Source organism: Myxine glutinosa, chromosome 6 (assembly GCF_964187855.1).
Source record: "Myxine glutinosa chromosome 6, kmMyxGlut1.1, whole genome shotgun sequence".
Lineage (NCBI taxonomy): Eukaryota > Metazoa > Chordata > Myxini > Myxiniformes > Myxinidae > Myxine > Myxine glutinosa.
This window is the reverse complement of record NC_136266.1, coordinates 61,988,984-62,108,226: the sequence shown is the minus strand read 5'-3', so window position 1 is coordinate 62,108,226 and position 119,243 is coordinate 61,988,984. Positions and strand designations below refer to the sequence as shown.

General features: G+C 46.0%; 4 protein-coding genes across 9 annotated transcripts in view; 3 read left to right on the top strand and 1 right to left on the bottom strand.

The window, feature by feature from the left end:
- Nucleotides 1–24,271, top strand: part of LOC137429396 (general transcription factor II-I repeat domain-containing protein 2-like) — a 56,447-nt gene extending 32,176 nt beyond the window's left edge. The window contains exons 3-5 of the mRNA XM_078779929.1: nt 13,847–13,984; nt 14,105–14,247; nt 21,538–24,271. Coding sequence (XP_078636055.1) covers nt 13,847–13,984; nt 14,105–14,247; nt 21,538–23,361 — 2,105 coding nt within the window. The 3' untranslated portion in view covers nt 23,362–24,271. The remainder of the gene's footprint in view (nt 1–13,846; nt 13,985–14,104; nt 14,248–21,537) is intronic.
- Nucleotides 14,440–16,055, top strand: LOC137429087 (uncharacterized). Its single transcript, XM_068119105.2, has one exon. It carries the CDS (start codon nt 14,440–14,442, stop codon nt 16,039–16,041), a length of 1,602 nt encoding a protein of 533 aa, XP_067975206.1. The 3' UTR covers nt 16,042–16,055.
- Nucleotides 24,272–51,051: 26,780 nt separating the features above from the next.
- On the top strand, nt 51,052–110,067 carry LOC137429875 (uncharacterized). Its single transcript, XM_078779506.1, has 9 exons — nt 51,052–51,152; nt 55,381–55,840; nt 57,885–58,022; nt 58,143–59,087; nt 67,913–68,061; nt 82,677–82,823; nt 104,627–105,086; nt 107,142–107,279; nt 107,400–110,067. Exons 1-9 carry the CDS (start codon nt 51,060–51,062, stop codon nt 109,001–109,003), a joined length of 4,134 nt encoding a protein of 1,377 aa, XP_078635632.1. The 5' UTR covers nt 51,052–51,059; the 3' UTR covers nt 109,004–110,067.
- Nucleotides 64,778–85,053, bottom strand: LOC137429884 (DNA fragmentation factor subunit alpha-like). Of its 6 annotated transcripts, XM_078779944.1 has the most exons (8): nt 84,987–85,053; nt 84,748–84,891; nt 84,319–84,489; nt 82,902–83,029; nt 82,664–82,811; nt 70,772–70,896; nt 67,883–68,088; nt 64,778–65,660 (listed from the first exon to the last, which is right to left on the bottom strand). In XM_078779944.1, the coding sequence occupies exons 2-7, from the start codon at nt 84,833–84,835 to the stop codon at nt 67,915–67,917; spliced, it is 834 nt and encodes a 277-aa protein (XP_078636070.1). In that variant the 5' UTR covers nt 84,836–84,891; nt 84,987–85,053; the 3' UTR covers nt 64,778–65,660; nt 67,883–67,914. The 6 variants fall into 6 exon arrangements, with proteins under 6 accessions (XP_078636070.1, XP_067976332.2, XP_067976333.2 ...); XM_068120231.2 differs by having other exon boundaries at nt 64,778–68,088; XM_068120232.2 differs by having other exon boundaries at nt 84,748–85,036.
- Nucleotides 110,068–119,243: the final 9,176 nt, after the last annotated feature.

Sequence of the window (119,243 nt, the reverse complement as noted above, 5' to 3'; positions counted from 1 at the left end):
CAAGAATTATTGTATACCAAAAGGTTTTGAGAAATTGAAAATTGACAAAACGTCATGTAGGAAATGTACTGTGATATTGCTCTAAAATATACATGTTCTTTTCATCATATATTTGTATTATTCTTATTCAACCCGAGCGAAGCCGGGTACCTCAGCTAGTACCATATAAAGGGCCTTTTCTATGCCCCTGGCATTTTTCCCAAGGGATGTCCCTTCTTTTCTATAGTTTCCCACATGGCACATACCATATAAAGTGGCCTTTTCTATGCCCCTGGCATTTTCCCCAAGAATTACTACTGGGGTCGAAATTTTCAATGTCCAACTTTTTGGAGATCTCTCTTGTGAGTCGAGCAAAAATAAGACCGTGGTTCCTGAAGCTCACCTGGATCAGGAGCAACAGTCACTCAAACCCTCCACAGACCCCTTCAGACCCTGATATTTTTAATGCTGTGAATAACATTGGTACATCATGGGCGATGAAGGTTGTGATCACATTTCATTGAAATGGTGTGTGTAGTTTCGGAGAAGAGAGCAAATACCTATTTTGGGGGGATGGGGGGTCAAATGCCCCCTACCCTGTATAACCCCTTCATGAAAGTAGATTTTGATGCGGTCAATCCACATTTGTTAGGCATCAGATACCCAGCTTGTGGCCAATTTTCATCAAATTTGTGTGTGTAGTTTCGGAGAAGAGAGCAGATACCTATTTTGGGGGTCTACCCCCCTTCCTTCCATAGACCCTTATAATGAGCGCAGATGTTGACTTTGTTTCGAAAGCCATTAATTAGACGTATTGTTCGATGAATAATCCAAGTTTCAGCTAGTTTCAATGTATAGCCTTTGAGATATGAGCGCCAACACATTTTGGGCGGACGGAAGGGCTGACAGACACCAATGTGAATTTGAGGATTTAAAAAATATATAATTCAAGAATGCGGAAACGTATGTTGCTGAAATTTGGAACATATTACCTCGACGTACAAAGCATTTACTTCTGAAATTTGCAGCCGATTTCATCCAGTAGGAGCCGAGAAACGAATTATCAGTCCCTATATTAAGGTTGCGTTTTTAAGGTAAGGTAAGGTTTTAAGGTAAGGTAAGGTTTAAGGTAAGGTGAGATTAAGGTAAGGTTTTAAAAATATTTTTATATTAAGGTTGCGTACAGAGAAACGATCCCATATAAAGGGAGGGCTGCTTTGCACCTTCCTAGATTTCCTTCAGTTTTCCTTTGAGGACATCTTTAATTTGGGAGTGACTGCATATACAAATATTCATTAAGTTTTTCCTTTAAAACCTTCCTTGCACTCAAGGGAGCACTCCCCTCCCCTTTTTAAAAACCAACCTTTGAGTTCTTACAAATGGTGCTCTTCATGGAAATTGATGACAAAGAGGAGGATTATTGTCGTGCGACACCAGATGCTGATAGAACAATACTTCTGCAATAGAGAAACGATTGTACATTGTGAAACGTGCTTTGTGCGGTGGCATAGTGACTTAGACAACATTTTTACTCTTTCATGAGATCCAGAGTATTTTGCTTGTTGTTTCACTTCCATATTTCACTTTCATAATTTCATACTTTTCACCATTCTCGGAGGGTTTCCAAACATTTACTGCACATGTTAACACATTTACAATTAAATTGGCAATGTGAATCAAATAGTTTTCGCAAGAATCTTTTTATTCCTCTTTCATCCAGAAGCACATGTTCTCCATGCAACATATAACAAGTGTGTACAGTGCATTCAGAAAGTATTCAGACCCTTTCACTTTTTTCACATCTTGTTATGTTGCAGCCTTATGCTGAAATCGTTTCAATTCATTTTTCCCTCACCAATCTACACTCAATACCCCCATAATGACAAAGAGAAAACAGGATTGTAGAAAGTTTTGCAAATTTATGAAAAAGAAAAAACTGAAATATCACATTGACATAAGTATTCAGACCCTTAACTCAGTACTTAGTTGAAGCACCTTTGGCAGCGATTACAGCCTCGAGTCTTCTTGGGTATGACGTGACAAGCTTTGCACACCTGGATTTGGGGATTTTCTGCCATTCTTCTCTGCAGATCCTCTCAAGCTCTGTCAGGTTGGATGGGGACCGTTGGTGGGCAGCCATTTTCAGGTCTCTCCAGAGATGTTTGATTGGGTTCAAGTCAGGGCTCTGGCTGGACCACTCAAGGACCTTGACAGAGTTGTCCCTAAGCCACTCCTGCGTTGTCTTGACTGTGTGCTTAGGGTCATTGTCCTGTTGGAAGGTGAACCTTCGGCCCAGTCTGAGGTCCTGAGCGCTCTGTTTCAGGTTTTCATTAAGGATATCTCTGTACTTTGCTCCGTTCATTGTGCCCTCAACCCTGACCAGTCCCCCAGTCCCTGCTGCTGAAAAACACCCCCACAGCATGAGGCTGCCACCACCATGCTTCACCGTTGGGATGGTATTGGGCAGGTGATGAGCGGTGCCTGGTTTCCTCCAGACATGATGCTTAGAATTGAGGCCAAACGGTTCAATCTTGGTTTCATCAGACCACAGAATCTTGTTTCTCACAGTCTGAGAGTCCTTTAGGTGCTTTTTTGCAAACTCCAAGCGGGCTTTCATGTGTCTTTCACTGAGGAGAGGCTTCCGTCTGGCCACTCTGCCATAAAGCCCAGATCGGTGGAGTGTTGCAGTGATGGTTATCCTTCTGGAAGTTTCTCCCATCTCCACACAGGATCTCTGGAGCTCAGCCAGAGTGACCATCGGATTCTTAGTCACCTCTCTTACCAAGGCCCTTCTCCCCCGATTGCTCAGTTTGGCCGGGCGGCCAGCTCTAGGTAGAGTTCTGGTTGTTCCAAACTTCTTCCATTTAAGAATTATGGAGGCCACTGTGCTCTTCGGAACCTTCAATGCAGCAGAAATTTTTATGTAGGCTTCGCCAGATCTGTGCCTCGACACAATCCTGTCTCTGAGCTCTGCAGGCAGTTCCTTCGACCCCATGGCTTGGTTTTTGCTCTGATATGCATTGTCAGCTGTGAGACCTTATATAGACAGGTGTGTGCCTTTCCAAATCATGTCCAATCAATTGAATTTACCACAGGTGGACTCCAATCAAGGTGTAGAAACATCTCAAAGATGATCAAGAGAAATGGGAGGCACCTGAGCTAAATTTCAAGTGTCATAGTAAAGGGTCTGAATACTTATGTCAACGTGATATTTCAGTTTTTTCTTTTTAATAAATTTGCAAAACTTTCTAAAATCCCGTTTTCTCTTTGTCATTATGGGGTATTGAGTGTAGATTAATGAGGGAAAAAATGAATGAAAATGATTTCAGCATAAGGCTGCAACATAGCAAAATGTGAAAAAAGTGAAGGGGTCTGAATACTTTCTGAATGCACTGTATGTAGCAATATAACAAGGATCATTTAAAATTACAAGTTCTTGCTTTCGTATGCTTCTTCCGATTTCCAATCTGATTGGTTGCATAGCATAGCAACTGCTCTGAAAGATTTCATCAATCTTGAGGATTTCCTTAGGGTTGTTTTTGCAACAGCCCTTGAGGAAATCCTTTGCTGATGAATCACAGTGTACACTACCGGTCAAAAGTTTTAGAACACCTCAATTTTTCTAGTTTTTATTGAAATTTAAGCAATGCAAGTCCAGTGAACAACCTGAAATGGTACAAAGGTAAGCAGTAAACTGCTCGAGGTTAAAAAAAAAAGTTTGGTTAGCAAAAACGGGAAAATAATGTAAATTGCACAGTTATATTGTAAAAAAATAAAGGCCTTCTTCAGGGAACAAGTAATGGGTTAACAACTTACAGCTGTTCTGCAGCATTGTAAGTAAATTAAGCCTTGAAAGTTGATGCAAACAATTCCTACAGGTGTCCCAACCTCTGCTGATTACTTGATTACAAACCCCCTGCCTGTATAAAAGCAGTATTGGAACAGACTGTTATTACACCCTCTGTAGCATTATTTGGACAATATTGTACTGCAGGAAGTAGTATATTGGAAACTGGAGGAAACTCTGAGAGGAAGAGGTCTGGCAGAGCCAAAGCCACAGTAGAATCAGAAGACAAGTTTCTGAGAGTCAACAGCTTGCGTGATAGGCGGCTCACATGACAACAGCTTCAAGCACAGCTAAAACACAAGTCTTCAAGCACAGCAAGTAAGCAAGTTTCAGTTTCAACTGTGAAGATAAGGCTTTGAGCTGCAGGTTTGACAGGTCGAGTGGCAGTAAGAAAGCCATTGCTAAGATGGCAAAATAAGAAAAAGAGGCTTGCCTGGGCCATGAAGCACCACCGGTGGACTACTGAAGACTGGAAGAAGGTCTAATTGACCGATGAATCCAAATTTGAAATCTTTGGTTCATCACGCAGGGTTTTTGTACGCCGTCGAGTAGGCGAAAGGATGGTTCCTCAGTGTGTGACACCAACTGTCAAACATGGAGGAGGAAGCATGATGGTCTGGGGCTCTTTTGCTGGATCCAGAGTCAGCGACTTGCACAGAGTGACTGGCACCCTGAACCAAAAGGGCTACCACAGCATTTTGCAGCGCCATGCAATACCCTCTGGTATACGCCTGGTTGGTCAGGAGTGATGTCAGGACTATCCTACAGCAAGATAATGGCCCTAAACACACCTCCAGGCTATGTCAAAACTACCTTTGAGGAAAAGAACAAGACGGTAGGCTTCAAATCATGGAATGGCCATCACAGTCTCCAGACTTAAACCCCATCGAGCTGGTTTGTGATGAACTGGACAGAAGGGTGAAAGCAAAGCAACCTACAAGTGCAACACATTTGTGGGAACTTCTGCAACAGTGTTGGGAAGAACTTCCCGAACAATATTTGATTTTCATTGTTGAAAGAATGCCATGAGTGTGTTCGGTGGTTATATTTGCAAAAGGTGGCTACATTGCTGAGTCAAAAATATTAATTACATTTTGTTAAACAAAATGATTCTATGATTTATTTTTATCTCCAATTGTTTATTTGTTCTCTGCTTAATTTCAGAGTACATTGAGACATTAACTGTGTAAATTTCAATAAAAACTGGAAAAATTGAGGTGTTCTAAAACTTTTGACCAGTAGTGTATCTTTAGGTAAATATTTTCTTAACCCTTTGAGTACGGGATTTTTTTTTTGATAAAAATACCCCTGGTACGGGATTAATTATGGCATTTTGGTACGGCAATGCAACCACGTACTGACGATCTATTTATAGCAGTGGTTCCCAACCTTTTTGTACTCGCGACCCCTTTCTCAAAACCCCAAAACACACGCGACCCCCCTGCCATCAGCCGTTTCAGTTTTACAAATTTTTCTGAGAAGGAAAAGGGAAGAAAGAGAAAACAATCATTAATTCATCAATTTTTACAAATTTTACTCCAATATTCCTTGCACATTATGTCATCCTTCTGAGGTCGGCAAATTGAGTACCAGCTTGCTGGGATGAATGATCCCAGTACGTACCCCGGTTTAGAATAGATACACCGTATCCCTGCGCATCGTAAGAGGCGACCAAGGGTTGGCGTCAGGAAGGGCATCCGGCCATAAAAACATTGCCTCAAACAGGGAACCATGATTGTCATGGGGCCCGCAAGGCTAACCCCCGCTCTAGCGGGGAAAAATGGCCTTAAAACGATCATTCATTCCTTGCACATTATAAAATTCGGGTAATTTTAGTTAGTTAGTCAAACCAAGCTCATCATTTTTTCTCACTGTCATCCATCGTCACACAATCCATGATCGTCATCACTAACATATCATCATCTCTCCAACCTAGCTAGTGGGATGGTTGGGGTTGCATCTGAGCAGCGAGTCTTGGAATTCGTGGCGGGGTGTTTGTAAGAGCCAATCTCATGTCATCCTCGACATCCAATCTGTTCCTGGTTTTCGTTTTGATGTGGACGAGGGTAGAAAATCTGGCCTCGCAGAGGTAGGTGGAGGCAAATGGAAGAACATGTAAGGTCAGCATGCTGACTTTGGAATATGATTGATGCATAGCGCACCAGAATTGAGTCACCGATTTCTCCTGGAACAGGTCACGCGCCAGAGAGTCGTTCCGTAGATCCAATAATTCATCTTGGACTTCGTCGGGGAGGCTGGATACGTCAAGTGTAGCAGAGAAAGGGTTTCTTACCAGTGCCACCTCTTCTCCTGTGATGTCAGGGAAGTATCGCTGGAATTCCTTTTCTCGGGACTCAAGGTGTCCGGTAATCTCATCCTTCAGGAACTGATCGAGTTCGCCCTCAGACTCATCCATCACTCTGCAGAGTTTTTCAAACATGGCGATGTTCCCAAGATTGACTTTCCGACGCCAGTTCTGCAGTTTGGATATGAAGGCCCGTAGATTGTCTTGAAATAGGAGAACGTGTGTTTCTCTTCCCTGAAATTTCAAATTCAGCTTGTTCGGCTGGTCGAAAATGTCCGCCAAGTACGCAACCCGTTTATTCCACGTTTCATCATCGAAGTGAGCCAGAAAATCTCTCTTTTCTTGCCCTTCCAGAAAGAACCTATGCCCTCTTGCCCTCTCGCGAGATCTTGGAGACGGCGGCAGGGATTTTCGAAGCTCCACACGGTCTCCACGTTTTTCGAAGTTAAGTCTGTTCACAATTGTATTTTGTCGAAACTGTATTTATCTTTCCGTGTGTGAAGTTATTGTGTGCAACTTTGGTTGTTTCTCGGTGTTTATCTTTCATAAATTGATCGTCTGTTTGCCGTGTCGCGAGCAAGGCCTTGTACAGTGTGCACTGTACAACCTTGAGGCTTTGTTTTTCTCTCAGTGGTCCGTCGTTTGTGATCCAATAACTTTCGTTCTCTGTATTCCCAGGCTTTTCACCCATAGCCTACTTCCTTGTGTAAATCTCAACTCAAAAAAACAAACCAAAAAAAAAAAACATTTCCTTCTCTGTTCTCATTCGTTTATTCATTCTTATTCGTTCGTTCGTTCTTCGACCACGTGTTTCTCCCCCATTTCCCCAGATAGTTTTCACTCATTAACCTTCAATGTTTACACTTTCCCCTCAAGTTATGTATTCCGTCATATTTTATAACACCTTTTTCTTCTTCTTCTTTAAAAGGCTGCTTTCGACTTGCTCACCAAATCAATTCATCCCAAAAAAAATATCCATCTCCTATAGTGCCTTTTTTCTACATTCCCTAAACTCTCCTGCACTCCATCCTCCATCCAGCGTCCTTAAACGTATTTTTAACTCGAAGGTCACAAGAAACTCATTTTGCAATAAATGTTCGTTTCCCATTAATCGTACACTTTCAAAAATCCAATCTCACCCCTCCCCTCCAAATCTTCCCCATAACTCCTCCCCTCCAAATCTTCCCCATCACCCCTCCCCTCCAAATCTTCCCCATCACCCATCCCTTTCAAATCTCCCCCCTTGCCCCCTCCCTCCTAAACTACCCCCTCACCCCTCCCCGCCAAGAGGCCCCCTCGCCCCTCCCCTCCTAGACTCCTGCCTCACCCCTCCCCTCCAAATCTCCCCCATATCCCATCCCTTTCAAATCCCTCCCCTTGTCCCTTCCCTCCCAAACTCCCCCCTCACCCCTCCCCTTCAAATCTCCCCACCCTCATTGCTTCTCAATTTCCCCCCTCTCACTCCCCCTCCTCAAAGCGTCCTCCCCGCTTCTTCCCCCTTCAAACTCTCACCTCCATCTCCCCCAACCTTCTGCCTCGCTCTTCCCCCTCCTCAAATAACACCTCATTGTGGCTCACCCAATCACCATCAAACCTTTTGTCCGCCCCATCCTTCCCTTTCTCCGAGCTATTCTGAAATCTCTGACACACCTTCAACAGCTCTCCCTACCTCTTCCACCTCTTCCACATCTTACCCTACCCCTCCTCCCCCCTGTTCTGTATCTGATGCTCCCCCTTCCTCTTCATTAACGGTATGGACGTCAAACATCCGGGGCCTTCGTTCAAACTTAACTGATCTCTCCATACAGGTTGCTTCTGTCAAACCAGACGTGATCTGCTTAACAGAAACTTTCCTCCTTTATGATGTCTCTGATTCCATAGTATCTCTCCCGGGCTACTCCCTCCTCCGGTATGATAGACCTGAGCCTCGTCCTGGAGGCGGGGTTGCTATCTTTATCAAAAACTCTCTTCCTCACTCGCCCTGCACTGCACTCTCTCCACCTCACCCCCAGGAATACCTCTGGCTACGGCTTCCCCTTCGCTCCCACCTCTTGTTCATATGTGTGTTGTACCGTCCACCAAACAGTGATGACTCCATCTACATCTCGCTGTCTGATGATATGGACCAACTTCTATCTACTCATCCCAACTCTCTCTTCCTCATATGTGGTGATTTCAACTGTCATCATGCCAGTTGGCTGGGTGTGGGTACCTCTCTCACCAGCCATGGCTCCTCAGCAAAGGACTTCTGCGACTCACTGGGACTGACACAATCTGTCAATTTCCCGACCCGGATCTCAGTCAACGGAACATCTTCTCTTCTGGACTTGGTTATGACTAACTTCCCTGAAAATGTCTGCTGCTCTTCTTCTGCTCCGATCGGATCATCTGATCATGTCCTTGTTAAAGTGGACATCTCTCTGACCATCCTCAGGGAGCCTGCTCAGCGTCGACGAGTCTGGCATTTCACTCAGGCCAACTGGCACGGTCTTCAAGCAGCCATCAATCATCTGGACTGGTCTCCCATCTCTAGCACCTCTGACATCAACTCATCCTGGGAATTCTTCCAAAGTAAATTGCTCTCTCTCATGCACAGATTTATCCCATCTCGTCTTCAGTTGTCATACCCTTCCTCCCGTCCATGGTACACGGAATCTTGTGGTGAGGCTGTTGCCCAGAAACAACTTGCCTTCGTCTCCTGGAAAGCAAATCCAACGGAAGGAAATCTCATTTCCTTTCACAAAGCCCGAAACAAGTGTGTGTCCACCCTCAGGAGAGCCAGGAAACAATATCTCTCCGTTCTCAAGACCGAACTCTCTTATCTGTCTCCCTCTTCCAAATCCTGGTGGCGTCTGGTCAAATCCGTTTCTGGTGTTTGTTCCCCCTCCATCCCCTCCCTTACCTCAAACGGCTACACAGCTGACTCCGCACGTGAAAAAGCTGAATGCCTCAACTCTGTGTTTGCCTCTAAATCTTGTGTCCCAAACCCATCCCTCTCTGTACCCACCATACCCAGTCGTACCCTGCTGCTCCTGGACTCCGTGTCCTTTCCTCCTGACAAGGTGGAAAAGTTTCTGTCAACCCTCGACTCTGATTCTGCAACTGGACCCGACGGCATCAGCCCACGGGTCCTAAAATCCTGCTCTGCTGCTCTATCTCACCCTCTCTCTGTTCTCTTCACCCTCTCTTTTGCTCAAGGTCAACTGCCATCTGCTTGGAAATCAGCCAACATCACCGCTTTGCACAAAAAGGTGCAAAAACAGATCCTAGCAACTACAGACCAATCAGCCTTCTCCCAATTATCAGCAAAGTCATGGAATCCATCATTGCTTCGGATATGAAATCTTTCCTCTTCTCCAATGGCTTGATCTCTGATCATCAATTTGGTTTCAGACCAGGTCACTCTACTCTGGACATGCTGCTTCTGCTGTCTCAACAATGGATGGAGGTCCTCAATGCCAAACAGGAAATTAGAGCTGTCTCCCTCGACATATCACGTGCCTTCGACACGGTCTGGCACCCCGCTCTGCTCACCAAACTCTCCTCCTTTGGTATCCATGGAAATCTCCACGCATGGCTGGCGGACTTCCTCTCTAGTCGTCGTCAACGTGTGGCCCTGAATGGGTTTCTCTCATCTCCTCTTCCTGTTCAGGCTGGAGTTCCCCAAGGCAGTGTTCTGGGCCCCGTGCTTTTTCTGGTCTTCATCAATGATCTCTCTGACTCTCTCGAAAATCCTCTCTATCTCTTTGCTGATGACTCCACTCTCTGCCGCTCCATTCCTCTTCCCTCAGATCGGCAGTCTGCTGCCTCCTCACTCTCTGAAGACCTGGACAAAATCACAGACTGGTCAAACAAGTGGAACATGTCTTTCAATCCTGACAAATCTCACACTCTTACTATGTCTCTCCGAAAAGATCGACTGGACAACCCTCCCATCTACTTTCTCAACAATCCTCTCCAAGAAGTTCTGTCGCTCAAGATTTTGGGTCTCACTATCTGCCATGATCTTTCGTGGGAAAACCACATTTCCAAGCTGGCCTCCAAAGCCAGTCGCCGACTGGGCATCCTCCGTCGTGCGAAGTCCTTCCTCGGCACACCTGAGCTCCTCACCACATACAAGGCTTTCATCCGCAGCTCAATGGAATACTGTTCTCCCCTATGGGCCGGTGCTCCTGCCTCACACCTAGCTCGGCTTCACGCTGTTGAAACCAAAGCTTTCAGAATTATTGGAATCTCCCGCGATGAAGCTATCTCTGAGGGCCTTTCACTCACTCACCGCAGGCAGGTAGGTGGTCTTTCTGTCTTCTACCGACTCCTCTCCGGCCTTGCACCCCCAGCTCTCTCTGTGCTCTGTCCCCCAAACATTCCTACAGGTCGCACAAGATCTGCCAGCAACCCTCTGATGGTTAAACTGCCGAAATCTCGGCTCTCCGCTCACCTTCACTCTTTCATTCCTCTTTTCTCCCGCCTCTGGAACAAACTCCCTCACTCCCTTCAATCCCACTCCTCCCTCCAGGTCTTTAAAACAGCTGTTCACCACCATCTCTTATCTTCCCCCATCCAAAACCTTGATCTTTTCTACCCCCGCTAATTCACCCCAGATCCACCTTGTTTGAAATTCCAACTTCTTTCCTGGAAGTCCTGGCAGTGTCCATATGTTTTATACCCCTCCCACTGCCCCCTTCCCACGCCCCCCCCCCCCCCCAAAGCCCTCGCCCTCTCTCAGATCTCTCGATGTCTCCATGTCTCTCGGTCCCTGCTCTCAAATGTTGTGTTTGTGTCCTTCCCCCTCTCTCCCCATCTTGTCTACCGCTCCCTATGTTATATGTTTTATGTGTCGGTTTGTCTTTCTGTGTAATTAATGTTCGCTCTTTCACGAGCCTCGATCTTGTATACAAAAAAAAAAAAAAAAAAAAAAAAAAAACCTGACTTCGTCTTTCAGCTCGAAGGCATGATTCACAACGTTCCCTCGCGACAACCAGCATACAGCCATGTAGAAGAGAAGGACCTCATGGTCAGCATCCATGTCTTTGCAGAGTTCTTTGAATAGACGAGTGTTGAGTGCCCCAGCCTTCACGTAATTCACAATTTTGATCATAGAATCGAGCACTCCCCGCAGAGTGGCAGGAAGCGTCTTACTGGCGAGAGCATATCGGTGGATCATGCAGTGGGTGCCCTTAGCTTGGGGAGCCAGCTCCTTCACTCTTGTCTGGAATCCTGACTTCGATCCTCGCATAGCTGGTGCTCCGTCCGTACAAACCCCGCACACGTTTCCCCATTGCAGACCTTCGGTATGAAAAAAGGTAGAGACCTTTTCCATGACGTCAACAGCTTTTGTAGTGGTTTCAAGTGCACGACAGAAGAGGAATTCTTCTTTGATGTCGTCTGAATGAATGTACCTCACAAAGACAAGCAAATGAGAACATGAACTCATAACGTAACCAGATTTGATGTCATCTTTGAACATAAAATCATAAAGAACTCAATAAATATTATGTAGTCTAGCATTTCTTCATTCAGTATTGAGCTCATGAGACCTTATAACAAGACATTAGACGTTATAACAATGGATACAGGTTCAGTACAATGAGAAATATATCACAGTGTATAAACAATGCTGAGTTGTACACATTTGACCCAGATATTTGACCTTGACCTATGACTTTGACCATTGACCCACCAATAGGTATGGTCAAGATACACCCATATGCAAAAAATCAAGACCCGAGTTTGAATGCTTGTAAAGATATAAGGGTATTTCTATTTTCCCCACCCCCCTAAAACCAGTGTTTTGCGTCCCGATAGCCACATTTGTATAAAACCTGTAATATGAAAATGCTCAATGATGGGAGAATGCCATCACGCAGTTTCATAGAGTACAAAACCTATATAACATGAAAACGCTGAGAAAAAAACTTTGGACCCACATGTCCAGGTTAGGCCAAAATATGCATTTGACCCCCTGACTACAAGGAAAAGAAAGAAAGAGTGAAGAAAACAGAAAGTAAAGTGATTTCTATGTTACACCATACTTGTCTTTCAAAAAGTAAATGCTAAAGCAAAGTATTTGGGATAAATGATTAATATTTACACAAACCAAAAATTCTGAACAGCTAAGGAGTACTGCAATGATTAAGAAATCCGAACAGTCAGTGAATAAACGCAACAACAATGAGCATATGAGGGCATGGTGAATGTATAATTTACTACTGATTTAATAGCTGTACCAGGTTTGGGACAGTTGATTGTTAATATATTTTAGTGCAGGTTTTCAGAATATGTAAATTATGCGAGTTTCTGAGATCCAGGCCAGTGACTTTTTTTTCTCGCTTAGATGGGAGTATGCTTCGATGACAACTGGACACAATAAGGGACTTACCAGTCTGCTTGTACTCATTTTGCTGACCTTGGAAGGATGAGAGGATGAGTCAACCCACCTGGTGTTAATTCGATGAAATAACAGCGGCTGAAACTCAGGACCTGAAGATCTCAAGCCAGCCACCTTAACTGTTAAGCTAGCACCATGCTTAATACAAATTGATGACCTAAGATCAGGCCATTGGAGAAAAGGAAGGATTTGATGTTGATTACAATGCCGGATTCTATAACATTGCTTATAATTGGAAGCAAGCGATTGGGCCTGTAACTAAGAGGATCACTTTTTGCATAATTTGTGTTGCAGTGATGTTGGCTAATTTCCAGACAGATGGAAACTAAACCAGAGCGAATGATCTGGTGAACAGAGCAGAATGAGGAGGAGGATGAGCAAGACCAGCAGAGCAGATCTTTGGGCACATGCACTGATGACATCTGGGTCTGTTTCAGAATTGGAGTCGAGGTTTGCTAGAGACCTCTCCACCTCAGCTGAGAAAGACAGTATGCAGGAGCAGTTGGGCACGAGAGGGTAGCGTAGGTATAGGGAGTGAGGGATTGGGTATGCAAGTTTTTGAAGCAAATACAGAATTGAGGAATTGGCCTTCTCATGAACAGAATCGGATGTGTTGCCATTTTAAGTGAGGGAAGGGATGCAGGAGGAGCGTACACCACCGATAGTCTTGAAAATGTCACCAGGTCTTTGAAGATGGAGACAGGTTTGAGAGTTCAGCTTTGATGTTGAACAGATGTTTTCTGGCTTTCCAAAGAGTGAACACACTTGTTCCAGGCATTGTGGATTGATCTGTATGACTTCTCACTGTAGGTGGGCTTTCTTGGTTTTCACTTTTCCCCTTGTGAGATCCAAAAAAGGTTTTATGAAACTTTGGGTTCTCAAGGCAGAAGGTCGATTACCAGGGACTGCCACTCACCCACCTGCAGATTTCATTTTTATTTGTACAAGTTTACATTGTACATCGTTTCCTCATGTTCACTCCTATGTCTGCCCTCCTCAAGCTCTGCCTGGTCTCACACATTTCTCAAGAAACCCTTGCCTGCTCACCCTCCCCAAATCCAGGACTGAATTACCCATCTGCATTCATTTGTCGAATTATTCTTCCGATTGTGGAATCGTCTCATTGGGGTTTTAAGTCAATAAGAATGTACAAGTTCTGGGATGAGGTAATTGCACATACTCGATGAGCCAAAAACCTTCACTCGTTTAGAAAGTGTGGTTTAATCAACTCGATGAACTGAATACATATGCGCTTGACTCTATTTCAATTTCGTAGCTTTGTAACCTTCATGTCCCCAGCAGGCTATTGACAATGAGTTGTGTGCAGGTGATATCTCTCTTGTAAAAGTGGAGTATGGAGAAGACAATGATTCATCAGCTGTGCAAGCTTTGGATTGTGTTTCTATGAAGGAAAATCCAGGTTCTGTTCATATGACAAAATGCAAGGCTGACTTTTCTGCAAAGGGTGAGCACACCAGTGCAAACTATATAATCCTCATTCAGGATAAGTTAATATTTTGAAATCGTCTTACATATTCTAATGCTGCCCAAATTGGATGTTGACTTCATGTGATTTGTTTTTCAGAACATTCAGGAAGTAATATTGAACAAATACTGCCGAGGCACTGTTCGGTGGAGAACAAGATTGGTGTTTTAAACAAACGATCACGCGATCAAGACTCATCACCTTTACAACACCAATCCAGCTTTCATCAACACAATACAAAGGTTAAGAGAAAACTTTCAAAACATAATGTTCTCAAAAGGCAAATGTGTAATGTTTGCAGTAAGGGTTTTCCTCCATTGAGCAGCATGCAAAGACGTAGGAGCATCCATACACGAGAGCGCCCACACAAGTGCTCGAAATGTGAGAAGGGATTTCTTTATAAATGTGCCTTAAATGCACATAAACAAACCCATATGGGAACATGCCCTAACAAGTGTTTTGAATGTGGGAAGGGTTTTCTTTACAAATGCATGTTAAACACACATACATTAACCCACATGGGAACACGCCTTAACAAGTGCTCTGCTTGTGGTAGAGTCATCTCTCGAAAACTGCATTTACAATTGCAAACAATGGCCCATACAGGGGAGTGTCCTTTTAAGTGCTCTGTTTGTGGGAAAACATTCTCTCAAAATGGCACTATGAGATCGCATATGAAGATCCATACAGGAGGTCGTCTTTATAAGTGCTCTATTTGTGATAAGAATTTGAGGAATCAATGTGGCTTCAATAACCACATGATTACCCACACGGGAGAGCGTCCACACAAGTGCTCTGTCTGTAATCAATGTTTCTCTGAAAAAGGCAACTTGAATTCACATATGATGACCCATACAGGAGAGCGTCTGCACAAATGCTCTGTTTGTGGTAAAGGTTTCACGATGAAAGCTCGTTTGAATTCGCATATGAGGATCCATACAGGAGAGCGTCCATACAAGTGCTCTGATTGTGGTAAAGATTTTGCATTAAAAGATCGCTTGAAATCGCATAGGTGGATCCACACAGGAGAGCATCTGTACAAATGCTCTGATTGTCGCAAAGATTTCTTAAGGAAGGCCACGTTGAAATCGCATATGAAGACCCATACAGGGGAGCGTCCACACAAATGCTCTATTTGTGGGAAAGGTTTGTCAATGAAAACTACACTGAAATCGCATATGATGACCCATACAGGAAAGCGTCCATTCAACTGTTCTGCTTGTGGTAAAGGTTTCTCGATGAAAGCTCGTCTGAATTCACATATGAGGATCCACACAGGAGAGCGTCCATACAAGTGCTCTGTTTGTGGTAAAGGCTTCTCGATGAAAAATCACTTGAAAACGCATATGATGACCCATACAGGAAAACGTCTATACAAATGCTCTGTTTGTGGTAAAGATTTTACGTTTAAATGCAATTTGAATTCGCATATGAGGGTCCATACAGGAGAACGTCCACACAAGTGCTCTGTTTGTGGTAAAGGTTTCTCAATAAAAACTAGATTGAAAACGCATATGAGAGTCCATACAGGGGAGTGTCCATACAAGTGCTCTGTTTGTGGAAAAGGTTTCGCGATGAAAGCTCAATTGAAATCACATATGTGGGTCCATTCAGAAGAGCGTCCATACAAGTGCTCTGTTTGTGGTAAAGGTTTCTCGATGAAAGCTAATTTGAAAACGCATATGATTATCCATACAGGAGAGCATCCATACAAGTGCTCTGTTTGTGATAAAGGTTTCTCGATGAAAGCTAATTTGAAAACGCATATGATTATACATACAGGAGAGCATCCATACAAGTGCTCTGTTTGTGTTAAAGGTTTCTCCCAGAAAGCTAGTTTGACATCGCATATGAGTGTCCACACAGGCGAGCGTCCATACAAGTGCTGTGTTTGTGGAAAAGGTTTCTCTATGAAAGCTCATTTGAAATCACATATTAGGGTCCACACAAGAGAGCGTCCGCACAAGTGCTCTGTTTGTGGTAAAGATTTTGCATCAAAAGAGCTTTTGAAAGTGCATATGAGTATCCATATATGAGCACGTCTAGGCAATTGCTCTATTTGTGGTAATAATTTTAAGGATAAACATGCATTGAAAGCACACATGGTGACCCATACATGAGTGTCCACCCAAGTGCTCTGCCTGTAATATAGTGGGGCGGATATATGAAATACATGTTCATTTGTGTCAGAAAGCATGAAAATGGGTATATCAGGGTTTTCAAGTACGCTGATGGTCAGTGTATAAGTGTTTATGAGGCAAGTAATTTCTATGAGCTACAACCTGCGCACCTCGTGTGCAAGTTTTTTTTTGTGATTTCCATGCAGAAATTGAGATTTCCTTCAGTAGGCGAATTATCACCGACACTGACCAAATTTGTTTGCTCGAGAAAAGTAAATTCTTAGTAGAGGCAATGGTAGACCACATATTGTCATGGCAAAATCATTTTTATGACTGAGGGTAATATGATTACAAATAGGGTGTTTTTTTGGAAATAATGTAATGTTAGATCGAGTATGTCTTACTGAAGTGCCATAAGCAAATTGAAGCAACAGATATTGTTTTCTTGGTAAATAATTAAATAATACAGCTGGTGCCACCATGTCTGACCAGGTCGTCTGAAGTAATTAGCATTCACTGAACTGCTTTCCAAATCCCATTGTGTTTGGTAAAACTAGTGAATAATCGACTCAGTACGAGGTCGAAGCTAACATTGTTTTGATAAGTAAATGTAAAATAGCAGAGTTGAACAAAGAGTTCCCTGATACAATAGAAGTGGATGAGTTACTCTGCGCTGGCCGATGGGGGATGGGCCCAGTGCACTTTTTCTACTTACAAGTTAATCTAATAGATAGTTTTATGGAATTGTCAACATTCTCAGTAAATCTTTCAAAATAACGATAATTAAACACTGAATCAAATAAAACTTATAGCTTATTAGTGTTTGATAAAAGTTAGTCTAAAGTGTAAAATCCTATAAACTTATTCCAAATCCACGTACCTGCAGTCTGGTAGGCTAGCTATCTCTGGCTCTCTGATCCAATATCTTCTCAGTAAAAAAATCTTTTGTAAGGGTATATACAGTATATAAGTTTATACCTCTTATTTATGATTTTGACTTATGAGGAAAAAGATGAGTTTGCAGGTTGACAAAGGACGTGGTTATCATAGCTACTGAGTGACCTATTGATTAAATAAGGGCTTTCTTATTGCATGCCTTTTTTGAAGTTTTAACATGACTTATTAAAACTCATGTGTTAATTTGCAAATATGGTATGATAATCCTTGCATCAACTGGCAGAATACTCAGGTCCTGTGAAAACAATAATGTTAAAATGAGTTTTGCGGTTGACAAAGATGAATTTGATATGCTTGTTTCTTTCTAAGATAATATTTAAAAGTTTGAATTAGTAAATATATTGTTACGGATCTCAGAGACGGCACTCCCCTTAGCAAGGGGGGGGGGGGGGGGGAGGGGAGGGTTAATCCCCTTGGCCTGTTAAGCTGGCCTTCTCTAGTCCTGGTACTTATAACGCTCCTTTGCGGGGTGAGATTGGTCAGGGTTATTGGTCAAGGTGTTCTCCCGAATACCTTTACCAATCCCTCCGCAAAGCAGGGAGACAAGTACCGCTCGAACCACAGACAAGATGGTATTTGCCGAGCGGTTTAGCAATCCGCAATTCGAGCCGTTAGCGATTGACTAACCCGATTCTGCGCGTTGGCCGAATTGTGCCACAGGTACTCAATGGGAAGAAGGGACTAAAGCGATCGGGGGAGAATGAAACCAAAAGGGTAAGAAATAACAGACATTTATTAATTATGTACAAAGTCAAAACCAAAGAAGAAACGAAAGTAATATACAGAAGAAGAAGAAGAAGAAGAAGAAGAAGATACACAGGGCAGCCTTAAACAGTCTTAATTATCAACGCCCAGGACAGGACACACAGACTTACACGAAAGGGGAATAGCAGGCAGGAATGACTGGAAGAGGGAGAAGGTCCAGGTGGGACAGCAGGGCTGGAAGGTCCGGGCAGAGGCACAGCATTGAGGTCCGCTCCAGGTCCACGCTCCGGGCTGGAAGTAAACAGCCAACGGCAGCTTCTGGTCTCGTATCCCACACAGTCGGACAATGCGAATAAAGCGCGGGATTGTCGCCGTCAAACGGACCCACTCTCCTCCTTACAATGCTCCGTATCCTCGTCGGGTACCTCACTCATCTGCCGGATCACGTCTTCTCCCTCAACTGTTCAAGCAGTCCCTCGCAGCCGCTTTTATTGTCCATGTCCGAATCAAGCCGCCGGCTCCGATGACACGCCTACCGGTTGCCACACCTTGTTCTTGTGGTCCCGCCCCCTTCTTCCTCGGCTTGACCGCATGGCTTATGGCGGCGTGGTGCCAGCAAAACAGCCCAATGCAACGGCAGCGAACGCTGCTGGCAAGCGAGGTACCACAATTTGGAGAGGGAGAGCAAAATGGATGGAATGGGGCCTATCTTATTTGATTAATGCAACGCAGATTCAACTATTGGGAACAGATCCTTAACTGAAACACATAATAATGAAATAACTACGGAGAGGTCCTATGGTTCGCTACGTGTTGTACATGGACTAACTAGGGTGCGATCTTTAACAAAGCCAATTGATGGGGATATTTACAGGGGATCATTTATAAGGGAAACATTTACTAAAATTTACTAGTGAAGGTTCTAAAAACCGTAACAATGTATAAAGTTTTTTACTTTCTTTACATGTGATTTAGAAAACCTTGGCACCGATGAGTCTCAAAGAACATATCTTCCTCATTAAGGAGATTTTAATATGCATTCCTCAAACAGCGGGATATCCCTCTGCTCAATATTTCACTCGACCAATCACATTGTATCCCCCGATCCTTGCTCCCTCCCACCCACACTTTGCCTAACCAATCCTACTGCTCTCCTCCCCTCTCTTCGCTCCTCCCCCTCCACTTGCTCCTCCCATTCTCAACTTGTATAAAGATCAGGGCTGATGTCCAAATATTTAGGATTATCACTGGGTTTGTAAGATGTTGGTTTGTTGTACTTCGGACGTTCACTAGGTTTGTAATGCTGTAAATGGTGTACTTAGGATGTTTCACTTGGCTGGTCAATTCTGTATGTTTACACTGTATGTTGACTGTATACTGTGCATGCTACTGTGTCCTTATGATGTTTCCTTTGATGTACATCTCTATACGTACCAGGATTTTCACTTGGGACTTTCTGTGAATCTTGCAATGTGCTTTTGTGAATTGTAGTATGCTCTTCTTGGTTGATAAAGGTTATTGTTTTCTTGTTGTGTATTTACTTGTAGACAGAAAGTGTTGTCCTCCTCGGGAATTAGAATTTGTGATTCTTCTTCTGACAAAAGTTTATGGACATTGAATTTCTTGATTCATCTATTACATACTATCTAAAAAATATCCCTATCATCAGGTACCAAAAATGGTAAGATAAAATGGATTTGAGGTTCATAAAAAATAAAATGGATTTCAGGTAACAAAAATGGTCATAAATGGATGATCCAACAAAGGAGCTAACCCAAAATTGGCATGTTGGTCAACTGTGAGCAATGCATATTTTTGTTGAATGAATGAATGAATGATCGTTTTAAGGCCATTTTCCCCGCTAGAGCGGGGGTTAGCCTTGCGGGCCCCATGACAATCATGGTTCCCTGTTTGAGGCAATGTTTTTATGGCCGGATGCCCTTCCTGACGCCGACACGTAACAAAATAAAAAATCACTACCACTGTGGTCCAAAAATCAGGTGTACATACATTTTGCATATAATATTACAAGCAGGACTTTGAAAATATCATACTGTACAAATAGCTGCCAGTTGTGTCCCTCAAAAATGCAAGTACATACTGTTCAAATACCGGATCTTGTCAAATGTGCATGCTTAATTTTAGATGTATTTATGTAGATGCAGTTCCTGTGACATATATCAGGGAGTCTGTCAAGTAAAATTGTAGAAGATGGCTATGTAGACAATTTATATATACAATACTTAAAATCATACAGATTTCCTTATTCTCATATATAGACACATTACTGTTTGAGGAACTACATACCAGAACTGGCAGGAGATCACACATGAACTGATCTAAATTTAACATTGTCGCCTATGCTATTCTGAGAAAACAGATCGACAAATTGTTCATGATGCATTGTTTTTTAACTTTGGGAATAGATAGGTTTTGTTATAAATGGAACTCTCATTTAAATGAACATTGTTATTGTTATTCCTGTTGGGAATTGTCCATTGTTATTCCATTACTCACATTGTACAGAACAAAAGCACAATTCAGTACACTTCAAATTTGTTATGAAGAATTTCCATCTGCCCGAACAACTCTTTTTGCAGTTGTATTTGATGAGTTTACAGCATCCCTTAGAGGATCCTAGCAAAGTGTCCAACCACTTTCTTCATCTCTAATCCAGCCCCATTCTCCCGGTGATGGTACTGTGGGATCTGCAGTCAGTGTCTCACCCCAGATATGGCCAGCTTGGAATGCTGCCCTTTTTACATGTTGTCTTGGGGCATCCTTCATTGGTGGAATGTTGTGTATTTGTCAGTGCCCACAAGCAAAGAAATACTTACGTGCCTCGTTCACTGCGTGCAGAGCAGTTGTACGGCTGTATAACAGTAGAACAAACCTCTCTACTTCCCTCAGGTCATCTTCTGAAACTTCATGTGGAGTGTGGGACAGACACTTTAACAACTGCCACATTTGTTGGTTGGATCTCCATACGTCCCAAACAGTCTTTTTGCTAATCCCAAAGAAATCAGAGATGGTATCCCATCCAGATACAGCATGCAGAAATAGAAGCTCCAGGAGCAGATATTTCCCAAAGAATCAGATACGGTGCGAGCTGCAATATATCTGAAATAGGTACGATGTACAAAGGCAAGCCAGAGTTCACAAGCATGACGTATGCTTGCTGTTGCTTTAGGACCTAATGCTTGCTGTTGTCCCAGACACCAGCGACAAACGTTGGTGTCTGGGACAAATAACTTGCAACAAAGAGGTAAGCGACGCAGAGTTCTCTAAACCTATTTCAATTTTCACTTTCTTTCAATTTGCTTTGTTTTGTTTGTTAGAACATGTTATTATCTTTCATTTGCTGCGTTTAAATAATTTTATTCTCCCTTTTTATTTGTAAAAATAAAAATATAACGAACTTTCTATTTGTAAAGAAAAAAAATATATAACGAACTTTCTGTTTGTAAAAGAAAAAAGAAATTGACGAACTTTTGTTTAAAAGGAAAACGAAATTGACGAACTTTTGTTTAAAAGGAAAACGAACTCTTTAAAAAAAAAAGTATGCAGACTGATTCATTTCCTGTATTTCAGTTTTACGGTGAAACTGTGTCATATTCAGCGTTGGCCACGTGCGCGCAAAATAAATACATTCATCTGTACAATTCGTCTTCCGAGATTTTTTGTGCCCCAGATTGCTTGCTGTTACATCATTTATTCATTGCTGATATACCTAATTTTCTTCCTTTTCAGCTCATCATGTCTGCGACCCAGCGTGTTAAGAAGAGGAAAGTGGACCTCGAGCGTCGGATCTTCAACCCTGAGTGGGAGAAGTACTTCTTCATCGAGCGCTTTGGACAGGCCCAGTGCCTCATATGCTTGAAGACTTTGGCTGTCCTAAAAGAGTACAACGTGCGCCGCCACTGGGAGACAGAGCACCGCTCGTCAAACTTCGCGTCGGTGTCTGCCACCGAAAGGAAGGACGCCATGGTTAGACTATCAGGCAACTTGGAGAAACAAACTTCACTCTTCCGCAAGCAGAATACTGAGGCCGAAAAGGTGACGCGCGCCAGTTATGAAGTCTCCCGCATCCTTGCTCGCCGAATGAAGCCATTCGCGGATGGGGACTTCATCAAGGAATGCCTCCTCGCTGTAGTGGACTCCGTCTGTCCAGAGCAGCGTTCCGCCTTTGAGAACGTGAGCCTTTCGTCCCGCACCGTTCATCGCCGCATCGAGGATATGTCGGAAAACGTGCACGACTCACTCAAAACACGCAGCTCAAATTTCGTCGCCTTTTCCCTCGCTCTGGATGAGAGCACCGACACAAAGGACACGGCCCAGCTGTCCGTTTTCATCCGTGGCGTCACCGCTGACTTTCAAGTGTGTGAGGAATTCCTCCAGCTTGTCCCGCTGCGCGACACCACCACTGGGAAAGACATCTGCGACGCCGTGCTTCTGTGTGTTGATCAGCACTCCCTGGACCTCTCCCGTCTTGTGTGTGTGACGACCGACGGTGCCCCGGCGATGGTTGGTGAGAAGAAGGGCGCCGCTTCGCTGCTAGTGCGTCACTGTGCAGCCGCCGGATACACTCAGCCCATTAACAAGATGCACTGCATCATCCACCAAGAGTCCCTGTGCGCTAAGTCTGCCAACCTCGTTGGTGTCATGTCTGTCGTGGTGAAGGTCGTCAACTCCATCCTCTCCCGCAGCCTTAACCATCGTCAGTTCCAGGCACTGATGGACGAGGTGAACGTGCACTACAACGACCTGCTCTACTTCTGTGAGGTACGCTGGCTGAGTCGTGGGGCCATGCTGTCTCGGGTGTGCGACCTACAGCAGGAGATTGCCACCTTTCTACGTCAGAAGAACCTTCCCCACGCTGATCAATTCTCTGATCCGCGGTGGCTAGCTCGCCTGGCCCTGCTCACGGACATCACGGCGCACCTGAACACCCTCAACATAAAGCTGCAAGGCAAAGACATTCTCGTGACAGACATGTACGCGCACATCACTGCCTTCGAGGTTAAACTGCGCTTGTGGGAGGCTCAATTGGCTTCTGGTCAGTTTGTGCATTTTCCTCGCCTTGCTGCATGTGCCCCTGACGATGTGGACCTGGGCACTTGCGTTAGTGTCGTCAACTCTCTACGTGAGGAATTTGCTTCCCGTTTTGCAGGAGTCAGGGTGCTGGCTGCGGACTTCAAGCTTTTCACTGCTCCCTTTGACTTCCCCGTGGAAGACGCCCCTGCCTCCTTACAGATGGAGTTGGTGGAGCTGCAGTGCAACGATGAAATGAAGGCGAAGTTCCGCACCTCTTCTCCATTGTCCTTCTTCCGCGACACCGTTCTCCCTTCTAACAATTTTCAAAAATACATTGCCCATGTCCAACGCATTGTGGCCATGTTCGGCAGCACCTACTGCTGTGAACAGCTCTTCTCGAAAATGAAGTACACGAAGTTTCACCTTCGCTCCCAACTCTCGGACCGCCACCTCAATGACATTCTTCTGTTGTCTACCTCAACCATCGAGCCAGACATGGAAATACTTCTTCATGGCAAACAGCACCAGCAGTCTCATTGATTTGTAGAGTGTTCAATGCAATTTTTGTACAATCTATTCATGTAAACAAAATATAGTAATTCTGAGATTTCGTTTTTCACTCCGGCCCGCGATCTCCTTCCAAAAGTCTCATCTGGCCCTCACTCTGAAAAGGTTGCCCGCCCCTGCCTTAGGTGATACAAGAACATCTGTATCTGTGACATCAATCATGATTTTGTTATAGCCTTGTTGATAAGCAAACTGAGCATGAAGCATCATTTGTGAGTCAGGTTCTTCATGGGTCCAGGGCTGGAGCTGGGACACATCCAATGGAACTGACAGAACAGACTCTTCCAGTGTAGTAAGAAGAATCTTGCCTTCAGGAACAGTGACAGATTGCATTACTGATCCAAGAAACAAGAATAGCGCTTTCTTGATGGAATCAATACAAAGAAAACTCCTCCATTTGTGAGAAATGGATGTATTTTCAGAAACACGGACTGGCACACCAATTCCATGGGATTGTCTGGTACCGTGACTTGAGGCTATCAGATGTATGTGTCCCATATCGCATGTAACTGTCTGCAACTTCCTTAGAAGGTATGGAATAAATACATCTTGTTAATAGTTTCTAAATGTCTTCCTCATTGCTGCTCCATCACTGATGCCTACATCTATTTGAGGAACTTCAGCTGGTCTAGGTGCTAAACGTTCTAGACAAGTTAATAAGTCAGTCTTGTTAGCATCATGCATCACATTATTTTCACACAGAGATGGCGGCCATGCATGGTTTTCATGTGTGAAGAACGAGTACATATCTCCATCTCTAGATTGGCAATTAATTTACATCCTGGAAAATAAGTTTTTCACTTGTCAAACTGACAGCCTTTGTATGTGCTTTTGATGATACTTTTTTGTGCCTGATTTGAATAAAGGAATGCTGTTTTTGGAAGTTGCGTCATTGCTGGTGGATGCATCAGCAAGACATTCTTGGACAAATGTGTGGTACTGTTTCTTTCCAAGATCCTCTACTTTTTAACAGCCTGTACCACGTCCTGCCATGATGACTTTGCTATCCAATGCAAATAAATAATTAGTCTTCAGAAAATGGATTACCCATTTCCTCAAGAGTACTGACCACATGTTTCACATCTTCAACTAATTATTTCAGAATGCTAGGAATTTGTTCATGATGATGATCGGTGTCCTTTATTTTGGATGAATGGTTGGTACCAGAATAATAATCTGGTAATATCCAGAATCCTTGCTAGCTCAGGACCTGCAATCATCCATCGACATAAAGCCTTCATTTTCTGCAATTCCTATAATGCTACCATCACCTTTCACCATAGCATTCAGCTGCTCGTGTACATGGTCAAATGCTATTGTTGAGAACTTGAGATATTTTCTGTGTCACAAAATTTCCATTGATAAATTCAGTGTAGGCAGTGGGGCATAGGTGCTGAAGTTCCAGGAGGTCTTTAACATGAATGGTAAGCCATCTGACATAGTGATGATGATCCATGGAATTATTTTGCCCAGTGTTTCTGCATAGAGATTTAAATTTGCTTCACTCTGTGATATCAAGAACTGCAGAAAAAGTACTTCAAGTTCTCGAATCTTGTTCCAGTAACAGAACTGAATATGTTGGTCCTCAATTTCCTTGATCCAGTCATCAAAAGAAAGTGTATCCTCTGATTTCATAGCTCCTTTTTGGTATTCATGCTTTTCTTGGTAGAGCAGACAGTGCAGCTGCAGTGACTTGGTGAGCCTATTGTGTTCTTGATGTATGTGAACACTTTTGTAAGCTATCTGCTCTGCCTTTAGTTGTAACATTTGCAGTTGCCATTATACTTGTCCATCCACTTCCATTAAGAAAGTCACCCATACCATTCAGCATGGCCATTTCTATGTGAAGGCCACCCATCATAACCACGTACCAATCTTCTCCATATTCTTCTGGCCAGGTCCATTGTACTTTTTGGCAATAGCATACAATGGTATAGTATACAATTACAAATGCAATGGTATAGCATACAATTGTACAACAGGAATTTGCTCTTGGTTTACATGCTGTGTTGCTTTGTTTTTTTTTTTAGAACATCCATATGATGTTTAACTATTGCAAGCACTGTCCCAATACAAAGGCAGTAGACCAGTAATTACAGGCAAACTTCCTCCTGTAGACTAGAAAAGTATGCAGACCATGAAATATTGTCTTCATCAGGTAGTTGATCTTTCTTTATTACAGCATTTACTTTGTCAAGCCAGTTGTTTTACCTCTCAGTGGAGTGAATTACTGCAGCTTCAGGTATCATGCACTGCCCGTCAGGCTTTGGGCAGGGATTGTCACAAGGAAAACTTGCTGGTGATAAATCAGTATAATATGTAGGTAAAGGCTTAATAGCTTTTGATCTATGAGAACCATGTGGCAGTGGCATGTCACCATGACTTCTAATTGTGCCACTTTCAGTGTATTAAGTATGCTGGGTTAGAGTGCACTTTCCCATGAAAAGAACCTCCAGTGCAGTGGTTCTTAACCTTTGGACCTCCAGTGCATGGACCCTTTTGAGAATCTGGTGAAAGCTATGGACCCCTCCCCAGAAAATGCACATACAGTCATGTGAAAAAGTAAGTACACCCAATGTAAAGTTTTAACTTTTTCAACATATTTCAACATACAGCTATTTGATCTTCATTTCAACAATATTGATAGATAAAGGTGATATAATATAAAAAATATCACGAAACATTTACATTTTGTAGTCCATTGTATAATTTAAATAAACATAAATGCAAATTTCACATGTGGAAAAAGTAAGTACACCCCTACATTTATCACTACTTCAAATACCTAAAATTAGAAACAGGTGCACCAGCTCAGGCGCAAATGATTAGAACATCGTTAGAGAGGATCTTGGAGGAACCTGTCTTATTTAAACCTCACACATTTAGTTTGGTTTGCTCTTTGTTGTTGAAGTGTGCGGCGTCACCATGCCGAGATCAAAAGAGCTCTCTGAGGCCTTCAGAAAGAAGGTTATAGATGCCTACGAGTCTGGGAAGGGATTTAAAAAGATCTCCAAATAATTTGAAATCAATCATTCGACTGTCCGGAAGATCATCTACAAGTTGAGAAGATTCCAAACAACTACCAACTTGTTCAAGCCAGGCCGCCCCAGCAAGTTCAGCCCGAGAGCAAACCGCAAGATGCTGAAAGAAGTCTCGAAGAACCCCAGAATGTCATCATGGGACCTACAGGTAGATCTTGCCACTGTTGATGTCAAAGTGCACGAGTCTACCATTAGAAAGAGGCTGCACAAATTTGATCTACATGGGAGGTGCGCCAGGAGGAAACCTTTGCTGTCCAGAAAGAACATCAGGGCAAGACTAAAGTTTGCCAATGAACACCTAGGTAAAGACCAGCACTTCTGGAACAATGTACTCTGGACAGATGAGTCAAAGGTAGAGCTATTTGGCCACAGTACCAGAAGATATGTTTGGTGAAAACCAAAGACAGCATTTGACCACAAGAACCTGATACCAACTGTAAAGCATGGTGGTGGAAATGGAAATATTATGGTTTGGGGCAGCTTTGCTGCATCAGGGCCTGGGCAGCTCACCATCATAGAATCCACTATGAATTCTTCATTGTACCAGAGGGTACTTGAGGATAATGTGAGGCCACCTGTTCCTCAAGTTGAAGCTCAACCGAAGGTGGACCCTGCAACATGACAATGACCCTAAACATACCAGTAAATCCACCAAGCAATGGCTGAAAAGAAAGAAATGGAGGGTTCTGGAATGGCCAAGTCAAAGCCCGGATCTAAATCCCATCGAGATGTTGTGGGGAGATTTGAAACGAGCTGTGCATGCAAGAAACCCCTCAAACGTTGCACAGCTGAAAGAATTCTGCATGGAGGAGTGGGCAAAAATTTCTCCCAGTCAATGTCAGAGACTGGTCGACAGTTATAAGAAACGCCTACATGAGGTTGTTTCTGCCAAAGGGGGCAATACCACCTATTAAAGCCAAGGGTGTACTTACTTTTTCCACATGTGAAATTTGCATTTATGTTTATTTAAATTATACAATGGACTACAAAATGTAAATGTTCCATGATATTTGTTATATTATATCACCTTTATCAATATTGTTGAAATGAAGATCAAATAGCTGTATGTTGAAATATCTTGAAAAAGTCAAAACTTTACATGGGGTGTACCTACTTTTTCACGTGACTGTAAGCACATAAAATAAACACAACTTTTGCATCGAATGAATCAATTTTATTGCAAAGGAAAATGATTTCGTCCACATACCGTCAAACCCAGAATAAAAAACATGTCAATCCTCGACTCTGATTCTGCAACTGCATCAGCCCACGGGTCCTAAAATCCTGTGCCGCTCTTTCACTCCCTCTCTCTGTTCTCTTCACCCTCTCTTTTGCTCAAGGTCATCTGCCATCAACTTGGAAATCAGCCAACATCACCACTTTACACAAAAAGGGGCAAAAACAGATCCTTGCAACTACAGACCAAACAGCCTTCTCCCAATTATCATCAAAGTCATGGAATCCATCATTGCTTCAGATATGAAATCTTTACTCTTCTCCAATGGCTTGATCTCTGATCATGAATTTGGATTCAGACCAGGTCACTCCACTCAGGACATGCTGCTTTTGCTGTCTCAACAATGGATGGAGGTCCTCAATGCCAAACAGGAAATTAGAGCTGTCTCCCTTGACATATCACGTGCCTTCGATACGGTCTGGCACCCAGCTCTGCTCACCAAACTCTCCTATGGTATCCATGGAAATCTCCACGCATGGCTTGCAGACTTCCTCTCTAGTCATAGTCAACGTGTGGCCCTGAATGGGTTTCTCTCATCTCCCCTTCCTGTTCAGGCTGGAGTTCCCCAAGGCAGTGTTCTGGGCCCTGTGCTTTTTCTGGTCTTCATCAATGATCTCTCTGACTCTCTTGAAAATCCTCTCTATCTCTTTGCTGATGACTCCACTCTCTGCCGCTCCATACCTCATCCCTCAGATCGGCAGTCTGCAGCCTCCTCACTCTCTGCAGACCTGGACAAAATCACAGACTGGTCAAACAAGTGGAACATGTCTTTCAATCCAGACAAATCTCACACTCTTACTATGTCTCTCCGAAAAGACCGACTGGACAATCCTCCCATCTACTTTCTGAACAGTCCTCTCCAAGAAGTTCTGTCACTCAAGATTTTGGGTCTCACTATCTGCCATGATCTTTTCTGGGAAAACCACATTTCCAATCTGGCCTCCAAAGCCAGTCTCCGAGTTAGCTTCCTTGGCACACCTGAGCTCCTCACAAAATAAAAGGCTTTCATCTGCAGCTCAATGGAATGCTGTTCTCCCCTCTGGGCCGGTGCTCCTGCCTCACACCTAGCTCGTCTTCACGCTTTTGAAACCAAAGCTTTCAGAATCAATGGAATCTCCCGCGATGAAGCTAACTCCGAGGGCCTTTCACTTACTCACCGCAGGCAGGTTGGTGGTCTTTCTGTCTTCTATCGACTCCTCTCCGGCCTAGCTCCCCCAGCTCTCTCTGGGCTCTGTCCCCCAAATATTCCGACAGGTTGCACAAGATCTGCCAGCAACCCTTTTATGGTTAAACTGCCAAAATCAAGACTCTCTGCTGACCTTCACTCCTTCATTCCTCTTTTCTCCCGCCTCTGGAACAAACTCCCTCACTCTCTTCAATCCCACTCCTCCCTCCAAGTCTTCAAAACAGCTGTTCACCACCATCTCTTATCTTCCCCCATCCAAAACATTGATCTTTTCTACCCCTGCTAATTTCACCCCAGATTCACTTTTATGAAATACCAACTTCCTTCCTGGAAGTCCTTGCAGTATCCTTGTGTTTCATACTTCTCCCACCCCTCCTTCCCCCCCCCTCCCACTTCCCACGCCTCCCCCCCCCCCCCCCCACTTCCCATGCCTCCTCCCCCCAAGCCCTCTCCCTCCCACAGATCTCCCATGTACCTGCTCTCAAATGTTGTGTTTGTGTGCTTCCCCTTCTCTCCCCATCTTGTCTACCGCTCCCCTTATTTATATACTTTGTGTCTCTGATTTTTTTGTGTGATAAATGTTAGCTCTTTCACGAGCCTCGATCCTGTATACAACAAAAAAAAAAACACTTGCAGAGGAATTTTTGTTTTATTCATACTGATCAGATCAAACATTGTACTTGTCGAATTATGACGTAAAAATTAAGGCACAGATGACATCACCATCAATATATCTTATTCCCCATGGTGAGTCTTATTCCTCTGCCCTTGCTTCCTATTGTTGCCCCCTACTTTCTCCTATTCCCTTGCTTCCAATTGTTGCCCCCGACTTCCTCCTCTTCCCTTGCTTCCTATTGTTGCCCCCGACGTCATCCTCTTCCCTTGCTTCGTATTGTTGCCCCCTACTTCCTCCTCTTCCCTTGCTTCCTATTGTTGCCCCCTACTTCTTCCTCTTCCCTTGCTTCCTATTGTTGCCCCCCTACTTCCTCCTCTTCCCTTGCTTCCTATTGTTGCCCCCTACTTCCTCCTCTTCCCTTGCTTCCTTTTGTTGCCCCCTACTTCCTCCTCTTCCCTTGCTTCCTATTGTTGCCCCCTACTTCCTCCTCTTCCCTTGCTTCCTATTGTTGCCCCCTACTTCATCCTCTTTCCTTGCTTCCTATTGTTGCCCCCTACTTCCTCCTCTTCCCTTGCTTCCTATTGTTGCCCCGTACTTCCTCCTCTTCCCTTCCTTCCTAATGTTGCCCCTTACTTCCTCCTCTTCCCTTGCTACCTATTGTTGACCCCTACTTCCTCCACTTCCCTTGCTTCCTATTGTTGCCCCTACTTCCTCCTCTTCCCTTGCTTCCTATTGTTGCCCCCTACTTCCTCCTCTTCCCTTGTTTCCTATTGTTGCCCCCTATGTCCTCTTCCCTTGCTTCCTATTGTTGCCCCCTACTTCCTCCTCTTCCATTGCTTCCTATTGTTGCCCCCTACTTCCTCCTCTTCTATTGTTTCCCCCTACTTCCTCCCCTTCCCTTGCTTCCTGTTGTTGCCCCCTACCTCCTCCTCTTCCCTTGCTTCCTATTGTTGCCCCCTACTTCCTCCTCTTCCCTTGCTTCCTATTGTTGCCCCTACTTCCTCCTCTTCTATTGTTTCCCCCTACTTCCTCCTCTTCCCTTGCTTCCTATTGTTGCCCCCTACTTCCTCCTCTTCCCTTGCTTCCTATTGTTGCCCCATACTTCCTCCTCTTCCCTTACTTCTGTTACGGATTTGTCACTTCCGTTGTTGTGGTTCTCATCCACTGTAAACATTTTTGGTTGCATGTACTATTATTGTTGTCGTTTTAGTGAAATAGAGATTACTATTTTCAAAAGGTAAAAAAGTTAATGTTTAAAAAGAAACTGGAACCGGACGAGGAAGAAGAGGAAAAGGAGGCAGAGCGAGTGAGGTCGGGACAGAAGCCGAGCTGTTTGTAGGTATGGAGCAAATGCTGGCGAATGGAGGTCACTAGCGAACTTTGGGGTTTCCTGGGAAAGGGATTCCTGCGACAGAGTTGTTATCATTGTGACAGATAAGCCTGCGTGACAGGTTTTGCGGTTGATTCCGAAGAGAATCGTTGCAGTGCCATTACGTCTCGAGAATGGGCCGTTGGCCATTTTGACTCGCGCCCGATTTTCGCATCGCTCCAGGTTTTTCACCTCGCTTCAACCATTTTCACCACATCCAGATGTTAACTTGGTGTGTGTGTGTGTGTGTGTGTGTGTGTGTAACGTGGCTTTTGAGTGGGAAATCTGCGGTTCACCGATTGGGAGCCGATGAACGTCCATACCTGAAGGTGTGATTTCCCCGTCGCTTCTGGAGGGTACCTTTGCCCATCTTTGGCAGTGTGACTGTCAACCGAGCGGGATTCTGGTCTCGATACGACATTGTTCTGACGATCACTGGAGCGGATCGACTTTGGCTTGATGCCGGAATAGAGACATTGGGAATGTTCTTTTTTTCGCTCACTTGGAGCACAGTGAGTTACCTTGTACGAAACTGATGGTACCATCATCGGAATGATATATTTGTTGTACAATTGATTACTATTGGTTTTTGTACTGTTATTCTTGTGTGATCTTCATACAATACTTGTTTGTTGGTAACAATTGGTGTGGTTTCACCATTGATCTTTGACATACAGAATAACGCATCTTTCTGCCGTGACTCCTCTCGGGGCTCGGAGGTACACCGTGGCCGGGGTTTGGGGATGAGCACGTAACACTTCCTATTGTTGCCCCCTACTTCCTCCTCTTCCCTTGCTTCCTATTGTTGCCCCCTACTTACTCCTCTTCCCTTGCTTCCTGTTGTTGCTGCCTACTTCCTCCTCTTCCCTTGCTTCCTATTGTTGCTGCCTACTTCCTCCTCTTCCCTTGCTTCCTATTGTTGCCCCCTACTTCCTCCTCTTCCCTTGCTTCCTATTGTTGCCCCTACTTCCTCCTCTTCCATTGCTTCCTATTGTTGCCCCCTACTTCCTCCTCTTCTATTGTTGCCCCCTACTTCCTCCTCTTCTATTGTTGCCCCCTACTTCCTCCTCTTCCCTTGCTTCCTATTGTTGCCCCCTACTTACTCTTCCATTGCTTCCTATTGTTGCCCCTTACTTTCTCCTCTTCCCTTGCTTCCTATTGTTGCCCCCTACTTCCTCCTCTTCCCTTGCTTCCTATTGTTGCCCCCTACCTCCTCCTCTTCCCTTACTTCCTATTGTTGCCCCCTACTTCCTCCTCTTCCTTGCATCCTATTGTTGCCCCCTACTTCCTCCTCTTCCCTTGCTTCCTATTGTTGCCCCATACTTCCTCCTCTTCCATTGCTTCCTATTGTTGCCCCCTACTTCCTCCTCTTCTGTTGTTGCCCCTACTTCCTCCTCTTCCCTTGTTTCCTATCGTTGCCCCCTACTTCCTCCTCTTCCCTTGCTTCCTATTGTTGCCCCTACTTCCTCCTTTTCCCTTGCTTCCTATTGTTGCCCCGTACTTCCTCCTTTTCTTTTGCTTCCTATTGTTTCCCCCTTCTTCCTCCTCTTCCCTTGTTTCCTATTGTTGCCCCCTACTTCCTCCTCTTCCCTTGCTTCCTATTGTTGCCCCCGACTTCCTCCTCTTCCCTTGCTTCCTCTTGTTTCCCCCTTCCTATTTTTTCCCCCTTCCTATTGTTTTCCTCTTCCCTTGCTTCCTATTATTGCCTCCTCCTTCCTCCTCTTCCCTTGCTTCCTGTTGTTGCCCCCTACTTCCTCCTCTTTCCTTGCTTCCTGTTGTTGCCCCTACTTCCTCCTCTTCCCTTGCTTCCTGTTGTTGCCCCAACTTCCTCCTATTCCCTTGCTTCCTGTTGTTGCCCCCTACATCTTCCTCTTCCCTTGCTTCCTATTGTTGCCCCCTACTTCCTCCTCTTCCATTGCTTCCTATTGTTGCCCCCTACTTCCTCCTCTTCCATTGCTTCCTATTGTTGCCCCCTACTTCCTCCTCTTCTATTGTTGCCCCCTACTTCCTCCTCTTCCCTTGCTTCCTATTGTTGCCCCCTACGTACTCTTCCATTGCTTCCTATTGTTGCCCCCTACTTCCTCCTCTTCTATTGTTGCCCCCTACTTCCTCCTCTTCCCTTGCTTCCTATTGTTGCCCCCTACGTACTCTTCCATTGCTTCCTATTGTTGCCCCTTACTTTCTCCTCTTCCATTGCTTCCTATTGTTGCCCCCTACTTCCTCCTCTTCCCTTGCTTCCTATTGTTGCCCCCTACCTCCTCCTCTTCCCTTGCTTCCTATTGTTGCCCCCTACTTCCTCCTCTTCCTTGCATCCTATTGTTGCCCCCTACTTCCTCCTCTTCCCTTGCTTCCTATTGTTGCCCCCTACTTCCTCCTCTTCTGTTGTTGCCCCTACTTCCTCCTCTTCCCTTGTTTCCTATCGTTGCCCCCTACTTCCTCCTCTTCCCTTGCTTCCTATTGTTGCCCCGTACTTCCTCCTTTTCTCTTGCTTCCTATTGTTTCCCCCTTCTTCCTCCTCTTCCCTTGTTTCCTATTGTTGCCCCCTACTTCCTCCTCTTCCCTTGCTTCCTATTGTTGCCCCCGACTTCCTCCTCTTCCCTTGCTTGCTCTTGTTTCCCCCTTCCTATTTTTTCCCCCTTCCTATTGTTTTCCTCTTCCTATTTTTTCCCCCTTCCTATTGTTTTCCTCTTCCCTTGCTTCCTATTGTTGCCTCCTCCTTCCTCCTCTTCCCTTGCTTCCTGTTGTTGCCCCCTACTTCCTCCTCTTCCCTTGCTTCCTGTTGTTGCCCCAACTTCCTCCTATTCCCTTGCTTCCTGTTGTTGCCCCCTACATCTTCCTCTTCCCTTGCTTCCTATTGTTGCCCCCTACTTCCTCCTCTTCCATTGCTTCCTATTGTTGCCCCCTACTTCCTCCTCTTCCATTGCTTCCTATTGTTGCCCCCTACTTCCTCCTCTTCTATTGTTGCCCCCTACTTCCTCCTCTTCCCTTGCTTCCTATTGTTGCCCCCTACTTCCTCCTCTTCCCTTGCTTCCAGTGGGGCCAGTACCTAATAACCACAACATTATCTTATTCCCCAATGAGTCATGTTTCAATTTTTTCCATGGAGTGGTTTTGGAGATATGGAGGTGTATTCTTTTTGGTTTTTCCAAGATGATGTCCATACCACATAACTTGTAACGTAAAAATAAAAATTATGTAGGAGGAGGCTCCCTTAGTTCAAACTTTGTGTCAATCGGACCAACGTTTGCAGAGGAAATGAATTTAGAATGGAAAAAATGGCCTTATAGGTTACTAACTTTTATCTTGGTAGAGCTTGGTTAATTTTCATGAGGATTTATATTGTACCGAGCAAATGGAGTGTCCAGGCCATCCTTACATAAGAAGTCTATACCGATTTCATGATATGCTTGAGCTCTCGTTTATCGTGGCATTTCCGGTATTGGGTAACCCTGAGGAAGGATGAGTGGGTCAAACGGTGGCAGTTTGAAGAAAGAGAATTGACTCAGAATCCGAACGTCTCGGACGTCTTTTCTTCCACGCTAAAAAGTAATGCAGGCTTGATGGGTAAAATGGCTTCCATCATATTTGACCCCATTGGTTGGGGGATATTCCAGGACGGATATCATATTGTCGGGTGATTGCCCTCGGTGAAGACCGGAAAATCACGGATAGCAAGCCGAGCGTTATTCGAGGCATTATTCAATAGCGGATGTTAGATCTACGCGTGGGAAAAGAGAAGAAGAAGAAGCGGGAAGCTTTTACCTGACGGTCCTGCGCGGCAGCCTTCAATCCTGTAGGAAATTAACTCAAGCGCGAACGGGTTTAGAATATACAGGGGAAAATAATATAAGGGTTTATTTACAACGGAATGCCAGGAACAAGAAAACGTGCCGGTTACTAACTAATGTTTCTAAAATGGAGCGCTCCCTCACCAGACGTCTAAAACACACAAGGGAGAATTTAACTGAAAATAAAGGGGGTCGTGCGTGACTGCGTGTGTGTGTGGGCTTATCTAAACTCGGCTGAGGTGTGTCAGCGATCGTCAGGCCCCAAGCGCAATCCGGACGTGGCTCCGGTGCTGGCGGGAGGAAGGCCGCCCGGTCGTTGGCGCGAACCAGACCTCGATGCGCCCTTACTCGCCCGCTGCTAGGCCAAGTGCACACTGTAGCGGCAAGCCTCGCTTGTACACTCGTCGCTATCACGTGAACACGGGAGGAGAATCGTTAGCGCTCCACCGTCCGTCGTTGCCCAACAAGCAAGGGTTCAGGGTCAAGAACGCAAGGGAAATCCAACATGAGAAGGCAGTCCAAACGAGAGGGGGTCCAACACAAGAAGGATCCAACGCAAGAAGGGCAAAATGCCGGCCAGCAAGTGCTTTTATCGCTCGTGTCGGGATGTCACCGGCACTTTTCACCAATGGCCGCATCACTTCTCTCATGCCATCGGTCGGTGGCTAATCAGTATGTCGCTTCTTGCTCCCTTCCTTCCACCAATCCGAGGGAAGCTTCTTGCCCCTGCTTTGACCAATCACGAGTCCTTCTGGGCATGGCTCTCAGCCTGCCTGACCGATGGGTGTTGCTTTGCAAGTTGGTGATGTAGCTGGCTGCGGTTCCATCAGCATTGCCTCAAACTGGCTTCCGGTGAGTTTTGTTGTGGGGGGAAATTTTATTAGTGTGTGTGCTAATGGGCCTAACTACTTTATGTGTCTGTGTGCGTTGCCATACGGGACAATGGATAGATCACAGGTCTCACGAACAGGGGAATTAGCATAATACCTGCTCTAGTTAGCACAAGGATCATCCTTGTATGATCACAAAGATACACTTAATCCGACATCTGGGCCAGATAGGTCCCTGCTTATGTGCATCGAGATTTTTTTTTTTTTTTGTATACAAGATCGAGGCTCGTGAAAGAGCTAACATTAATCACACAAAAAGTCAAACCGACACACAAAACACAAAAAATAAGGGGAGCGGCAGACAAGATGGGGAGAGGGGGAAGGACACAAACACAACATTTGAGAGCATGGACAACGGGAGAAATGTGGGAGGGGGAGGGCTTTGGGGGAGGTGGGAGAGGTATAAAACATATGAACACTGCAAGGACTTCCAGGAAAGAAGTTGGAATTAAAGGGGGGAAAAAAAAAGTGTATCTGGGGTGAATTAGCGGGGGTAGAAAAGATCAAGGTTTTGGATGGGGGAAGATAAGAGATTGTGGTGAACAGCTGTTTTAAAGACCTGGAGAGAGGAGTGGGAGTGGGGGAGTTTGTTCCAGAGGCGGGAGAAAAGGGGAATGAAAGGGTGAAGGTGAGCAGAGAGCCTAGATTTTGGCAGTTTAACCATAAGAGGGTTGCAGGCAGATCTTGTGTGACCTGAAGGAATATTGGGGGGACAGAGCACAGAGAGAGCTGGGGGAGCAAGGCCGGAGAGGAGTCGGTAGAAGACAGAAAGACCACCAACCTGCCTGCGGTGAGTGAGTGAAAGGCCCTCGGAGTTAACTTCATCGCAGGAGATTCCAATGATTCTGAAAGCTTTGGTTTCAACAGCGTGAAGCCGAGCTAGGTGTGAGGCAGGAGCACCAGCCCAGAGGGGGGGGAACAGTATTCCATTGAGCTGCGGATGAAAGCCTTGTATGTGGTGAGGAGCTCAGGTGTGCCAAGGAAGGACTTCGCACGATGGAGGATGCCCAGTCGGCAACTGGCTTTGGAGGCCAGCTTGGAAATGTGGTTTTCCCAAGAAAGATCATGGCAGATAGTGAGACCCAAAAAGCTTGAGCGACAGAACTTCTTGGAGAGGATTGTTGAGAAAGTAGATGGGAGGGTTTTCCAGTCGGTCCTTTCGGAGAGACATTTTAAGAGTGTGTGATTTGTCATGATTGAAAGACATGTTCCACTTGTTTGACCAGTCTGATTTTTTCCAGGTCTGCAGAGAGTGAGGAGGCTGCAGACTGCCGATCTGAGGGATGAGGAATGGAGCGGCAGATAGTGGAGTGTAGGAGAATTTGTAGCGGGGGACTCAAGACTCCAATGACCGGACACAGGTTTTACAAAAGGTCTCAACTTTATTAACTGGTTATTCACTTCATTCCATTTACCAAATAATACCGCATAATTCAATGGACCAGGTTAACTCTTTTCGCATGGTCCTTCTCGTTCGGCCGATGTTCCTCCGCCACTCCCGTCCGGCAGAGGTCCTGGTGACAAGTCCTCTCGACTCCACGTTTGCTCTCGTTTATATGGACAAACTGGACTTAATCCCCTGTCCGCTGACCGTTAATCCTTTCTCCGCTAATGCCCCGAGGTCATGCATGTACCAAGTCCTGGCATCAGCTCGCTCCCCTCCTGCTGTGAGTTCCGTTTACCAAACGATAGGGGGGTGTTCCAGCCAGGGGCTGTGACCAGGTGGACAAGAGATTATCATGTTCGGGCACATTCCTGACCTCATTTACGAACTCGTCTTTCACAGAGTTTGCAGGTAAAATGTATCTGCTTCGTTACCAGTGTTAATTAATAAGTTACCAGTGCCAATTAATAAGTTACACTGAGTTACACTTCCACAGGAGTCATCAGCAAAGAGATAGAGAGGATTTTCCAGAGAGTCGGAGAGATCATTGATGAAGACCAGAAATAGCACAGGGCCCAGAACACTACCTTGGGGAACTCCAGCCAGAACAGGAAGGGGTGATGAGAGAAATCCATTCAGGGCCACACGTTGCCTTCGACCAAGGAGGAAGTCCGCAAGCCATGAGTGGAGATTTCCATGGATACCATAGGAGGAGAGTTTGGTGAGCACAGCTGGATGCCAGACCGTATCGAAGGCATGTGATATGTCAAGTGAGACAGCTCTGATTTCCTGTTTGGCATTGAGGACCTCCATCCATTGTTGAGACAGCAGAAGGCAAGGGTTCAGGGTCAAGAATGCAAGGGAAATCCAACATGAGAAGGCAGTCCAAACGAGAGGGGGTCCAACGCAAGAAGGATCCAACGCAAGAAGGGCAAAATGCCGGCCAGTGAGTGCTTTTATCGCTCGTGTCGGGACGTCACCGGCACTTTTCACCAATGGCCACGTCACTTCTCTCTCATGCCATCGGTCGGTGGCTAATCAGTATGTCGCGACATGGTTCTTCTTCTTCACGACAGTCGTCGCCAACACAGATCTTCCTGATCTATACATCACTCTACCCCAATATTCATAACAATATCAAACACGGGGAGGGCCAAGTGATCCATCAGTCTTCCGAGTTAATCAATCAGAATATTTACAGTTGCAGTGCATTCAGAAAGTATTCAGACCCCTTCACTTTTTTCACATTTTGTTATGTTGCAGCCTTATCCTGAAATCGTTTAAATTCATTTTTTCCCTCAGCAATCTTCACTCAATACCCCATAATGACAAAGAGAAAACAGGATTTTAGAAAGTTTTGCAAATTTATTAAAAAGAAAAAACTGAAATATCACATTGACATAAGTATTCATACCCTTTGCTATGACACTTGAAATTTAGCTCAGGTGCCTCCCATTTGTCTTGATCATCTTTGAGATATTTCTACACATTGATTGGAGTCCACCTGTGGTAAATTCAATTGATTGGATATGATTTGGAAAGGCACACACCTGTCTGTATAAGATCTCACAGCTGACAATGCATATCAGAGCAAAAACCAAGCCAAGAGGTCAAAGGAACTGCCTGCAGAGCTCAGAGACAGGATTGTGTCGAGGCACAGATCTGGGGAAGCCGACAAAAAAATATCTGCTGCATTGAAGGTTCCTAAGAGCACAGTGACCTCCATAATTCTTAAATGGAAGAAGTTTGGAACAACCAGGACTCTTCCTAGAGCTGGCCGCCCGGCCAAACTGAGAAATCGGGGGAGAAGGGCCTTGGTAAGAGAGGTGACCAAGAACCCGATGGTCACTCTGGCTGAGCTCCAGAGATCCTGTGTGGAGATGGGAGAAACTTCCAGAAGGACAACCATCACTGCAACACTCCACTGATCTGGGCTTTATGGCAGAGTGGCCAGACGGAAGCCTCTCCTCAGTGAAAGACACATGAAAGCCCGCTTGGATTTGCAAAAAAGCACCTAAAGGACTCTCAGACTCTGAGAAATAAGATTCTGTGTTCACATTTCATGTTCGCCATTCATGGTATTCCTGATTGCATTCCTGATGTCTGACAATGGCTCATCTTATACCAGTGTAGAGTTCAGGAGCTTGTAAGCAAAATGGCATCAAGCATTATACCTCTGCTCCATGCAAGCCTGCCACTAATGGCTAGGCTGAGAGGGCCGTTCAAATCGTGAAGAGTGGCCTAAAGCGTGTTACAGAAGGGACAAACTCGCTTGGCCCAAGTCCTGTTGAGTTATCACACACGACAGCATCATGCTACTGGCCGTTCTCCTGCATACATGTTAATGGGCAGCGAGTTAGACAAGGTTGTCACTTGTGCACCCAGATACGGTGGCCATTATCGAATTTAAGAAATCCCAGCACAAGCATTATCACGACCGTACATCTGTGAATCGTGAAATTAATGTAAGTGATCTTGTGTTTGTTCTCATTGCCGGCCTTGGAGAGAGGTGGTTGTCTGGGGTAATTAATTATCGAGATTGTTGGTCGTCAGATTTTCCTAGTTAAACTGTCTGATGGTAGACTTCAGCGGAAGCACCTTGATCAACTCAGGTTGCGTCATACCAAACCAGCACAACCACCTGTATTTTTACCGCTACCTGTTCAACCATCTGAGAGAGTGCCTTTATCGCCCCTCGTACCTGCACCTGCACCTGTAGTACCCTTACCAGAAACATCCCCGACCAATGGCTTTCCAGTTGAGGATGTTTCAACCACTGTGAGCTGTGTCATTACTGAACTACCGGTTGCCATTAGTCGTTCGAGCCGCAAATGTTGTGCGCCGGCGCGTCTTCATCTTTATGGGGGGAATTGTAACATACTATGATGTTGTGGGGGTTACCCCATTGAGGCATAATCCACAAGCATGGGACCAGTGGGTCCATTGATGGTATGGGCGTGGCGTGCACTCGGTTGTTGGAGCCACGCCCCTTTAAGAGGATCGGGCGGACGTGATGGGAGATATAAAAATGCATGAGTTCCGGTCGGGTTTTAGTTCTGCTGAAATAAAGGAGCCTTGAACAAGTCAAGAAGTGTTTTACCCTCACGTTGTCCGCAACTCCTACATTGGTGACCCTGTCTTGCTCTTGAACGTTTTCGGAGCTTCGAACGAACATGGCGACAAGCGCAGTTTCGATTAAACTGCCGGAGTTTTGGGAACGACAGGCTGCCGTTTGGTTCGCACAAGCTGAGGCCCAATTCGCCATTCGGAGCATTTCTGCTGACGACACTAAGTATTATTATGTCGTGTCTGCGCTCAGTGGCTCCACTGCGATCAGGGTGGTGAGCCTTCTCCAGGATCCTTCGGAGGGCGGCAAGTACGAGACGCTAAAGGCGCTGCTGCTCGAAACCTTCGAGCTCACTGAGGCCGAGCGCACCCGCCAGCTCCTTTCTCTACCCGGGCTGGGCGACTCCAAGCCGTCGGAGCTGATGGACCACATGTCTCTCCTGGGCAGCCACCGACCATGTTTTCTCTTCAAGGAACTGTTCCTGCAGCCGTTGCCAGGACAGGTACGGTCAGCCTTGGCCAACTCGTCTGTTAAGGATTTCCGCGCCCTGGCCAGGGAAGCAGACAAGTTTTTCTCCGCCAGACAGCAATGTAGTGCGGCTGCATGGGACCCCGGCCCCGTCGAGCGTACGCCACTGGCGGGCACCGTTGCGGCCGCCATTACGGCCCAGCGGCGGAAGGCCACAGGCTTGTGCTTTTACCACGCAAGGTTTGGGCCCAAGGCCAAGGCATGCCGGCCACCCTGCAGCTTCAGCGAGTCGGGAAACGGGGTGGCCGGTGCTCGTTAACTGCCATGAGCGTCGGCCGTTCGGGCAATTTGCTGTTCATTTCGGACACCGACTCCGGACGTCGTTTCCTCTGCAACACAGGTGCCCAGGTGAGCGTTCTACCTGCGTCGGCATCGGACCGGGAGGCCGTGAGTCACGGCACTGCCCTGGTAGCCGCCAACGGCAGGGCTATTCAGACCTTTGGCAAACGGACCGTGGCACTGTGCTTTGGCGGGCAGCAGTTTACATGGGATTTTGTCACGGCAAAGGTGTCCACCCCCTTGCTGGGCGCTGACTTCCTCTGCGTCAATGGCCTACTGGTGGATGTGAAAAATCAGAGGCTCATTAATGCGGAGACATTCAGTTCTCTTCCATGCTCGCCGAGCGGGTCCACCTCGACGAGGCTTGCGTGCACGCTCTCGGCCTCTGATGAGTTCGCCCGCCTCCTCACCGAGTTCCCGGCCCTTACACGGCCCACCTTTTCGGCCGTTGCTGTCAAGCACGGTGTCGAGCATCACATTCCGACCACCGGCCCGTCTGTCTACGCCCGGGCTTGACACCTCGACCCGGCGAAACTCGCTATCGCAGAGGCGGAGATCGACACGTTGGAGCATCTTGGCATCGTGCGACGTTCCGACAGCCCGTGGGCCTCGCCTCTCCACATTGCGCCGAAGCCGGGTGACAGTTGGCGCCCGTGCGGGGATTATCGCCGCCTTAACGACGCCACTACCCCCGACCGCTACCAAATCCCGCACATCCAGGATTTTTCTGCCCGCTTGGCCAGTAAAGTTTTTTTTTTTCTAAGGTGGACCTCGTTCGTGGTTACCACCAGGTCCCTGTCTGGCCGCAGGACATTCCTAAGACCGCGGTGATTACACCGTTCGGGCTTTTCGAATTCCTACGTATGCCTTTTGGGCTCAAGCACGCGGCCCAGGCTTTCCAGCGCCTGATGGACAGCGTGTTGCGGGATTTGCCGTTTCTGTTCGTCTACCTGGACGATATCCTCATCGCCAGCGCTTCCAGGACGGAGCACATGCTGCACCTCCGAGTGCTCTTTGAACGCCTCAGTCAGCACGGCCTGATCATTAACCCGGCCAAGTGCTTGTTCGGGGTGGCTTCAATTGACTTTCTCGGCCACCGCATCATGAGGGAGGGGGCCGGCCCACTGCCGTCTAAAGTGGAAGCTGTGCAGGGTTTTCCGCACCCCTCACCGTCAAGGCCCTGCAGGAGTTTTTGGGCATGGTGAACTTTTACCATCGTTTCGTGCCCCGTGCGCGGCCCAGCTGATGTGGCCCCTTTATGAGGCCCTCAAGGGCAAGCCAAACAAATGCGCCATTGACTGGACCGAGGAGATGGCCAAGGCTTTCACGGATGTTAAATGGGCCCTCGCCAGCACAACCATGCTGGCGCATCCGTCGCCCGACGCACCGATTGCTCTTACCACGGACGCTTCGGACTACACAGTTGGCGCCGTGCAGGAGCAGTGGATCAATGGGGCCTGGCAGCCGCTTGCTTTTTTTTAGCCAGCAGCTCCGCCATAACGAACGAACGAAAGTACAGTACCTTCGATCGTGAGCTCCTAGGCCTCTACCTAGCTGTCCGACACTTCCGTTACCTGTTGGAAGCCCGCCCATTCACGGCGTTTGTGAACCACAAGCCCCTGGTTTTTGCCATGGCCAAACTCGGAGCCGTGGTCTGCCCGTCAACAACGCCAGCTCTCCTTCGTTTCCGAGTTCACGACAGACATCCAACATGTTGCTGGGAAGGATAATACAGTCGGCGATTGTCTCTCCCGGTCCATAGCTGGCGTGGTTAACCTTTGCAATGACTACGCCCGCATGGCGGCCGATCAGTTCTCCGACCCGGATGTCCAGGCCTGCAGGGCGGCGGTCACGGGGCTTCGACTGTCTGATGTGCCATTCAAGGACACGGGCACCACGCTTCTGTGCGACGTATCTTTGGGACAGCCTCGCCCCGTCGTACCCACCAGCTGGAGACGGCTGGTGTTCAATGCCATCCACGGTCTTTCTCACCCGGGCAGGAAGGTGTCACAAAAGTTGGTGGTGGCGAAGTTCGTTTGGCACGGGCTCGGGAAGGATGTGCCCGACTGGGCCAACACCTGCGTCGAGTGCCAACGCTCGAACGTGCATCGCCATACCACGCCCTGTCGGCGCCATTCACAGTGCCCGAGCGACGGTTTGACCATGTTAACGTGGACCTGGTAGGGCCTCTCCCCCCCTCGCGGGGATTCACCCACCTCCTCACGATGGTTGATAGGACCACCAGGTGGCCAGAGGCCGTCCCGCTCACATCTACAACGTCCGCCGATGTGGCCCGGGCATTCATTGGCACTTGGGTTGCCCGTTTTGGCACCCCCTTGGACATCTCTTCAGACAGGGGGCCCCAGTTCACTTTTTTTTTTTTTTTTTTTTTCTTTTTTTTTTTCTTTTTTTTTTTAATACAAGATCGAGGCTCGTGAAAGAGCGAACATTAATCACACAGAAAGACAAACCGACACATAAAACATATAACATAGGGAGCGGTAGACAATATGGGGAGAGAGGGGGAAGGACACAAACACAACATTTGAGAGCAGGGACCGAGAGACATGGAGACATCGAGAGATCTGAGAGAGGGCGAGGGCTTTGGGGGGGGGGGGGGGGGCGTGGGAAGGGGGCAGTGGGAGAGGTATAAAACATATGGACACTGCCAGGACTTCCAGGAAAGAAGTTGGAATTTCAAACAAGGTGGATCTGGGGTGAATTAGCGGGGGTAGAAAAGATCAAGGTTTTGGATGGGGGAAGATAAGAGATGGTGGTGAACAGCTGTTTTAAAGACCTGGAGGGAGGAGTGGGATTGAAGGGAGTGAGGTAGTTTGTTCCAGAGGCGGGAGAAAAGAGGAATGAAAGAGTGAAGGTGAGCGGAGAGCCGAGATTTCGGCAGTTTAACCATCAGAGGGTTGCTGGCAGATCTTGTGCGACCTGTAGGAATATTTGGGGGACAGAGCACAGAGAGAGCTGGGGGTGCAAGGCCGGAGAGGAGTCGGTAGAAGACAGAAAGACCACCTACCTGCCTGCGGTGAGTGAGTGAAAGGCCCTCAGAGATAGCTTCATCGCGGGAGATTCCAATAATTCTGAAAGCTTTGGTTTCAACAGCGTGAAGCCGAGCTCGGTGTGAGGCAGGAGCACCGGCCCATAGGGGAGAACAGTATTCCATTGAGCTGCGGATGAAAGCCTTGTATGTGGTGAGGAGCTCAGGTGTGCCGAGGAAGGACTTCGCACGACGGAGGATGCCCAGTCGGCGACTGGCTTTGGAGGCCAGCTTGGAAATGTGGTTTTCCCAAGAAAGATCATGGCAGATAGTGAGACCCAAAATCTTGAGCGACAGAACTTCTTGGAGAGGATTGTTGAGAAAGTAGATGGGAGGGTTGTCCAGTCGATCTTTTCGGAGAGACATAGTAAGAGTGTGAGATTTGTCAGGATTAGAACTCTCTAATGTCACTTCAGAACTCTGGGGTGCTGTTGCCTAGGGGTTGGGGGTACAGCTCCATCGCACCACTGCATATCATCCCCAGGCTAATGGACTGTGTGAGAGGTTTCATCGCTCTATGAAAGCTGCTCTCAGGGCCAGCCTCCGGGATGACAGTTGGGCCGACAGACTCCTGTGAGTCATGTTGGGCCTCAGGACAGCCCCTAAGGACGACCTCCAGTCCTCATCCGCTGAGCTCGTCTATGGCCAGCCGCTGCGGGTTCCCGGGGAGTTCATGCCTGACGCCACAAGCCTCTGGTCCGCTGCCCGTCAGCGATCGGTTCTCTGGGAGAATGCCAAGATGTTTGCACCAGTGCCCACATCTCAACATGGTTTGCCTCAGGCCCACGTCCCGCCGGATCTTCGTACAGCAGAGTACGGCTTTGTTCGCCATGACGCACACCGGGGGCTGCTTCGGCCGCCTTACGACGGGCCTTTCCGTGTTCTGGAGGCCGGGGACAAGTCCTTTGTGGTCGACATCGGCGGCAAACCGGACCATCTTTCGGTGGACCGCCTCAAGCCGGCTCACTTGGACCTAGACCAGCCCCCTCGGTTGGCTCAACCCCCATGGTGGAGCCGTCCCCCATCGGGTAAGTCCCCGGTTGGCCCGCCTACTGCCAAGCCGCTAACAGTCCCTGCTCGGGTCATCAGGGGTCGTTTCGGCCAGGTGGTTAAGGCCCCCCAAAAACTGACATTGCCCGTGCGAGTGAATTCTGGGGGGGCGCATGTGGGGGTTACCCCATTAAGGCATAATCCACAAGCATGGGACCAGTGGGTGACGTGGGTCTATTGATGGTATGGGTGTGGCGTGCGCTCGGTTGATGGAGCCACGCCCCTTTAAGAGGATCGGGCGGAAGTGATGGAGATATACAAATGCATGAGTTCCGGTCGGGTTTTAGTTCTGCTGAAATAAAGGAGCCTTCAACAAGTTAAGAAGTGTTTTACCCTCTCGTTGTCCGCAACTCCTACAATGTCATATCCTTTTTCGGGCTCTGCCACTTGTTGGGTGCACCAAGTGCTTTTTCCTGTGTCATCACTTCTGGGAATAAATCGCTGTTTGGATGCTTGTTTTGTGTTTGAATCCATCGGTTTGTGTTGCCATCAATCTCCTAAGGACTTTACAAGGTGGGCAAGGGGAGGGAGAGGAGAGAGAGGGAAGGGGGGGGGGGGAGGGGAGAAGGGAGGGGAGGGTTCGTATATTGCACAAAAATGTTAGTCAATAAAAAAATGGCTACTTAAAAACAAAAATGGAGCTCTGTCTACTGTAATGCCATGGCTTCCAAAAGCAGCCTGAATAAAAACAAAAAGGGAGTTATGTTTACTGTAACACCATGACTTGCAAAAGCAGCCTGAATAGCGTTCACCAAGTGGTGGTTCATCATATTAAAAACGGGTGTTTTAACACACCCAAGCTTCCCCGGCCTTGTGACTAATTAATTAAGTACACAGGTATTTATGACATCTTTTGTGGAGCCATAACCAAGCGGCGTAAGCACTCCAATTAAAGGGGTGATCAGGAACGGCTGGCTTGGCAAGCGATAGCAAGCTGATTGCTTCTTATTGAAATGGCTGGTGAATTTTAAAAACCGATCGCAGGTGCAGTGTGTAGTGAAACGTAGGCAACACAAACCGAAACGTAGGCAGGTAGGTGGTCTTTCTGTCTTCTACCGACTCCTCTCCGGCCTTGCACCCCCAGCTCTCTCTGTGCTCTGTCCCCCAAATATTCCTACAGGTCGCACAAGATCTGCCAGCAACCCTCTGATGGTTAAACTGCCGAAATCTCGGCTCTCCGTTCACCTTCACTCTTTCATTCCTCTTTTCTCCCGCCTCTGGAACAAACTCCCTCACTCCCTTCAATCCCACTCCTCCCTCCAGGTCTTTAAAACAGCTGTTCACCACCATCTCTTATCTTCCCCCATCCAAAACCTTGATCTTTTCTACCCCCGCTAATTCACCCCAGATCCACCTTGTTTGAAATTCCAACTTCTTTCCTGGAAGTCCTGGCAGTGTCCATATGTTTTATACCTCTCCCACTGCCCCCTTCCCACGCCCCCCCCCCCCCCCCCAAAGCCCTCGCCCTCTCTCAGATCTCTCGATGTCTCCATGTCTCTCGGTCCCTGCTCTCAAATGTTGTGTTTGTGTCCTTCCCCCTCTCTCCCCATCTTGTCTACCGCTCCCTATGTTATATGTTTTATGTGTCGGTTTGTCTTTCTGTGTGATTAATGTTCGCTCTTTCACGAGCCTCGATCTTGTATACAAAAAAAAAAAAAAAAAATCCAAGTTATAACCCAGGTGTAGTAACATCTCTTGCCCACTGAAGTGCTCTCATAAATATCCGTTCGCTGCTTGCGAGAGGCAGACCTGTGACCATTACGTGCTTATTGACCATTACGTGCTTATTTGCATGGGGCTTGCTAAATTGTACCCGATATTATGTATACTCCTGGTGCCTATTTGTACTTGAATGATGGTTGTCATGTATTCTTTCTAGGTGCTGTTCGAGATTGATTCAGATTAAACTCGGAACAAGAAAGAGGTTGTGAGACTCTGATTTTTACAACACAGTGGATTGACACCCTATCCCATGGAAGTATGCATTAAGTTCAAAATTATTAATTTAAATAAAAATAAACTAACCACAGAAGGAGAATGACAGCCTCGCTTAAATAAATTAATATATACACTTAGTTATGAAAATCGCTAGATATGTTAGATTTTGTCAGATTTCACTCCAGATTTGGACATTTATTTAGTCTACACTCTACAGCATCCAATCCTCATATCCAGATTTTGATGATATGCTTCAATTATGGAATGATTAATCGATCGTGTTTCCAAGGCAAGGCAGGTTTGCATTGGCCGAAACAAAATGGCGGCTTAAGAACCCAGCGACTGCCAGTGGGCTGATCAAGATGGCGGGTTGCCATATTGGTAAGGCTTCTTCGGGTTTTTTCTTTTGAGCACCTCATTAATCATCTTCAAAAAAGGGTGTTATAACAAACCCAAACACCCAGTTTTCATCAATGCAATCTGTCGAAGGTCCAGGTGTATGCATGCAAAGTTTGGGGCCGCTAGGTTTCATGGTTTTGGAGTTGTGGAGGAGACAGACAGACGGACGGATGACAGACACTGCTTTTTTCTTCTTTTTTTTTGTGTGTACAGAGTTGAGGCTCGTGAAAGAGCTAACATTTATCAAACAAACAAATCAAACAAACAAGCAAACAAAGCATATAAAATGGGGAGCGGTCGACAAGATGGGGAGAGAAGGGGAGGAAGCACACAAACACAACATTTGAGAGCAGGGACATCGGGAGATGTTTTTGGAGGGAGAGGGCCTGGGGGGAGGCAGGATAGGTATAAAACGCAAGGACACCAAGGACTTCCAGGAAAGAAGTCAAAAGTCACCTCAAAAAAGTGGATTTGGGGTGAAATTAGCGGGGGTAGAAAAGATCAAGGTTTTGGATTGGGGAAGATAAGAGATGGTGGTGAACAGCCGTTTTAAAGACCTGGAGGGAGGAGTGGGATTGAAGAGAGTGAGGGAGTTTGTTCCAGAGGTGGGAGAAAAGAGGGATGAAGGAGTGAAGGTGAGCAGAGAGTCTTGATTTTGGCAGTTTAACCATAAGAGGGTTGCAGGCAGATCTTGTGCGACCTGCAGGAATATTTGGGGGACAGAGCCCAGAGAGAGCTGGGGGAGCAAGGCCGGAGAGGAGTCGGTAGAAGACAGAAAGACCACCAACCTGCCTGCGGTGATTAAGTGAAAGGCCCTCGGAGATAGCGTCATCGCGGGAGATTCCAATGATTCTGAACGCTTTGGTTTCAACAGCGTGAAGACGAGCTAGGTGTGAGGCAGGAGCACCAGCCCAGAGGGGAGAGCAGTACTCCATTGAGCTGCGGATGAAAGCCTTGTATGTGGTGAGGAGCTCAGGTGTGCCAAGGAAGGACTTCGCACGACGGAGGATGCCCAGTCGGCAACTGGCTTTGGAGGCCAGCTTGGAAATGTGGTTTTCCCAGGAAAGATCATGGCAGATAGTGAGACCCAAAAGCTTGAGTGACAAAACTTCTTGGAGAGGATTATTCAGAAAGTAGATGGGAGGGTTGTCCAGTCGGTCTTTTCGGAGAGACATCGTAAGAGTGTGAGATTTGTCAGGATTGAAAGACATGTTCCACTTGTTTGCCCAGCCTTTTATTATTATAGATTCGATTAATTACTTTCTGATTGATTACGATAAGTTCATTTCCAAAAAGTTAGATTTGGATGAAACGGTGGTGTTTCAGAATGCTATTAGCCAATTGATTCATAAGTGAATTATTTTACGGTTATTGCACACCGCTCCTTTCCTAGTCCATCTCCAGGCGCTGTATGACGTCATCGCCGGTCACTGAAGGGGGCTCGGCGATGACGCGCACTGAAAGGAGTACTCAGTTATCACTCCGGTTGTTTTCTTGTTTGTTTGTTTGTTATACACCACTCCTTTCCTCTGTCAGATCCAGACACTGCATGACGTCATTGCCAGGCACCGAAGGGGGCCCGGTGATGACACGTGCTGAAAGGGAGCACTGAGGTTTCACTTGGGTTTCTTGTTTGTTTGTCCGGGTGATATCTCAGCCATTCATTGAGCTGGGAAGCTGAAATTTCGGCACAATAGTGTGGAAGTGCTTTCGCAAAAACACCATTTTTGGTTTTTTGATTAATCAATCGATTGATCAGTTACTTAATTATTATCGATTAATTCAGTACTTATTTATTTCCTTTCTCTTCTGGGCATTATCTCAGGCACCTAGGAAGCTGATATTTGGAAATTGCAATGACCAAGTGATTTGGCTGGAAAGGAAAATTTTGATTTATTGATGAATCAATTAATCGATTAATTATTTAATTATTTGATTTATGATTTGATTAATTTTTTTTAAGTTACAGATTCGGATGAAACGGTGGTGGTCGAGGTATTATATTAGCCAATTGATTAATTATTTAATTATTTTGTGATTATTATTTATTTATTTTCATTATTAATCTTTTATTTCTTTTCTTTCTCATCTGGGCAATATATCAGGCACCTTTTGAGCGAAGCAGCTGATATTTGGACATGACAGTGACCAAGTGATGTGGCTAAAATGATATTTTTGATTTATTGATCAATCAATTCAATCAATAATTTTTTGATTCATCAATTATTTTTTACATTTTTCGATTGATGTCTCATTCAATTAATTTCCGAAAAGTTACAGCTTCGGATGAAGCACTGGTGGTTTAGGTATGCTATTAGCCAATTGATTAAGAAAATATTTTATGATCATCATTTGTTGATTTTAATTATGCAATTGTAGCGGTTACCGCTGGGTACACACAATCGCCTTGCACCTGCCGAGGACGCGGCCAGGGAGCGATCACCATGCCGGGCTCGCCCAGGTCGCCCGGACAGGCCCAGACGCGCCTCTCCCGGGCATGCCCGGACTCGCCTTTCCCGGGCTCGCCCGAGCCGCCCGGTCTCGTCTTTCCCGGGCATGCCCAGGCTCGCCTTTCCAGGGCTCGCCCAGGACGCCCAGGCATGCCCAGCCTCGCCTTTCCAGGGCTCGCCCAGGACGCCCGGGCATGCCCAGCCTCGCCTTTCCAGGGCTCGCCCAGGACGCCCGGGCATGCCCAGCCTCGCCTTTCCAGGGCTCGCCCAGGACGCCCGGGCATGCCCAGCCTCGCCTTTCCAGGGCTCGCCCAGGACGCCCGGGCATGCCCAGGCTCGCCTTTCCGGGGCTCGCCCAGGACGCCCGGGCATGCCCAGCCTCGCCTTTCCGGGGCTCACCCAGGACGCCCGGGCATGCCCAGCCTCGCCTTTCCGGGGCTCGCCCAGGCATGCCCAGCCTCGCCTTTCCAGGGCTTGCCCAGGCATGCCCAGCCTCGCCATTTCCAGGGCGCGCCCACGACGCCCGGGCATGTCCAGACTCGCCTTTCCAGGGCTCGCCCAGGACGCCCGGGCATGCCCAGCCTCGCCTTTCCAGGGCTCGCCCAGGACGCCCGGGCACGTCCAGACGCCTTTCCAGGGCTCGCCCGGGCACGCCCGGTCTCGCCTTTCCCGGGCAAACGCTCCGGCATGACGTGTTTGAGTGTGTATATATATTGCTGCCCGATAAACGGGCTTTACACAGTGTGCTGGGTTCTGTACGAATAAACATGCTTTGAACTCAACCAAATGGCCTCGTTCTCTCGCCGTCCACGACTCCTAAACAGTTAATCAAATATTGTGCACCTCTCCCTCCCAATACAGTCTCTATGCGCTGCATGGCAGTATTGCCGGGCAGTCTATATGCGCTGCCAAAGGCACCCCGGCAATACCGCGCTAGAGGATGTTATTTATTTATTTGGTATAGGGCGATGTACTTTGAATGTATCTCTACATGTACTTTTATTTACTGTCAGGATGCAGGCCTATTTGACGTCCACGCCATCGGAGCTCTGAGACGTAAACTCCGGAAACTGATAGCACGGGGAACGTTTGCACATCCATATTTGACGAACTAATATTGTAGGTGAGAAATATAAATAGTGTTTGCTGAACTTCCGACGGTACTACAAAATAGAGATTTGCTCATCATTGGGATCACTGCTGTGTCAACCAATTCGGGGCGGTGTATTGGTCTTGCTCCAGCATTTATTAGGCCTCAAAACTCAAAATATGAGAAGAGATCATTACTGATCCGTGAAGATGTAATATTCATGTTTTTCTTTTGAATGGACAATATTGTGCTTTCGATTGAACGAAGACGTATCGATGAACATTTTTCCGAAGAAATTTGGAAAAATAAAATGAACATTAGAGCGAGCTTCTTCTTCGAAAGCGAAGTTCTAATGGATCGAAGGCTTCCGCAGCCTCGTCTGTGCACGGAACTTCTGAATAAGGTGAGGTTCTTCTTCATATTCGAAAATTGACGTTGATTGTCGGCTTTCCTCATCCTCCTGCGCGGTCACTTCTGATGAAAATCGTATGTTCGATGGTATAACGTAATTATTCCTGCTTTATGTGTGTTTGATTCCCTGTTTTGTGAAATACCAAATGCTTTTGTGACGAGAACGGAATCGCATGAGAGCACGTGGTTCAGCTATGGCTGACGAATGAAGTTGTACAAAAACAAAACGGTTCATTCATTTTTGTTTTTCGTTTACTTATTTGATACCGAGGAAGCGCTGTAAAACGTTGATTTGAAGTTGCGAAAAAACGTTGCTGTTCATGGGGAATTAAGATGTTAAATTTTTTCAATGAGTTTACCACAACACAACAACATGCATTTTAAGACCATTTTCCCTGCTAGAGCGGGGGTTAGCCTTGCGGTCCCCATGACAATCTTCTCCATTTTGCCCTATTTTCTGCATCTCTCCTTGTTAACCCCCTTGCCCGCATTTCTTCTTCCACCATCTTTAGCCAAGTCTTTCTCGGTCTTCCCCATCCTCTACATTCATTTCCATCACTCTTCTCAACCAGTCACTTTCATCCTTCCTCAACACATGACCAAACCATCTCAACCTGTTCCTCTTCACAGCATCAATCACAGGCTCTATTCCCATCATCTTTCGCAATTCATCATTTGTCTTCCTCTCTCTCAACGATACTCCGCACATCCGTCGAACCATTCGCATTTCCACCCTTTCCAGCCTTCGTTGCTGCTCTACGTTCATTACCCATGTCTCGCTCCCATAAATCATAACACTTCTCACACATGCAGCATACACCTTTCCCTTCAGCTTCAACGACACTCCCCTCATCAGCACGCCACTCGGTTCCCGAAACTTCTTCCATGCACATCACTCTAGCAACCGTTGCCGAGTCTGATCCACCTTCACCACGTCTCCGAGGTAGCAAAATGTTTTCACACCTTCCAGCTTCACACCGTCTCCAAGATCCAACTCAACATTTCCTCCTTCTGCAGCTCCCTCTGTGCACACCTTACATTTGAATGTAGCTGCCACACTGGTTAATGACCCTCTCAGACCACTACATTTTTGATGAACCCACTCAGCGCACATTGTACATTGAATGGAGTTCACTCCGACACCCTTCCTGCACACAGCACAGGGCCACTTCCCAGTTCTTTCCACCTCACCACATGCTTTACCACTTACCATCACCTTCATCTTTCCGATATTCACCTTCAGACCTTTTGTCTCCATACATTCCTTCCACGTGTTCATCTTTTCCTTCAGTCCATCCATACTTTCTGCAATCAACACCAGATCATCTGCATACAACAACTCCCACGGTAAACCCTCCTTTACGTTCTGAGCCAGCACCTCCATCACAGCTACAAATAGTAGTGGACTTAGTACTGACCCTTGATGCACTCCCACCTTCACCTCAAACTCACCACTGTTCCCATCCTTCGTCCTTACAGCTGTGCACGCTCTTTTGTACATTGCCATCACTACTCTGATCAACCATTCCTCCACTCCTAACTTCCTCAATGCCCATTAGGGTATTCAGTTGTTGGTTGTAATTTTTATATGTCTCTGCGAATAATACTAACTGCACGGTGAAGTATTTGGGAATCATTTTTGTAATCAGAACCATTGTTGTAAGCACATTCTCATGAACTTCCCCTGGCTTCATATTCGCTGCTGTAAGTTTTATTCCTTTCTTTTTATTCTCTGGTTCTCCACAAATGAAACAGAGTTCATCCCAGGAAAAGGCTGATGTTTTTTCTGTTGACAGTAAAACGACTATATAAACAGTTAGGTACCATGTCAGCACCTGTACACAATACCAAACTTTACAATTTTGGCAGCCATTTTGATGATGTCATTTAAGCATGTTCCCCCAGAGGTATTCTGGGTATTTTTGGTTTGTGAACTTGTCAAGGCCCCTACTTTATAAAAAATACCAAAAGTAGCTGGTGGGAAGCTAGTTGCCAGTTCCGCCATTTTAAAGGCACTTTTTGACAATAATCTGCAGCCCTAACAGTGTCCTTTGTGGAAAAAGTAGGTGGGTGGGCGGTTTGTGTGCAGCCACCTGGCTGCTGGTTGCATCATTTTTCTGTGGGTGCGACTGTCGCTGATGCAATGCCTCTCCATAACCAGTTATCTGGTACTCATTTTCCCGACTTCGGAAGGATGACAGGCTGAGTCAACCGCACCTGGCGTTAATTCAACGGGATTCGAACTCAGGACCTTAGGATTCAAAGCCCGCCACCCTAACCATCAGGCCAACACCAGGTGATGTGAAAAGTATGTGAGTTGTTGCTGGCACCCTGAGCAAATTCCAATTTCTACCCACGCTGGCACCCTGAGCAAATTCCAATTTCTACCCTGACATACACAGGGTGTCACATCAGGGGCACGACCGCTTCCTCAGCCAATGATGCAAGGGATATTTTAATTCAACTTCTTTGTGCAATGAGAACATAATTCATCCGAATGATGAGGGAATTCATTCTTCCTGCCAAACACCAAAGCACAATGCAAGATGTTTGCAGTAATCTCAAATGCCAAAATGTATTTGTCAATATGCAAGAGTTTCCATAGAATTGTAAACAAATATAGAAAATTTCTATTCATTTATATTTACGTCTCGGGCGCCTTTTAATATTTATTATCTTTTCTTGTCTTTGACTACTGTGAGTATCAAATCCTCTTAATATAATTTAGTCACTGCTCCATCTACATTTCGACCAAGGTGGTAATGATTGTGGTTTTGAAGAACACGGGCAAGATGATGTGTGGAACCTTTATTACCTGCGAAAATCTAAGATGTTTTCAAGTATATTGGTTGGTCTTGTGCGTTATTCTGTCTGCCTGTGTGTTTGTCTGTATGTCAGTTGCCTGCAGGCCACAATTTTCAACCGATATTCACGAAACTTCACCAAATGGTAGAGTTGATCATAAGCAAGAAGCCATTTGTTTTTGGGGTCAAAAGGTCAACATAAGCCAAAAGTCACCAACATTGACCAATTTATAAAATCCTCCATTTTCATCCGATTGACTTGAAATTTGAAGAGCATTTGCATATCTGGCTGGTCACTGAATTCAACCACCAAGTATTGTTGAGGTCAAATAGGCCAAGTTTCTAAAATCCTCAATTTTAATCCAATTAACTTGAAATTTGAAGAGGATTTGCATATCAGGTCACAGAATTCAACTTCCAATTATTTTTGAGGCCAACAACTTATTTTAGGGATTTTGCAAGTATCGTGCTGTGCACGACATATTTCTTGTTTTTTAGCCGCGACGCAGACGCTGCTCATAGAGTGCCCTCTGCTGTTGTTGTTCTTCTTGTTCTTGTTCTTGCAGAGAAGACAAAACCTCAAAGCTCCACCCATTCTGGGAGAGCCTTCATATAAACAAATATCCACCATTTTATTAACTCGCATAGCTTTGAGGCCTGTTTTGTAGGCCCGTGGTGTCTTCCTCTCTCACACAGTTTTATTTCAAATCAAATTCGATATATCATTTCATTTTTCACAGTCGCTAACATAGTTTTAGACTCGGTTGAAAAAAAACGGGAAGAAAATCCGATGAAAGTTGCCCTTTATAGAACGAAATGAATTCTCAAAGGCCTGTAACTTCAAGTCCATTGAGATTTTTTTTTTTTTTAAATCGCGGCATGGTCAGTCATACACCGCCCGAAATAAGAGACGGGAAAATGCCGAGATATATATATATTTTTAAAATCGCGGCATGGTCAGTCATACACCGCCCGAAATAACAGACGGGAAAATGCCGAGATATATTAAAAATTCGTCCATTTGATGACAATCGTCACTATGAAATATTTAATTTATACGTCGTCACAATAATGTGGAGAGAGGAGCATAGCTTCGTTCACGTGTCGCCACATACGGGAAATTGCCGAAATATATATTTTTAAATCGCGGCATGGTCAGTCATACACCGCCTGAAATAACAGACGGGAAAATGCCGAGATATATTAAAAATTCGTCGCCACACACGGGAAATTGCCGAGATATATTTTCACTTTGCACAAAAATAACATCAAGTAATCGAATCAATAGGAATGTCCTGTGCCTATAACATCGACGTTATAGGCACAGCTGCATCTAGGCATTGTGTAACATCGACGCGGCTTTTGTTTTAATTAAAACTTTTTGTACTTGTTGGTCGGGTTCTGTTTATCCACCAGGTCATGACTGAAATGGAGACCTTCCCAGAATGGCTGCGGGAACAGGGCCTGACACCAGAAACTGCTCAAGCCGTAGTCATGGAGCTGGGTGTTGAGAACCGTAAGGTACTCGAAGCCTGCACCGAGTCATATGCATTGAGAGCTGAGCTCCTCTCACTTGCACAGCAAAAGCTTACTTTTGCAATGTACGGAGAGTTCCACGAGTTTCTGGAGTCTTGTGTGACGCCAGGAGTTATCCAGTCTGCCAGCTCTTCTTCGGCACATATTTTCTGCTCGATGCTTGACCATGTAGGTGACAAGCTTTCTGACTGTGCCGAAAAATTGCGCTTGTTGAAATCTTCATCCGCAATTTCTGGAGTTACAAATGCTCAACTTCAAAGTGCTCATGGTGTATCTGGGATCAGGATACATAATGTTCACAGCCTGCAGCCTAGCGATTCCAGATTACATCCCAACTCTGGTACGTGATGAAGCTTTTTCTTTCCAATGTTTGCCTTCCAATATTTTTATCATAAAAATTTCGATTTTTTTTTGTACACGAAGTTGAGGCTCGTATGAAAGCTAACACATATAACCTAGAATAAAGGGAGCGGGTGATGAGGGGGAGAGAGAGGGAAGCACCACAACAGCATGGAACAGGGACATCAGGAGATCTGTGGAAGAGAGGGGGCTGGGGTGATACACAGGATAAACAAGATGAACACCACAGGGACTTTCAAGAAAGAAAACGGAATTTGAATGGGGTGGATTAACGGGGTTAGAAACGATCGAGGTTTTGGATAAGAGATGGTAGAGAACAGCTGTTTTAAAGACCGAGATGGAGGAGTGGGATTGAAGAGAGTGTGGGAGTTTGTTCCAGAGGCGGGAAAAAAGAGGAATGAAAGAGTGAAGGTGAATAGTTGTCTTGATTTTGGCTGTTTCACCAGAAGAGGGTTGCTGGCAGATATTGCGTGTCCTGCAGGAATATTTGGAGGACTGAGCACAGACAGAGCAGGAGGTACAAGGCCTGAGAGGAGTTAGTAGAAGATATAAAGCCCGTCAACCTGCCTGTGGCGAGAGAGTGAAAAGCCCTCAGAGGAAGCTTCATTGCATCGGTGGAGTCATCAGCAAATAGATTGACTATTTTCCAGAAAGTTGGAGAGATCATTGATGAAGATTAGAAAAAGCACAGGGCCCAGAACACTGTCTTGAGGAACTCCAGTCTGGACAGGAAGAGGAGATGAGGGAATTCCATTGAGAGCAACATGTTGACCACGACAAGAGAAGAAGTACTCGAGCCATGAGTCGAGATTTCCATGGATACCATAAGAGGTAAGTTTGGTGAGCAGAGAGGGCTTCCAGACTGTATTGAAAGCACGAGATATGTCAAGGGAGAGGAGACGAGTGGAGTTGCCTGGTCTGAACCCAAATTGATTACCTGAGATCAGGCCATTGGAGAAGAGAAAGGATTTAATGTCAGAAGCGAAGAAGGATTCCATGACCTTGGTGATGATTTCGAGCAGGCTGATTGGTCTGTAGTTGCAAGGATCTGTTTTTGCACATTTTTGTGTTAAAGCATTGTTTAAAAATTTGCTACAGTTGGGCATCTATGCTTTGAAGTTCAACATCATATTTTGTGAAACCTACCCCTGTACCCCCATTTATTTCTGTTACGATGTTTTTGTCCCCCCGTCGCACCGCGGAGCGAAAAGGGGACTATGGTTTTCCCCTCCGTCCGTACGTGCGTACGCGAAGGATCGAATTCGAATTTGGTGTGTGGGTGCAACACACGTCAAAATCCAAGATGGCCGCCGCCATGTATGTCTGAACCTTGTGAGCGGAATATCCTGAAAAACAAGCGAAGTACCAACTTCTAATCTGGTGTGTGGGTGTATCTACGCATAAGGAAGAACGCCATTGAAAATTGGGTCGCCATGTCAAAATCCAAGATGGCCGCCTTGCGTCTTCCACTTTGTCAACTCATCACTTCACCGACGGGGGACCTCGGCGTAACGCTTGTCGTTTATTGCTGTTGCCGAGTCTTGTTTCGGGGATTATTTATTTAACTTCACGAAAGCATATCAATGGACATCTTTTCAGTCAAAAGAATGATATTTTGTCACAAGTTGTGCTTGTTGGTCCAATTGGAAGATGAAAAGCAAAATACATGGAAAATCGTTTGACGAACAACTCTGTTTACTTTTTTTAAATAACGGCCAGGTTCTCTTTTACTGCGTAAAATATATATTTGTATGGTGGGAGGAGGTTATGTTTTTACCCCTGTCTGTCTATTTGTTTGTGTGTTTGTGAACCTGATCTCAAAAAGTTGACGGATTTGGACGAAATGTGGTGGAGAGGTTGGATTTGTGACAAGGGCAAAATGATTGGACTTTGAAGATCTGGATCGGGTCACTATAATTTTTAAGTGATTCTTCACCATTGAGAGATTGGGTCAAAAACGATACATAATATAATATCTCAAGTTTTGGACAGATTCGGAGGAAACATGAATGAGTTGTGTGCAGGTGATGTCTCTCTTGTAAAAGTGGAATATGGACAAGACGATGATTTATCAGCTCTGCGAGCTTTGGGTTGTGTCTCTTTAAAGGAAGATCCAGTTGCTGTACCTGTGACAAAATGCAAGGCTGACTTTTCAGCAAAACGTGAGCACACATGTGCAAAATATTTACTTCTTGCTCAGGATAAGTTAATATTTTGAAATTGTCTTAAATAGTCTGATGCTGAACAAATTGGATGTTGGCCTCACGTGATTTGTTTTTCAGAACATTCAGGAAGTAAGATTGGACAAATAATGCCGAGGCACTGTTCGGTGGAAAACAACATTGGAGTTTTGAAGAAGCAATCACAATATCAACACTCATCACCTTTACAACACCAATCCAGCTTTCATCAACACAATGCAAAGGTTAAGAGAAAACTTTCAAAACATAAGAATGTCCTCAAAGGGCAAAAGTGTAACGTTTTCAGTAAAGATTTTGCTTCTTCATTGAGCAGCGTGAAAAGACGTCTGAGGCTCCGTACACGAGAGCACCCACATAGGTGCTCAGTTTGTGGTAAAGATTTTGCATTAAAAAGTCATTTGAAATCGCACATGACGACCCATACAGGAGAGCGTCCATACAAGTGTTCTGTTTGTGGAAAATGTTTTTCGAAGAAAGATCATTTGAAAACGCATATGAGGATCCATACAGGAGAGCGTCCATACAAGTGCTCTGTTTGTGGTAAAGGTTTCTCGATTAAACTTGGATTGAAAACGCATATGATGAACCACACAGGGGAGCGTCCATACAAGTGCTCTGTTTGTGGTAAAGGTTTCTCGATTAAAATTACATTGAAAAGGCATATGATGAGTCATACAGGAGAGCGACCATTCAAGTGTTCTGTTTGTGGTAAACGTTTCTCAATGAAAGATCATTTGAAAAGGCATATGAGGACCCATACAGGAGAGCGTCCATACAAGTGCTCTGTTTGTGGAAAATGTTTTTCGAAGAAAGATCATTTGAAAACGCATATGAGGATCCATACAGGAGAGCGTCCATACAAGTGCTCTGTTTGTGGTAAAGGTTTCTCGATTAAAGATCATTTGAAAACGCATATGATGAACCACACAGGGGAGCATCCATACAAGTGCTCTGTTTGTGGTAAAGGTTTCTCTCAAAAAGTTGCTATGAAGATTCATATGAAGAGACACCTGAGAGTCCTTTCTAGTACAATGTGATAAGGGTTTTTATAAGTAAAATTAGCTTGAACTTCCTTTGGATCACCCACACTTGGAAGCACCTGCAAAAGTGCTCTGTCTGTGTTAAGTTTTCTTTCCTCGAGGTTCCTTGAAATTGCATATGTGGGCCCACTGATAGTGCGCAGACAAATGCTCTGTGCAAAATGTTTCTCTCAAAATTGTAAATTAAAATTGCATATGAGGGTCAACATTGAAAGCTTTAAACCAACTCGCAGTACCAGTGTTCCAATACAGTTGCCAAATAGTAAACCGGCCCCAATAGGAAGTAAACATGCCAGATATCAAAACAAGGAAATTCCTCACGATTCACATAATGTTCTAAAAAACCAGTGCATCCAAAGAATGTACCTGTCCAGACGAGATGAAGGTGGTGTTCTGCTGGAGCTCAACCAAATGCACAGAAGGATGACTATACATGGGCAAAAGTACATAAAAAGTTCAACAGACTACCAAATTCAATTTGTACACAAACACAAAGACCATAAACCAGAAACGGTATGCAAACTTCACCTTGCAAACAATTTTCAAGGACAGGTGCACAGTAGATGATGCGACACGTGAAATCGAAACAAACTAATGCAGCCCCACTTGTTGCAAAGAAAGCATTTAGGTCAGGGTTTAGACCCAATTTCTGTTGGTTTTGTGTATTTCGTTTGCCAGAAAATTTTCATTGCTTTCAGTTGCTCGGCCCATGGAGGTAGAGTATCACTCGGGTGGATGCAGATTCTGAAAGTGTTGCAATTTTTTTGTTTGAGAATATTCTGCTGATACGTGTATTCCCACACATAGACCTGTTAGTTTTGTTCGCTTTTTGTGGGGAAAGTTTGGTAAACAATGTCTGGATGAAGAAATAATGCATAATTCATCAATCACAAATCAATGCTGCAGAAAATACGCAATATATTGACAGAAAATGCACTGATTACCAACGATCAGAGCAGAAATGATGTGATGTAAACACACATGTGTACTTAGAAGTTGGGTAGAAAATTTGATTGTTGGTTTCAAATATTGATCTGAATAGCTCCCGTTGTTTTTTTATTAGATTGCTAAAAAGAGAAATAATAAACCTTATACGTGGAATTGATGTCCGAGTGGGTGAATAGACAAACATGGAGCTGATACTTTAGGTTTTCCGCGTTTTGGGTGGTTTGAGGAATATATCTATCATATGAGAACCAATTTTGAACGTTTTTAAAAATATCATGTACATAAGGCAGGTTACCAAGATGATTGCCATGGCAACAGAGACCTCCATTATATAATCAGGTTGAGATAATATCACGAGGAACAGATATAAATGTCCAACGGTTTTTTTAAATATCACGTGCAAAAAAATTAATTGATGGATGATCGGTCGGTGTGACGACGCTCATTTTAATGTCCCTTGTCTGCAACCTTTTCGGGGACAATGACATGAACATAATTGTGATTAAAGCTGTGATTGATAAGAGGTGAAGAAAATAACAATTGCAACAGAGACAACCTTTTGATGTACGAACTTAAAAGACTAATCCATGATTGCAGACTCTCGCCAGGACTTTTGTGTGGATTTGTCGTACGTATTTTATAGATATGCTCGCATTATTATTGCATCGCAATGCTTTATTGGCGTACTCGCATTCTAATTGTCCACACATCACAGAGGTACTCGGTTGGAAACAGTAAACGTGTAAATATTGTGGTCTGAAGTGGTACATTTTGTGTGGACAAATAGACAAACAAAAGGATCCAAATGCTGCACCCTCTCCTCTGGTAATGGTAATTTGCTTCAGTACCTCTCACACTTACCAATCTGGACGGCTTCATGAGAAACACAAAAAACAAATCCCTTGTATGTTTCGAGAAAGATCATGCAACTGCTGACCTCCCTGAGTCATATGAAGCAATAATTGAGTGATAGACTTGATGATGCTCCTGCTAATGATCTACATTTTACACAGAAACTGCCTCCTGCAAAATATTTGGATTGTGGGTGGTGGGCTGTGGAATATCGGTGGATGTGCGGAGTATCGTTGAGAGAGAGAGGAAGACAAATGATGAATTGCGAAAGATGATGGGAATAGAGCCTGTGATGGATGCTGTGAAGAGAAACAGGTTGAGATGGTTTGGTCATGTGTTGAGGAAGGATGAAAGTGACTGGTTGAGAAGAGTGATGGAAATGAATGTAGAAGGAAGTCGAGGATGGGGAAGACCGAGAAAGACTTGGCTAAAGATGGTGGAAGAAGAAATGCGGCGAAGGGGGTTTGCAAGGGGAGATGCAGAAAACAGGGCAAAATGGAGAAGATTGTCATGGGGACCGCAAAGCTAACCCCACTGATCTCTATACTAACTGGATAGGAAGGGAAGCTCATTTTTTGAAGCCATTTGTCCGCCATCTTTGCTCCCCCACGAATCCCCAAAACAGTCATTTACCGATGTATTGTGATTCCTCTTCTTCATTCAAATCGACCGCTGCGGTTTTTATAACGAAAGCAGCGTACGATGGCATTTCATCAATCCTGTAATACCTAATGCTTTTTCAACCCTGCAACGGATTAAAATCAATTCGGAATGGAATAAAATAAAGTGGGAAGGTGGACTTTTCGTAGGAAATATGCTGATAAATTAAGTTCTTTAAATTCCCTCTAATTAAATAAATTAAATATTCTAATAATAAATAATAATATGAAATATTAAATAATTAAATTAAATATTAAATAATATTAATATTAAATATTAATAGTAATTAAATATTCTTCAAAAATTTAAATAATAGGAAAATAGGACTGCGTTTACTTTTTCATGGCTGATAATTATATAACATGGATCTGCAAAATAAGTTGGTATGTGAATACTTGTATACCATATTTGTGGTCAAGTGTTGGTTTTGTTTTGTTTTTTCATTCCACATGGCACAATATTCTTACTGAAGTGAGTACCATTGAAAATAAATTGCATCCATTTGTCAAAGAATCAGAATCAGAAGACTATAGTGAAAACAAACTTCTGAGTTATACTTCTGGGCAGAGAAACATGATGGTCATCGTAAATATTTTTGTGATTCTCCTCCAAGACATGTCAGGATATTGCCAAATTATGATAAATTATAATTACAGAATATAAAATAGCAACATGTGTACACTGTATAATGTGTGTTCTATAATCTCACTGGTGCTTGAACAAAATCAGTTTGGACATCTGCTTCCTGACTTTCTCTCCGGTGATGGCTTCCGTCTCCTTTTTCCCAAGATGAAAGAGTTTGATTCCACAATAACAAGAAGCTGCTATCTTCACGAGGTTGTGAATATGATTATCTTCCACTGCAGTTTCAAACTGGCGTGGGTGCAGTTCAGGAAATAAGTCCATATGAACAGTATTGCTCATAACAGCCATGGATACTGCAGCTGAAATTCCAGATCCTTGAGGAAGATTCCCATTTGTCGTCTTCAGTCGTTGAAAACATTTCTCTGTTTCCAAGCATGTGGCATTGTGGCAATGATGCTTGATGATTATTTCTGGGGGCCCCCGTGGTCTTTCATCCTCAAGAAATTATGGCAACTACCATCTGAAGTTGTAAGTGCTATCGCACAAGACATGATCGATTCTCTTCTTCATCATGCGAACTACATAGCCAGCGATGTCAGGGTTAGTTTCGGGTTAGGGTTCATATCAAAGAGAAAGGAACCGACTCGTTTTTTTAACAAAAAAACAAAACTCTTATGTAAACTGAATAATAACCTTTCAAAAATACAAAAAGATATTTCAATACTATCATGATCATGTAGACTCCAGATCTAACTTGTAATAGTGTATAATAGATACGTACATTGTGTTTTTTCTCCAGACACCTACTTGTAAGGTAAGGCTAACATATATATTTCATAAATTACTAAATTATAGCAAGAAATGTTAATATTGCAAAGTCAGTGTAGCCGGGGCAGAGGGGCACTACCAGCTAGTTACGCAGCGTTGCTTAGTTGTGTGTGATGAGGCAGTAAGCCCGTGGCCGTGCTTGCAGTGGTGATGTTGAGCCTTTAATTGGTTTGAGGGGAGTTCAGTTTACTAACTAGACTAGTTACACTTACAATTAACTTACAACTCCCGTTAACGCCCTTTCATCATTACACACATCTTAAGGCACGGGACTACACCCTCCATCATGAACATTTTAACTTACCTGTGAAAGGTTAATCCTTTTTCTCTTCTTTGCCCGTGCTCATCCCGGTTCGTACATCCATACGCTGTACAGGACGGCATCTTTCCTCACAGTGCTGTCTAAAGTCAATTTGAATCGAATGTTTTGTTGAAATTTCGATTAAATTATTTTATAAAATATAGCAGGCATTGTCTTTTGATAAAGACAATGAACGGACGCAGATTTTCTGGGGGAACCAATATGGCGACGAATCTACTTCCGGTGACTTCACAGCGAATGGACCGATTAGCGTTGATTTGGCGTCGAGCCTCCAATCCAGTTAGTAGAGAGATCAGTGTATCCGACGGGAAGTCACGTGTTCTGACTGTGCTTCGGGGGGACCAATCGGCATGAGGTTTGGGATTGGTGGGCGTGTCTGCTTCTGGTTCGGGTATCTGGATTATTGATGAGTTTCCTGAACTTCGTACCTCCCTGTCCGGTCATCGGCTGAACACCACCATGTCTTGTCTTGGTCGTTCACCTTGCAACTTGTATGCGACCTTGAGACGATTGGTTTTGTTATTTTCCGTTGGGTATGAGGGGGTATACTTCCCACACACATAGCAAAAGCAGTCTGCACTGTTAAACGTCTTGGATAGACGTTAAACAGGCTTCCCATCTGCCAGCATCCGTTGGTCGACGTTAAAGATTGTATGGTGCCCTGCGAGAAGAGTAGGTGAACTTTTGCCAGCACCATGAAGAAATTCCAAATTCCTGCTCTAACCAGCAGAGGGCACTACATTGGCGGCACAGTCACACCCTCAACCAATGATGCTAACCCGCATCCTTGGGCTCACATGAAGATCAAAGTGATAATAATTGATAATATTGTCATGTTCAGGGCTGGTTAACCTCGGCCACTGAACAGATGGACTGAATTGGCTGTTAACTCCCTCTGACAGTCAAACAATGTCAGATTCGCGTGCGTGTGGGAATGCTAGGAGAGACACGAGGCTCTTATAATCTTAACGGGGTTTATTTTCTAACAACAAAGGGAAGCTTCACCCGGCATAGGGTATAACAGTGGAATATGAGCGGGGAAGAAAATTGGCAAACACGGAATGCGACAGATAAATAAATAATTATATACAAGATAATAAAATAGCTCCAAAGGCACCACACACCAGACTCAAGCATAGACGGGGAAAGGGAACAACAACTTAGTGGGCCTTAGCTCTGCTGTGGAGATGTCAAAGCAGATGATGATGCAGGCGAGGCAGTCACAAACCAGACAAGCAGGTGACGAAGCACAACGACAGGACGAACAAGCGAGCCGCTCGATATTCGATCCACCCACCACCTGTTAAGGTAATCTCTACCGTGTGCCACAAACATAACAATATATCTACCAATAATAATCAAATTATTACTGCTGGAATAATGCATGTCAACATTACAGGCCATCTCCCTCTTTTTTAAAGCACTCCATATTTTTTCAATGAACCAGTCCATAGGCAAAAAAACTCATCATCAGAGATATCAATAGTAAAACACTCAATTCGTTTATTTTAGAAATCAAATCCTCTGACGAGTGAGGTTTATCAATCTGAACAGGTCGACTCTGCTTATGAAGTATTTTTCTCCGTTAAAACACTTTGCAAACCCAAAATAAATCAACCCTTGATATCCAAATTAATAATAAATTTGTGTAATTACAAAAATAGGATGCATAAACGACTTCGACATCATCAAACATCAGCAAACAAATGCAAATACAAGGATTTCCACAAAGCGCTGACTGCAATTATCCATTATTCAAAGAAAAACTTATACCAAAATGTTAGATGCTAATAAAATGAGTATCAACAAGTCAGGAGACGACGATGGTTCACGAGCGAGTGGTATTCAATGACAATGCTCAATGAGCAGTTATGAGGTTAGTTAGCTACTCAATACCGAAAATTCGGTTCGATTCCGACAACTTTGAAAATTTGACCTTTGTGACCTTCAAAGGTCAAAGATTCAGAAATTAGTTGTAAAACTTGTATTTCATGATGTATGTGATAATATAAGATCATGTACGACATTTCACCCTATCAGGAAGCGAACAATATAATAAAACCATCAAAAATCGACTTTTCTAAATTTCGTGACCTTGTGACCTTGACCTTGGGGCGAAAATGAAAAATCAAGCTCCGTGGGGCTAGACACATGACATTGGCCTAACCAGATATCGAAACCCCTGTCAGATTCCACCAACTCCCTCGGAGAAGATGTAGCTTGAACTCGATTAGCCCCTAAAAAGACATCTTTTTCGGGCATCGCTCCGCCCACAATGGGCGCAATACGCCCACTCTCGGCAAGACACAACTAGATCATGAAATCAACCTCCCACCCAAGTTTCATCAAGACCGGGTAGTAATGCTGCAGACACAGACAGACAGACACAGACAGACAGACACACACCCATGACGAATATAGTGGTCACTCTGTTTGATAACTCGTGAACCAAAAATACATGGCGTGAAATCAACTTCATCTTTGGCCAGACTAACAAGAATGATTGTTCCTCGATGGTGAATTCCGAGATGGAGAGGATTATCTTGGAGTCTCTAGAGATCTCCCTTAGGTTCTCATTTTGCTATTCCACCTACCAAAACAAATTTTACTGATTATCTCAATAACCCAAATGGCTCTTCATTTTTCATAACACCGACTCATTCCTACAAAATTATAGAAATAGGTAAAGGGCTAAACAATAGCACTGGTTGTGGATTTGATGGAATCAATTAATCAGTGATTAAAGCCTTTATTTCTCAACCTCTTGCCTTTTTTCAATCTTTCTTTCCTTAGTGGGTCTGTCCCTTCTCATCTTAAAGTCACACAAATTATTCCCATCTTCAAATCTGGCAATAAATAGGAAAAATCACGATCACAAACCTATTTCTATTCTTCCTTATTTTTCTAAAATCTTAAAAAGACTTGTTTATAACAGTCTTTCCAAATTTATCTCTAAATTCAACCTTTTTATGACAAACAGTTTGGCTTTATATCGAAACATTCCACTGGCATGGCTCTAGTGCAACTAGTTGATAAACTCACCGATGCGGTTTGTAACAAAACGTCTACCGCGAGCATTTTTATTAATGTCAAAAGTTTTCGACACAATTGACCATAGTATTCTCTTATATAACCTTGAGTTTTATAGTATCAGGTTTTATGGTATCACTGAGATGAATGCACATTGAAACATTCATGAAGCCAAATTCTTATTTCTATAACCATCAACAATTCACGACGGTTAACAAGTGTGATTCCAGCTGGAAACAAATTCCACATGGTGTTCCACAGGGCTCTATCCTTGGTTCTCAACATTTTCCTTGGTCCTGAATAACTCATTCTTCTTCTTCCCTCTTCCAATTTATATTGTTTGCAGATGATGCTACAATTATATACTCCAAATCAAATGAAGATTTCTTAGTCAACACTTTTAAACTCCAAACTAAAAAAAGGTCTCCTCCTGGTTCAAAGCCAACAAACTTTCTTTAAACCACAATAAAACCAAGGATACTCTTTTCCCTCGCTCATCCCTTTACCCTCAATCACTTCCATTTTTGTTTACAATACCCCAGTTTTACCCTACCTCATTTATTGTAATATTTTATGGACACACACCCACAACAATAAGCGAAATTCACTGTTCCTCAAAAAGAGCCTTGAGGGTTTGTCCTCGAGACCACCCTGCACCTCTTTTTACTACACTTAAAACTGACAATGATTTTAACAAATTGCACACACAGGGATATTCATGTGTCAGTATGTCCATGATCTTCTTCCCTGCAGTTATTCCTCTTACTTCACCTCAATAAATGACACACAATTACCATATTAGATCCTGCAACAATGTTCTTACCCTACACTCGCACATCATACTCAATTAATACAATGAGATTTCACGGTCCTCGTCTTTGGAACACTATCGATCGAGCAGTGAAAGCCCAACCATCCATGAATAGATTCAAATCTTCCTTCTTACTTACGCGTATCCCAAAAACTTACTCGCATCCCAATATGCAGGTGTATAGTACAAAACATTCCCCTGATAATGTTCAAACAAGTAATTGGATTTCATTATTTTGTCGATTCTTGCGTTTGCTTTTGCTCAGTCATTTCCTTGTGGTTCTTGTCTGATGGTTGATTAGTTGTTTAAGGCATTTCACCACAAGTTTTGGCTTTTTGGAAATGCCTCTGTACTCCACCACACAAATGTGAATTATTATTTATTTTTACTTATCCTTCTACAAAGTATGGAAATGCACCTTATACAGTACCTTCAATAAGTGAAAATGTTGGCCATCTTGGAAAATGGTGGCATATGCCAATTACCCTCACTTTTCAGCTTGTCATCACATTGTTTTTTGATTTCAATAAATCAAAGACTAATTCTAGGTATGTAAAGAAATGTTATCTTTTTTTTTTAAATTCCCGCCGAACAAAAAACGACTCCTGCGAACAATTGACGACGCTTCCGAACCCCCGCGCATGTTTGGCGAACTTTTGGGGCCTAAAATACGAATGTTGGACTTTGCCATTTTTTCGACATTCACATCCTTCGCGAACCGTTCGCGTGTCCCGTGAAAACCCACCTTAAGGCCTTTTTTTGCCTCATGCGGCAGGACTACAAGGCAATATCCTGCATATTTCCTTCATCACACTTGTGACCACAACCTCTGGATCGGCCAAATGTGTCAACGAGCATAAGGCGAGTTTTCAGCTCTTCCTGGCACAGATTGACGACACTCTCCTTTTGTGGAATATTGATCAAGTCAGGCAGATCCATTTTCACAACGTCCTAGGAAGGGAGGAATGGACAATAATTTCTTTATTTGTGGTGCCACGATGGTAGCATGAATAAATAAATACAAGCAGCAGTGGCTGCAAATTGAAACATTAATGTAGCTGAAAGAAACCAATTTTGATCAATTTGAGAAAACAAAAGTGTCATTTATCAGATTTCTAGTCGATACCATTTGGCAATTTCCTGGTCTTCAAAATCCTGGTATTCTACCATTTTATTACCTAGTGTTACGTGCTCCTCCCCGAACCCCGGTCACGGTGTACCTCCGAGCCTCGAGAGGAGTCACGGCAGAAAGATGTGTTATTCTGTATGTCAAAGATCAATGGTGAAACCACACCAATTGTTACCAACAAACAAGTATTGTATTAAGGTCACACAAGAATAACAGTACAATAACAATATTAATAAATTGGACAACCAATATATCATTCCTATGATGGTACCATCAGTTTCGTACAATATAACTCACTGTGCTCCAAGTGAGTGAAAATAACATTCCCAATGTCTCTGTCCCAGCTTCAAACGAGAGTCGATCCACGCTCCAGTGATCGTCAGAACGATGTTGTATCGAGACCAGAATCCCGTTCGGTTGACAGTCACACTGCCAAAGATGGGCAAAGGTACCCTCATGAGGCAACTGGGAAATCACACCTTCGGGTATGGATGTTCAACAGTTCCACACACGGTGAACCGCAAATTCACACTCGAAATCCACGTTGCTCATGCAAACCAGGCTAACAGCTGGATGCGTTGAAAAGGTTGGAGCGAGGTGAAAAACCTGGAGCGATGCGAAATCGCGCGCGAGGCAAAATGGCCAACGGTCTGTTCTCGAGACGTAACGGCACTCCAATGATTCTCTTCGGAATCAACCGCAACACCTGTCACGCAGGTTTATCTGTCACAGCGATAACAACTCTGTCGCAGGAATCCCTTTCCTAGGAAACCCCAAAGTTCACTAGTGACCCCCGTTCGCCAGCGTTTGTTCAAAACCTCAACGCAGCTCGGCTCCTTGTCCACCTCACTCGCTCCGCCTCTTCTTTCCCTTCTCCTTCCTCTTCTTCCTAGTTTTCGATCCGGTTTCCGGCTTCTTTGAAAACAATTTATTTTACCTTTTGAAAACAGATCTCCATTTCACTTAAACGATAACAATAATAGTACATGCAACCAAAAATATTTACAGTGGATGAGAACCACAACAACGGAAGTGACGAATCCGTAACACTAGTAATGAAACATTATTGAACGACACACAATTTAAAAAACATGTGAACGTTTTGGCATTCGAAAATGTTTCATTACGAGACAAGAGAATCGTAGAAATAATTACTGAAGGAAAATCACTGTTCCAAGCAACATACTGTCGTGTGATTCCCCAGGTGAACACCACAGGGATCACAAATGGCCAAGCAAGCTTTAACTCGGAGGCGACGATCAGTTCAAATGCCGACTTTTTATATATACGGAGGAAGAAAGAGAAGGGAAAACTGAAGAGCTTACCCGTGGTCCGCCGGCAGTTCCCGAACACCGAGGCGGATGAAAAATATCCAAAAATACCGGCTTTATTAAAAGAAATGCCGGTAATACAATGTAAAAACACGGTCGAATAAGTTCCTAAATTGGGACGTCCCCCACACCAAACTTGAACACAGATGAAGGGAAAGATAGCCTGAAAATAAAAACATGAGGTTATTTAGTGCACTCAGCTCAGATTGGCTGGTGTATCTCACCATTCCTGACGTCGGCCCCATGCGCGCGGCTCTGTGTTTGGCGGGAAGGAAGGCCGCAGTCCGCTTGGTTCACCAGGCCACGCGCGCCGGCGCGAAGCAGGCCTCACGGTCCGTCTCGAACGGCAGGCGTGCAGCTTGCCTCTCAGCCGCATTGGTGAAAGCCAGCTCGTCATTAGTCAAGGGATCACCGTCAGCAAGAGTCGAGGGCCAGAGGTGAGCGAGAGACAGGAACAGAGCGAGCACGACCGTCGGGAACAAGAGGAAGGCGAGAGCGAGGAAAGAGAAACAGAAAGAGAGAGAAGATGTCCGTTTGAGTTCTCTTTGTTGGTCCCGGCGTGACGTCATCGGTGCCTCTCCTCGAATTCCTGCTGGCCAACACCACAGGCTTAGCTCTCCACCACTCAGCGCGCAGTCCGTCTCCGATGTCATCGGTCGTACCTTGCAAATAAGTGCGCTGCTTCCTCCTCGGCCTTCCTTCACCAATCAGTGAGTGCCTCCTTACTACGCCCTGACCAATCACGGCTCCTCGGGGCGTGTCTTCGGCCTGCCCGACCTCGATGTGTGCTGTAGCTGGTTGCCGTCCCATCGGCAGAGCTCAGAACTGGCTTCCAGTTGGTTTTTTTATTATTATTTAATGTGCTTTAATTGGCATTCTCACTAGTGTCTATTGCGGTGCCATAAGGGACAAAGGATCAATCACACAGGGAATGACGAACAGGGAAGTAGTTAACATAATCCCTATAACAAGTTAACATGCCCCATTCCTCGTAATGGGGACGAAGATACACCTTAATCCGACATCCGGGCTAAACAGGCCTCTACTTATTACATGGTGGTGGTTCTTCCTCTTCATGACAGTCGGAGCATGTTACCTACACAAATCTACCTGTCTAAGGTAATCTCTACCCCACAGACATAACAATACGTTTGTTTTCAACTCCCTCATGTACCTGCAGCTCCTCGGTTGAAAGACCAACGTGAGGTTGAGGCACGCAAAGTCTGGCTTCAAGGCTTGTATCCATGATGGAATGAGGAACCAAACAAGAGTCCATTTGATCTTCATTCTTTGGGGTTTCTGAGAATTAAACAATAAATGAGAGAGTTCATTCAATACCTTCGTCCACGCAGTCTTGAGAAAAAAAGGACATGAGAAGTGTCTTTTAAACTCTTGATTCATGTTCTTCTGAGCACGATCTGCAGTCACGTGAAAAAGTAAGTACACCCCATGTAAAGTTTTGACTTTTTCAACATATTTCAATACAGCTATTTCATCTTCATTTCAAAAATATTGATAGATAAAGGTGATATAATATTGTTGCGGATATGAGGACTGTATTTTTTTTATTGTGTGTATTATTATTACTAGGGCATGCCCGTACTATATATATATCTAAAATTATATCCCCCCCTCTATTTACATGAAATGGTTTGGTCCATTCGCAAAGCCAAAGCGAACGGCTTGCGAGTACGGTGACAATCCCCCCCCTCTATTTACATGAAATGGTTTGGTCCATTCGCAAAGCCAAAGCAAACGGCTTGCGAGTACGGTGACAATCCCCCCCCTCGATTTACATGAAATGGTTTGGTCCAAAGCGAACGGCTTGCGGAGTTTGGTAAATAAATCGCCATAGCTCGGTAACTACTTCTCCGATTAATATGAAACCTTGAAAAGGCACATCCTCGGGTCCCCAGCAATATACCTGGCAAGTTTCAAGTATATCGGACCCGTGGTTGTCGAGAAACAGCGGTCACAGACACACGACACACACACATACACACATACACACACACATACACACAGAGATTACTGGAATTATAGATAGATTGTTTATTCTGCGCCTCCTGCCTCCGGAGCTGTGTAAAGGTCAAAGGGCGTCCCATAATTAGTCCAAAAGCATGCACGTCAGCCAATCATAGAATACCCCTGTTCGATAGTTATATCTTATTATGTGTTTTACGGTGAGGCTGTGTCTCCCATTAATTGAAATACTCCATTGCACCAGTGAAAGAGATAGATTCCCTTCATTCCCATTCCCAAAACCTCCATTCCCCCTTTCGTCGATTGGAAATTACCTCCCCTCCAATAACCGCCATTGACCACGAGGCAGGGTCGGAGAAGAAAGGCGTGTCTCCACCTCGTCATAGAGGGGAGGAGTGAGCCAGCCCCACTCGACCAACCATGAGCCAGGGGTTTGGCGAGAGAGGGCGGAGGAAGAGCGATCGGGGAGGTTCGCAAAGGTTGAGGGGCGGGGCCCATATAACCCACGGCAGGGCGTTTCCCGAGGAGATGAGCTTTTACAGGGAGACGAGAGGGAGTCCAAGCAGTTGGGTCCAAGAGATGCGCTTTGAGTTGAGTCCGAGAGAAGTCCAGAGTTGAGCTGCAGCTCGAGCCACTGAAACTGCGTTTACAGCAGCTCGAGCCACAGAAACTGCAGCCACAGCAGCGTGGGCCTGGACGGCAGTTTGGAGCATGGCCGCAAAGGAACGGCGGCTGCCCAACTAGCCGATCGTGCGGCAGTACCCGTGGACCTTCCTCTCCCTCCAGCCATTCACCTCCTGCCAGTCCTATCATCATTCCCCGCGTGAGTCTGTCCTTGTTTGTTCTGTCCCAGGGTTAATTAAGACTGTAGGTAAGCTAGCGTTGCACTGTGTATCTAATATCTTCTGTAAATTATTTTCTTATCCTTCCTTCTTCCTTGGTTATTTTGAGCCTGTAAATAGTAAATAAATTTAGTAGTATTGTCAACCCTTTTCTCGTCTTATTCCTTTTCCTCTTTGCATTCGGTCGCTTTAGAGTTTTCCCGATTGAATAGCGGTGGCGCGATCCGGCCAAAGTTTGGGGTAAATCGGGTGTTAGAGTCGGGGAATAACTGTTCGGTCGCGGAGCCTCCGCTCGGCAAATATAACATCTTTAACCACGTCCGTAACAATTGGTGTCGAGGAGTGAGATACGAGGCCCAAAGCGCGCTTAACGCGCTCAAAATTAGGAGCTGCTGAAAATTTGTGTTTTAAAGCAAAACCCGAATTTTGAAATCGCGCCATGGCTGGTCAAGGCGATCGGATGCCGGTGGGTGAGCTAGAGATAGACGGGGTGGAATCGACCCAGGACCTAGGGGAAATGTATGTGGATGAAAGAGAGGAGGAGAACATTGGCAATGTGGTTGAGGGGGTATCAGACGAACAAAATGGCGCTCTCGCGCACGAGGTTACGGGCGTGCAAAATGGCGCCTCGCACATGGCCACGGCGACCGCGCCCGCGACCGAAGCAGCGCCACCGGTGGATTGGAATCTTTTCATGATACAAATAAAGGCCTTTATGGAAAAGAATAGTGAGCAATTGGAGGGCCGAATGGGAGACCAAATTGGAGGTTTGAAAAACTATGGGGGTAATGAGGGACGAAGCAAGGGCTGATAGTGAGCGAATGAGGGACGAAGTGAGGGCTGATAGTGAGCGATTGGGGGGCAAAATGGGAGAAATGGGGGAACGGCTAGAAGCTAAATTTGAGGGGTTAGACAACGGGATAAAAGAGGTAAAGAATGGGTTAACGGGGGTGGAAAATAGAATGGCTGCCCAGGAGAATCAGTTAGAGGGGGTGAAAAATGGGTTAATGGGGTTAGAAAATAGGATGGAAGACAAATTGCGGGAAATAGGGGAGCAATCCGCCCGGGAAATCGAACAGATGGGGAACCAGATAGAGGAGGTGAAAATCGGGTTAGAAAGTAAATTGGATGCTCAGAGGGATGAATTGGGACAGATGAGGGTGGCATCTACAAAAGAGATGGAGGAGATGAAAGAGGAGATACGACGAGGTGTAAGTGAGGAGGTCTCGGGGGTGCGCGAGGAGGTAAAGCGAGGCGAAAAGCGTATCGAGAAAGAGGTGAGAAATGGAACGGCTAGGTTACAAGGGGGCATAGAGGACCTGACGGAGGAGGTGGAACAGCTGACGGACGGACAGACGGAGTTAGTGGAGCAGGTTCAAAGGAACACTGCGGTACTAGGAGGGTTAAAGGCGACACAAAAAGAAATTAAAAAGGACTTAATAGCGACACAGAGGCAATGTCAGATGGTACGTGAGGGACTGACAATGAGGTTGGACGAGGTGACAGAGGTAATGGAGACAAAGGACCGGCAGGTGAGGATGCACATAGAGACGGTCATGGTAGCCTTAGAGGACGAACTTGAGGAGACGCACCGGGAAATAAAAGAGGTGAAGCAAAAGTTAAAGGAGGTGTTAGAGGGGGTGAGTTAAATTAAGAAGAGACGGACAGAAACTAAAAGAGAAATCCAGGAGGAGGTGATGGAATATGTACAAGGTCGGTGCTCAACTCATAATGATGTGCTCACTAACCAAATAAAGAGTTTGCAGGTGGCGAAGGAGGTGAGGAGACGAGGTGCCAAGGTGAGTGGCGATATATTCGGAAATGTATATGATGTGAGGAAAGCTTCAGTCGGCTTGGGGGTTGTTGTGGACCCGGGTGTTCGTGAGAGGCCGTTGGTGAAGTGTGCGACAGGTCTGGTGTGCGAAAGAGGAGGTGTGCGAGAATGTCCGACTCTGGGGTGTGTGAGGAAAAAGTGCGCGCCAAGGAGTGAGTGTGCTGTCGAGAGTGAGTCGGTCATAGCGCGTGTGCGAGGGAGCACATGGAAGCGCGTAGTGAGGAGTGTTACAGAGGATGTAACGGAAGCATGCACGCCCATGGTGAGTGTTACGGAGGGTGTAAAGGGAGAGTGTGCGCGAGAAAGGTGTGTAACGGACGGGTGCATGGGGAAAGAGTGCGCTGTCAAGAGTGAGGGAGAATGCATGCCTGTGGTGAGTGTTACGGAGGGTGTAACGGGAGAGTGTGCGCAAGTGTGCGCGAGAAAGGTGTGTAACGGACAGGGGCATGAGGAAAGAGTGCGCTGTCGAGGGTAAGGGTGAGTGCGTTGTCAAGAGTGGAGGTGAGAGTCGTGAGTGACACGGAGCGTGAGTTGGTTGTGACAGGTGAGCGAGGATGTACACCTGGAATGGAAGGATGCACACCTGGAATGGTAGAGCGTGTGTGGGAATGCACACTTGAGTTGGTAGTGAGGCACGTGGTTGGGTGTGCGAGTGAGAGCACACCTGTGGTTGTCACAGAGGAGGTGACCGGGAAGGGAGCGCGAAGGGGTGTTTTGGTGAGGTGTGCGAGCGACGAATGTGTGCCAAGGTGTTCGGTGGTCAGGTGTGTGACCAAGTCTGTGAGCGGAATGAGTGTACCTGGGTGTGTTAGAGAAGGTACGACCAAGAGCAGGGAGACGGCCGGATGTATGAGCAAGAAAGGGGTAGCGTATGCGTGTAAGCATGCAGGTGAGGCATCGACGGTAACCGGGTTAGCGGTTAGAGGGACTTATAGCCGAATCGGGCCCTCGGTGCGTGCCGCGAGAACCAGCGGGGATCCGAACCACGGCGGGTTCGAAAGGACCGCCGTACGTGATCCCCGCTGGGCCGCGCTTGGAACGGCCGTGTCCGTGCTCCGCTAGGCGGAACGGGCAGCCCGATAGGAAGGGTCGTCATGGCGACCCCTTTTTGTTAAGGCGTTCCGGCAGGTCGAGATCGGGCAATTGGATGGCTCCACGCCAAGGTGGTGCGTGGGATCTCGGCCCGGGTAAGCGTCCTTCCCTGCACCGAGTGCCGGACGCATCCAGCCGCCGGCGCCAAACAACCCGCATTCATTGCTCGGCTTTACGAAGCTGGGCTGTAGACGTGAATTGGCGCACCGAGAGGATCTATTAAGTAGACGGGTGATGAGGTTAGTGTTTTGGACCCAAAATTAGAAAAAAGCAAAATTTGATGATTGGTAAAGGATTGGCAGAGGATTGGTAATGGTACAGTGATTGGCAGATGGGCAAATTTTTGATTTGTTGGATTTGGAAGAGCAAAATTTACAGTAAGAGATGCCCCATGTGAAGGGATGGCCAATCCACCATCCCTCACAGCGGGGGGCAAAGGAGCACTAGTTTATGGGGTTTATGGCAGTGAAAACTAGCCCGGGTGGGTTAGGATATTGTGTGTAGGGCCCTAGAAGATGACATTAGGTAACGTTAAGATTAGGTAGTGACAATGACACCTGTAGTGGGGACGCAGGTAGATTAGTGTGGATGATAATGACGTGGTATGTGCTTAGTTTAAAGGGAAGACGGGGAGCACTAAGTTAGCAGTGCAACAGGTAGTTCAGATGATGCTGTGTGAGGATTGAACAGGTGTGATTGCACACGTGTGCAACTGAACAGGTGTATGGAGCAGTGTATGAGGGAGTAGTGGTGATGGGTGTTGTGTTGACCAAATGGTCCAGGAAGAGGAGGAGGGTGCAGGTGGCACCAGGTGTGAGTGCACAGGTGTGCAACGACAGGTATATGGAGAACAGTTGTGTGGAATACATGGAGTGTGGAGTATATGGAGTCTTGGAATGGATGGTCGTGGAGTGAGTATGGTGGAAATTATGGAGTGGAGTGGATGGTGCGAAGGTGTGAATGGGGGAAGGGTGGACCCCCATCACGAATAACCGGGGCGGGTAGTGTAAGTGTTAGGTAGAGGGTATAGGTAAATTGTGGTTGGATATTGGCATCTGTGGTGCGGGTGAGAGAATGGTATTTGGATGGGTGCATTAGTGTTGTGGAAATGGCTGGGCGTGTAGCCTGTTAGTGTGTGTAGTTGGTTTGGGCACTCCACCACTGTGAGGATGTCGGCCAGGTGAGGCCGCAGGTGGGCTCTGGGAGCCGGTAGAGTTGTTGTGGATGGGGCCCGAGGATCCGGAGGACGGACCCGGGTAGCCCAGTGCCAGAGGGCACCAAGGGGTGACAGAGCCAGGAGGGGCCTTCCCCAGTTAGATAGGTTAGGGTGAGGAGCTAGGTAAGCTCGGGTGGCAACTACAGTGGTGGAGGTGTGCAGGTGGGTAGACCTGCTGGGAGAGCTACACGTCACAGCCCAGAAATTGTGCAAGGGCACCGGGAGATGAATCGGGGGAGTGAGACCCCAAATTGAGAAGCACCACAGTTTGGTCAATGGGAATTGGTTATTAGAACCCATAGTGTAAGCGGCCAATGGATTGGCAGGGCAAGACCCCGGGTAGTGTAAAGTGTGTTAATGTCATTCAGAGGATAGTTAGGATGAAGGATCTCCTCGCACCATCTGCATCCACTCACCTGAGATGACAGGTACTCCGCACCATGCCATGTTTTGATTATTTTTTATGATGCAAATGTTTGGATTGTGAGACGCATCATGACGTGGGTGTGACATTGTGCTTTGATGTTCCATCTCTTCCTCCTTGTGAGGATTGATGACGAATTGGGTGATGGCAAATTTTGGATAGAGGGATTGTGGTGACGAATTTGGTATGGGACGAATTTGGTATGGGAAATATGGGAAGACGAGACATTAGCGACGAATTTGTAAATGTGTAGATTTTGTACATATGGGGTAAGGGCAAGGGTAGTGTAGGTGACAGGGGGGGTGACGTACGGTAGGGACGAGCTTTCTCACTTCGCCCTCCGTGTGCATTTCGCCTTGCATTGCCTTATTGATGTGTACCCTTGTGACCTTACCCCTCGCTCATTTGTCTTCCCCCTTTTGTCTCCCACATGACCTGTGCGCCATTGGGCGCCGAGGGGAGCGTGCGTGAGTCCTCCATTGTGCGCCCGGAATTCCCAGAACCAGCTGTCTGCATCGATGCACCACATTATGGACCACATGTCAGTGGCCGAGTACCACTTATGGGCCCCATGGGTTGGGGCCTGGCCCCTCTGCTGGAACCGGCCATGAGGGCCCAAAATCTTGCTGGCGGACCTTGGCCACAGGGCACCGATACCCCACAGGTGAACCACACGTAGTCGGCCCTGTGGGCCATAAATAAAGAAAATAAAATGGACACGTTTGGGCAAGCTTTATTGCAAAAAGGCCGCCAGTAAGAAAATGAAAGAAAGACAACAACTGGAAGACAATAATAATAGCCAGCAGAGGGAGCCGAAGAGAAAGAGACCACCTGCAGGGTTAGGGGTTGTGGATTTATTTTTATTATTGATCATGCATTGAACACTGATGAACTGTGGTGACTGCACCGATTGGTGCTTGAGGGTGTGTTGGTGCGTTTTTGGGTGCTTTCATGGTGCGTCGATGCAGAGCAGACTGTCTCCCCCCAGAAAGAACAATTACAGGTCCTGGGTTAGTTTCGTAAATAAAAGCAGAGTCATTGTAAATAATGCTCCCCACCGTCAGTGTGTAGTTTGAAGACCATTCCGCAATTCGGTTAACTGTGGGCGTAAGTCTGTTAGGCAGGGTGCAATGGAGCAGCGGGACACATTTATTTATGTTTTAAAAACTGTCGCACTCAGGGTCAGGTTAAAAGTAGAGGGAACTACACCTACGTGTCACACTAAATAAAAGTTGTAGGCCCGGGACGTGCCTAAGAGGAGGAGGGTGCAGTGTTGCGGATATGAGGACTGTATTTTTTTTATTGTGTGTATTATTATTATTGTTTATTCTGCGCCTCCTGCCTCCGGAGCTGTGTTAAGGTCAAAGGGCGTCCCATTATAATTAGTCCAAAAGCATGCACGTCAGCCAATCATAGAATACCCCTGTTCGATCGTTATATCTTATTATGTGTTTTAGGGTAAGGCTGTGTCTCCCATTAATTGAAATACTCCATTGCACCAGTGAAAGAGATAGATTCCCTTCATTCCCATAACCTCCATTCCCCCTTTCGTCGATTGGAAATTACCTCCCCTCCAATAACCGCCATTGACCACGAGGCAGGGTCGGAGAAGAAAGGCGTGTCTCCACCTCGTCATAGAGGGGAGGAGTGAGCCAGCCCCACTCGACCAACCATGAGCCAGGGGTTTGGCGAGAGAGGGCGGAGGAAGAGCGATCGGGGAGGTTCGCAAAGGTTGAGGGGCGGGGCCTATATAACCCACGGCAGGGCGTTTCCCGAGGAGATGAGCTTTTACAGGGAGACGAGAGGGAGACCAAGCAGTTGGGTCCAAGATATGCGCTTTGAGTTGAGTCCAAGAGAGGCACTTTGAGTTGAGTCCGAGAGAAGTCCAGAGTTGAGCTGCAGCTCGAGCCACCGAAACTGCGTTTACAGCAGCTCGAGCCACCGAAACTGCAGCCACAGCAGCGTGGGCCTGGACGGCAGTTTGGAGCAGGGCCGCAAAGGAACGGCGGCTGCCCAACGAGCCGATCGTGCGGCAGTACCCGTGGACCTTCCTCTCCCTCCAGCCATTCACCTCCTGCCAGTCCTATCATCATTCCCCGCGTGAGTCTGTCCTTGTTTGTTCTGTCCCAGGGTTAATTAAGACTGTAGGTAAGCTAGCGTTGCACTGTGTATCTAATATCTTCTGTAAATTATTTTCTTATCCTTCCTTCTTCCTTGGTTATTTTGAGCCTGTAAATAGTAAATAAATTTAGTAGTATTTTCAACCCTTTTCTCGTCTTATTCCTTTTCCTCTTTGCATTCGGTCGCTTTAGAGTTTTCCCGATTGAATAGCGGTGGCGCGATCCGGCCAAAGTTTGGGGTAAATCGGGTGTTAGAGTCGGGGAATAACTGTTCGGTCGCGGAGCCTCCGCTCGGCAAATATAACATCTTTAACCGCGTCCGTAACAATATAACAAATATCATGAAACATTTACATTTTGTAGTCCATTGTATAATTTAAATAAACATAAATGCACATTTCGCATGTGGAAAAAGTAAGTACACCCTTGAATCTAATAGGTGGTATTGCCCCCTTTGGCAGAAACAATCTCAAGTAGGCGTTTCTTATTACTGTCTACCAGTCCCTGACATCGACTGGGAGAAATTTTTGTCCACTCCTCCATGCAGAATTCTTTCAGCTGTGCGATGTTTGAGGGGTTTCTTGCATGCACAGCTCGTTTCAAATCCCCCCACAACATCTCGATGGGATTTAGATCTGGGCTTTGACTTGGCCATTCCAGAACCCTCCTTTTCTTTCTTTTCAGCCATTACTTGGTGGATTTACTGGTATGTTTAGGGTCATTGTGATGTTGCAAGGTCCACCTTCGTTTGAGCTTCAACTTTCTGACAGATGGCCTCACATTATCCTCAAGCACCCTCTGGAACAATGAAGAATTCATTGTGGATTCGATGATGGTGAGCTGCCCAGGCCCTGATGCAGCAAAGCTGCCCCAAACCATAATATTTCCACTCCCATGCTTTACAGTCAGTATCAGGTTCTTGTGGTCAAATGCTGTCTTTGGTTTTCGCCAAACATGTCTTCTGGTGCTGTGGCCAAATAGCTCTACCTTTGACTCATCTGTCCAGAGCACATTGTTCCAGAAGTGCTGGTCTTTGCCTAGGTGTTCATTGGCAAACTTTAGTCTTGCCCTGATGTTCTTTCTGGACAGCAAAGGTTTCCTCCTGGCACACCTCCCATGTAGATCAAATTTGTGCAGCCTCTTTCTAATGGTAGACTCGTGCACTTTGACATCAACAGTGGCAAGAGCTACCTGTAGGTCCCGTGATGACATTCTGGCGTTCTTTGAGACTTCTTTCAGCATCTTGCAGTCTGCTCTCGGGCTGAACTTGCTGTGGCGGCCTGGCCTGAACAAGGTGGCAGTTGTTTAGAATCTTCTCCACTTGTAGATGATCTTCCGGACAGTCGAATGATCGATTTCAAATTGTTTGGAGATCTTTTTAAATCCCTTCCCAGACTCGTAGGCATCTATAACCTTCTTTCTGAAGGCCTCAAAGCTCTTTTGATCTAGCCATGGTGACGCCACACACTTCAACAACAAAGAGCAAACCAAACTAAATGTCTGAGGTTTAAATAAGACAGGTTCCTCCAAGATCCTCTCTAATGATGTTCTAATCATTTGCACCTGAGCTGGTACACCCGATTCTAATTTTAGGTATTTGAAGTGGTGATAAATGTCGGGGTGTACTTACTTTTTCCACATGCAAAATTTGCATTTATGTTTATTTAAATTATACAATGGACTACAAAATGTAAATGTTTCATGATATTTGTTATATTATATCACCTTTATCTATCAATATTGTTGAAATGAAGATCAAATAGCTGTATGTTGAAATATGTTGAAAAAGTCAAAACTTTACATGGGGTGTACTTACTTTTTCACGTGACTGTATATTTCCTATGAGCTGCCATTTTGTCCGAATCTGTATTTAATTATTTATGTAATCTCCATTTAAGAGACCAGAGAAATCCTATGCCAAGAGAGCGAGCAGCAACTTTGATTGGTCAAGATAGGGCAAAATGGCATACTATTTTGACCAAGTACTGTTAATGGAAATTTTTTGAAAGAGCCAAGCAGGTGATTTGTGTTCTGCAATGTTCAAATATACAGTACAATTAAATTGAAATAAAATAAACATTTTAAAGGCTGTAGCGAAAAAAAAAAAAAAAGAAGCTTTTCGGAAGTTTACCGCTGTTTTTGCACAATCTTTTACACCACCTTATTTAACATGTTGCATTAGTTATTTGTGCATGTTGTTCGTGTCCTTTGTGACGTCCTTAAAACAGCAAGATTCCTGCTTGGAATGATCATCAATTTTGTTTGGCTGCCAGTCAGACAGACCAAAAAAGAATACCTGACCAGGAATACCAAATAAAGGGATACCAAAAAAGAATTCTTGGGATGAGATGCCGAACAATTTTCCAAATTCAGAGTCAAAGTACTGCAATTTCGTGTTCTGAATCATGTTCCCATTCCTATTCAAAATATAAATCTTGAAATTAAACCGAGTAGTTCCACGATCATAAGCCGACATCTGTCGACAGACAGAATGAATCAATTGCGTAACCCCTCTTTTTTGCTTTGCACACGTGGGGCAATTAATAAATACACCAGAGTTGGCTCGCACCAAGTTGACTGCGCAGGGTAAGTATTCTATGAACACCATCTAGTTTTTTTTTAAAGTGTGGGGATAATGATCTATGTACGCGTGCAGTGCAGAGTCTATCCGAAGGCCTTGTTTCCAAGGCACTTGCTGCCCACCATAGGAGCACCAACGGCCTGATCACGAGAGGGTCTTCCCCCCAGTGGGGGTACACAAATCCATGACCACTATTATAAACACCACTGGGGGTGCAGTGAAACAATTATATAAATGAATAGGATTATAAATAATTAAATTTATATATGTGGGAAAATCAAGTGCCTCCGAAGCAGTGATGGAGGTGAAGGTGAAGAGTGAAGAGAGGGGCAATCATGTGTGTGGGAAAATTGCATGCTTGGTCAGGGTCGCCCAGATGGCAGAACACAGGTACGGTTCACTAGAGGGCCTGGGTTAGATTCTTCATCTGGGCATGTAATTTTCCCACATATGTCAATTTAATTATTTATAGTCCTGTTCATCAATATAACTCTAATAATGTAGTTAAGTGAGGTTAACTTATGTAGTTAAGTATTATGTAGTTAAGTTATGTTATGGTGACCAAGAATGTGCCATGGGAATTCATCCCTCCACATTACAACATTACATCCATAGGAATATCCTGTCTACTTAATGTCGCACTTTCGAGGAATGCTTCCACAAAATGAAGCAGAGACTTCTGCAATGTTTAAACTAGCAATTATACAATTTATTTCAGAAAATTAATACCACACCTCGCAAAAAAAAAAAAGATAAGTCGATTGTGAGTTCAAGTCGAGGATCGGGGTGGGGGGTTTGGGGTATTGACTTGTACGCCAAAAAAATACTGTAATTAAAAGTTATCTAAAAAATAAAAATAAACTATCATGAAAACAACTCATTTACAAAGAAAAAAGATTATGAAGAATAGTCTCAAAAAGAAACCCCATCACAAAACAACTTGAAAACCCTGAAACTCTTCATCTGCTGCTTACGATCCCTCATCAGTTGCAGCAGCTGCAGTGTCTCACGGCGTCGATCACGATCATCCAGCAGCTGTTGGCAGCCATCTTGCAGTGCCACGGCTTGTTTGTTATCACTGACAACACATGCCAGGTCACTCAGCTTGGTTTCCAGCACTGCCTGCCAGTTAAAGTGAACGTTTAAGTTTTGTGAGAGGCAAAGCTAGTTTTGTACCTATTGACTTGTGTTGACAAGGTGTAATGACTATACCTGGAGCTGGATGTCCGAGAGTAGTAAAATATTTGCAGGGTACATGGACAGTCTCTGAGCCGGTCCCAGCCATTCGGGCTCTCCTACAGCCCCAGTATCCACTTCCGTCATCTCAGCAGTCTTCGGGCCTAAATAAAAGAATCAATATTTCTGCAATTAGACATTTTAAAACACAGACGGATGAATCTTGGTATCACTTCACATGGGGTCTCACTAAAATCCGAAATGGAGCGAAATGGACCTCAAAATCCGAAATGGACCTCGAAATGGAGCGAAATGGAGCGGGTTGAAAGTCTTGTCGATACCCAACACTGTAGGTCTCACTAAAATCCGAAATGGAGCGAAATGGACCTCAAATCAGTATTTTAACATTTAATTTTACTACTGAATCACCATCCATTTCGGATGTTATCGAGGTTGGTTTAATATGTTGTGTATGAAATGAAATGAAAAGTGTAGGCTATGGGGAAGTTATTGGTTATTTTGAGGTCCATTTCGCTCCATTTCGGATTTTGAGTCAATTTCTTTGAAGGTCCATTTCGCTCCATTTCGGATTTTGAGTCCATTTCGGATTTTGAGTCCATTTCTTTGAAAGTCCATTTCGCTCCATTTTGGATTTTGAGTCCATTTCGGATTTTAGTGAGACTGATCTAAAACAGGTGAGGAATGAATAAAATGTAATGTTAATTAAGTACTCCATTGTACTATGTAATTTATGTCAATGTCTGAGTTGGAATAAACTAAAACAAATTAGAAATGTGGTTTTGTTATTTTTTTATAAGTCAAATGAAAGACTACATCGGACAGACTACAGTGTTGGGTATCGACAAGACTTTCAACCCGCTCCATTTCGCGCGAAATGGAGCGAAATCCCGACCCTTATCGCTCCATTTCGGATTTTGAGGTCCATTTCGCTCCATTTCGGATTTTGAGGTCCATTTCGCTCCATTTCGGATTTTAGTGAGACCCCATCGGACAGACTACAGTGTTGGGTATCGACAAGACTTTCAACCCGCTGCATTTCGCTCCATTTCGAGCGAAATGGAGCGAAATCCCGACCCTTATCGCTCCATTTTGAGGTCCATTTCGCTCCATTTCGGATTTTGAGGTCCATTTCGCTCCATTTCGGATTTTAGTGAGACCCCATCGGACAGACTACAGTGTTGGGTATCGACAAGACTTTCAACCCGCTGCATTTCGCTCCATTTCGAGCGAAATGGAGCGAAATCCCGACCCTTATCGCTCCATTTTGAGGTCCATTTCGCTCCATTTCGGATTTTGAGGTCCATTTCACTCCATTTCGGATTTTGAGGTCCATTTCGCTACATTTCGGATTTTAGTGAGACCCCTTCACATGTTGTAAGAGGGTGAGCGATGCGAAGCAGTTTTTACAAGTTTACCTCAATAAGACAATCACCTGTTCGGCTACAAGAAGGCTGCCAGGTCTGATTGGGCATGAGGAACACGAGAGCCGTATTTGGTTCAAGAAAGGAGAAGTATTCTTCGTCGTCCACCAGCGTACCATCTTCCGCCAGTACCACCTGCACCTGCTTCTTCTCGGTCACTGGCAGGTGCAGCTTTTTGCAGCCTATTAATACATCCATCAAAACTTACATATTGATGTCGATTAAACTACTTTTTATGATAAAAAACAATTAGTAATGAAACAAAAGGATGAGTTAAATTGCTCTCATGGAATGATTATTTTGTATAATGCTTGTGAAATCCATTTCTATAACTAGAATAAACACCATGGAGTGCATAGCTTCGTCAGGCTGAACAGGTTATGCTTTGCATCTGGACCTTCTCCACAACAAACGCTGGTGACCACAAAAAATGTTCTTACCGAGGTGTGTGAGTTCCTTCAATGACGACGCGACAAGGCCGTGACTTGGTTCGTTCAACACACTCACTTTAAAAGGCTTAACCGCCATAAGACAGGGTCAGGTAGCTCAGGGTAGCGAGAGAATTGTAATGAACATCGAAGTTCCTGTAAAGAAAGGATTATGAACAATTCTCCGCCCCCCACCCCCCAAAAAGAAAAAGTAAAAAAGGAAAGAAAAAGAAAAGTGGGGTCACCAATACCATTCTTCCATCGTCAGTTCCTGGTTCCTCTATTTACTTTCTCTCCCATTAGACATATGAAATGACGTTACCAATACTCAAATTATTTATAGGTAAGGCAAGTAGTTAAATTAGGAAATACAAACCAAAGAAAAGATTCACATTTTGACATCAGTGAACGGGAATCAAAAGTGAAACGGCTGCAGCGACGTACACCGACAAGGCCTGCATACCGCGTACGAAAGAAAAATTACAAAACGTGAGTGAGAGGAGACTTACAATGACGTCACGTATTCGTGTGTCGCGTGCAGACGCCGCCATCTTCGAGGTAACAACCAGTGAGCATCATGGCAACTACGACGTCAATTGAAACGTTCTAAACAAAAAAGGAGCACATACTTCTCACCAATAAACAGATGTCGATTGCTTTCTTCAAATTTCTACCCATTGTCCTGTATTTTACAAACCCATTTGTTTATTATGTACACAGAGCTGAAAAGGTCTGTTTGTCTGTCTGACCGCGATACATTTGGTCGTTACGTATCCAATTACAAACAAACTTGACAGGAGGCCTAAGATTCACAATATGGTAGTTGTAGCGACTTCATTTGTCCCCCTTGTCGTGGAAATCAAGCTCAGACACGACTTGACCTCTGGGTAGGTTTAATATCATTTTAGATCGGTAATACACCCTGTGAAAATACATACATACATACAGGTATCAAATCAGAGCATTCATGAGCAGCAAAGATAGTTTCCATTTAACCATGGTTAGCGCAGCGCGGCATTTGGGGAGGGGCGTACATACCATTCAACTACTGGATAATGTCACAGTGAGTCCCGCTGAAGTGACCGCACGCCCCGGTTGTCCCGCTCTTATAGACGGCCCCTTCCGTAGCGAGCACCCTGGGTTCACCTTGGATTCCGAGCAAACATAATTTCACTACATTCTCCCCGCCGTTAAAACTATACTGCCGCTCGGCAGGTTGCCCAAGCATCAGCAATAAACGAATGGTCACGTCAATCCATGTCGATGGCAGGGTTACTGCAACCTGTAAGCCGGGATAGCATCAATCCCCAGAAATAGCAGGATTGAGGAGGATATCCCAGTCAAGAAGATATCGAACCGAGCAAGCAGTGGTCATCCCAGGGAGAAGACGATGAGCCCGTGGGTAGCAGGAGTCTTCCCGTGGGGTAGTCGGCATAGCAGCTAGATGGATAAGGTATACCTTAGCGTTACGCAACACATGGCATAAGGTGCGCCTGACGAAGAGCGACTGTCTATTCGTCGCAAGGCAACATGTCAGGAAGGTGTGTCAATGTGGAAGATGTGTAAACGTGGAAGATGTATAAAGCAGTAGCCCCCTTAACAGTAAGTAAGAGTACTTGACAGGAGGGCGCTACAGTGAGTCATTACAGTAAGCACTACAGTAAGTCTGTACCTGCCCTGGCTCCCAAAAGTCCATACGCATTACAAAACGCAAACTCACACGCAAATCTACCGTTGGCAGCGATCGCACGAGACACGAGCAGCCTCTGAAGGCTGTCTGGACGACCGGCATGGCTAAAACGACCGAAGCCAGCGAAGCGTGCAGAACCCCCGGGATGCATATGGCAATCCTGTCCAGCGGCACAGCGCGCGCGGAGGATCGGATAAGATCGGCAGACCGAGAGAGCCTCGGCTGGACAAACCATGTTTGTCCCAGCGTTGTCCCGGGTGGATGGTCTAGATGTCGAGATGATTGTCATGTCAGATGTCCCGGATGGATTGGCCATCCCCGGATGTCCAACCGATCCATCCATTCAACGCCATCATTGCAAGGCACGGATCCAGCACGGATCCAGCCGGACCGCGGATGGATCGTCCATCCACGGACGCAGTGGCACAGAGACCCAAAGTCAGCCATCTCCCCAGATGGACTGTCCATCCACGGATGGCCGACCAAACCATCCATGCAACACCTTCATGGAATGGCTCGGATCGACCATCCATGGACTCAAAGTCACGCACAAAGACACAAAGACACAAAAGCATCCATGGACGCCATCCACAAGGGCGAGGTGGGAGTCGGTAGACCGGACGGCACCCGGGCGAGCAACAATACCCACCCGGGCCCCCACAAAGGGGCGAGGTGGCCCAATCACAGGGAGGGGCCATGTCGAGAAAAGGTCGCAGACGCAGACGCTCCATGGGTCACGGTGTACCCCAGAAGATCTATCCATTGTGCGTAGGGAGTATTCGCACGTAACCTCGAGCACATGAGTGATACCAGCGCGACCCCAAGGAAGCGCTGCAGATTAGGAATCACGGTCATATGGACATATCCACAAACCGTAAGATTATCGAGGTAGCCGAAACATCTGGTAAGGCACCCGTAAGGCACCCGACCCCACCCCCCGAGGATGCAGCCGCGCGCGGCATACCGAAGACAGACGACCTTCACAGTCTGGGTCAGGCTGAGTCACAATCAGACTGGGCCGTAGGGAAACGGAATCAGACGAGGCGTCTCGCAGTCTCGAACTGTACGAGGCAAGAGCTCTGTCCGATAACAACGAGCCCAGAGTCAAGGACGAGCACGCAGTACGGTGTCCTCGTTACATGCGCAGGCGACGAGGGAGTCGGGCGCGACGCTCAATGTCACGAGGTCACCGTGTACTCCCACCGCGGTGACCCTGAGGGAGCGCCGCGGTACGTTGTACACGTCGTTACGTAAAGGACAGTTAGTACATAGAAAGGTAACGAATCCCCGATGAGACCGCGGGAAGCACGCCATTACGCAAATGACGCCGCGAAGCTAACGCGTCTAAGATGCTGTAAAGCGTACGCGTGATACAGTCGATGACGTCATCAAGTAGGTCGGGCGTCATGACGAAATGCGGGCGAAATGACGCCGCGAAGCGAACGCGTCTAAGATGCTGTAAAGCGTACGCGTGATACAGTCGATGACGTCATCAAGTAGGTCGGGCGGGTTTGACGGCGAGCTCCAGCCGAACGGCATCCCCAGACGGAGCAAAGCAGCACACCGAAATCCAACGTCTCGCGCGCAGCAGCACCCGAGCGAGCCCGAGATCGGCACACAGCACACGAACCCGGCCGACGGCGAAAGCATCATCTAGGGAAACCGCGTCATCACCGCGTACGAGGGAAACCGAAAGCCGCGTCTCGGCCCGGTGATCCAGAGCGGGCGAGCCCGCCGAGCCGAGGGGCGAGCACGCCGAGTCGAGATGGCGAGCACGCCCGGCAGCGACAGACCGCACGACCCGAAGCAGCGCCCCGCCTGCCTGGCTGTCGGGTCTAAGGAGCGATCACATACGACGCCCTGAAGTAGCATCGCATATGAGGTGCATCGAGCATGAAGGATGAAGAGGAGGCCTTTCAGTCCGTCAAGCCTGCTCTACACCAACACTACATAAACGCAATATAACGCAATCCAACAGCTTATCGAAGTAAATAATTGGGTGAAACGCGGGGTGTATATAAAAAAAAAGAATGAAAGCATTCGGTCCACATACATTCCATGCACAGCATTTTTACATGGTCGCAGGTGGTTAACGCATACGCCGTGTGATCAAGTAAAACAAAGGACGAAGAAGAACGATCACTTATAGAATACACATGGTAGTCAGGTATACGATCAACCATTAGAAGCATATGCCCGTGTGTCGTGAAAGGCTATGAAGGTCCCGCTCGACGTCCATAGAATCTCGTCCGTGCTGCGACGAGTCCTCGCCAGGGCCCAAGCGAGCCTCCATTGAGGCGTTTCCGGGCGATCCCCTACTCAGTGGGGCCGGCGAGAGGAATCCAGCGAAGATGCGGCGCGCGCAACGGGCGCGTCGTGCATAGTAGGGATTCCATCCAGCGACGGTGCGGCGCGTGATGCGTGTGTAAGAGGGGATCCGACGAGCAGCGAGGAATCGCCGGCAACGCAGAGAGGGCCGCGATCAGAATCGCCGGCCTCACAGAGTGCCCGCGAGAGGAACCGCATGCAAAGGGGTCCATCCAGTGAAGAGGCGGCGCGCGCAACTGGCGCGTCGTGCATTTGTAGTGATTCCTTCCAGCGACGGTGCGGTGCCACGCGAAGGGTGCCACGTGTAGGAGGTGATCGGAATCAGGATGGGATCGCGGGCCTCCCAGAATAGTAGCACGCGATGGGAGCAGTGCACGTCGATTCGCGTGGAGGAGGTGGTTCCACCGAGTATCGAGTGGTCGGGGTGAGCCGGTCGTGAGAGGCACGGCGTGCTTCCGACGAGCAGCGCGCGTTCGCGCGGAGGAGATGGGCCACAGAGTAGCGAGTGGTCGGAGTGGAGCCGGTCGTGAGAGGCACGGCGTGATTCCGACGAGCAGCGCGCGTTCGCGCGGAGGAGATGGGCCACAGAGTAGCGAGTGGTCGGAGTGGAGCCGGTCGTGAGAGGCACGGCGTGATTCCGACGAGCAGCGCGCGTTCGCGCGGAGGAGATGGGCCACAGAGTAGCGAGTGGTCGGAGTGGAGCCGGTCGTGAGAGAGAGATGTGACTCGGAGTAGATGGGCCACTGAGTAGCGAGTGGTCGGAGTGTGCCGTCCGTGTGGAGGCATAGCCGACATGGGAGACGTCATCACTCGCGTAGGAATCTCAACTCGGGCCGAGGCACGCATATCTAGGATGAATCCCTCGGACGGAGCCGTTAGTGCTTCCGAGCTGCGATCGGACGGGTAGGCCGGCGGCTCCAAGCGGGTCCGTCGTTCCGACGGGGTTTCAACCGCAGGACGTTGCCCAGTAGCATCGTGCTCCAGGCATCGAGCCGGAGTCCGCCACGCCTGCTCTGGCGTTCGGGTCGCATGAGAGCAGGTCGCGTTTTGACGACGCGGTCCCGCAAAAAGGCTTGCGACGTCCCTTCTTTCGAGGCAGGCCGGCAGCGAGAGTAGTCGGAGCTCCGTTGCTGGAGCTAGCTCGACGGGTCCTCCGCTGGGCATTCCTCTCCGAGGCGAGCAGTGCAGGAGCGATGACAGGAGAGGGATTACGATTAAGTAATTAACGACATGGCCCCTGCGCGAAGCGATCGATCGATGCAGTCGGTTGGCTGTCTCCGCTGCGAGAGTTGACGCCGGCCGTGCACAGCGCTCCGTGTCGTTACGTAGAGGCGCATCAGCTCGGCTGAGCGGTTGCGGTGTAAACGCCAACGAGCAAACGCCGTAGCAGATCCTTCAGCGTGTGGGTCGGCTCCGAGAATCAGCACCACGATCATCCGGTGGGCAGCCATTCGGCGAAATAAAATGATATTAAGTGTCGTGGAAATCAAGCTCAGACACGACTTGACCTCTGGGTAGGTTTAATATCATTTTAGATCGGTAATACACCCTGTGAAAATACATACATACATACAGGTATCAAATCAGAGCATTCATGAGCAGCAAAGATAGTTTCCATTTAACCATGGTTAGCGCAGCGCGGCATTTGGGGAGGGGCGTACATACCATTCAACTACTGGATAATGTCACAGTGAGTCCCGCTGAAGTGACCGCACGCCCCGGTTGTCCCGCTCTTATAGACGGCCCCTTCCGTAGCGAGCACCCTGGGTTCACCTTGGATTCCGAGCAAACATAATTTCACTACACCCCTCCCTGTTAAAAGTTCAAGAAGGCAGAAATGAACATGTGAGTTTATTCAAACTACACGGCGACCAAACACGCAAGCCTTAGGCCGCAGGCCATCATCGAGCAACTGACTCCGTCTACCCGGAAACAGAAACAGGGTTACCTAATACGTTCTGCGTAATACCAAAGGGTTTTGCGGTATCCAACACTCCCAAAGGGAGTTTTTCCCGCCAAGGGGGATGTGTGTCGAGGTGTATATCTGTATTATGATAGCTTATTTTGGCGTTTTTCCAAGGCAGATTTTAACAACAGCACGAACACCACTGATGATAATAGCATAATATTAATGTTATTACAAAACAATATTAATACTAATAATATCCCCTCTCACCAAGGAGTTTCCCACTGATCTGTATACTAACTGGATTAAAGGTTCAACACTGAAAGTTGACACCACCGTCCGCCATCTTTGTTCACCTGTACGTGAATTATGCAAGCACTCTCCACCACTGAATTCAATGCCTGCCGCACACGCAAAGTCTGTTCATGACTGTTCCAGAATGATCTGAGCCCAACATATGTAAAACAAGAACACACACCAAAGTTTTCTCTTGAAAATGAAATATTTTTGATCATTTGCCCATGCCTAAAATAAATTACTCTTATGTTTGTTTGTTTTTTTTTGTTTTTTTTTCCTTTTTTTTTTTTTTTTGTATACAAGATCGAGGCTCGTGAAAGAGCTAACATTTATCACACAAAAAGACAAACCGACACACAAAACACAAAAAACAAGGGGAGCGGCAGACAAGATGGGGAGAGAGGGGGAAGGACACAAAAGAGAGGGGGAAGAGGGGGAAGGACACAAACACAACATTTGAGAGCAGGGACATCGGGAGGACTTGGGGGGAGGTGGGAGAGGAATAAAACATATGAACACTGCAAGGACTCTGGGGTGAATTACCGGGGGTAGAAAAGATCAAGGTTTTCGATGGGGGAAGATAAGAGATGGTGGTGAACAGCTGTTTTAAAGACCTGGAGGGAGGAGTGGGATTGAAGGGAGTGGGGGAGTTTGTTCCAGAGGCGGGAGAAAAGGGGAATGAAAGAGTGAAGGTGAGCAGAGAGCCTAGACTTTGGCAGTTTAACCATAAGAGGGTTGCAGGCAGATCTTGTGCGACCTGAAGGAATATTGGGGGGACAGAGCACAGAGAGAGCTGGGGGAGCAAGGCCGGAGAGGAGTCGGTAGAAGACAGAAAGACCACCAACCTGCCTGCGGTGAGTGAGTGAAAGGCCCTCGGTGTTGACTACATCGCAGGAGATTCTAATGATTCTGAAAGCTTTGGCCTCAACAGCGTGAAGCCGAGCAAGGTGTGAGGCAGGAGCACCAGCCCAGAGGGGGGAACAGTATTCCATTGAGCTGCGGATGAAAGCCTTGTATGTGGTGAGGAGCTCAGGTGTGCCAAGTAAGGACTTCGCACGACGGAGGATGCCCAGTCGGCGACTGGCTTTGGAGGCCAGCTTGGAAATGTGGTTTTCCCAAGAAAGATCATGGCAGATAGTGAGACCCAAAAGCTTGAGCGACAGAACTTCTTGGAGAGGATTGTTGAGAAAGTAGATGGGAGGGTTGTCCAGTCGGTCCTTTCGGAGAGACATTGTAAGAGTGTGAGATTTGTCAGGATTGAAAGACATGTTCCACTTGTTTGCCCAGTCTGTGATTTTGTCCAGGTCTGCAGAGAGTGAGGAGGCTGCAGACTGCCGATCTGAGGGATGAGGAATGGAGCGACAGAGAGTAGAGTCGTCAGCAAAGAGATAGAGAGGATTTTCAAGAGAGTCAGAGAGATCATTGATGAAGACCAGAAAAAGCACAGGGCCCAGAACACTACCTTGGGGAACTCCAGCCTGAACAGGAAGAGGAGATGAGAGAAACCCATTCAGGGCCACACGTTGACTACGACCAGAGAGGAAGTCCGCCAGCCATGCGTGGAGATTTCCATGGATACCAAAGGAGGAGAGTTTGGTGAGCAGAGCAGGGTGCCAGACCGTATCGAAGGCACGTGAAATGTCAAGGGAGACAGCTCTAATTTCCTGTTTGGCGTTGAGGACCTCCATCCATTGTTGAGAAAGCAGAAGCAGCATGTCCAGAGTAGAGTGACCAGGTCTGAAACCAAATTGATGATCAGAGATCAAGCCATTGGAGAAGAGGAAAGATTTAATATCTGAAGCAATGATGGATTCCATGACTTTGCTGATAATTGGGAGAAGGCTGATTGGTCTGTAGTTGCTGGGATCTGTTTTTGCACCTTTTTTGTGCAAAGCGGTGATGTTGGCTGATTTCCAAGCAGATGGCAGATGACCTTGAGCAAAAGAGAGGGTGAAGAGAACAGAAAGAGGGAGTGAAAGAGCAGAAGAACATGATTTTAGGACCCGTGGGCTGATGCCGTCAGGACCAGTTGCAGAATCAGAGTCGAGGGTTGACAGAAACTTTTCCACCTTGTCAGGAGGAAAGGACACAGAGTCCAGGAGCAGCTGGGTACGACTGGGTACGGTGGGTACAGAGAGGGATGGGTTTGGGACACAAGATTTAGAGGCAAACACAGAGTTGAGGCATTCAGCTTTTTCACGTGCGGAGTCAGCCGTTAAGCCGTTTGAGGTGAGGGAGGGGATGGAGGGGGAACAAACACCAGAAACAGATTTGACCAGACGCCACCAGGATTTGGAAGAGGGAGACAGATAAGAGAGTTCGGTCTTGAGAATGGTGAGATATTGTTTCCTGGCTCTCCTGAGGGTGGACACACACTTGTTTCGGGCTTTGTGAAAGGAAATGAGATTTCCTTCCATTGGATTTGCTTTCCAGGAGACGAAAGCAAGTTGTTTCAGGGCAACAGCCTCACCACAAGATTCCGTGTACCATGGATGGGAGGAAGGGTATGACAACTGAAGACGAGATGGGATAAATCTGTGCATGAGAGAGAGCAATTTACTTTGAAAGAATTCCCAGGATGAGTTGATGTCAGAGGCGGTAGAGATGGGAGACCAGTCCAGATGATTGATGGCTGCTTGAAGACCGTGCCAGTTGGCCTGAGTGAAATGCCAGACTCGACGACGCTGAGGAGGCTCTCTGAGAATGGTCAGAGAGATGTCCACTTTGACAAGCACATGATCAGATGAGCCGATTGGAGCAGAAGAAGAGCAGCAGACATTTTCAGGGAAGTTTGTCATAACCAAATCCAGAAGAGAAGATGCTCCGTTGACTGAGATCCGGGTCGGGAAATTGAGAGATTGTGTCAGTCCCAGTGAGTCGCAGAAGTCCTTTGCTGAAGAGCCATGGCTGGTGAGAGAGGTACCCACACCCAGCCAACTGGCATGGTGACAATTGAAATCACCACATATGAGGAAGAGAGAGTTGGGATGGGTAGATAGAAGTTGGTCCATATACCAACTCACATGGGGGTACCCCACATGGGGGATCACATGGGGGTACTCACATGGGGGATCACATGGGGGTACATGATGGAATACCATAGTGGAGGCAGGATTGTATAGGCATAGCATGGACCGTGGACGAGTAGGAGACATCTCAATGTATTAAGTGGGGAAACTGGAGCTTAGGTTGTTTACGTGTCTTCACACGAGGGGTGAAGCTATGGTAACAAGCGTTACGCCTAGGTCCCCCGTCGGTGAAGTGATGTGAGTTGACAAAGTGGAAGACGCAGAAAACATGCTATGATATGATATTTCGCTCACAAGGTTCAGACATACATGGTGGCGGCCATCTTGGATTTTGACGTGGCGACCCAATTTTCAATAGCGTTTTTCCTTATGCCTAGATACACCCACACACCAGATTAGAAGTTGGTACTTCGCTTATTTTTCAAGATATTCCGCTCACAAGGTTCAGACATACATGGCGGCGGCGATCTTGGATTTTGACGTGGCGACCCAATTTTCAATAGCGTTCTTCCTTGTGCCTAGATACACCCAAACACCAGATTAGAAGTTGGTACTTTGCTTATTTTCCAAGATATTTCACTCACAAGGTTCAGACATATATATGGTGGCGGCCATCTTGGAGTTTGACGTGGCGACCCAATTTACAATAGCGGTCTTCCTTATGCCGAGATACACCCACACACCAAATTAGAAGTTGGTACTTCGCTTATTTTTCAAGATATTCATCTCACAAGGTTCAGACATACATGGCGGCGGCCTTCTTGGAATTTGACGGCGGCCTTCTTGGAATTTGACAGGGCGACCCAATTTTAAACAGCCTTCTTGCTTGTGCCGAGATACACCCACACACCAGATTAGAAGTTGGTACTTCGCTTATTTTTCAAGATATTTCGCTCACAAGGTTCAGACATGTATATGGTGGCCGCCATCTTGGATTTTGACGTGGCGACCCAATTGCCAATAGCGTTCTTCCTTATGCCGAGATACACCCACACACCAAATTAGAAGTTGGTACTTCGCTTATTTTTCAAGATATTCATCTCACAAGGTTCAGACATACATGGCGGCGGCCATCTTGGATTTTGACGTGGCGACCCAATTGCCAATAGCGTTCTTCCTTATGCCGAGGTACACCCACACACCAGATTAGAAGTTGGTACTTTACTGCAAGATATCCTTATGGAGGTAGTTTCTTTAACATGTTTAAGTACAAAAGTTGCATTTTCGCTCTACTGGATGGTGACCATCTTGGATTTCTGGGTCAAAATAATGTCATAACGTCAAACTAATGTCAGATTCGGAATCCTCGTGGTCAAATTACCCAAAAAAGTGTCTTTGTACGTGATTCTAGGTGTTCTGGTTCAAAACTTAATTTTTCAAGATAGTGCCGGCGGTCATCTTGGATTCGGGCCTCTGGCGAAAAATGCCGGGATTTTTGGGAGGGACATAGAGGCTATTTTTGTTATAAAATGTCAATAGAAGTCAAATCAATCGTCAAACCTTACTAGCCAGAAAATGGTCACGGAATTGAAGTTTTGGACCTAACTACTATGGCAATAGCTGATCGATACATGTATGGCAACCGGACATTATTCTTAAAAGCCGAAGTTTTGGTCTACCATTGTTATATGCATCAGCAAATATTAAAAGTAAACACTAAAACAGAACTCAATGTGACAAAGGTTTCTTTATTTTTTTTATTTGAATCGTATCAGTGCGTACATACGAAGGTTTACTAGTTTAGAAATCATAACATGATTCATCATGTATGTTCCGATCAAGTATATTTAAGAAAAAAAACATATTGTGCGTTGAACAATCCATTAAGATTTCACTCTGAAAAAAAAACAAAAAAACCCCCCTCCCTCCCCACCCACGTTTTTGAAAAAAAGTGATGATAAACAGGAAAAAAAATTTAACCACCCTAACACCGATTTACATTCTGTTTCCACTTTTAGAGAGAAGTAGGGGTCTGTGCAAGCATCCATAGCCTTTATTTGGTGCAAATCGGATAATTTTTAGCCGAGTTACCTCAGACCGTGAGTTGTTATCTCCCTATAATTCCAGTAATCTCTGTGTGTCTGTATGCGACCGCTGTTTCTCGACAACTACCGGTCCGATATACTTGAAACTTGCCAGGTATATTGCTGGGGACCCGAGGATGTGCCTTTTCAAGGTTTGAAATTAATCGGACAAGTGGTTCCCAAGGTATGGTCACCGTACTCGCAAGCCGTTCGCTTTGGCTTTGCGAATGAACCAAACCATTTCATGTAAATAGAGGGGGGGGATATAATTTTAGATATATATATAGTACGGGCACGCCCTAGTTTATATAATTCACACATAGTTGAATATGTGCAGGCCGCTCCACGGAGCGAACTTACGGGCTTATCAACGAGGCGAGGCGTGACACACATGTGTCTCAGCATACCTCAGATCAAGATCAAGCAAATCAAAATTAGAGTACGTACAAATTACACGGAACGGATCGCGGGCCGAAGCGTTGCGAATCGAGATGGCATGGACTTCGTTCTGGAGGTGACGTCATACGTCATGTGATCTGGCAGCAGTGAAATTCGTTTTATTTAGGGCGGGGCTTAGCAGGGTGCAAGAGCGCTAAAAAGGAAAGGAAAAAAATTATATAAAATTAAATTAGCTATTACTTATTACAAGAAATCGATTTCTATTTAAAAAAAACTGATACTCATACAAATAAGTCAAAAATGTTCTACATTTCTGGACCTTTAAGGACCATGAATTTTTTTTAAAGTTAGAGATTCGGATTGAACAGAGGTGGTTTCGGTATTCTATTAACCAATTGATTAATTATTTTATTACTTTATGATTATTATTTATTTATTTTTCTTATTAATCATTTATTTATTTTCTTTCTCATCTGCATAAAAATATCTCAGGCACCTTTTGAGCTAGGAAGCTAATATTTGGACACACACTAGGAGATGTGGCTATAAAGGATATTTATGATTTATTGATTAATGAATTAATCGATTAATTATTTATTGTTTATCCATTAAATTATTTAATTTTTTCAATTAATGGCTTACTTAATTAATTTCCAAAAAGTTACTGCTTCGGAAGAAGCACTGGTGGTTTTGGTATAATATTATCCAATTGATTAAGAAATTAATTATGTTACGATTATTATTATTTTTAATTCCGCATTGATTAATTATTGTGCACCTCTCCCCCCAATACTGTGTGCATTTGCTGCATTGGGGCATCACCGGATCCCAAACGCACCCCGGCAATGTCACATACTGACTGTGTGTGGCGGACACGATGGCTCGCTGGCGCGATGACATCATTCCGCGCACCAAGAGGGCGTCGGCCATGCCCGAGGGGTAGGCGTGGCCTCGGGATATACACGGGGCTCACAGCCCCGAGCACGGCAGTGCTATAGTTTGATCCTTCGAATAAAGACGCTTTTGGTTACGTACGTTGTTGCTTCCTTTATTGGCAAGACAAGTCGTGCGCATAGCACCGCACTTCATTGGTGACCTCCGACTAGTTCAGCCGACGCTGACCTACAGAACGCGCCATGACAAGCAGCAACACGGTAGCCGTGAAACTCCCTGAGTTTTGGGAGGCTCAGGCTGAGATATGGTTCATGCAGGCCGAAATCCAATTCCGGCTTCGAGGCATAACGGTGGACGAGATGCGCTATTTCCACGTCATCGCCGCCCTCGGGCCTGGCACAGCCGCCCGAGTCGTGTCCGTCCTGCGGGACCCACCGGCCGACCACAGGTACGAGGCGCTCAAGCGTCGCCTCATCGCCACGTTCAGCCTCACAGAGGACGAACGGGCCGACCGTCTCCTGGACCTTCCCGACCTCGGCGACACGCGACCATCGGTCCGAATGGACCACATGCTGTCGCTACTGGGGGACAAAGCACCGGATTTTTTTTTATTCCGGGTGCTCTTTTTACGCCAGCTACCGGCCCAGGTCCGCCTTGCGTTGGCCGGTTCCACAATAAAGGAACCCCGCGCGCTGGCCGTTGAGGCCGACAAGTTTTTCGCGGCGTGTGACACGCGGGCGAGTTTCGGTGCTGCCGTCGCGGATTCCGGGGCTGATGCTGATGCACCACACCTCGTGGATCCCGAGGCTGATGCACACCTCGTGGCCGCCACCACGCCCCGCCCACCACCACCGCGAAAGCCGCGGCCTCCGCCACACCCGCCACAAGCCTGGTGCCATTTCCACGCCAGGTTCGGCCACAAGGCAAAGAAGTGTTGCCCGCCGTGCTCGTTCGGCAAGTCGGGAAACGCCCGGGCCGACGATCAATAGCGGCTTTGAGCGTCGGCCTTTCCGGCAGCCTTCTTTTTATAACGGACACCTTGTCCGGGCGCCGCTTCCTATGTGACAAAGGTGCACAGGTGAGCGTTATCCCTGCCTCTACGTCCGACAAGCGGGCCGGGGCCCCGCGTTGCTTGCAGCCAACGGAACACCCATACGCACGTTCGGGAAGCGCTGCCTCTCCCTGCGGTTCGGAGGGCAACGCTTCAAATGGTCGTTCGTAACCGCCGGAGTGCCCATGGCATTGCTCAGTGCGGACTTCCTCTGTGCAAACGGGTTGTTGGTAGATGTGAAGAACAGACGCCTCGTCCAGGCCGAAACGTTCAGCTCGCTTGCTTGCGCGCTGAGCAGCTCGTTGAGCGGCTCACTGAGTGGCTTACCGAGTGGCTCGCCAAGCGGCTTGCTGAGCGGTTCGGTCCCGGTGAGGTTGGTTTGTACGCTTCCGGCAGCGGATGAGTTCACCCGCCTCCTCGCCAGTTTCCCGGCCCTCACGCGGCCCACCTTCTCGGCGGTAGCCGTGAAGCACGGTGTGGAACATCACATACCCACCGTCGGGCCACCGGTCTACGCCCGGGCCCGCCGCCTCGAACCGACGAAGCTCGCGGTGGCGAGAGCGGAGTTCGCTACGCTGGAGCGGCTGGGCATCGTGCGGCGCTCCAAGAGTGCTTGGGCGTCGCCGCTACACATCGTGCCGAAGCCTGGCGGGGGATGGCGGCCGTGCGGGGACTACCGCCGCCTCAACGATGCCACCACCCCTGACCGTTACCCGGTCCCCCACATCCAAGACTTTTCCGCCCGGTTGGCGAAAATGTCCTGCTTCTCTAAGGTGGACCTCATACGCGGCTACCACCAGGTCCCCGTCAGGCCGGGGGACATCCCGAAGACGGCCGTCATTACGCCATTCGGCCTCTTTGAGTTCCTTCGGATGCCCTTCAGTTTGAAGAATGCGGCTCAGGCGTTCCAACGTCTGATGGACAGCGTCTTGCGCGACCTGGATTTCGTCTATGTCTACCTGGACGACATCCTAGTCGCAAGCGCGTCCCGTGAAGAGCCTCTCCGCCATCTCTGCGCGCTCTTCGAACGCCTGGGCCAGCATGGCCTCATCGTGAACCCGGCAAGTGCCGGTTCGGCGTCACCAGCATCAACTTTTTGGGGCACCACGTCACCAGGCACGGGGCCGTCCCCCTACCGGCCAAGGTGGAGGCGGTGAAGGGGTTTCCGTGCCCCCGCACGATCAAGGGGCTCCAGGAGTTCCTGGGCATGGTAAACTTTTACCATCGGTTCCTGCCCCGCATCGCCCAGCTCCTGCGCCCCTTACACGAGGCCCTTCGAGGGAAGCCGGGCAAAGGTGACGTTACCTGGACGGGGCAGATGGATGCGGCGTTCTCGGGCGCGAAGCTCGCCTTGGCCAACGCCACCATGCTCGCGCACCCGGCGCCCGATGCACCGATCGCCCTCACCTCCGACGCCTTGGACGTCGCGCAGGCGTTCATCGCCACCTGGGTTGCCCGGTTCGGCGCCCCCTCGGACATCTCGTCCGACCGCGGCCCCCAGTTCACCTCAGAGCTCTGGGGGGCGGTCGCGCGGGGGCTCGGTGTCCAGCTGCACCGTACCACGGCCTATCACCCCCAGGCCAACGGCCTGTGTGAGCGTTTCCACCGCTCCTTAAAGGCCGTGCTCCAGGCCACCCTCCGCGACGGCGGCTGGGTCGACAGGCTCCCCTGGGTCCTGCTGGGCCTCCGGATGGCGCCCAAGGACGACCTGCGCGCATCCGCGGCGGAGTTGGTCATCGGACAACCGCTGCGGGTGCCGGGCGAGTTCCTCCCCGACTCCACAGCACCATGGTCCGCGGCGCAGCAGCGCTCCGCGCTGCAGGAGACCGCCCAGAGGTTCGCCCTGGTGACGACGGCGCACCACGGGCGCCCGCCAACGCACGTCGCCCTGGAGCTTCGCACGGCATAGTCCGTGTTCGTCCGACACGACGCTCACCGGATACCGCTGCGGCCCCCGTACAACGGGCCCTTCCGCGTGCTGGAGACCGGGGCGAAGCACTTTACCCTGGACATCGGCGGTACTCCTGACCGCCTTTCCGTGGACCGCCTCAAACCGGCCCACCTCGACGTGGACCACCCCCCGCCAGTGGCTCAGCCCCCGCGTCGAGGCCGCCCCCCGGCGGGCGGACCCCCGGCACCGCCCAACCCCGCCGGCACGCCGCCCCCAGCCGGTGGCATCCCGGCATCCCAGACGCCGCCAGCCGCCAAAGGGCGCTTCGGCCGGGTCATCCGTTTGCCCCGCAAACTGACCCTTCAGGTGCGTGGGAATTCTGGGGGGGCGCGTGTGGCGGACACGATGGCTCGCTGGCGCGATGACATCATTCCGCGCACCAGGAGGGTGTCGGCGACGCCCGAGGGGTAGGCGTGGCCTCGGGATATACACGGGGCTCACAGCCTCGAGCAGACGAGCACGGCAGTGCTATAGTTTGATCCTTCGAATAAAGACGCTTTTGGTTACGTACGTTGTTGCTTCCTTTTTTGGCAAGACAAGTCGTGCACATAGCACCGCACTACATTGTTACGACTATTATTATTTTTAATTCCGCATTGATTAATTGTGCACCTCTCCCCCCAATACTGTGTGCATTTGCTGCATTGGGGCATCACCGGATCCCAAACGCACCCCGGCAATGTCACACACTGACTGATATGTTATTTATTTATTTGGTATGGGGGCGATGTACTTTGAATGTATCTCTACTTGTCGTACATTTATTGACTGTCAGGATGCAGACCCATTTCACGTCCGCGCCGTCGAAGCTCTGACGTAAACCCTGGAAATAGAAAAGACGCGCGGTCACTATGTTTGGACAGCACAGGGAACATTGGCACATCTTTACTTGACGCACTGATATTGCAGATGAGAAATAGTGTTTGCTGAACATCTCAGGGAACCACAAAACAGAGATTTGCTCATCAGTGGGATCACTGCAGTGTTAAGCAATTCGGGGCGGTGTATTGATTTTGCTCCAGCACTTATTCGACAGCAAAACTCAAAATTCGAGAAAAGATCATGACTGATCCTTGAAGATGTAATATTCATGTTTTTATTTTGAATGGACAATATTGTGCTTTCGATTTAACTAATTCGAAGCCATATCAATGGATGTTTTTCCGAAGAAATTTGTAAAAAATAAAATGAACAAGCTCATCCTGGCGAGGTTCTTCTTCGAAAAAGAGTTTGTGATGGAATGTAGGATTTCCGCGTCCTCGTGTGCGCGCGGGAACGTCTGAAGTCTGATAAGGTGAGGTTCTTCTTCATCTTTGCTAAACTGGTGTTCGATCGTCGGCTTACCTCAGCCTCCTGCGCGCGCTAACTTCTGATGAAAAATCGTATGTTCGACGGTAGCAATGTAATGATTCCTGCTTCATGTGTGTGTTTGATTCCGTGTTTTGTGAAATACCATATGCTTTTGTGACGAACGAATCACATGAGAGCACGTGATTCAGTTCTGGCTAACGAATGAAGTTGTGCAAGACCAAGACGGTCCATTCGTTTTTGTTTTTCGTTTACTTATTTGATACCGAGGAAGCGCTGTGAAACGTTGATTTGAAGTTGAGAAAAACGTTGCTGTTCTTGGGGAATTAAGACAAGTTAAATTTTTCCAATGAGTATACTGGTGTAATTAAACGAGAGGAATGCTTCAATGTGACGTTTTCAATCGTGCTGTGACGCTTTTGTAACCAACTCCTTTTTTAATTGAGTCGTCACTGCACTTATTGGAACGATGAATAACCAAACTCTAAGTTTCAAAAACCTCCACATCACGCCGATAATTGACTTGCATATCCCGTTTGAATTAAACTACGAGCGAGCATAGCAAAGGTACCGGCACACAATGGCCTACTCATTTCGGTTCTTCCGTAGGATATTTAACGTCCAAAACCAAATGAAATGGGACAACCAGCTTCCTCGTTTCAAAACAAAGTGCGTTCTCTGAAATTCATCGACCCCTGAACACCAAGACCCTAGCTTTCGTCGAACTGAACTCTACAAGGAAATATTTCTCGAATCCAAGACCTTAGGTTAGAGGGGAGGGTGGCTTCCTGTTGTCCCCTGGAAATATCCAGCATTCAATGGATACGTCTCCCATCCAAGCACGAACCGAGCTTCAGGTCTGACTGGATTGGAACGGGCGATGAAAGCCCAAACTTCCTTGGGAGTGGAGATGCATTGAAGTATCTGTATGCTGCAAGTGCAGGAAGAGCAAATTGAGAGGAAAACTGAGAAAAGGGGTGAGTGAGAATTGGTGGAAAATAGGGAGAGTAGGGGAATAAGAGGACAGGAAGTTGGGTAGAAGGAGAAGGGAAATTGGAGAGAGGTTTGAATAATGTGGATGAGGGGTTAAATATTTGACGACAAACCTAATAGGGGTGACCCGAAAGTATCATTAATTTTGTGGCCTGGTCTTGAATTGTCATCTCGTATGCCACAACCAGGCTTTGGAATCGTGATCAGAGCGTCGTTCGGAGTAGGCACCCATTGGGAGAAGGAAATTACTCCTTGCCCTGTTGAAAGTAAAGAGAATGATGTCATGAATATGGATGATGATGTTGTTGTATAGCCCCCTGACAGTTCTCTCGAACAAGCCCACTGCACGGAGACAGCTGATCTCTCTCACAGGAGCGGCCCAGAGATTCCCCACATCCGGGATGGTCTATCCCATCTCCCTCCCCTCTTCAAGAAGTCAGGGCCACGACAGAGTTGGTGAGAGAGACAAGAGTGGAAGGGCCGGTCCATGGAAAGGACCATCTGCACCAAACTGAACAGTTTCTGCACAGGATAACAGGCAGCGAATACAATTTGCCCTTCGTCAAAAATTTGGTTGCCCTCTCGAAAGCGTCTGATATTGATTGTACCTGGAAATATTCCCACACAAACCTACTATCTGAGCTGGTTTATCCCATCCCATTCGAAGCTCCCCTTTCGGCCGAGAAGAGCCCAATTGCAGATGGCCGAGACATGCCCAGCATCGAATCCAGAAACAGGTTTAACCTGTCATCCTGGTGTTACGCAGGGAGCGTGATTCACAAATGCGTGTACTGTCCCTCGGATGCATGTTAAATAGTCTTCTCAAATCCTGGCATTAGTTGGTGGATGTTAAAGATCCCACAGTGCCCTTTGTGAAAAGTAGGTGAGCTGTCACTGGCACCCTGAACAAATTCCAATTTCTACCCTGACATACACAGGGTGTCACATCAGGGGCACGACCGCTTCCTCAGCCAATGATGCAAGGGATATTTTAATTCATCTTATTTGTGCAATGAGAAAATAATTCATCCGGATGATGAGGGAATTCATTCTTCCTGCCGAACACCAAAGCACAATGCAAGATGCTGGCAGTAATCTCAAATGCCAAAATGTATTTTTCAATATGCAATAGTTTCCATAGAATTGTAAGCAAATATTTTTTAAAAATTATTCATTTATATTTACGTCTCGGGCGCCTTTTAATATTTATTAGCTTTTCTTGTCTTTGACTATTGCGAGTATCAAATCCTCTTAATATAATTTAGTCACTGCTCCATCTACATTTCGACCAAGGTGGTAATGATTATGGTTTTGAAGAACACGGGCAAGATGATGTGTGGAACCTTTATTACCTGCGAAAATCTAAGATGTTTTCAAGTATATTGGTTGGTCTTGTGCGTTAATCTGTCTGTCTGTGTGTTTGTCTGTATGTCAGTTTCCTGCAGGCCACAATTTTCAACCGATATTCACGAAACTTCATCCAATGGTAAAGTTGATCATAAGCAAGAAGCCTATTGTTTTTGGGGTCAAAAGGTCAATCGGTCAACATCGGCCAAACATCACCAACTTTGTCAAATTTCTAAAATCCTCAATTTTCATCTGATTGACTTGAAATCTTAAGAGGATTTGCATATCTGGACAATGAATTCAACCACCGAGTATATTTGAGGTCAACATCGTTCAAAAGGTCAACATAGGCCAAGTTTCTAAAATCTGCAATTTTCATCCAATTAACTTGAAATTTGAAGAGAATTTGCATATATGGTTACTGAGTTCAACCACCACGTATTTTTGAGGTCGACATCGGCCAAAATTTAAACTTAGGCCAAATTTCTAAAATCCTCAATTTTTATCCGATTAGCTTGAAATTGGAAGAGGATTGGCATATATGGTCACTGAATTCAACCACGAAGTATTTTTGAGGTCATCATAGGCCAACGACTTCTTTTAAGGATTTCGCAAGTATCGTGCTATGCACGACATGGTTCTTTTTTGTTGGTCGGGTTCTGTATCTCCACCAGGTCATGACTGAAATGGAGACCTTCCCAGAATGGCTACGGACAGAGGGCCTGACACCAGAAACTGCTCAAGCCGTAGTCATGGAGCTGTGTATTGAGAACCGTAAGGTACTCGAAGCCTGCACCGAGTCAGATGCATTGAGAGCTGAGCTCCTCTCACTTGCACAGCAAAAGCTTACTTTTGCAATGTACGGAGAGTTCCACGACTTTCTGGAGTCTTGTGTGACGCCAGGAGTTATCCAGTCTGCCAGCTCTTCTTCGCCACATATTTTCTGCTCGATGCTTGAGCATGTAGGTGACAAGCTTTCTGACTGTGCCCAGAAATTGCGCTTGTTGAAATCTTCATCCGCAATTTCTGGAGTTACAAATGCTCAACTTCAAAGTGCTCATGGTGTATCTGGGATCAGGATACATAATGTCCACAGCCTGCAGCCCAATGATTCCAGATTAAACCCTAACTCTGGTACGTGATGAATCTTTTTCTTTCCAATGTCTGCCTTCCCATATTTTTATCAAAAAATTTCGGTTTTTTTGTTGTATACGAAGTTGAGGCTCGTACGAAAGCTAACACCTGTAACATATAATAAAGGGAGCAGGTGGCAAGAGGGGGGGGGGGGGGGGGAGGGAAGCACAACAACAGCAGGGAACAGGGACATCAGGAGATCTGTGGAAGAGAGGGCTGTGGAGATACAAGGGATAAACAAGATGAGATGGTGTTGAACAGCTGTTTTAAATACCTAGATGGAGGAGTGGCATTGAAGAGAGTGTGGGAGTTTGTTCCAGATGTGGGCAAAAACAGGAATAAATGTGTGAAGGTGAGCAGTTGGTCTTGATTTTGGCTGTTTCACCAGAAGAGGGTTGCTGGCAGATCCTGTGTGTCCTGCAGGAATATTTGGGGGACTGAGCATTGAAGGAGCAGGAGGTACAAGGCCTGAGAGGAGTTGGTTGAAGATGGAAAGTCTGTCAACCTGCTGGTGGTGAGAGAGTGAAAGGCCCTCAGAGTAAGCTTCATCGTGGGAGATACCAATGATCCTGAAAGCCTTCTTTCTACAGGGTGTTGCTGAGCTTGGTGTGAGACAGGACCACCAGCCCAGAGGGGAGAGCAGTACTCCATCAAGCTGCAGATGAAAGCTTTGTAAGTGCTGAGTAGCTCAGCAGTGCCAAGAAAGGACTTCACACGACGGAGGATGCCCAGTCGGCGAATGGCATTGGAGGCCAGCTTGGAAATGTGTTTTTCCCAGGAAAGATCATGACGGATAATGAGACCCAAAAGCTTGCGTGAGAAAACTTCTTCGAGAGGATTGTTGAGAAAGTAGATGGGAGGGTTTTCCAGACTGTCTTTCCGAAGAGACATGGCGAGTGTGTGAGATTTGTCAGGATTGAAAGACATGTTCCAAGTGTTTGACCAGCTTGTGATTTTATCGTTGCCTGCAGAGAGTGAAGAGGATGCTGTCTGCCAATCTGAGGGATGAGAGATGGAGCATCAGCACAGATCATTAATGAAGATTAGAAAAAGCACAGGGCCCAGAAGACTGCCTTGAGGAACTCCAGCCTAGACAGGAAGAGGAGATGAGAGAATTCCATGTAAAGCCGCATATTGACTACGACAATAGAGGAAGTCCACGAGCCATGTGTGGAGATTTCACTGGATACCATAAAAGGATAGTTTGGTGAGCAGAGAGGGGTTCCACACTGTATCAAAAGCACGAGATATGTCAAGGGAGAGGAGTGGAGTTGCCTGGTCTGAACCCAAATTGATTACCTGAGATCAAGCCATCGGAGAAGAGGAAGGATTTAATATCAGAAGCGAAGAAGGATTCCATGACCTTGCTGATGATTTAGAGCAGGCTGATTGGTCTGTAGTTGCAATGATCTGTTTTTGCAACTTTTTTGTTTAAAGCGTTTTTAAAAAACTTCTGCAGTTGGGCATCTATGCTTTGAAGTTCAATGTCATCTTTTGTGAAACTTACCTCAGTGCTTCCATTTATTTCTGTTGCTATGTTTTTGTTCGTTGCTGTTACTGAGTCTTGTTCAGGGGATTATTCATTTAACTTCACGAAAGCATATCAATGGACATCTTTTCAGTCAAAAGAATGATATTTTGTCACAAGTTGTGCTTGTTGGTCCAATTGGAAGATGAAAAGCAAAATACATGGAAAATCGTTTGACAAACAACTTTGAGTTCACCTTTTTTAAATAACGGCCAGGTTCTCTTTTACTGCGTAAAATATATATTTGTATGGTGGGAGGAGGTTATGTTTTTACCCCTGTCTGTCTATTTCTTTGTGTGTTTGTGAACTTGATCTCAAAAAGTTGTGGACGGATTTGGACGAAATGTGGTGGAGGCGCTGGATTTGTGACAAGGGCAAAATGATTGGACTTTGATGAAGATCCAGATCGGGTCACTATAATTTTTAAGTGCTTCTTCACCATTGAGAGATAGGGTCAAAAACGATACATAATCTAATATCTCAAGTTTTGGACACATTCGGAGGAAACATGAATGAGTTGTGTGCAGGTAATGTCTCTCTTGTAAAAGTGGAGTATGGACAAGACGATGATTTATCAGCCCTGCGAGCTTTGGGTTGTGTCTCTTTAAAGGAAGATCCAGTTGCTGTACATGTGACAAAATGCAAGGCTGACTTTTCTGCAAAAGGTGAGCACACATGTGCAAAATATTTACTTCTTGCTCAGGATAAGTTAATATTTTGAAATTGTCTTAAATAGTCTGATGCTGACCAAATTGGATGTTGGCCTCACGTGATTTGTTTTTCAGAACATTCAGGAAGCAAGATTGGACAAATAATGCCGAGGCACTGTTCGGTGGAAAACGACATTGGAGTTTTGAAGCAATCACAAGATCAACACTCATCACCTTTACAACACCAATCCAGCTTTCATCAACACAATGCAAAGGTTAAGAGAAAACTTTCAAAACATAAGAATGTCCTCAAAGGGCAAAAGTGTAACGTTTTCAGTAAAGATTTTGCTTCTTCATTGAGCAGCGTGAAAAGACGTCTGAGGCTCCGTACACGAGAGCACCCACATATGTGCTCAGTTTGTGGTAAAGATTTTGCATTAAAAAGTCATTTGAAGTCGCACATGAGGACCCATACAGGAGAGCGTCCATACAAGTGTTCTGCTTGTGGTAAATATTTCTCGAACAAAGGAAGTTTGAAAACACATTTGATGATCCATACAGGAGAGTGTCCATTCAAGTGTTCTATTTGTGGTAAAGGTTACTCGAGGAAAGATCATTTGAAATTGCACATGCGGATCCATACAGGAGAGCGTCCATACAAGTGCTCTGTTTGTGGAAAAGGTTTCTCGATTAAACCTGGATTGAAAACACATATGATGAACCACACAGGGGAGCGTCCACACAAGTGCTCTGTTTGTGGTAAAGGTTTCTCCATTAAAACTACATTGAAAAGGCACATGATGAACCATACGGGAGAGCGACCATTCAAGTGTTCTGTTTGTGGTAAAGGTTTCTCAGAGAAAACCAATTTGAAATCGCATATGATGATCCACACAGGAGAGCGTCCACACAAGTGTTCTGTTTGTGGTAAAGGTTTCTCGATTAAAACTACATTGAATAGGCATATGATGAGTCATACAGGAGAGCGACCATTCAAGTGTTCTGTTTGTGGCAAAGGTTTCTCGAAGAAAGGAAGTTTGAAATCACATGTGACGATCCATACAGGAGAGCGTCCATTCAAGTGCTCTGTGTGTCATAAAAGTTTTGCGTTGGAATGGCAGTGGAATTTGCATACAACGATCCATACAGGAGAACGACCATACAAGTGCTCTGTTTGTGGAAAAGGTTTCTTGATGAAAGATCATTTGAAAAGGCATATGAGGATCCATACAGGAGAGCGTCCATACAAGTGTTCTGTTTGTGGAAAAGGTTTCTCGTTGAAAACTAATTTGAAATCGCATATGATGATCCATACAGGAGAGTGTCCATACAAGTGTTCTGTTTGTGGTAAAGGTTTTGCGTTGGAATGGCAGTGGAATTTGCATACAACGATCCATACAGGAGAGCATCCATTCAAGTGCTCTGTTTGCAGTGAAGGTTTTGTGTTAAAGTGTGGTTTGAATTTGCATATGAAGGTCCATACAGGAGCGTGTCCATGCAAATGCTTTGTTTGTGGTAAAGGTTTCTCGATTAAAGGTTCTTTGAAAAAGCATATGATGACCCATACAGGAGAGCGTCCACACAAGTGCTCTGTGTGTAGTAAAGGTTTCTCGGTGAAATCTAATTTGAAAACGCATATGATTACTCATACAGGAGAGTGTCCGTTCAAGTGTTTTGTTTGTGGTAAAGGTTTCTCTCAAAAAGTTGCTATGAAGATTCATATGAAGAGACACACCTGAGAGTCCTTCCAAGTACTATGTGATAAGGGTTTTATAAGTAAAATTAGCTTGAACTTCCTTTGGATCACCCACACTTGGGAGCACCTGCAAAAGTGCTCTAACTGTGTTAAATTTTCTTTCGTCGAGGTTCCTGGAAATTGCATATGTGGGTCCACTGATAGTGCCCAGCCAAATGCTCTGTGCAAAATGTTTCTCTCAAAATTGTAAATTAAAATTACATATGAGGGTCAACATTGAAAGCTTTAAATCAACTCGCAGGACCAGTGTCCCAATACAGTTGCCAAATAGTAAACCGGCCCCAATAGGAAGTAAACATGCCAGATATCAAAACAAGGAAATTCCTCACGATTCACATAATGCTCTACAAAACCAGTGCATCCAAAGAATGTACCTGTCCAGACGAGATGAAGGTGGTGTTCTGCTGGAGCTCAACCAAATGCACAGAAGGATGACTATACATGGGCAAAAGTACGTGAAAAGTTCAACAGACTACCAAATTCTATTTGTACACAAACACGAAGACCATACACCAGAAAAGGTACGCAAACTTCACCTTGCAAATAATTTTCAAGGACAGGTGCACAGTAGAGGATGCGACACATGAAATCGAAACAAACGAATACAGCCCCACGCGAGCAGGCAAGTCGACTACAACTGGACGAAGGCCTTGTTCAAGAACTACTATGGCTCACAGCAAGAGTGGCAAGGGTGCTACATGCAGAGCAGGGTCAGTTTATGACTCCGCTCAGCTATTACAACAGCGGAACCCTACACGAAATAGTGTAGGTGTTATGAAGACATCAGAAGAAAATGTTTCATACTTGAATTTCAAACACAAGTGATCAGCCTCTTCTTTTGAAACAAAAAGTCAACATTTGTTTTGAAGCAAAATGTATTGCCAAATGTTGCAGATGCTTTATTATTTTAAAATGGTAAATTAAAATTGTTGTGTCTTGGTGAAGGTGAAGTGTTGTTTGCAGAGATATTTGTGATGCAAATGAAATGAACTGAATTATCAATATGGAAAGAGTCAATGAACAAATAAATGTTTTGTGATCAGATTCTTCCAGGATGACGGTGTATGCCTTACGTATTGAAAATTGGATTACCAAATTTGTGGTTTGAATATTTAGTCGGTAGTTGTTTAAATTAATTCTTTAATTTAACAAAAGAGAAAAAATTGAGGAATTATAGAAGATTTCTATATTCGTTGGGGTCGGCGAGTTATGCAAGTAGTTAAATTGTACGTCAATGTGAACTTTGTTCTTAAAGCATGCAAGGAAATGTGCAAAGAACTTCGGCCAAGCAGTCAACCATCTGTGAGATGACCCAGTGACCTCCAAGGATGTGAACGCGGAGTTGGAATGTATCCCACCATTAGTGGGACTTGGGGAGGGATTTTTATCAGTTCTTTGTGTCCTCCGTAATGATAAACAGACGGACTTTGGTGCCACAAAGTCTGGAGTCCACCAAGCCCTGTGTTGACCTCTGAATTCCAACCGACCAATATCAAAGCAGCAGAGGTCTACTTAAGAGAAAAGCTCCTCGGCTGCGAGGAGGAGAAGAAGAAGAAGGAGAGAGAGAGAGAGAGAAAAAAAAAAAAGAGAATGAATGAATGAATTCTCCTACCAAACGACGCGTCGTGTTTTTGTCTGTAAAGTATAACTGTATTTTCGTGTAAATACTCTGCAAGATTTGTAATAAATCTCTATTTTAACTGAGTGAGTCTCGTGGAGTCTGTTTCACTTTTGGCTAAGAGAGGTGTCCAAAAGATGCCACAACAGTTGGGGGCTCGTCCGTGTTTGAAGAGGTTAGCATCGCTCCGAACACGTCGAAGGTGATTGTTCAAGGTATAAAGAATCGGCTTGTCCATACGATCCTGCTCGTCTTAAAAGGGTCTGCAATGAATCTGGTGAGGCTGAATTTGGACACAGATAATATGGAGATTTGTAACAGTATTTTTTGGTCAATTGTGTTTATACTTATTAGAAATGTAGTTGGTGGGCATCACCACAAGGTATACCTACCTCCAAGGTATGCAGAAAGCCCTGGAACATTTCAGTAAAGGTGCCATGATTTTTTTTTTGTGCTTTTTTTTGTCCTTTTTTAAGGCCAAAGATCCACTAAAGACTTTCTTCATCTTTAGCAATGGTGCTGTGCTTTTTTTTCATGAAGATCCACTGAAATGGAGGTATAATATTGTATCATTATGTATAAAATGGTCGACCTAAATTGTATATTTGTATATGTTTCACGATTGTACGTTGTTGGAGGTGACATTTTTGATGTACTGTTTATGACCGCTCCTGGAACAGATGAAATTGAGGTTCCCATAATAAATAATGGTAGAAATCTTTTGTCTGGTACCGGTAGAAGCGTTTGGAACGAATAGGGAAGGATGGTACATCCACAGCGATGTTTGCGAAAAAAAATTCTGTAAATATATGCCCCAATGCGCTGTTTACAAGTGACAGAGATACGTGCTGCAATTCATTAGCAAAGCCGCGCGGATTTTTTGACCCGCGGGCTCTTTGATTACGCGAGCGAACGCCAAAAGGTCCGATTGACATTTGCGTTCGCACGAACACAAAACTATTCATATCTTTTAAACGGCTGGTTCGTTTTTTATAAAATAAGTTTCCTTTTGTAGAACAGACCCATGAGTCAACAACGATAGAAATCGCGATTTTGAAACACTTGTTTTGCATCGGTAAATGTAATTTTGCACACCAATGGCCATCGTGCTGGACGGGTTATTGTGCATTCACGGGGCCGCGCATCGTGACGTCACTCCCTATACGCTCATACAGGAACGCAAAGTGCGTTCGCACGTGCATGGTAATTACCACAAGACGGGATATTTGTGCACGCGCCTGCACGTACATACTTCACCCGAGTGCGTGCAACAGGCGCTCGAGTTTTGCCTGTCCAACATGCATGAGACGCATGGCATTTAGAGATATATATTTGAAAAGATTCAGTGTGTAGTGTCCATGACTGCGTACTGAGCCGTCTCCTTTTTTTTTTTAGCAAAATATATGTTTCCCATCTCTTCATCGATTAATTAAAATGACAAAATATACAGGGATGAATTACAATTAATATAACGTTTTTCTCTTGGCAAGCACCGTTTTGAGCAATAAATATATAAATCGATAATTAACGGCAAACAATTCCATGTTCATGTTTCTTGTTGACATATTACATACGGGATCGGTAACTTCTGTCCCTCTTCATCTCTCTTCCTCTATCCCTCTCTCTCCCTATCTTTCTATCTTTCCTTTTTCCCTTGTCCCAGCCTTCCTGCCTCCCCCACCACTCATCCACCCTCATCTCATCCACCCCACCCCCCCCCCCATCCTCCGTCTCTCATACCTCACGTCAATCATCAATGGGGTTTATAGATAGGATGTATGTGTCAAGAATGCTTCCTATGGTGCAAATAATTTCCAAAGTTTTGTTGTTATTTTTCTATGCCTTCTCTGACTCTGCCCATAAATCACTTCTCTTTCCTATCAAATCCCCATGCTTCATCTCTCTTCTTCCCCCGCCCCCCCCCCCAGCGTTACTCCTCCCACTCCTCCCATCCCTCCTCCATCCATCCCTCCACTCCTCTGCCCCATTTCTTTGCCTCACTTTTCCCTCCCCTACCATACCTTTCTCTTCCCAATCTACCTGTATTACCTGTTTGCGCTGTTTGCGTCGGAAAGTCAACAGGTTGACAATTCTGCAGCCACTAGTGAAAGTGTGGCTTTCATTATGCAGCCATAGTGAAACATGACATCTGAAAAATTTGAGACATTTTTTTTCCAATGAAGTGTCACATTTGTCTGATTAATTTTGTCTCACGAATGAATCTATGTGATGCATGTTAACCATGAATTCCTCCCTTGTTCAACATGGATTGGTGTTGGATGCAATTTATCCCTTTCCTCATCCATTTTTCTCCACCCACCCCCCCCCCCCCCCACACCCCACCAAAAAGGCTGGTGGGTGTTTTGTGGTAGGGTGTAGTCCAGATCAGCGTTATATAGGTTTTTTGGGGGTTTTGTTGAACTGACGGGTAGGTTTTGCCTGGGTGGACATATGTCCTGCAGGTAAACGTTATTGTTTCGTTATTGTTGCACGACATTGTCACACCATCGGGCATGGCATGAGGTGGCATTGCCCCTTGCCATGAGATATTATATCTTAATTTTATTGTTTTATTATAAATCAATATTGATATGTTATATAGGTAATATTACCATTGACACAGCAATCAGGGATTGTGGATCTTTGCCAGGATTTTTTCTCAGTCATTTTAAGATTGTTGTGTTAAAACAATTATGGTGCCTATACCATGTCATCAATGACATGATTATGATTTTACAAAATTGTACAGGTGAGGTTCACCTGTGATGGAATTTTCCTGTGATTTGTATCGACGAATGCAGAGAAAATCAAAATTGTTCTGTGCAGACAGACAAACAAACGGATTTAAATGTAATATCGTCTTTTTTGATGGAGGTAATAGGATGAGTGGGAAGCATATTTTCGCTCCTTGGAGGGCCCCCAAGAAGCGGCATTGTGTTTCCTACTCGTGAAATGAGGAATTAGGTTGCATTGAGCAAAATGGTGTTCTATTGAATTTTATTAGGATTTTTTTTTTTTGGCTGATGTTTTTTTTGTTGTGGTGGATTTGGAACAACACACTATTGTTCTTTTAATAGAGCTTTTGATTTTCCATTCTCTTCCAGGCTCCTTTGTCAGACTTGATAGGAAAATGGATTAGAGTGGATATCAGAAGATTGGGAAAATAACTTTGATTTTTTTAGGAAATTTTTTTTTTAGAGGAAGATAATTTTCTTTTGATTTGAGATTTCATTTTTGAGTTCATTCGAAGATAGTTGGATTAAAAATGTGATAAAATCCACATTGTGAAATCAATGTGGAATCAGAATATTTATGTTAATGTGAAGATACCTTCAAAAATGAGCAAGGTGGTAAGTTGACAAAAGTGAAGGAAAGGTCCGAATATATATTTTATATTTGTGCTTAATATCTGGTGTGCCTTTTTGATAGGGAACACAATTACCTGGCCTCCGCAAAAGTGTTTTGGCTTTGGTGACAAGGGACCGATATGTGGTTCCCCACCTATCGGTGGTCATTTACCTGTCCGATCAGTTTGGGGGATCGGTTGGTGAAACGGTGGTACAAAAAGTAGGTGTTCCTGGATTCAGCTGCCATCATCAATTGAAAGTTGGAGACTCTTCCTGGAATCACCAGTGAAGAACGACTGTCATACCAACCTCAGAAGACGCACCACACAGCGGTTTGCATAATACATTCCTATAGGCGAAAATGGGAAATAGGGCCTGTCAGGGTAGAAAAGTTGAACCAGATATTCCACGAAAAGGTACTTGTACATCTTATATGTACAACCATTATGGTGTAGAGGCCATTAGGGAGATTGAGAATTGGTATTTGTGGACAAAGGGACATGCCAAGGAGTTTCCAAGAGATGGTACATTTGAACGAAGTCGATTGGATAGATTAGGACAAGAACTGAAATGAATGAATGAATGAATGATCGTTTTAAGGCCATTTTCCCCGCTAGAGCGGGGGTTAGCCTTGCAGGCCCCATGACAATCATGGTTCCCTGTTTGAGGCAATGTTTTTATGGCCGGATGCCCTTCCTGACGCCAACCCTTGGTCATGCTCTTACGATGCGCAGGGATACGGTGTACCTATTCTAAACCGGGGTACACACCGGAATCATTCATCCCAGCAACCTGGTACTCAATTTGCCGACCTCGGAAGGATGACAGGCTGAGTCAACCCCCCTGGTGTTAATTCAGCAATCGACCGGGATTCAAACCCAGGATCCTAGGATCCCAAGCCGGCACCCAGACCGCTAAGCCAACACCAGGTTTGCAAGACGGAAATTAGGACAAGAACTGAAAACTAGGAAGTAATAGGATAGGTAGCCCTGAAAGAACAGGCAATGACAAGACCAGGTGTTTTAATTGTGGAAATATGGGACTCTGGAGACGACATTGTCCATATTCAAATAGGAGACGAGTTCATAGGGAAAAACCAAGATCAAGGGTACCAGTGCTTACTGGTCCCTCAGACAACGATTAGGCCTTCATTGCTGCAGATCCCAAATGACGATTGGCCTCAACAAATTAGATCACTCGACTAACATGAGTAACTATCGATGCTTCTTGTGTCTGAAAAGTTTTCGGAGCAAGAATGATTCATTTTTTGCTAATTAATAATAATAATAATAATACATTTATTTTATATAGCGCTTTTCAAGAAGCCCAACGGCGCTTTGACAGAGTACAAAAAACAAGTGCAAAGAGACAAGAATCAATAGCGAAATATTTAAAGCAAAAGGAGGGAGAAGGAGAAGTGATATTCAGGGGTTAAATGCTGTGGGTTGAATGTTGAATGCAGTGCTGAACAGGTGGGTCTTTAGTGATGTTTTGAATGTGGTGAGTGAGGAGGAGTCTCTGATGGTGTGAGGTAGTGAGTTCCAGAGGGTGGGAGCAGCGATGGAGAAAGCTCTGTCCCCCCAGGATCTGAATTTGGTCCGGATGGGGGGGGGGGGGGGGTGGCCAGGGGGTTGGTAACAGCAGAGCGGAGGTTGCGGGTGTGAGTGTGTCTGGAGAGGAGGTCAGTCAGGTAGGATGGGGCTAGGTTATGGAGGGCTTTGTAGGTCAAGAGGAGGATTTTGTACTGGATTCTCTGGGGGATGGGGAGCCAGTGAAGCTTATAAAGGACGGGGGTGATGTGGTCACGGGTCCGGGAATGGGTGAGTAGACGGGCAGCGGAGTTCTGAATGTATTGGAGTTTATTGGTGATTATTGAGGGTGAACCATAGAGGAGGCTGTTGCAGTAGTCCAGACGGGAGGTGATGAAGGCGTGGATGAGGGTTTCTGCAGCCGTGGAGGAGAGGGATGGACGGAGACGGGCGATGTTTTTCAGGTGAAAGAAGGCTGTCTGTGATTTGTTTAGTGTATTTGTCGAAGGAGAGGGTTTGATCAAAGATGCCAAGATTCTGGATGTGAGGGGAGGTGGATACTGGGAAACCGTCGATGTTGAGGGCAAAGTTATGGGTGGATTTGGTGAGCGTTTTTGGGCCAATGATGATTATTTCAGATTTATCATAGTTAAGTTTGAGGAAGTTGATTTGAAGCCAGGAATTTATTTCAGTGATGCAGTTTGTCAGGATAGAGTGGGTGGCGGTGGAGATGGACTTGGTGGAGATGAAAAGCTGGATGTCATCGGCGAAGCAGTGGAATTGGAGACCATGACGGCGGATTAAGTGACCAAGGGGGGACAGGTACAGGATGAAGAGGAGGGGGCCAAGAACTGAACCTTGGGGGAGGGGAGCAGTGGGGGATTTGCAGTTATTGATAGAGATGAACTGGCCTCTGTCAGAGAGGTATGATTTGATCCAAGAGAGGGCAGTGCCGGTAATGTTAAAGGTGGTTTCAAGTCGGGTGAGGAGGATGGTGTGATTGATGGTGTCAAAGGCGGCGCTGAGGTCGAGGAGGATGAGAATGTTGAGGTTGCCGGCGTCAGAGGAGAGGAGAAGGTCGTTGGTGATTTTGAGGAGAGCAGTTTCAGTACTGTGGTTGGAGCGGAATCTGGATTGGAATGTTTCATACAGGTTATTGGCAGAGAGGTGATGTTTGAGTTGAGTGGCTACAGCACGTTCCAAAACTTTTGACAGAAAGGGTAGGTTGGATATGGGTCTGAAGTTGGTTAGGGTGTCAGGGTTTAGTCCAGGTTTTTTCAGAATGGGGGTAACAGCAGCAATTTTGAGGGATGGTGGGACGATGCCTGTAGACAGGGAGGAGTTTATTGTTGCAGTGATAAGTGGAGAGAGAGCAGGAAGGGAGGCCTTGATGAAGCTGGAGGGGATGGGGTCAAGAGTGCAGGTGGCAGTTTTCATTCCTATGAGGAGGTCAGTAGGGGAGACTGGGGAGAACTGAGACAGGGGTTGGCAGGATAAGGGGGGGAGGGCAGGTGATTTGAGGGGGAGTGGGTGCGGTGGTGGTTAAGCTGTTGTAGATGTTGTCAATTTTGCTTTGGAAGAATGAAAGGAAGGAGATGCAGTTTTCTACTGTGAATGACTGGGTGGTCGTGTTCAGGGGGCTGAGGAGTTTGTTTATTGTAGAGAAGAGTGCTTTTGGGTTTCCAGAGCCAGAGTGGATAATTTGAGAGTAGTAGGCGGAGCGGGCGCGGGAGAGTGCATCTTTGTAGTGCTGTAGGTGGTCCTTGTAGGCTTGGGAGTGAATTGTGAGACCTGTTTTATTGCGGAGTCTTTCAAGTTGGCGAGCACGAGTTTTCATCAGGCGGAGTTCAGGGGTAAACCAGGGAGCAGAATGGGTGAAAGAAACTGATTTGGTTTTTATCGGCGCAAGCTGGTCAAGGCAGGAGGAGAGAGTGTGGTTGTAGTAGTCAGTGAGGTCAGAAGGGGTGTGGAGGTCAACGAAGGGAGAAGTGGTCATTTATTCAGAGAGAGTGGATGAGAATGCGGTAGGTGAAAGAGCATTTAGCTTACGGAAGTTGATAGTGCGATAATGCCTTGGTGCTGGGGTGGGGATGTTGATGGTCATAGTGATGGCTAAGTGGTCAGAGAGGGTGAGGTCGTAGCCAGAGAGATGGTGCAAAATTAATCCAGTAGAGCAGACAAGGTCCAGAATGTGTCCACGGTTATGGGTAGGAAAGTTGACATGTTGAGTGAGGTTATAGCAGGTGAGTAAATCAGTGAAGTCAGTGGTTATTGTGGAGTCAGTGGAGTCCATGTGGATATTTAAATCACCGAGGAGGAGGATGGAGGGGGAGAGGGAACAGAGCTGGGTCAGAAAGTAGGAGAAGTCAGACAGGAATGATAGGTGTGGTTTGGGAGGGCGGTAGACGACAGCCATGACTGACTGCGTGTGACCAGAGAGTTTAAAAGCCAGGTGTTCAAATGAAGGAGCAGATGAGATGGAGATGAGGCTGGTCTTGATGTCCTGTCGGTGTATTATGGCAATTCCACCACCTCGGCCCTCCGAGCGTGGTTTATTGATGTATGTATATCCATTGGGTGTAGTGAGGTTGAGTGAGAAGTAGTCCAGAGGTTGTTGCCAGGTTTCAGTGAGACAGAGAAAGTCCAGTTTATTATCCAGAATGTAGTCGTTCAGGATGAGGCTTTTGTTGTTGAGGGACCGGGTATTGAACAGGGTGAGCTTCATGTTTGTTTGTACGGTGGGGATGAACTCAGGTGATTTAGCCAGGGTTTGCAGACAGGAGGTGCGATCGTGTGCGTTGCTGTGACCAGGTGCGCTGGGACGATGAGTGGGAGTGCGCTGAGCCGACCAGAGTATGGGAATGAAGTGACCTGTTTGTAAGTAAACAAACTTACGACCAGAGCCTCTATGAATATATCTGGGTCGTCGCAGGAGTCCGTGGTATTTGATTTCAGAGATGCATGATGGGGTGGAGTAAGTGTTGAGCAGAAGTAGCCTTGCAGCGGAGTACCTTAGAGTCATGTCAGGCAGGAGCAAAGGGGACGAGGACAAGGCCAAGGTCGAGGAGGACGAGTAGGCCTTGCCAGTGGAAGCGGCTTGCCAGAAGCGGTGAGCAAGACAGTAAAGGCTGAAGCGGACAGCGCGAGAGCCGAAGCACGAGAGCCGAAGCGGACCAGCACGAGAGCAGACCAGCAGAGAAAGCGAGTTCGCTATGAATGCCAGCCCGGAGTCAGGGAACACAGCTGTTTTATAATGCAGGCTCTGATGTCATCCCCATGCCATCCTTGCTTGATCCAACCAGTGCATGCCACCTCTTAGTAGTCCATCTCTACTCGACGAACCTAACCAATCTCGTGCTCTGTGGGGCGTGGTCTCTCAGACCTGCCGCTTGTATTCTCACCCATCTCAATGTTGTCAGAAATAGTGCTTGATGCCCGGTTTCCAGTAAGTGTTTATATTTAGTGCCATTAAATGCGCGATTCTGGCTCTCTGTGTGGGTGCTGTGTCAAAAGGAACAAAGGAATAGATTACAGAGGCAACGACACACAGGGTATTAATTTACCCATAATCCCTCGCCAATGAACAAGCCCCACCCCTCTGATGGGGACAAATATGCAAGTTTCCCGACATCCGGTCTACACAAATTCCCTACTTATGGTACATCGAGGTTTCTGCTTCTTCACAACAGTTGGAGCACACTACCTATGCATTCTACCTGGTCTAAGGTA

What these genes read in the sequence shown, in the direction of transcription:
- LOC137429087 (XM_068119105.2), top strand. Translation starts at nt 14,440, where the DNA reads ATGGGAACATGCCCTAACAAGTGTTTTGAATGTGGGAAGGGTTTTCTT.
- LOC137429875 (XM_078779506.1), top strand. Translation starts at nt 51,060, where the DNA reads ATGAACATTAGAGCGAGCTTCTTCTTCGAAAGCGAAGTTCTAATGGAT. An exon ending in ACACCTGAGAGTCCTTTCTA is followed by an intron (nt 59,088 to 67,912) that starts GTACAATGTGAT and finishes CTCATGCGGCAG; the next exon opens with GACTACAAGGCAATATCCTG. An exon ending in TTTTGTGGAATATTGATCAA is followed by an intron (nt 68,062 to 82,676) that starts GTCAGGCAGATC and finishes ATCCCTCATCAG; the next exon opens with TTGCAGCAGCTGCAGTGTCT.
- LOC137429884 (XM_068120231.2), bottom strand. Translation starts at nt 84,835, where the DNA reads ATGGCGGTTAAGCCTTTTAAAGTGAGTGTGTTGAACGAACCAAGTCAC. An exon ending in GCCTTCTTGTAGCCGAACAG is followed by an intron (nt 83,030 to 84,318) that starts GTGATTGTCTTA and finishes TCTTTTATTTAG; the next exon opens with GCCCGAAGACTGCTGAGATG. An exon ending in GCTGCAACTGATGAGGGATC is followed by an intron (nt 70,897 to 82,663) that starts GTAAGCAGCAGA and finishes TTTAATTCTCAG; the next exon opens with AAACCCCAAAGAATGAAGAT.